The sequence below is a fragment of the Melitaea cinxia genome, chromosome 17, assembly GCF_905220565.1.
Source record: "Melitaea cinxia chromosome 17, ilMelCinx1.1, whole genome shotgun sequence".
NCBI lineage: Eukaryota > Metazoa > Arthropoda > Insecta > Lepidoptera > Nymphalidae > Melitaea > Melitaea cinxia.
The window spans coordinates 16,518,963-16,663,141 of NC_059410.1; the positions used below are offsets into that span (position 1 = coordinate 16,518,963).

The 144,179-nt window shown below is 37.9% G+C and overlaps 8 protein-coding genes, 2 long non-coding RNA genes, 2 other non-coding genes and 1 pseudogene across 12 annotated transcripts; 7 read left to right on the top strand and 6 right to left on the bottom strand.

Moving 5' to 3' along the window:
* Positions 1-4,683: 4,683 nt before the first annotated feature.
* LOC123661600 (general odorant-binding protein 1-like) lies at positions 4,684-6,683 on the top strand. Its single transcript, XM_045596558.1, has 3 exons — positions 4,684-4,806; positions 5,584-5,764; positions 6,493-6,683. Exons 1-3 carry the CDS (start codon positions 4,684-4,686, stop codon positions 6,681-6,683), a joined length of 495 nt encoding a protein of 164 aa, XP_045452514.1.
* A 2,861-nt stretch (positions 6,684-9,544) lies between these two features.
* Trnaa-ugc lies at positions 9,545-9,616 on the top strand. The gene has a single exon. It is a non-coding gene; the product is annotated as a tRNA-Ala (tRNA).
* A 301-nt stretch (positions 9,617-9,917) lies between these two features.
* On the bottom strand, positions 9,918-9,989 carry Trnaw-cca. The gene has a single exon. It is a non-coding gene; the product is annotated as a tRNA-Trp (tRNA).
* An 8,573-nt stretch (positions 9,990-18,562) lies between these two features.
* LOC123661466 (tafazzin) lies at positions 18,563-40,733 on the top strand. Its single transcript, XM_045596421.1, has 5 exons — positions 18,563-18,821; positions 26,337-26,462; positions 36,988-37,136; positions 39,972-40,255; positions 40,538-40,733. The coding sequence occupies exons 1-5, from the start codon at positions 18,707-18,709 to the stop codon at positions 40,731-40,733; spliced, it is 870 nt and encodes a 289-aa protein (XP_045452377.1). The 5' UTR covers positions 18,563-18,706.
* LOC123661367 lies at positions 21,659-22,102 on the bottom strand. The gene is made up of 2 exons (XR_006744331.1): positions 22,067-22,102; positions 21,659-21,990 (listed from the first exon to the last, which is right to left on the bottom strand). It is a non-coding gene; the product is annotated as an uncharacterized LOC123661367 (long non-coding RNA).
* Positions 40,734-47,795: 7,062 nt separating the features above from the next.
* Positions 47,796-54,454, bottom strand: LOC123661366 (enhancer of mRNA-decapping protein 3). The gene is made up of 4 exons (XM_045596333.1): positions 54,126-54,454; positions 53,877-54,025; positions 49,651-49,773; positions 47,796-48,872 (listed from the first exon to the last, which is right to left on the bottom strand). Exons 1-4 carry the CDS (start codon positions 54,278-54,280, stop codon positions 47,872-47,874), a joined length of 1,428 nt encoding a protein of 475 aa, XP_045452289.1. The 5' UTR covers positions 54,281-54,454; the 3' UTR covers positions 47,796-47,871.
* Positions 54,455-54,595: 141 nt separating this feature from the next.
* On the top strand, positions 54,596-79,520 carry LOC123661467 (endoplasmic reticulum metallopeptidase 1-like). Its single transcript, XM_045596422.1, has 10 exons — positions 54,596-55,286; positions 67,517-67,806; positions 68,280-68,427; positions 72,856-72,990; positions 73,465-73,965; positions 74,033-74,215; positions 77,879-78,402; positions 78,479-78,571; positions 78,694-78,898; positions 78,964-79,520. The coding sequence occupies exons 1-10, from the start codon at positions 54,596-54,598 to the stop codon at positions 79,518-79,520; spliced, it is 3,327 nt and encodes a 1,108-aa protein (XP_045452378.1).
* A 6,353-nt stretch (positions 79,521-85,873) lies between these two features.
* On the top strand, positions 85,874-89,218 carry LOC123661468 (transmembrane protein 209). Its single transcript, XM_045596423.1, has 8 exons — positions 85,874-85,950; positions 86,522-86,650; positions 87,358-87,533; positions 87,679-88,107; positions 88,185-88,291; positions 88,355-88,407; positions 88,504-88,574; positions 88,684-89,218. The coding sequence occupies exons 1-8, from the start codon at positions 85,874-85,876 to the stop codon at positions 89,082-89,084; spliced, it is 1,443 nt and encodes a 480-aa protein (XP_045452379.1). The 3' UTR covers positions 89,085-89,218.
* Positions 89,219-90,751: 1,533 nt separating this feature from the next.
* LOC123661928 (pachytene checkpoint protein 2 homolog) lies at positions 90,752-92,218 on the bottom strand. Its single transcript, XM_045596860.1, has one exon. It carries the CDS (start codon positions 92,201-92,203, stop codon positions 90,929-90,931), a length of 1,275 nt encoding a protein of 424 aa, XP_045452816.1. The 5' UTR covers positions 92,204-92,218; the 3' UTR covers positions 90,752-90,928.
* A 4,448-nt stretch (positions 92,219-96,666) lies between these two features.
* On the top strand, positions 96,667-99,571 carry LOC123661660 (guanine nucleotide-binding protein subunit beta-5). The gene is made up of 4 exons (XM_045596611.1): positions 96,667-96,787; positions 97,029-97,165; positions 98,677-98,795; positions 98,878-99,571. Exons 1-4 carry the CDS (start codon positions 96,667-96,669, stop codon positions 99,569-99,571), a joined length of 1,071 nt encoding a protein of 356 aa, XP_045452567.1.
* Positions 99,572-103,926: 4,355 nt separating this feature from the next.
* On the top strand, positions 103,927-110,850 carry LOC123661469 (neuroplastin). The gene is made up of 5 exons (XM_045596424.1): positions 103,927-103,999; positions 106,090-106,371; positions 108,709-108,868; positions 109,432-110,040; positions 110,114-110,850. Exons 1-5 carry the CDS (start codon positions 103,927-103,929, stop codon positions 110,124-110,126), a joined length of 1,137 nt encoding a protein of 378 aa, XP_045452380.1. The 3' UTR covers positions 110,127-110,850.
* A 17,618-nt stretch (positions 110,851-128,468) lies between these two features.
* Positions 128,469-128,587, bottom strand: LOC123661962 (annotated as a pseudogene).
* Positions 128,588-135,587: 7,000 nt separating this feature from the next.
* On the bottom strand, positions 135,588-136,929 carry LOC123661636. The gene is made up of 2 exons (XR_006744371.1): positions 136,678-136,929; positions 135,588-135,742 (listed from the first exon to the last, which is right to left on the bottom strand). It is a non-coding gene; the product is annotated as an uncharacterized LOC123661636 (long non-coding RNA).
* Between the last annotated feature and the right edge of the window lie 7,250 nt (positions 136,930-144,179).

A 144,179-nucleotide genomic window follows, 5' to 3' on the forward strand; every position in this document is an offset into this window, starting at 1 on the left:
GTGTGCTTTAGACCACGCGGCTGAAGTAAAGGCCTGCACTGTGTCTTAGATATACGAAACGTAACTTGGCTATGAAAGAAAGAGAGAAAAATGTGTACTCACACCTCTCTCTCTTGCTCCGTTCGCCTCGCTCGATCACACTTTTCGTACCGCTCTCATCTACTCCCCAAGTTAAACATGCGTAAAGAAGTTTTACTTAAAAAACTCGATCCCTTATCTGAACGCCGTGGCGACTGTGAGGATATAATAATTGTGCGCTATGCAGGTCGGGCGCATCTCCGCCCGCGCCCGACCGCCACACGCAACGTACACACGCGATGCTTTGTTCTGCCAATTAATAAAAAATCGTCATAATATTGCAGGCTGCTCCTCGCGGGTCACTTTTAATCTCGGGTAAATTTAGAATTGAAATTTTGGTTATGTATTAACACCGGTCTTCGATAACACACTGCTACGTGAAAGAGTTTAAAACTATTGGCGTATTATAATGATTTAAGAATTAACAAAGATTAGAGGAAAAGATAATACTTATTAGAACAAATAGGTAACGTCCGTTTTTTGTAACTAAGAGTCATAACAATCTTACTAACTATTAAAATTACAAGCAATGATCTACAAAATGGAAAAGGATTCCTGCCAATGGCTCAAACAGCACTTCCTAGCCACAATTGTTCTGCCATTCCCCGTTCATCAATTGCAACCGCAACTCAAACACAGGCCTCGTGCATCCATTACTCTCGCGCGAACAAACTGCACCAACCTCACGGAGCCTGATATTAAATTGAGCTGATACGAATTACGAATAATCTTTACTTTTATTCAGTATACTTACAAACACTTGAATTTTAATAAAGTACCTTCGTTTGTCTGTGGTGCGCACCGTACCTTAAAACTTACATACTTGCTACCATTAGTAATTTATTTTAAACTATCTGCGCCACGCAGTTTCGCGAATTCAATTTCCGATCCCGTAGGAATGACGGGATAAAAAGTAGCCTATGTGCTATTCTAGATCCCCAACTATCTACGTACCAAGTTTTATTAAAATCGATTCAGTAGTTTTTGCGTGAAAAGGTAACAAACATACATACATACATACCTATATCCTCACAAAATTTCGCATTTATGATATTTGTAGGATATGAAACCGGTTTTTTTAGTCTACTCTCTAGTATGACATTTTAGGACATTCTACAATCGATATTGAAGTAAAAAACCATAAACTGATTTATTGTCGTACGCTTATCTATATGTTGACACGCATCACGCGGACACTACTGAATGGATTTAAATAAAACCTATCGTTAACATTATTTGGCTACAACATAAAACTATGACCTTTTATACTGTACTAGCTTCTGCGTGCGACTTCATCCGCGTGGAACAGAGGTACGCGCAATACTTGATCATTATTTTGCTGCGATGATATTTTGAAAAAAGAACCCCCGATTTTGAAATATTCTTCATTGGTGCTCCGCTCCTTTTGGTTTTAGCGTGATGATATATAGCTTATACCTTCCTCGATAAAGGGGCTATCTAACAAGGGACAGACAGACAGACAGACAGACGGACAGACGGACAGACGGACAGACGGACAGACGGACAGACGGACAGACGGACAGACGGACAGACGGACAGACGGACAGACGGACAGACGGACAGACGGACAGACGGACAGACGGACAGACGGACAGACGGACAGACGGACAGACGGACAGACGGACAGACGGACAGACGGACAGACGGACAGACAGACAGACGGACAGACGGACAGACGGACAGACAGACAGACGGACAGACGGACAGACGGACAGACGGACAGACGGACAGACGGACAGACGGACAGACGGACAGACGGACAGACGGACAGACGGACAGACGGACAGACGGACAGACGGACAGACGGACAGACGGACAGACGGACAGACGGACAGACGGACAGACGGACAGACGGACAGACGGACAGACGGACAGACGGACAGACGGACAGACGGACAGACGGACAGACGGACAGACGGGCAGACGGACAGACGGACAACTCAGTAGTTTACACATTAAAGATGTTATTTATAAGACTTGTCGAGCTGCCAATCAAATGAACAATAGATTTTTGCTAGAAAACTTGTTTATTTTGGAAGGAAGTAGAAAAAGCCGTAATCATTCTGAACGGTTCTATGACAGATAAAATTTTCCAAAATAAATTTTTTTAATTAAAGTTTAAATTTTGTTATACAGTGTTATTCTACTGAACACAATCAAAATCAAAATCAAAAAATACTTGATTCAAAAGGCTTCAAAATTATTTTTACTTAATATTATTCTATTTTAATTTTAAAACGTTGGAAAATCCAAATGTAGGTACACGCCTCCACGCCATCTAGCACGCCATGCCATATCGTAGCGTATTTAGGAACTAATGTACAACCGTACAACTCACAGATGGCTCTGATCCATTATTTTATATATTTCTTGTAAAAAAAATGGATAATTTTTGAGCGCTCATATTCAATAGTCTTCGTAGTAAATAGTTTTCTACATAATAATTGTATTTACTTGCAAACGAAAAAAACCGACTTCAATTACATCGACAAGTAAATAAAACGTCTACCTAAGACGAAAAAATAGTCAAGTAAATACGGGTTATCAACGATTACTCAAAAAGCTGTAATCAGATCTCAATGAAATTTTAATGTGACCACATGGTAAACATCGGCTTTCGATTAAATTAAAAATCATCAAAATCGGTACATCCAGTAAAAAGTTATGCCGCATAATACAACGTAGGTCGACGAAAAAATTGTTAAGTAAAAACGCATTATTGGATATAACTCGAAAAGTAATTGTAAGATCTCAAATAAATTTAAATGGGACCAAATGACAAACACCACCTATCGATTAAAAAAAATGTCGAAATCGGTCCACTCGAAAGTCAAAAATTCTGAAGTAACATACATAAATTAAAAAAAATACAGTGGAATTGAGAACCTCCTCCTTTTTTTGAAGTCGGTTAATAAATACCAGCTTAACTTATTTTGCTATCATCCGTACATTCAAGACGTTGATATCAAACATAATTTCTTATATTCGATTTGTTTCTACTGTTCTGTTGTAGGTATACATATAATAGAATATTTAAAAACGGCTCCAAGTAATATTTAATTTATAGATTGATGTGTATTCTGTTTAAAAGTATGTATTTAATAGAATAATAAGATTATTAAGGCTTTGTTATAAAAATAAAGAGGTTTAAGGGTAACGCTTCCCGTATTATTCATAGGTATTGTGAAAGTAAAGCACAACCTTCTTTGGAGGCGTGCAATGTGATGATTTGAAGAGGACATTCGTTAATCGATACCGAAGTAAAAACTTAGCAAGATGGTCATTTAAGATGTGAAGTTCACTATAAGGTTGTTGAAATACTGCGGTACAGTAGGCTTACGCCGAGTTGCACGAAACAAAATTTAAATTTGAGATTAAACTAATTTAATCACAAGAATTTCATACAATTCTTGTTAATGTGTTCTTTTTGCTCATTTATGAATTATTTACTGTTGGAAACTTTACTGGTTTGTGTACTGGCTGTATGATTTTATTAATTTACTGTATTATTGTACTATATGTTTCCTAAATAAAATAAAATAAAAAATTAAATTAGTTTAATCACTACTTAAATTTTAATTTCTTTTCGTGTAACTCGGCGTTAAACGCAAATTAACGAACGGCGGTCACGTTAGCAGTAGAACATGAGAAGGAAGCGGGTGTTGTAATGTTGTTATTATGTTTGAGTCAAGAATTACGGTGATAAAGGCGCGAAAATAGGACGATGAGCATCGCTAATGACACGTCTGCGGACGAGGAGAGCACGTGATGGTTAGCGAGCGGGTGCGGACAACTAGGTTCTATTTATTTTATATAACTTATATTGAACCCCACAGTGAGACGGATATTTGAATTATACTATAATCTAGATCTACACAAATAGATAAAGTTATAGATATCTCTTTAGAAAAGTATGAAACGGATTCACTTCAATTTTATCTCTTACACACTTGGCTATTATCTAAATATGTCGCGCTGGCGCTGTATCAATTACTTTATCAGCTAGAACTAAAAAAAAACTATAAATATTTTTAATCGATTCGTTCGATAATCGACGATAAATATAGGTACATTTATACTTTCTTGGATACTCTAAAAATTTTCAAATATAAATAAAGTCTCAAATCTAACACATTATTATTAAGCCTTAAATTAACAGCTGCCATATTTATATACATGGTGATGTATATGGCGGTACTTGCAACAGTGCCAAAATGACAAATCTGGTAAATAAGTCGTGTTATTATTTTATAGACAATTGTGGTCGCTATGCACATAAAGTAGAAACCAAAGTCAAATAAACGAGTTTTTTTTTCAATGCTTCTGAACATAATAACATAATCAGCGGATCATGGTCTAATAACACGTTGGCTCCGGCTAATAACGCATCGCCTCTAAACATGACAAACAGCGTTCCCGCCCATTGTATGTTCTTGAGCGACTAATGTATGACATTAGAAGCTTCGTGCACCTCACTGTTTAAAAGTACTATAAAGGCAGGATATCCGAAATAACGCAGTCATTGTGGAGCCTACAACAACGGTTACAATGGTGGAAAATAGAGGGCGCGTCGAATTCTTTAAAATGGCAAGGCGTATGGTAGTGCTGATGCTGGTTAGCCAACTCCTGGTCGTTCGAGGAAACGTCGAAGTTATGAAGGACGTGACACTTGGCTTCGGCGAGGCACTGCAGCATTGCAGGGAAGAAGTAAGTAAAACACGTATTTAAATAAAACAATGTCTCCTTAAACCTACTTTTAAGAAGGTAAAAATGACTTGACTATTCTGTAACTTCACTAATAGCGTAGTTAGCAAACGTTGAAACAAAACTTGTAATCTGTTTTCATATTTCTCATTTGTCTTTTAAATGTTATTTCTCTTTGGTTTAAATGAAAATTCACTTACAGTGAAAGATTCTTTCCTGTCCATGCTCTAATGGGCAGTAGTTGAGCTGGTTCATTTAAGCACGACGCCTGCGGCTGCCGCTACCTGGAGCATTGTGATTAATTGCTCATATCGACATATTTATAGCAAAAATGCTATTTAGTATCTGACAACATCTCAATTAAGATTTTACACTCTCTTATATCTGCTGGGAAATGAAAAAGTACAAAATCTTGATCGTGCTTTCAAATCGATTATATCAAATATAAATTAATAATACCAAGAAAACAAACGGCATATAGATTAACAAACAACTATTCTATTTCGAACTTTACTGTTCAAAACCCCGTGTCCAAGGCTAGGCTTCGATGATTTAAAGTACGGATTATACATGCAGTAGGTAATTACGCAACAATACCGATAGCAATGATCAAAATTCTAATTAATAAATAGGGTAAACCTGTTTCAGAATACCTCCAATATGCAATTATTTTTGCACGTAACGTAACGTAGATATGTGCATCTGCTATTTTAAGCTTTTTTACATATTTCACTGTTTAATACTGATGAAATATCTATGTCTCATATAATATTCGTCCAGAGCCAGCTGACGGAGGATAAGATGGAGGAGTTCTTCCACTTCTGGCGCGACGACTTCCGCTTCGAGGACCGCGAGCTGGGCTGCGCCATCAAGTGCATGAGCACGCACTTCAACCTGCTTACCGACTCGCACCGCATGCACCACGAGAACACCGACAAGTTCATCAAGTCCTTCCCGAACGGTACTGACGCGACATAACAGCTAATTAAAATGGCGAATCCACATGTACATGTGTACTTAGAATGTTACGATGGATGTGATGAAATTGTAACCAGCCAGTATGTCTACATGGAAGATTGTTAGAAAAAACGAATTATAGAAGTTTCTAAACGGACAATAGAATTGACACAATTATTTTTAAAAAATTTGTCTCATTGTCAGAGTGTTGTCAGGCTCCGTCATAATACGCCGTCTTCACACGTTTTTATCACCCTGATATTATTGGCAATTCGAAAACAAAATTTTGTATAAAATATAATTATGAGGATAATAAGCTAGTTAGATACAATGTTAGTCACGATTTTTCCATATTTTCGTCACCGTATAAGATCGCTGTGAAGCGATGATAGCACTCACTTGAGAATCCGAAATATCTAGATTGTTTGAAAAACAAGTGTACTCTAGAGCACACGACGGAAGTAAAACTTCTCTAGTTGTCCCTACAGTAACATATGAAACGTAACTCTCTCTCTTTCTATCTTCACTAAGTTATATCTCCCTCTCAACTTCCGTTCGCCTCGCCCGATCACACTTTTCGTAACGCTCTCGTCACGCATTCACTAGCTTACTTCCCAAGTCAAGCGTACGTAAAGAAGTTTTACTTCAAAAACAAAGAAACTTCGATGTCACACTCACACATTGTCAAAACATTAGCCTGCTGACAAACACAAGTATCGTGTCGTTTCTCAGGCGAGGCGCTGTCGCAGCTGATGGTCGAGGTGATCCACAGTTGCGAACAGCGCCACGACGCGGAGGCCGACCACTGCTGGCGCATCCTGCGCGTCGCCGAGTGCTTCAAGACCTCGTGCCAGGCGCGCGGCATCGCTCCCACCATGGAACTGCTCATGGCCGAGTTCATCATGGAGACCGAGGCGAGGTGAACGCGTCGTACCGCCGCACACGAGATTTGTAACCTGCCACCAGAAATTCAAATCTAAAAATGTGTAGTAAATTAACTAACAAATCCCGATATCCTTACTATAGATAGTACTAACTTCGTTAATATTTAAAACTGTATAATGTAAAACTATTTACATAATCTTATGGGAAGCTAAAATAATCTCTATAGGCATTGTAAAATAAATACTAATCATATAATAATCACATTATCAATAGCTAATATTAGGTTAGATATGATTGTTAGTTGCAAGGGTTTGTTGTTATTGTTCCGAATTATAGAAAGAAAATTAAACATGATATCATCTTCTAATTGAATTTATTAGCTTTCACAGTTGTTAAATGTCGCAGAGGATTTTGCCAGTGTCGCGAAATAAATCATCAAGTGTCTTCTCCATTCTTTCTCCATTTTTTTACTTAGTATATCAAAATCAATACAAAATCAAAATCAAAAACAGCTTTATTCAAATAGGCTCCAAGGGCACTTTCGAATCGTCATTTTACAAATTAAAATTTTAAAAATATTTATTTTTTTAAAAGAGAAGCTACCACCGATTCGGAATGTAGATGTTGCACAGACGAATCGGCGAGAAACTCCGCAGTTACTCTTTTGAAAATAATATATGTGTTTTGGTACAAAATTATTAATATCTTGCATGAAATACAGCGTCACTAAGTACACACATCTTTGTCATCTATGTAATCCTACACAGAATCATATGCTTTATCTATTATTTTTTTTCAAATGTTGTCATATATCAAAAATAATTTAAAAATGTACAATTGACTGATGTGAAAACTAAAATGATAACCACAGTAGAATAACTACAAAAAATGTTTATGTCTGACTTTGTGCGCATGTAAATACTACTTATAAGAAGATAATTAAACGATTACTAGCAGTATTTAGTACGGAAGCTTGCATTACTCCCGGGTTTTTCCATAACGTTAAAAATCACTTAATCAATGTTACTACAAAGTGTTTTTCCCTCGAGCGTTCACACGGACTTAGTTCATATGGACATTATATGGAGATTCTCAGAAACTTTGTCATAAACTAAATTCCTCTGAAGTTTTTAATGATTAGTTAGCAAGTACTCTTTTCTCGTATGTACGAATGACCCCCATGAAGTGCTATATTGGTCATTCCCTCAATAAAAATAAGCAACAATGTTTTAAAAACAATAATTCTTACAACATATTCTTCAAGTTGTTGCAACCACATTCTTTACTGGTTAATGTAGTTATTTATCGTACTTTTAAGCACAATAGAACATTTTATTTTTAAGATTATTTCAATAATAGTTTAGTAAGATATGATTCATCCGACGACTAAGGCTTTGTTTATAATTAAAGATTGTACTTAAGTTCAAAAATAAATAAACAATGATCAAAAACTCTCATATAAGTATCTAATTTTATTAATGTATCCTTTGCCTAAACCTAGCTTTCTCTACCGCTTACTCAGGAACGAACAGATAAGCTACATTTGTACAAAAAAATAGAATCTACAATTTTATAACTGTAAGGAAGTCAAGCTTCGGTATAATAAAAGTAGCCTAAGTTATTCCTTATTACATCAGCTATCTGCCAGTGAAAATCCCGTTAAAATTGGTCCAGCCGCTTCAGAAATTAGCCGGAACAAACAAACAGACAGACAGACAGACAAAAATTTTAAAAAATGTTATTTTGGTATATGTACCGTGTCCATATGCATTTACTAAAAAGCGGTTATTTTAATATTACAAACAGACACTCCAATTTTATTTATTTGTATAGATTGCAAAATGTGGCAGGAGGCCACATCTGTCAAGCAACGGAGATAGACCGAGAATAACAAATATACCATTGTAGGAACAATCAATTCATGCGCAAGGCATGAAAATTATATTACTGAACTTAACTGCATGATTGTTTTCTACAGCAACCATGGAGTCCTCCCGTGACCATGGTTGCTGTAAAGTATCCGAAACGTCGGGAATCAAAAGTTAATAATAAACCGCGATAAAATCCGAAAAAAGTTGTTTCATTAACTGCATGAGTTTTCACGGGCATATTCTCTGGACAAAATTGAACGTGCATAACAAGAGAAAGAAAATTCGTGCAACATTTTTTAATTCCAAGTCCAGTCAGTCCCAATGCTACCACTTATCTGTAGCTGCAAAAAGTAATAAATATATGTAAAATTCAAAATAAGCGCAGATATTTGCGCTGCCTAACTGGTTCAATTGTATCAAATTCATATATACCTATTGTCTGACACACCATACAGAGCCGGTTTCGCCAGTTTTGAATAACGCTATTTGACGGATGACAGTATCGACAGTAAAAAGTATTTGATTCATTCTTCTTTCTTTTTTTTTTTTTCAAACAAGCGTACGGCTCATCTGATGGTAAGCGATTACCGTAGCTTATAGACGCCTACAACACCAGAAGCATCGCAAGCGCGTTGCCGACCCAATCCCCAATCCCCCCAGGAGCTCTGGTCACCTTACTCACCAACAGGAACACAATACTGCTTGAAAACAGTATTATTTAGCTGTGATTTTCTTCTATCTTTCTTACCATTGATTTGTATTATATTTATGTGATATTTTTATTCCCGTATATTAATCTTAAAATTGCAGTTTATCAACTGAGAAGAAAAAATCTTTCTGGCTTATTCTACCTGCGCTGTCAAAGTTCATTTGTATTGTCATCCGTCAAATAGCGTTATCCACAACTGTCGACAGGCTCCCAGACTATCGACACTATAATGCAAAGACTGATGACGTAAATTAAATACTAAATACATTTCAAAAAAGTAATTAATAACATATTTATAATTTTGTAATGCTATTCAACAGGGGATGTAGCTCAGTGGTAGAGCGTTCGCTTTGCATGTGAAAGGCCCCGGGTTCGATCCCCGGCATCTCCAATTTTTGCCGTTTTAAAAAAATAGCTAATAGTTAAATTATATTTTATATACAAAATATACATACAAAAGTTCTTTTTTTCCTTAATGTTAACTTAAGACCTTTTTAATGTTATAATTTTTAAAGTAAAAGTTTTCTTAATAACTGATTTATCTAAGCTATCGTGTAGAAAAAGCGATTCTAAATACATAAAACTTAGCCGAAACCAATACACACAAAAAAAAATTTAAATACATTTTTGAGATGACAAAATAGACATCTTAATTACATAAAAATATTGTACATTTTTAAAAAAAGCAGTTTTGACCCCGACGTGATTTGAACACGCAACCTTCTGATCTGGAGTCAGACGCGCTACCGTTGCGCCACGGAGTCTACGTACCAAATGTGAATTAGACTTTCTTATCATGAGTACGGCAATATGAATATATAATGTAATAATATTAGTAATTATATGAATTTAGTGGTTTTATTATTAAACATACTTGTATTTTATGTACATAACTTGCACATGTTTTAAGTGTAATACCAATTTTACAACGATTTTTTATTATAAGATTTTTATGGAAGAGCTCTATCTATCGGCGAATGGTAAAACTATTATGCTTAAGAGCGAACTGATCATTAATTAAAGGTGTCGCTACTGCTGCTAAATAAAACCAAAATATTGCAATCTACTGTTGAAAAATAACCATGTTATATACCTATTCGATTTAAAACGCACCATTTAAAATAAATTTCAATTTTAATTTAAACGAATAAAAGCGGTCTGTGCATAACCTTCGCACTGAACTGTAAGTATGTATTAAAATATTAACAAGAGATAATTGACAATCACAACTAAAAATTCTTAATTTGACTCAAACCACACGAGCCTAATAAAGGTAGCTTCGGAAAAAAAACGAAACGAAACCTACCATTATTTAAATAACGCGTATGTCACTAAACCTTAAAATTATTTTGAGTTTTTGAATGGCGTAGACTTACAACTAAACGAAACAGGTGGCGCAGTAATCGGCTTTTAAAATTTTCGCTTAGGTGCACTGCATATAATAATATTATTCCATTGTAGTTAAGATTATACACTAATAAATTAGTGCAATTAATATTATAGGATTCATTTAAATACACATTTATAACATAATTATACTGAGTGGAGAAATAAAAATAATAGATAGGTACCTACTTACTTTCTAATAAAATATTTTCAAGAAGCTGTTTTAAGGGTAAAAGGATTATTATACATTTGTTTATTGAACTTATTACAAACGATTAGGCTATTATTAAAAACTTTGACGATAATAAAATTTTAAGCATGTACGTATAATATTCACATTTTTATTTTTATTTTGATTTTAATTATTTTGATTTTGATTTTTATTTTGGTTCGATGTTTATTTTATATGACTCATTGCTGGGTAGCACAACTATGAAAAGGCAAAAGCTTAGAAAAACTAAAAATTTAAGAATGAAAAAATAGATTATATTGAAAATTTTTTTTTATATGAGATAATAATAAAATTAATGTCTTAGTAACACCAATCGTGTCGCTTACAGCATTGTTGCATCTGTATTTAGAAATTTAGATTCATCTATCTATAATTCGCCATACCGAGAGTAATTACCATACCCACCATACAAACCGGAACGACTTAAAATACGACAGTCCTTAAATACTAAATAATGATTCAAACAACGACGTATCTTTTACATAATTCATTGTGACAGAGCATGCAGATACCGTTGTACGAGGATAACAACACATGCTTACGACTTACGAGCACCCTCGTTTTTTATTTTTTATTTTTTGTTTTAAATCATACCATCGTTGTTCTTTTTTTTCGAATTGTGTAGTGCTGTTGGCTCTATCGGCCTTTACAGCGTCACCAGGTGGGGTGGCCGGGTACTGAGACCCAGCCGTGAAAGAAAAAGGGGAGCCCTTTAGAAGGACTCGGGATGTCTGTTCGTCGTAAGGATGTCTCCTAGCGAGATCGCACCTCGGCTTAAGATAAAGTCGGTGTGGATACCATCGTTGACATGATTTTTGTTATTTATAGACGTTTACGTCGTGTGAACTTTGAAGCTTATAAAAACCATTAACTACGTCTTGTGTCTACGTTATGTCCTCTTAAAAATGCGCCGGATTTTCCGCCACTTTTATGTTTAAGATAATAACTTTATTGCTCCCAAAAGTCAATAGCTGCCGATCTTGTCGTAACATAAATGTTTTTGTTTGTGGAAATAAAACTTTGACTGAATATTTTTAAAGACTAATGTAAAGTTATCACAATCTGTTGGGATTCCCAGCGTTATCACAGGTCACGGTCGTCGACATTAATTTGTAATTTTGACGTGTTAACATCAAAATTAATCTCGAACAATTTGTTAATATAATCAATTTTTTCCCCTCTCTTCCTGTGGGTGTCGTAAGAGGCGAATAAGGGATAGCACAGTTCCACTACCACTATGGAACTTAAAAAGCCGACCGATGGCGGGATACCCATCCAACTGCTGACTTTGAAATACACAGGCCGAAGACGGGCAGCAGTGTCTTCGGTGCGACAAGGCTAAACCTCGGTCACCAACCCGCCTACCCAGCAACACACATGAGTTCACGCCATTTTTGACGCGAACGTGTGGAGGCCTATGTGCAGCAGTGGACTGCAATAGGCTGTAGTGACTTTAAAATTAACGTCTTATTTATCGATAGCACCGTTATAAGTGCCAAAGTTTCAGGCAGACTTATATCAGTAGTTTAGTACGTATCACCTAGAGTACCGAGGTTGTTCTGGCTTTGTATCCACTTTATAGTAGGCCATTGTGCCAAATCCGAGTTTATCTTCTCATAGATCTGAACAATCTTCAAAAGAAGTTTGGGATGCAAGCTTAATTTCATTTAATACCCATTCAAGTAGGTGACTTGGTTCTCTAAATCTTCAATCCTACATTTCATTGTTAGGAAAGCAGGCGTTGATACAATGTACTTAGACTCGGTAGATATACAACCATTGGTGTCCTGGACCTGGACTGAATGTGAAATACCACAAATATACATGTAACAAAACAAGATCATTACAGCAATGTTATGTTTATTTGAAACTCTAAAAGTAATTTACTTTAAATTAATTATATCAAAAATCAACTATTTATTTCTATCCTTATAAATATATTTACGACAATTATTCAAAACACAAAAAATCAGTAACTTTGATCATTTTATAAAACTCACGATTTCCAAGAAGTAACGAATCAGCGACTAATCGCCAATAGTGCTTGTGGGGAAAATTGGAGTGATATTAAAAGCGCTGGTCGAATTATGACATAAGCATTGGAAGTGCCGTGAGAAAACTAAGAGAGTTTAACATAAATGCATCGTTACGTAACATCTAGGTTTGACACATATTTAACTCTACAGTAATTGACCATTCTAGTCCAAAGCTGAGGTCATACACGCGGTACACTAACACTCAGGCACGCTTCGAAGCCTACGGTCCAGCCACTGTTTTACTGGTGGGATTTCCCATTGCACTCGGTTCTTAGTACGAGAGTACACTCGTATGAATTTTTATCATGTTAGATTAAATTAAAATATTTATTCTAGTAACATATGTACATATATTTAGCCAGAAGTGCAAGCAGTTGTACAGGTACGAAACGGAATTGATCAACTAACATTTTTTTTTAATTTTTTTTTTAATTATAAAGGCAAACCACAAAAATTACGTGTTGATTCATCGTTACGTACACTCTGCTGCATTTTCTTAGACGTCTGGAAAATGAAGCAGATAAAGAATAGGATAAGAAAACTACTAATTATTATACTCTAATACAACTTTTAACGAAGTAAAAATTACAAAGAACCCGACAAAGCTAAATGATCATTTATCCATATTTCAATTATTATAACAAACAATCACAAATGTTTTACTTCAAATACCTTACCTGACCTCAAATACGTACTTACTCGTACTCAGTTTCGTTCGATCGTTCGCTAAATAATTGTGTTTGCTCGCAAACGAAAAAAAACCGACTTCAATAACGACGAGTAATACAACGTAGATCGATGAAAAAATAGTCAAGTAACTACGCGTTATCAAAGATTACTCAAAAAGTGGTTATCAGATCTCGATAAAATTTATATGTGACCACATGATAAACATCAGCTTTCGATTAAATTAAAAATTATCAAAATCGGTACACCCAGTAAAAAGTTATTGCGGATTTTTGAGAGTTTTCCTCGATTTCTCTAGGATCTCATTATCAGATCCTGGTTTCCTTATCATGGTAGTAAACTAGGGATATCCCCTTTCCAAAAAAAAAAGAATTATCAAAATCGGTACATCCAGTAGAAAGTTATGCGGTATAATACAACGTAGGTCGACGAAAAAAGCGTCAAGTAAAAACGCATTATTAGATATAACTCGAAAAGTAGTTGTTAGATCTCAAATAAATTTAAATGGGACCAACTGGCACACACCACCTTTCGATTAAAAAAAAATTGTCGAAATCGGTCCACCCGGTCAAAAGTTCTGATGTAACAAACATAAAAAAAAATACAGTCGAATTGTGAACCTCCTCCTTTTTTGGAAGTCGGTTAAAAAGAGATTATATATTTTATTATTATGATATTTTAATCCTGTGATGTTTTAAGAAACTTTCCGTGACGACTGTACAATAACCCACATATAAAAGTAATGTGTGATTATAGGGAAAACCAGTAAGAGACGAAGCTTCTAAACATGCGAACCATTATCGCAGTGCTGGTGTTGTGCGCGGGCGCAGGCTGCCTACCCGTCAGTAAAGAGCTTGAAATCTTCAACGAACCTCATAGTCTCGAGATTATCTATGATCTTAGCGAGCTGTTCTCTGAAAACCTGAGCGAAAAAACGTCGAGTACCAGACCTCCTCCGGCGCTGCCGAGACGACATCTGCTCGTCAAACTACCTCCGAGGAAAGAAAGCATGTACTCCGATGTGGAGTACGAGTTCGATCTCTTCCGAAGCGACTCGTAACGACTGTAATGAAACATGAGGGTGTGCAGCTGCACGGTGACACGTCGTGAATATTTATGTTCGTTGAGTAACGCGATAAGTGTTTCGTTAGTGATAACTGTGGTGCTGCAAGTGAATATTTAAAAATGCTGTTTAAAGTAAATAGAAATAATTACAAGTTTAAAGTAAATAGAAATAATTACAAGCAAAAACAATGTTATTTAACATGAAATACTTAGAAATAATTGCAAGCACAAACAAAAAATGTTCCTAAGATGATTTGTGTTCTATAAGTCCAGCTTCAGGAGATGCTTATTTGTTTTTTTTGGATTTATTGTTAAAACTTTTTTTAATACAATTTAATATTTCTAGCTTTGTTTTATTTTGAACGATAGATTTTTAATAATTTGTTAGAGATATTCGTCATAACACGCTCGAATCTGTCAAATCGTTAGGTATCTATATCTTATTTATTCCTAATTTTTAACCGACTTCCAAAAAAGGAGGAGGTTCTCAATTCGACTGTATTTTTTTTAACCGACTTCCAAAAAAGGAGGAGGTTCTCAATTCGACTGTATTTTTTTTTTTTTTTTTTTTTTTTTTTTTTTTTTTTTTTTTTTTTTTTTATGTATGTTACATCAGAACTTTTGACCAGGTAGACCGATTTCGACAAATTTTGTTTTAATCGAAAGGTGGTGTGTGCCGATTGGTCCCATTTAAATTTATTTGAGATCTAACAACTACTTTTCGAATTATATCTAATAATGCGTTTTTACTTGACGCTTTTTTCGTCGACCTACGTTGTATTATACCACATAACTTTCTACTGGGTGTACCGATTTTGATAATTCTTTTTTTGTTGGAAAGGGGATATCCCTAGTTTGGTACCATGATAAGGAAACCAGGATCTGATGATGGGATCCCAGAGAAATCGAGAGAAACTCTTGAAAATCCGCAATAACTTTTTACTGGGTGTATCGATTTTGATAATTTTTACTTTAATCGAAAGCTGATGTTTATCATGTGGTCACATATAAATTTTATCGAGATCTGATAACTACTTTTTGATTAATCTTTGATAACGCGTATTTACTTGATATTATTTTCGTCACCTTACGTTGTATTATACCTCATAACTTTTTACTGGGTGCACCGATTTTGACGTTTCTTATATAAATTAAAAGCTACTATTCGTCACGTGGTCCCATTCAAATTTAATTGAGATTTGATTCGTAATTTGTGAGTTATATCTAATATTGCGTATTTACTTGACGGTTTTTTCGTCACCCTACGTTGTATTATACGTTATATCTTTTTACTGGGTGCACTGATTTTGATCTTTTTTGTATAAATCAAAAGCTAATACTTGTCATGTCGTCCGTTTTAAATATGATTGAGATATAATGAGCAATTTTTGAGTAATCTTTGATGACACGTATTTACATGACGATGTTAAGACGACTGTGGTCATGTTCAATACTTTGCCACAACGCCATCTATCAAAATGTAATGAAATTACTTCGTTCACTATCGATCAAATTACAATATTCCACTAGAGTAGAAAGTAGCAGTTTATTCGTTATAAATATATTTGAGCTTTTAATTTTTGAGTTATCGCTAATACTGGGTATTTACTTGGCTATTTTACGTCGACCAACGTTATATTAACCTCATTACTATTTTACTGGGTGGACCGATATCGATGATTCTTTTTTTAATCGATAGGTGGTGCTTGTCATGTGGTCCCATTTAAATATAATTGAGATTTGACTCGAACTTTTTGAGCTATATCTGATATGGCGTATTTACTTGACTGTTTTTGGAGTTTTCTCCTTAAGAATCGATTTTCATTTAAGGCCCCGGAATGAAAAAATTGAACAGTAAAATATACTGAACGAATGACCTTGTTAGAGATGGCGTTCAGACGTTTTCTAATAACGCAATTAGGTTCCGATAGGTGGCGTTATTGCATTCATTTATTTACAATTTGATATAGTAATAATATATTTCTTAGACTAGTAAGCCTTTTTGTGCCTATTTAGACAGTTGATCTGAAGGGGTAAACTCCAGTCGTGCATCGGAGCTGTGTGAAAACATGAACATTACATATTTTTAATAAAAAAGACATAAACCGTAATTCAATATAAATCCGCTTCAACTAAAAAACCCGCCGTAATAAGCGATGTCAGCGCTTCGCGCGAATCGACGACGGGCCTTTTATGAAATTTCTGCCTACAATCGCTAACAAAATGTTAGAAATAACAGTAGAACATTATATAATTCTACAATTTTATAATGTCGCGTTATATGGAATACGAACAAAGTATTACTATTTTTTCGTCGATCTACGTTGTATTACTCTTCGATGTAATTGAAGTCGGTTTTTTTTTCGTTTGCGAGCAAACACAATTATTTATGTATGTTAGATCAGAACTTTTGACCATGTGGACCGATTTCGACAATTTTTTTTTTAATCGAAAGGTGGTGTGTGTCAATTGGTCCTATTTAAATTTATTTGAGATCTAACAACTACTTTTCGAGTTATATCTAATAATGCGTTTTTACTTGACGCTTTTTTCGTCGACCTACGTTGTTTTAGACCCCATAACTATCTACTGGATGTACCGATTTGAATAATTCTTTTTTTGTTGGGAAGGGGATATCCCTAGTTTCGTACCATGATAAGGAAACCAGGATCTGATGATGGGATCCTAGAGAAATCGAGGGAAACTCGAAAATTCGCAATAACTCTTTACTGGGTGTACCGATTTTGATAATTTTTAATTAAATCGAAAGCTGGTATTTGTCATGTGGTCACATATAAATTTTATCGAGATCTGATAACTGCTTTTTGAGTAATCTTTGATAACGCGTAACTCAGACGCGTAATTATTCGACTATTTTTTCGTCGATCTACGCTGTATTACTCGTTGATGTAATTGAAGTCGTAAGTATTACTATACTCTGTGTTGAAGTCGCTTTTTTTTTTCGTTTGCGAGCAAACACAATTATTTAATGAATGTTTATCTACTTTATATACAATATTTATGTATGAGATATGATGACTATCTCAGCGTGTTTGTGAAGACTAGTTAGGTATCTAATATTAAAATTTAAGAGTTTATTTATTAATTGTTACTTAGGAACTTATTTGTGTGATGTATATAAAATATACCTAATAAACCATTCATGTAAATCAATGTGATTCTTAATAAATGCCGAAAACTAGCACAAGTAAAACCGTGAGTGTCGTCTGATTATATGCATTGACAGTAAATTTAAAAAAAAATGTTTTGACTGGAACTTTTAAACTTAGACTGTCATCCTTATTTAATATTAAGTTAGGTAACATAAAAATTCGAACACACGTTCTATAAAAACATTTACAATTGAACAGTTGCATTCCTTAGTCAGACCAGCACAGAGCGTAGTAATACTTGTCCCAGTATATAAGTGTTTAATCTATGACAAAGAGTATAATAATATATGATCTATGACTTGTCCTTATCTACTTAACAATCTGACAAAGTAGCCAAGTAAATTTTTTTTTAATTTATTGAGAGTTGGATACAAGTCTTTCGCTCTAAGCTGTACACATTTTTACATCTTAAACTAAAACCGTAATATTATATAATTATAAACAAAATCTTCAACACTACATATTTTTAGCCAATTAAAAATAAATATTTCCATATACTTAATTTATGTCATACTTGTTGTTGTAATAACCTAAACTGCATACATAACTCGACTTAACCAATAATATCACGTATAAGCGATATATTATTGTTATAATAGCAAAAAATTACAATATATAATACAATTGGTTCAATTCAATTGTTTGTGGTATGACTTTTAGCTAATCTAATGGGTATTTGATGATTTTGATGTAATGATTCAGCGAGCAGCAACACCAATTAGAGCTGTCACGTGGGTTTGGCTTGTCAACATAACGTCACTAGTGGCTGTCAGTTGCCACAAAGCGATTATCGTACGAACAGTAAGGTTGTATTAGAACGGAAGGACATTTATCGAGTTTAATGGTAAAATAATCAGAGACAATGTTATTGTAATGGTTGTGAGTGGTGGTCCCGAGCGAACATGGCTTACGACATCGGGTGGATCATCCCGCGCCTGCGGAACCCGAGCCGACTGTGGAACTGCGCCAGCTCCATCACGGTGGCAGTGGTCGGTTTGTTCACCAAGTTATTTGTAGGTAGGTTCCATACACCATCCTCGTTCGACCTACTTCGATCATTTTAGGTTAATTAGTAATGAATTATTGCATAGTATTTAGTATTCACTGGTATTGCATTTAATTTTACTTCAGCAAAAACTGATCTAGCTGCTTACAATGCATGTCGTTTTCATACACTGTATCGAAAATAGTTTATACATGTGTATAAGTACACATGATTGGATTGCATTCTCTTATAGCTCAAACAACAAAAAATTTCAAATCACGAAATAAATTATACACATTATTTTTTATTTTCCGAACATTTCTAAATGATACACAAATTACTTCCTTTGTCAATTCAAACATTTTGATGAAATCAAGTTGGTCCATTGAAACGATTGACTCGTCTGTATAATCTATTGTATTTTATTTATCAGTTCTGAGATATAGGCAAGTGTACTAATGTATATTTTATAGCATTTATGTAATAAAAAATCTTATAGACTATTTTAGGAACACCTAGCGCTAGGTGACCTGGCCCCACTCGCGTTTAATGTTCTCTCCTCTGTTTCAATGTAACTTATTGTGATATTTTATTACCTACAAACTTCTGAGATTGTCATTATTCAACACTGTAATTTAAAAATTTTCATATTAAAACAGTAAATTCATCACTGGTAAATAGACAAAGAAATCATTGCTTTCAAATTTATATAAACATACTATTGTAAAATTGTAGAATACATTTCCTTCATACTGGAACTCCAACCGCTCCATATATTTCAAAGTCCTATATTTTCTGTTTGCACTTTGAGAAACACATTGTAAGAGAGCCTTGTGATCACAGGTGTCAATGTAACTACTGTTCCAAAGGTCACTCTTCAAAAGCTTCATTCATTGCTCCATTATCCATCGTTTTGTAATGACCAAGAATGGTTATGCATAGACTTTGAAATGTTAAATCCTTTTTCTAATATCTATACTTTTATTAGTGAAGCTAATGGCTCTAAGCGATGGCTGGACCATTGTGTTGTGACCAAAGCAGCCGCTCAAACAGTTAAAAAAGTGTATGTAAACTATGATATGATGTGGTCGGATCACTTTCCCTTAATTGTTGAATGTAACTTGGATGTCATTCCAATAATAAAAATGCAATCTAATATTCAACGCAGCAAAGTCGTGTGGGGTGACAGGGACCCACAACAGACTGAAACTTACCTAAAGGAATGTCATAAAAGGTTGAGTGTTATCGTTTTCCCACATGAGCTTCGTAAGTGTAGTGACATCAGTTGTAGTGATCCGAGTCACAGAAGTATCATAAGTAACCTTTACGAAAATATTGTAGCGAGTCTAAGTGAATCTGCCATTGTAAGTTATGTACGTAGCAGGGGTGGCAGGCGGGTAGTACCGGGTTGGAATAAACATGTCGCTGCTGCTCGCGCGGATGCCAGGCTTAAGTTTGAGCTATGGTCGTTGCAAGGAAGACCGAAAAACGGTTATTGTTATCAAATAATGTGTGAGGCTAAAAGAAAATTTAAATCGCGTTTAAAATGGTGCCAAGATCACGAGGAACAAATTAAAATGGATATATTAGCATCTCATCATACTAAAAAAGAATTTCGATCCTTTTGGAAGCATACTAACAGATTGCAACCAAAGCCGGGTATCCCTGTGAGCATCAGCGGTGTGACTGATCCTGAACAGATTGCTAATCTATTCATGGATCACTTTTCTGTAAAGTCACCACTTGGTCGGTCGAGTCATGTGTGGGATGGTGGGACCGGAGTGAACAGGTTGACAAAAATAACAACTAAAAGTATTGCTGAAACTATAATGTCAATGACCAGAGGTAAGTCACCTGGTCACGATGGTCTTAGCATTGAGCATTTGCAGTCGGCTGGTCCTCACTTACCCCGTGTTTTATGTATGTTATTTAACTTGTGTTTAAATCATAGTTATATGCCGGATGATTTGATGCGTACGGTGGTGGTTCCTATAATCAAAAATAAAACGGGCGACAACGCTGATAAGAATAACTATAGGCCCATTTCGTTAGCAACTGTAATTTCGAAAGTATTTGACAGCATTCTTAATACACAGCTTAACGTGTACGTCCAACAGCACGACAATCAGTTTGGTTTTAAGCCTGGTTTATCAACAGAAACCGCAGTGCTGTGTCTTAAGAGTGCTGTCACCTACTACGTAGAGAGGGAAACGCCAGTTGTTGCTTGCTTCCTTGATCTCTCCAAGGCTTTCGACCTGGTCTCATACAATATTTTATGGAAGAAACTACAGAAGAGCGGGTTACCTGTAGATCTTATTAATATTTTTAAGTATTGGTATGGGAACCAGGTCAATAATGTACGATGGGAGGGAGCGTTGTCTCGGCCGTATGGCCTGGAGTGTGGCGTGAGACAAGGGGGTTTGACTTCGCCAACGCTTTTTAACATCTATATAAATGAGTTGATAGCGGAGCTCAGCAGTACCAGAGTTGGCTGCTACATAGATGGTGTATGTGTGAACAACATTAGCTACGCTGACGATATGGTGCTGCTGAGTGCGTCCGTCTGTGGCATAAGAAAATTATTGTCAGTATGTGAGTCGTATGCTAAGTCACACGGCTTAATTTATAATGTAAAAAAGAGCCAAATAATGGTGTTTAACGTCCGAGGCAAGTGTACGAAGGAACTACCACCGGTATTTCTAAATAATTGTATCCTAGACAGAGTGGATAATTTTAAATATCTCGGACACTATCTGTCTTCCGATCTCAAAGATGATGCTGACATTGAACGACAGCGGAGAGCATTGTCGGTGAGAGCGAATATGCTTGCTCGTAGGTTTGCACGTAGTTCACCCAATGTTAAGATAACATTATTTAAAGCATATTGTACATCTTTTTACACGTGCAGCCTATGGGCGAGATATACTCAAAAATCTTATAGTGCTCTCCGCGTTCAATACAATAACGCGTTCAGGGTGTTGTTGGGGCTACCTCGATACTGCAGCGCCTCAGGGATGTTCGCAGAAGCGCGTGTTGATTGTTTTTACGCTCTCATAAGAAAAAGATGTAGGTCTCTGGTGCGTAGAGTGCGGGGTAGTGCCAACAGAATTCTGGGCATGATATCCACTAGACTGGATTGCATATACATGAATCATTGCTGTGCCGTTGCAAATGGAACGGTGCAGCGGTGATTCATGTGTTCTGTAACATTTATTTATTTAAAAAAAAAATGTAATAACTAAACTAACATAGTATGTAAGAAATATTGTTAACTAACCAAAATGAGTCACTGGTCACTTTAATAAAGAATATATTATTATTATTATTATTATTATTAATGCTTCATATAGCTTTGTTAATAAAATATCAAACAAAAGCAAATAAAAGCAGAATTGTTTTTTAATAATAATACCACAGCTTTGATTCCTTGTAATTCAGGAATAAGCAAAAATGAACAAAGTATTTAATAAGTAAAACTGCAATTTGAAGTTAATTTAGTCATACATTTGTAATGTTATTATTATTTTAAGGCTTGCGTAATAAAGAAATAATGCATTGTAATCATTTAAAGTCAATGACACTATAAATATTTAAATTTTAAAATTGTAAAGAAGTGAATTTTCTTTATAACAAGTTAATGCAAGTAGTTTCATTTGTGCATAAGTACATAATACCAGGTGAAGGAATGACTACATGAATGATCGCACAAGCCAGTAGATAGATAAACATGAGTAATGGAAAACAGTACCTATAGAGTTATCTGGAAATTTAAGTTACATTGTGATGTAATTTTTTATGGTCTTTAAAATACTTAAATTGTCTCAATTATGATACTATCAAGTATTTATGATAACAACCGGGACTGACGGCTTAACGTGTTTACCGAGGCACGGTAGGGAGACCCACAAGAACATACATCAAAACTGGAAAGAAATAGTTGTACGAACACAAATATCCAACCCGAGCGGGAATCGAACTAGCGATCTATCGATATTTTAGGCGACTACATGCACCGAGCGGTTGTTACGTAGCTTTACTTGCAAGTAACAAAAGATGTGGTAGAAATTGTCACATTGTCTTAATATACTGTCTTCTCAGCACTAACGAATTGTTAAACTAATTTTTAAACTAAAGTTCACCCAACCAATTTTATCAAATTTCTGTTACAGAACAACAACTTCGTTGTTGCTCTGTCTAAACTTTGTAACTTGCTCCCATTGCTATTTAGTAGTTAGTATGTTAATACTATTGACAAAATATAATATTTCAGAAGTTACAAATAAGATGAGAATAATGTCTTTGTTTTAAATTCACTTTACCTATGTTTTTAACAAAGTTAAAAATAGTTTCAGCTTTTAGGCGTTAGAACTAGCTATTTGTTCTCCCCGGATTGTTCAGAGGTGAGCCAGACAGTCCCCATGGAGGAGAAAACTGGCCTTTTCGCCGAGACCAGCCTGTCGCTGGAGGGATCCTGTTGCCTGCAGATCCGGGACCCTCCAATTAAAGCGGCTGAAGGTTCCCGCATGGGTTTTGGTCGGTATTGCACCCCCAAGTGCTGAAGCCGACATACGGTCTAGAAATGCCTACCCGGGCATCCTGGATATCACCCATAAATGGGTTCCCCTGCGATAACAAAGAAAAAAAAGAGCTATTTGTTCTTGGGCGAGGTAGACCGGAGTTCGTAACTTGAGACGCGTGTCTCATCACTTGGTGACGTCAAGCGAGGGGCGGCGCGGACCAGCCCAGCTGTAGACTCACGGACAGATAACCGTATTGATTTTATTTGCATCAAGTTTGTACCTTTTCGGAAAGCAGAGGTTCTCTATTCGATTGTACTTTTTATGTGTGCTAGCATATATCATCGGTAACTCAGTTATGCTCTCAGCGCTTTTCACCAGGTGTACCGATTGATGTTTTATAAGCAGGTACTTCAATTATGGTCCCGTTCATATTTGCGAGATCTGACGAGTAGTTTTTAACTTAATAATAATAATGCGTATATAAATAAGTTTTTTGCACTTGAGAATAAACAATCATACAATATTATGACGTCATAGAATTTAAAACTATCTATTACTATGATTAAAACGCATTAATTTACATAAAGACGTATAGAAAGTGATTTCCTTTATCTAGCGTTTTGTACGATAATATTCGTGTTACACTAGTCTGCCAAGGCTATTTAATTAAAAAGTATTTTTCGACGTAAGTAAATTATTATATGTAAGTACTCGTTCCAAATGATATTTTATATTACTCGATATAAAGGTCTTAAAATTAATCTGTACATATGTACACATAAAGAAACATATGTTCCGGATATTGCTTTCGAAATTTCTTTTTGTGCACCAATTAGATTTGACTGGCCTATACCAGCACATTCGGTGTTAGATATATATACGTAGCAATGGCGGCTTATGTATATTTTCGTAAAAGGTTACGTAAGGCTTGTAAAGAATGCGTGAATTCCAGTTTGTAACCTTCGACGTCACAAACCCTTCCAGTACAATTCGGCACTAGTGGAATGTCATTAGTAGTGCCCTGAATGCTATATATGTATCACATATTGTGTATATTGTTCCATTATACTGAAAAATTACCATAATAACTTCAAAGCGTATTTTAATAATTTCACCAAAGTAAAATAAATTTGGACTTGCTAAGGACGGCGCTGGACCCCAGTCCAGGCCTGTGAAATAGACTACAACATATTAGAGTATAGACAGCAGTAAAAAATAATTAATTAAATAAATAATCATATATTTCATACATTTATATGTATAAGTTTGTGTGTATGCTGTGTGCATGTTTGAGTTTGTATCTGTATGTATAAAAAATTACAATAAAAACAAGCTGTAAAAAACCGCAAAAAAAAATGGTACTGTAAAAAAACACGACTGCCAGTCTCGTTTTAGTAATGATTCGCTTGTAGGTTAAGCAAAATTATAATGCATGATTCTTCATCACTTCGTCATCATCATCATCACTTCAGCCTATTGCAGTCCACATGGACTGCACTGCTATGCACTGCTGGATATAGGCCTCCACAAGTTCGCGCCAAAAATGGCTTGAACTAGGGATGATCGATATTCATCGATGGTGAATAAAAATCGATGTTTGGACTTCGATAATATCGACACATCGATGTTTTGAAAATAAAGTATTGGAACGTCAATAATTCAATATACTCTTTAGGGCCATCTGGCGTGCATTAGATGTAGTAGTTTGGTGACCTGGTACATTACGTTTAACTCTTTACGTTAAAGTTATTTTCTCTTTACGTTAAAGTTATTTATTCTTTACGTTAAAGTTATTTGTTTGTATTAAGTTTAACTCTTATACACTAGATGTCACTGATGACGTAACCGATGATAACCAGAGTAAGCTGTTCAAATAGTTTCTTTACTCTCGATGTTTTTCTAATATCGATTATCCCTATTTCGAACGATTTCACTGCATTTTATTTCTTTGTAAATTATTAATGTAAAAATCATCGATGTTATCCAACATCGATGTATAGTTTCGGATAAATTTGACATCGATGTTTTTCTTATATCGATCATCCCTAGCGTGAACTCATGTGTGTTGCCCATAGTCACCACGCTGGGCCGTCGGTTTGGTGACCGCAGAGCTGGCTTTGTCGCACCGAAGACGCTGCTGCCTGTCTTCGGCCTGTGTATTTCAAAGCCAGCAGTTGGATGGTTATCCCGCCATCGGTCGGCTTTTTAAGTTCCAAGGTGGTAGTGGAACTGTGTTATCCCTTAGTCGCCTCTTACGACACCCACGGGAAGAGAAGGGGTGGCTATATTCTTTGCTGACGTAACCACACAGCAGCTTGCTGCTTAATAAAAAAAATGGGCATTTTAGAGCCCTTGGTAAATTAACATAACTTTAAAATGAAAGTACCTAATTACGAAATTACTTTTAAAATGCGTTTGAATTGCGGGATTGTCAAATGGTAGCTGTAGTGATATAATTTTATTGCAACAAAAGATTTTAAAAACTATAATACAGATAAAAGAAAAAATATATACCTAATTGAATCAAACAGTAGACCTTGTCACTAAGGTGACCTTTTAAAGACATCGTTTACGTAACTTTACGTAAAAACTTTATTAATAATTAATTATTAAACAATGCTATGAATTTAATAACACATTGTTATTTATTTAATGTTGCAATTTTGTTTTGCCAAAATTCGAAATCATCAGTTATCAAGTTCAGGGGCCTGTTTCGCCGAGTGTAATCCCAGGAGGTAAAATAAGTCATCAAAGCTTCTTTCTCAATAAACGAAAACTTAGATTCACAATAGCGAATAGAAATATCCCATTATTAAATTGGAATTCGACGGTGAAAGGACACATCATAAACTGTGACTTGTTGGTTACCGTCATAATTAGCTTACATAGCTGTGGTACAGGCCAGGCGTATTGCTATTCCCTATTTTGTCTGATTTGAATTTCCAGGGATATTTGAAATGTTGACTCTTTATAATGTTTCCTGCGATGTCGCTACGTTGGATGTGTAGTGTATGTATGTGGTTGCAGAGTTCTTCAACAAGACGACGGTGTACAACCGCGAGGCGCTGCAGCGCGCCGTGTACCGCCCGCCCGACGTGCCCCTGCTCACCGTCTCCAACCACTACTCCTGCTTCGATGACCCGGGCCTCTGGGGTAAGACCGCCACTCGCTCGCCCGCACTGGAGCACTGTCTACTGACACTACTGTCGTCTATCTCTCCAGCTGTTTATTGATCGACAGTTAGTACTTTAATTGCTTGCTGGAGCAAAATTTGTTAACCTCTCGAGTTCTTTACTTGAGAGAGACAAATACGAATAATAAGAAAAAAATATATGAAAAGGGTCGTCATCAAGAAATGTCGTCGACTTTTTATAGCTCGATATCAACCTAGAGTTTAGCAGTAAGTAACGACGATAACGAAAGAGAATACGATAAAATTACTAAAAATTATCAGTTTTTTTTTTTTAATATCACTAGATCGGCAAACAAGCGTACGGCTCACCTGATGGTAAGAGATTACCGTAGCTTATAGACGCCTGCAACACCAGAAGCATCGCAAGCGCGTTGTCGACCAAATCCCCAATCGCCCCAGGAGCTCTGGTCACCTTACTCACTCAACAGGAACACAATACTGCTTGAGAGCAGTATTACTTAGCTGTGATCTCCTGTAAGGTCGAGGTACTACATCAGTCGGGCTGCTCCAGATTTTGAGCAGGAAATTCCTGCTGTGCCCTACCCAGTGAAACCACGCAAGTTTAATAGAAGATAATATTTCAAAAGTGGACTATTTAGAAAACATGTTTGAATAGGCGGAAATCATACCACAGAACAATACTAACATACATACATATTACATTAATTAAAGTAAAAAAAATCAGGGTTGTTAATATGCACAACTGACTACGCATAATTAACATCGCACGCCCGCCACTGAGCTAGTGTGACACACTGACACACTTGAGGGGCGTTAGGCGTTTAAACGAATTAGCTTATTCCAAAATTTCACTATCTTCCAATGACGTGATCGAGATAAAGAGGTGAGTCAACTGGATAATTTCGGAATTTCGGTTCTTAATCTCCGTAATAAACAATTTAATCGATCAATTTTAACGTGTACACGTCTATACACGATTTTATAGAGATTTTGTTTATTCAGATCCCTTATCTGGTCAGTATCTCATACTGATTGACTGACAGGGATGGTGTGTTTGGTCGCAAACGAAACAATACCGACTTCAATTCGACAAATAATACAACGTAGATACCTAATACACGAAAAAATTATCAAGGAAATACGCGTTATCTAAAATAACTCAAAAAGTGGATCTAGATTAAATTTGAATGAGACCACGTGACACGCACCACCTATCGACTAAAAAAAAATCATAATCGGTCTACCCAGTCATAAGTATTGAAATAACATACATTAAAAAAAACACATCGCATTGAGAACCTACTACTTTTTTGGAAGTCGGTTAAGAATATCGTGTAGATGAAAAGTTCATAAATATATCTATGTATTATTTATGAGTAGCAGAATCGATTTGCGCAATTTTTTTCGTCGCATAATAAATTTGTTTTCCTACGGAAATACCTTGACAACAGTAACAACCGAGCCAGTCACTATCTCCATACGCATATTTTACACGTTCATTGTAAAATATTTGTCAAATAAGTTCTGATATCGTACTTATTACGGTAGCCGTGTTCATGACATAACATCTTCCGATGTCTTGACGCCGTGCCAGCGCCTCACCTCGCCGCGCACGCACGTACAAACATTGGTTTACATCAAGCAGGCATTGGCCTTAGTTTCTTACATAACAAAATATACAATATTATTCCTATCTATGTCAAGGACGCTTTCATTTCGGTTCGTTCATAAGGTTCGCTCAGCTAAAGAATATTAAAATAACCTTTATAATAGCTATGTATGGACAGTGTTCGTCAAATCTATTTAACGTTCAGTAACATCATCGTTTGTTTAGAACTCAAGATTGAGCGGGGAACGACCCAGAAGGTTATCCAATTTATTGGAAATCAGATTCACACACTTTTCATTAACTCCTATTGGAAGATGCTCGTAAACCCTTTTAAAATTTTTCGCTGTGTTATGTTATGGTCAACAAACCTTAATGTCAATGTTCTCGTTAGTTCGTACGCAGCCTTACAAGCGAGCACTTGCGACCTCGCAACGCGACTCAAACTCGCTCTGCGAGTCGCGGGGACTTCCGCCCTTATATCTGTATGACTACTGACACGCGTCCCAATGATAACGATCGACTTCCATTCAATTATTAGTCTATAAATACCAAAAATGTGTAATACGAGAGCTATAAATAGGACAGCCGAGATGAAAGATAAGAATCTTCGGTATACAGACGGACTGCTACTATTTATAGTGAATTAAACTTAGTTCTATCCCGTTCTAACATAACTCGTTACATTCGTTACACAAAAAAAAGTCGTTCAGAATAGACAGATTTTTTTTTTAAATATTGGACTCCCAAAATGTAAGTGTTACAATTTGAAATCAATGAAGGTAATTGCATTCCGTATTACGCTAAACGTTTTCAGGTACTGAATACCCCAAACTTGTCTATTCGTCGACGACGACGACGACGACAGAATGTTAATGTCTCGTAGACTCGACACGTGTGGCATAACACCATTACCTAACTCTCCACTGTGCCATTCGATAGCTCATAAACAATATCAGTCCATAATTTTTCACCCTTTTGAGTATTGTCTTTTATTCAAATTGCGACCAAATGGATATTAAACCCTTGCAAACAAAGAAGTTTATTATGACAGAGGTCTTACGTTACAAAGAATAAAAATCCACGCAAATTGAGAAAGTCTTTCTTTATAAAGTCATAAAATTGCCTTGATGGAGTATTTTTCATTTGTAAGGATTCATATACATATGTACCTCTGTGTGTGGCTAATAGTCTCTCTCTCTCTCTTGTCGGTCCCTCATGTCTGAGGATCGTGGTCAGCATCAGGGTTGCATCTGGAGCGGATGATGTGCCTCCACCGGTCTCTGTCCATGACGTCTCTTACGACCGTGTATAACTTAGTGGCAGATGGGTTTTTGACCTGGTCTGCCCATCTCGTTGGTGAACCACCGCGCGATCTTTTGCCGTCCGTGTTCCCAACCACAATCAGTCTCTCCAGATTTTCATCGCCACTGCGCATCGTGTGGCCGAAGTACGACAAAATACGCCGTCGGCATATGGTGGACAACCTGGTTTTGATATGGATATGGCTAATAGTAATAACAGAATAATAACAGTATTCAAACTAATAGTCAATGAAACAAATTATGAAAGAAAACTGAATACAACTTACGAGTAGATACTAGAGTAGTTATTGTTTTACTTGGCACCGACTTCAAAATTATAAAATATTTATTTAATCATTTCTGATTAACTAAATCAAAATACGAATTACTTTGTACTAAGTAAATTTATTTTTCACTTTTTAGTTTCCTGTTTGAAGTCGATTTTATACATGATATCTTCATATGATATCTTCTAAGATATCGTATGATATCTTCTAAGATATTCATTGAAATCTAATGATGTCAAGGACAATATTGTTCAAAAAATATATTTTTGACGTATATACTTGTGATAGATAATATTATGATTCACAAATAGTGCATTGTTTTAGAACAAACTTGATTACAATAAAAAAGGTTATAATGAGTCAACCTCGAGATATAGACATATGCGGTCGCGGACTTTTGTAGAACTTTTAAATGCGATCAGTTCCGTCGTACAATGTTTTTGCGTAGATTTAACCGTTTATGCAGCGTACGCAGGGAAGCTCTCAAAAAATGTTTTTTTTCCGTTTTTGTAAAATTGCTCATGAATGCTCAGTTCTTATTGGCAGTAGCGTGATGTAATATAGCCTATAGCCTTCTTCGGTAAATGTACTATTCAACACAAAAAGAATTTTTCAATACGAACCAGCAGTTCTTGAGATTAGCGCGCTTAAACAAACAAACAAACTCTTCAGCATAATATTAGTATAGATTTAAAAACGCTCTAGTTTATAACACAATAGTAACAATAAATATACGTAAACAGTCGAGTGGAATTTACGCGATGAATCACAAATAATTTCTGGTAGATGTGGGTTGATACTTGATAGTGTCCTCCTAAGTATAAGAAACTGCTTATTGATGTGTTCCTATAAATAATTATACGTACATAAAAAAAAATCGACAAAGTTTCCTGTCATACGATATCATTTCAACATCGCAGTCCATAGTTCATTAGATTAGACTTGCGCTTGATATAATACGAATATAAGTCAGACCTCCCGTCCACCGCGTACGTGACGCAGCGAACTGACGAGCGAGCAATAGGAATAGCAATTCTCGAGCAATCAACAATCACTACACAATATGTTCGGTCAGCTGTTGAAACAATGGGAAAAGTTTATTTAATTACTTGTAACCGCAACTAAATTATATGATTTTTAGTTTATTTTCCCCCTAAATCAAATAAAATAAAAAAAAATCAGGAAAATTATTTTTAGTACCATATATACTATTTAATTATACTTAAATAAACAATGATACTCTAATTATGTATTTTTTGGTACTTCAGCCTGTAATAACCCACTGCTAGGCATCTAGGCCTCTTTTCCCCTGTAGGACAAAGATCAGAGCCTAATCTACCACGCTGCTCCAATGTGGGATGGCGGTAATTATTATCTAATATGTAAAATTCTCGTGTCGCGGTGTTGTAGTTAAACTCCTCCGAAACGGCTTGATCGATTCTCATAAAACTTTGTGTGCATGTTGGGTAGGTCTGAGAATGGAACAACATCTATTTATCATACCCCTCAATTATAAGGGATGAGGGGATTGAGGGGGCTAATAAAATATTATGAAATTGTGTGCATATCGGGTAGGTCTGTGAATCGGCCAACATCTATTTTTTCATATCCCTAAGTTATAAGGGGGGGGGGGGGGGAACAAAAGGGTTAATAACATATATGGCAAAACAACATTTGCGGGGTCAGCTAGTTTTCATATAAATATCTCCTGAAGCCCCATGGACGCCAGCCTTTAGTTTATCAAAGCATGTGATATCGAGCTAACAATAAGCTAATCTTATGTCGCCGTACGATGCATAGCTGTGCTGATGTAATTCAGTAGTAGGGCAACACGTTACACGTTTTATCATAATATTAATTAGTAAAATGATAAAAGATCTGTCGTTGCACGCCTCACAGAAAAATACTAGGTCGATTTTATTTCAGTTTTATAACTTTGTACAAGATATTTTGTTGTCATATACAGAAAAATATATAATAATATATAACCTATATATAGGGATATTTTCATTTACGCTTCAGCCTGTAATATCCCACTACTGGGCATAGGCCTCTTTCCCCATGTAGGAGAAGGATCAAAGCTTAATCCACCACGCTGCTCCAATGCGGGTTGGCGGATATATTCCCTACTATGAGTAACGATCGCTATCAGGTGTATATGATAACAACCGGGACCGACAGCTTAACGTGCTCTCCGAGGCACGGTGGGAAGACCCACAAGGACTGCACAAACGCCCAGACCACGGCAAACACCTGTATGGCCAATACAAATGTTTGTCATGTGTGGGGATCGAACCCGCAACCGCCAGCGCAACAGGTACAATCCATGGCTGTGACCGTTGCGCCAACGCGGCGTCGTTCGTTTACTATAATGGTTTCAAAAATATTGATTTTTATTTATATATTAAATTGTTTGAAAGTTGCACCAACAAAGTGAATACCAATTACATTTAAGGCTTGTCGTACATTATAATCTTGCTTTCGATAGAGTCGATTCCGGATGGCAATATGCGTTGATATTGTAACAAAACATTTTATACATAAAGCATTAAAGAAATTTTAAACAATGATTGTTAATAGTGAATTAATTATTCGTGTAAATCTTAAAAATTATAAACTTTCATAAAGTTTACAAGAATTTTTATGTTTATATTGCAAAGTATATTCTTGATTCCGATCGTTTAGATGTTTTCCCTCTGCAAACTAAAATTATTGATTGCATATAAAATACACGATTCCAGACAATCTATAATTATATTCGAAGCTGTGCGTAATTTAATGTGAATCGATTCTTTATTCCGTTCATTCGGCAACATTTCTGATTCGTGACGCTAAAAATTTGCCAACTCAAAATCTATATGTTTTAGATTAGAATATAAAAAGTATAATATTTATCACTCGTATTGTTAGTTTTATTCGAAATATATGTTGAGATCATAGTCGAGTTCGCGTGCTAACATTAAAGAAAACACCTCACCGAAGGGATTTCACGGTCACTCTAGCGTCAGAGCGGTCCTCGACCTCGCGCGATCGAACTGGTGATCCGGCAGTGGCGTGCATAAAGTTTTTAGACAGGGCAGGCAGTCAAAATAAATCGTCATTGTTATTTATGTGTTAAATCGATACGCCTAACAATTTTTAATTTATCTGTAAAATCGAACGTGTTGAATTTCGATACACTATTTACTTTCATTAAACACACGTCTTCGTTACATATTTCACAAATAAACTTAATTATCACTAATATATTAATATTTTCACTAATAACAAGAACGCACAAACGAAAAATTAAAAGTGAATTGCATAATATTACTCTGTGGAATGTTGCGATTACGGGACCGTATCAAAAATCATAATTATTAGTACAAACGATATCGAATTCAAGACAATTTAATTTGACAGGTTATTCTTAGGCAGTGCCTAATTTCGTTGTTAAACCGACCAATTTTAAAAACACAATTCTATGTTCGTATTCCATATGACGCGCGCGACATTATAAAATTGTAGGATTATATAATGTCTTACTATCATTGCTAACATTTATTATGCGATTATAGACAGAAGTTTCGCTAATGGCGATCGTATGCCAAAAATAAAAGAAGAAGAAGAAGAAGGCAGAAGTTTTATAAAAGGCCCGTCGTCGATGCGCACGAAGCGCTGATATCGCATATATGATGGCGGGTTTTTTGAAGCGGATTTAAATTGCATTATGATTTATGTCTTTTTCAAAAATATGTATTCAAAAATAATTATAACGTTCATGTTTTATATATCATTTTTAGTAACATGCCAGGGTAGGCAGTGCCTTTCTGCCTATATGAAATGCACGCTACGGTGATCCGGTGATAGACTGACGGAGATTACAACATATAAACAACACGTCAGTTCTTACGTCAGTGAAGCTTATTGCGTATTAATGATATTATATGATGAATATGTAATATATTATATATGTATGAATTAATTATATTAATTTACTTGTGAATTAGTTCCTTTATTTATGACACACACACTCATGAGTTCACACCATTTTTGGCGCGAACTTGTGGCATATGTCCAGCAGTGGACTGCGATAGGCTGAAGTGATGATGATGATGTCGTAAGAATAGAAATATATTGTCACAAGAGGGTACACTGAAAATCGGTGTTTCATTTTTCAATCAAATCTTAGGGCACGATGCACTTTTCCAGAAAATTGTGTTATTTTACTTTATCTTTTCTTTTCTTTAAAATATTGAATAATATTACTTTTTATCTGCTGTTTTTTCTTTATTTTTATATACTCTTCAAGTTTTGTGCTTGTTTTGTTGTTGTGACCCACTTATAACTCATTCTTAGTCTAATGTTAAAAATAAAATGCAAATCTCGTATTATAACATTGAAAAGAATCGTATTATGTAAAACCTGCTCATTATGTAAACAAATAATCCAAAGCTGAGCAAGATTTATTTAACTCTGCCTTCACGTTACAAAGTGAATGAGGGATTTGTGCTTGTTGTTATCATCTAACATTAAATATATATGTAGCTTGTTAAACTATAATGAGAAGCTGAATTTATCTAATAAAATTATATAAAATATTAACATTTCTCTACATGTATATCATATCTCTACCCAAGCACGCTAACAATAAGAGTATTTGTAGAATTTTAAACCTTTAAACTTAGCATTATGATGATTTCCTTTACGGCCTGTATTGTGTATTTTTATATCACACGAGGCATAGCTATTAATCATAGTTACGTGTTGCGAGTCTAATCGCGCTGATTTCAAATGTGTTTTATTTTGTTTTTGCTCGATGTGACAGCGGTTCTGCATGTGCCGTATTCGCTGACGAAAAAAGAATGTCATGTCAAAATGTTAGTCTTATTCTTATATTTTATTCTGGCAAAAGCCCGTGACTGTCGCGGCGTGCGCGTCATTGACAAATTTTATTGTAAACAAGATCGACCAGCTGACTCTTGACTCAAAAAAACTCACTCATTGCACTACTTCACTACTTGTGGCGAATCGTCTAACTAAACAGCTATATCAAGCAACTGACTGCTACATGACGCGCCGATGTCTCCCGTAGCTCGTAATTAACGAGCGCGTAACGCGAGCCTCGCCCGCACGTGCATGCTGGTGACACCGCCTCGCGTGACACCACTATCACTTACACATTACACATGAACATATTAAAACCTAATTTTATGTAACTTATGTGTAATGTGAGGACCGCGTTGGCGCAGCGGTTACAGCCATGGATTGTACCTGTTGCGCTGGCGGTTGCGGGTTCGATCCCCGCACATGACAAACATTTGTATTGGCCATACAGGTGTTTGCCGTGGTCTGGGTGTTTGTGCAGTCCTTGTGGGTCTCCCCACCGTGCCTCGGAGAGCACGTTAAGCCATCGGTCCCGGTTGTTATCATGTACACCTGATAGCGATCGTTACTCATAGTAGGGAATATATCCACCAACCCGCATTGGAGCAACGTGGTGGATTAAGCTCTGATCCTTCTCCTACATGGGGAAAGAGGCCTGTTAAGGAACGTCTCACATTTTCATTGCGGTGCAACTCTTTAACGATTCACATCGTGTGATCCATACTTAATTTACCGGTCATCGGTGTGAAGTGTTTATAAACTGTGAGTGCAATAGACAATCAGTGGTGTGACAGAACGTTAGCTATATAAGACAGTGATTTGACATTTAAAACTCTTTTTCCCATACTTCTTCTCGTCGTACGAAGTGTTTGTATAATAATGTAATTTTGTAATACAGCAATCTATTCTCTTCAATCTTTCATTTTCTCCATTTCAACAAACAACAATGCAATAAATACAAGCAACAAAGCAATACAAAGAAACAAGGCCTATGCCCAGTTGTGGGATATTACAGGCTGAAGCGTATGTGTAATGTGATAACTCCTTCAAATATTATTTTATAAATCATCGAGGTCTGCTGAGCTGTAAACTTATGTGGTTCAATTGACTCGATGAGTATTATTTGTTACATGCGGCTCTTATTTATAAATTTTGTAATATCTTCATTTTGTATAAAGTTATTAATTTTTTACGAAATAATTGTTTGTATATAAGCGTTAATTATTTTTTATTATTATTTTTATTATTATTACAGCCTATACAGTCCACTGCTGGACATAGGCCTCCACAAGTTTACGTCAAAAATAACGTGAACTCATGTGTTTTGCCCATAGTCACCACGCTGGGCAGGCGGGTTGGTGACCGCAGTACTGGCTTTGTCGCACCGAAGACGCTGCTGCCCGTCTTCGGCCTGTGTATTTCAAAGCCAGCAGTTGGATGGTTATCCCGCCACCGGTCGGCATTTTAAGTTCCAAGGTGGTAGCGGAACTGTGTTATCCCTTAGTCGCCTCTTACGACACCCACGGGAAAAGAGGGGGTGGCTATATTCTTTAGTACCGTAGCCACACAGTGCAGTAGTATTTTTTTTTACAACAAAGTAATTGTAAACAAAATGTATTTTTTGTTTCGCTTTTTTATATATATCCTCTGGACATAAAATACATTGTTTTTTCAATAAATATCAGCTAGTTTGTTTAATAAATGATACGATCTTGTTGCTTGCGACCTCCGCTGACAGCTACACCCATGTAAATAAGGACTCGACAACTTGTCTCGTAGAGATTGCTCGGAGCAGCAATCGCCCTTGTACATTTCACCTTTGTGCATAATAATTTTTATCTTGTTTTAAGTATATTTTATTAAAATAATTTTAACATGTGTAAAAAATCGAGTGAAAAAATTATTTCAAAGCTTTGAAATAAGCTCTCGGTACCGTCGGTATATTCCACACGATAGCAGACTACAGGTTGAATTGTGGACGAAAGCGTCTCCTGATATTCTTTGTTATGTAAAACAGCTAAATAGCTTCAAATTAGGTCATAAAGAATTAGGACCAGACGGTTCGACCCCAATCTCGACTTTTTTGATTGAGTATAATTGTATGGCCCTCAGAGTCATGTCGGCTTGAACATACTTTCTGATACGTTTCAAATGACAACAGAGTGCCTAGTGCGAGTTTTGTTTAATCCGTCTCGCAATAACGGGCGTAAATTTTACCTTAATTTTGTATGGGAAATTCGACATTTCAACCTAGTTCTCGCGTTTGCCGCTAGATGACTCTGTATCGATTGTATCGTATACTATTCTTTATCGTCTAGGCTGCAGTGTTTAAATTCCCATGCAAAATAATCTTCACGTATAAACGCGTTTCTCTCATGTCTCTGTGAATGAAACTCGCGCTAGGCACTCTGAATGCCTTTCCAACAACAAGTGTTGCGAGTGAGCGATGTGCGCTGTGCAGGGGTGCTGGACACGCGCACGCTGACGAGCGGCGCGCGCATGCGCTGGGCGCTGGCGGCGCACGACATCTGCTTCGCCAACTCGCTGCGCGCCTCCTTCTTCGCGCTCGGCAAGTGCGTGCCCGTCGTGCGCGGCGCCGGCGTCTACCAGGTACTGCCTACTTTGTTATTTTAAAAAAAACTTATTATACAGCATGTTGCACAAGTGGCGGACTTATAGCCATACAGCCTTATCTACCACTCAATCTTCAAAACAAAAACAAAACAGTAGGTTTTTTTACAATAAAAAAAGCAATTTAAAAATGTTTTTGAAATACCTGATTTAACCAGTCTTTAGTACTTAGTGCCAGTCTTTGATAGACGAGCTTTGAAACTAGTCATCGAAACATAACGACTCGAAATTAATTATTTTGTGGTAGCGTAATGTCTCCTACGACATTTAACTTCACTCTTCAGTCAACTAGTAATTGACTAGTCTAAGACAATACGTAAACAATATGTTGGCAAACATGGCAATACATATTATTATTTAGTTGCTTTAATTTTGAATCTAAAACATACCATAGATAGTTCAAGCAACATAGAGAACAAGAACTTTCCTGTTAAGGGGCTGATAGACGTGCGAACTTAAAGTGCGCGGTTTTTAATATCGCGTACTTACTCGGCTAGACGTCGGTGACACACGTGAAGCTTACTCGTTCTGTATTGCGATGTCGTCGACAAAAGGAGCTTTGTGTTATTTAGGAATTGTATCGTATTACATTTTAAAAACCGAGAAAAAAAGAAGACAAAGTTCTGAAATAGTTCATGTTGAGTAATTTCTCAAACAAAAGTAACAAAAATTACAAATACCTACACTAAAAGCGTTGCGCGTCCACGGACTGGCGTAACAATTAATTGTGTTTGCGCGCGAACAAAAACAAACCGACTTCAATTACATCGACAAGTAACTCATCATAGGTAGACGAAAAAACAGTCAAGTAAATATGCAATTATTAGATATAACTCAAAAATTACTTGTTAGATCGCAATCAAATTGACCACACGACACACACCATCTTTCGATTAAAATAAAAATCATAGAAATTGGTCCACCCAGTCAAATCTTCTGAGATAACATACATAAAAAATTACAAAAGAATTGAGAACCTCCTCCCTTTTTTGGAAGTCGTTTAAAAATGGTGGCTTGCGGCTCGCAGTGCTGCCACACGTACGAGCGGAGACGGGTTACGAGCAAAATTTTAAACTTGAATCACCAACGAACTTACTCGGCGGATTTGAAGTACGTGTACTTAAGGTGACACACCAGCGAAAAAGGTCGTCGAGCCACAAGTTCGCGAACTTACTCGCACGTCTATCACCCCCTTTAGTCTAAATTATTGTGAGAGAATGCCGTGAGTAAAACCTGAGTCTTATAAGTGTCAACTGTCAACGCAAGATAAAGCGTCAGCTGCGACCGCGCCATACATCACAAAATCTTGAAACAGATAATGTATTTGTTATTCTATTTTTATAACAGTTACAAGGATGACCTCTGAGCCCTAACGAGTTTCCGACGCGGCTCAGTATTTATGTCTTTGTAAACGAAGCGAGCGGCGCGACTGTCGCTTGGCTGTTGCTCAAAATAATTAAGTACTTACATCGATTACGTCGATTGAACGTTATCGATGCAATAAATATATATGTTGCAGTCAAAACTCTTAACCAGTCAAAAGCACTATTGACTAGCAAAATCAGTCAGAAGTACTTTTGACCGTTTGCTTTAGTCAATAATACTTTTGACTAAAATAACAGTTAAAAGTACTTTTGCCCAATGGAGCTGGTTAAAAGTACTTTTGACTAAATGATTCCGTCAAAAGTGGTTTTGACTGGTTGTGTCAGTCAAAAATCTTAAAAAGTTAAGGTGGTCGATAAAAATAATGATAAACGCACATATAAACTTTTATATTACTCATTATTAGTGGAGAACGTGCTGATATTAGAACAAAAATGAGTGACTACGAAAAGAAAGAAGGCTTTTTGCAAAGAATTTTAGCGATGGAAGATATGAAAGATAGTTATTTCAATGTGATGACAAAAAAATTTTTTTAAAAGTTTGCAATGGATGTGGAAGACGCGAAATTTAATGAAAAGGAAACACCATTACAGTACAGTAGACTACAACGCTTTAACACATTGAAGTTTGTGGTATAAAAAAATTAGTTACAAACACAGAACCTGTCAAATATTTTTGCCGGCTGATGAAATCTACATTATTGATACTGCTCATATTTCTATAGGGCATGGTGGTCGCGATAGACTTAAGAATGAAACGGTAAAAAAGTACGCTAATTTTACTAAAGAAATGATTAATATATATTTATCAATGGGCGAAGTATGCCAGAGGAAGAAAAGCAAGAAAAGGATGGGTCAGGTTTAAAAACCGATCCTGCACACTGAAATGAACAGCCGCTGCCAAGTCGATCTGATTGACATGCAGTCGCAAGAAGACCGCGGGCATAAATTTATTATGGTTTATCAGGATCATTTGACTAAATTTATTCACATCTAACGAGTTAATAGTGCTTTTGACTGGCGCTTTTTTGCAGTTAAAACTACTTTTGACGGAGAGCGTCAGTCAAAAGTATTTTTAACCGCGAATTTGCAGTCAAAAGTACTAATAACCAATAATTTTCAGTCAAAACCACTTTTGACCAACTTGTCCAGTCAAAAGTACTTTTGACTGATTTCGCTAGTCAATAGTACTTTTGACTGGTTAAGAGTTCTGACTGCAACATATATACCACGCTATTTTTGGCGTGAACTTGTAGATGCCTATGTCCACACTCTATCCATGTGGATATCACAGTAGTATAACAGATGTGTGACTCATCATCATCTACATTAAAACCACACTCCCAGTGTCACACCACATAACTATGCTGGAACGGTATTTCACTTATAACTTGTAGTAGAAGTAAAGTTGGGGCGTCCGTGTCGGTTGCAGCCCGGGATGGACTTCTGCGTGGAGCGGCTGGCGCGCGGCGAGTGGGTGCACATCTTCCCCGAGGGCCGCGTCAACGTGGAAAAGGAGCACATCCGCTTCAAGTGGGGCGTGGGCCGCCTCGTGGCCGACAGCGCGGCGCGCGGCCGGCCGCCCGTCGTGCTGCCCGTGTGGCACGAGGGCATGGACTGCTTGCTGCCCAACGTCGAGCCCTACCGCCTGCGCATACGCAACCGCCTCCACCTCGTCGTGGGCGAGCCGCTGCGCCTGCACCCGCTGCTGGACAGGTATGCCGTCTCGAGCCACCACCTGCACCCGCTGCTGGACAGGTATGCCGTCTCGAGCTACCGTCTGCCCAATTGTTACCGCCAGCCGCTGCTGGACAGTTACCGCGCCGAGCCTTACCGTCGAACCTCTGCCATCGCTCCATACATTTTAACTCCTAATTCTAATATTTATCAAACACCGATATAAATATGCAGCTTTGTACTCGAATTGGTGCCGCATTTTTTGTTTTATTAAAAGTGTAGTTATAATTAGTTATCGATATAAAAACTGTCCGTCCGCAGATTAAAGAACGAGAACGCCTCGGAGGAGGAGACGCGGCGCGCCATCACGGAGCGCGTGCAGGAGGAGCTCATGAAGCTGCGCGCGCGCGCGCACGCGCTCATCCGGCGCGCGGCCGGCGTCGACCGCGAGCGGCCGCGCGCCAGCGGCAAGGAGCGCAACCACAACGAGCCGCCGGCGCGCGACCGCGACCTGTGAGCGCCGCCGCGTGGCCGAGTGTGCTTCGACCTGCGCCTCGGTCGCGATATTCCACTGAATACTTTATAATCTGTGCCCGCGTGTGACGTTCCCGCGAAGTCGATTGCGTTCCGAACTGTGCCAGCATTATGCACAAGTGCCCCATCCAGTGTTACCAGTGGTAAAACGGTTTATGTTGCAAAAATAATTTTGTGTCACTGCGACCGCGTCCCGGTGGTTTATTTTTCAAACTCGACTTTACCGGTTCAGTGCGTCGACCGGAGACCTCCCTCGATCGACTTCCTCTTGAATGAAAACAAAGCGACGGTTCGAGACCAGAACTTCGCATGAAAAGCAGCTAGCTGAGAATAACTGAATCCATGAAAAAGACTAGTTTTTTTATGTGATAGTTATTTAATATACGAGGGTCTACAAGTTTAGTCCGACCCTGTGCGATGTCATATCAATGTTCGACGTGGCGCTCCCTACGAAGGTTTTGTAATACATTTTTACATAGGGGACTACAAGTTTTATACGAACCTTTACACTGTTGTCGTTTAAACATTATTGTGCTTGCATGTCCCGATTTAATGTATCAAGTTAACTGCGCACAAGAAATTCTAAGCGACGAATATATGATAATATTATTCGTACATTGAAATAAGCATGACGTCACAGCTTGTACTCACTAGCACATAAATGCAGTTTGACACACACGAAAGCATGACCCAATTAAGAAATTTGTAAAAAACGAAACGAAGTCTGTGTGTGTCAGGTTATGTGATATGTTTGAGTGTGAAAACCGAGGAAACTCCTCTGTGACGTCAGTGGCAGCAAACCTGCTGGCTGCTACAGTGCGTATGAAATCTAGCTTAATCTAAGATTACTGTTATAGTTCAATTGTATGTTAGCAAAAAATTATTAAAATTTGTCATTTACTATTTTCAAATATACAATGTTTAGAACTATGAAAAAAAATGTAATCGTCTAATTGTGAACGTTTTTAATAAAATTCGGCCCGGCAGCCGAAGCAGTATACATAATAAATTTTCTTGTGATTTTTGTGGAGGAGGACAAAACTATATTGACGTTAGGGTTGTGTGCTCGATGTTACAATACAGATAGGCGATAATTCTGCTAGTATAATATTGTATTGGTAACAAAACGACGCCACTAGTCGGTGGACACTCTTAAACAATTGCACTAATTCATATCATTAACAAATTGACGTTGTTAGTGCAATAAGTAGAAGCTGAAAATAATAAGATGAGTGTAATCTGCTGAATAGTATCTGTGCTAATACTTTTAAGAAACTATGTTACAATCATAACTTTGTCCCTCTGAGATAGCTCCTTGTGCCAATATATGACACATCACCATTTAAATTTACAACTACTTCAGCCTATCACTCCACTGCTGGACATAGACCTCCCCAAGTCAGCTCAAACATCCCAATTTCCCGCCTCCTCATCCAGCCTCCACCGACGATCTTATTTAGATTGTCGGTCCAGCAGACCATAGTACGTCCCGCACTGTGTTTGCCAACATGTAGACTCCACTCCTGGTCACGTCTGCTAATAAAATTACTACCTACTTATTATAAAATTTACTATATTGATATAATATTTTATGAAATTTTATATAAATATATATTTTTATTATATTTAATTATGTTATTCATTTTCGATGAGTTCAATTTTCATCACTTCATCATCGTCACTTCAACCTATCGCAGTCCACGGCTGGACAAAGGTCTCCCCAAGCTCATGCCAAAAATGGTCTGAACTCATGTGATTTGCCCATAGTCACCACGCTGGGCATGCGGGTTGGTGACCGCAGGGCTTCAATGGAGTTCAATTTTAAATTGTTATTATTTGTGTTTTCTACATTGTAAAGCTTAAAAAATTATATGTATTGTGCAACAGTGCAGAGCGGCAAAGTTATGTTTGTACATGAGTTGACATACTTGTATGTGTAGTGATGTGTGTATGTGTAGTGCTCGGTGTTCATTGTTGTCTGTATTACTCTGAATCAGTAGGAATATGATAATTGGCTGTCTTGTAGAATGTTATTTATTTTAATTTTTTTAATAATTTTACAACGTATTGATAGACTATAAAGCACTTCCGTTTTGTAATCTCAATCAAATTCATAGAATATATTTTGCAATATTCATTACAACTTAAAGCAAAGTAAATGGAAAATATTTTTATATTTTGCCTTCTTTATACACTATTTATTAATTTTAAAATAATATTACAAAAGCAAAAGTATTTTCTTTATTAATTGGAAATTGCAATTGGATAAGGACCTTTTATATTTATTGACAACTATTTGAATGCACAGCTTGAAATGTATTTTACTCGATGTGTAGCAAAAAGGCGACTCACTTTTAGTTAGAACATGAAATTGTGATCATATTGTTCTTCATTTTGCTACGAGACAATTATGTGTAAAGTTTAATTTCTTTTTTGGCAAACAAACGATACAGGTCACAATTTTGTATAGAAAACAAACATTATATTCAACAACTGTTGCGATGCCATCTCACAACCAAAGACTGCTCGACCTCACCCCGAGGGAAATACAAACGATTAAATAATAGTAATATTTTTGAGGAACTATATTAAATTCTTAATTCACTAGTATTTACTAGTGAATTAAGCAGACATTTTACTCGCTCTTGTACATAGTGCTGTTACATAAGGATACGAATGTGTTTGTTGCGAGCCTTCTCATGCTCGTCTCTCATTCCTTGCGGTAGGGCTCCGTGTTACCAATAAACTACGGCAGTGTGTATTAAAATCAGATATTTCTTTTAAATATATACAACTAAGTCTTCCGCGCACATTTGTATCAATATTATCAGTAATTAATTTTCCTGAGGGTACATTTTGGTTTTTTAGATTAAGACAAAATATTATTTTGAAATTGCTTTTTGTTAAGGTGCTACAAACGGGTCGTACATAAGCTATCTAGAGAAGTAATGCGACGCTTGTGATAATCCTAAATGTCTGTGTACACACAGAAATAATCCAAGCGTCGCACTGTGCCTGCGCACGATGTAGATGCTTAAAAATATGAACGGTGCAATGATTGATATATACTCTTTACTGTCCAAATCAGAGCTCGATTCCCATCCGACACTAGGTCTAAACTGATGTCGTGCCCAACTATGTTTTGAACATGTGTTTTTGAGACTGTATGTATTTTTTTTAATAAATCCATGAACTGAAATCTTTTTTTTATTCGTTTGTGTACACCGTACCTCACAACACATTGCACGTTGCAAAAAGGTTGACACCTTCCTTGCATTGTTCGTATTGGCACAAGCATTTCTTTGAAAGCGATAAACTAAAAATGAAGAAAAAAATTAAAACATTCATTTTTTTAACCGACTTCCAAAAAAGGAGGAGGTTCTCAATTCGACTGTATTTTTTTTTTATGTATGTTACATCAGAACTTTTGACTGGGTGGAGCGATTTCGACAAATTTTCTTTTGATCTAAAGATGGTGTGTCATTTGGTCCCATTTAAATTTATTTGAGATCTAACAATTACTTTTCGAGTTATATCCAATAATGCGTTTTTACTTGACGCTTTTTTCGTCGACCTACGTTGTATTATACCGCATAACTTTCTACTGGATGTACCGATTTTTATAATTCTTTTTTTGTTGGGAAGGGGATATCCCTAGTTTCGTACTATGATAAGGAAACCAGGATCTGATGATGGGATCCCAGAGAAATCGAGGGAAACTTTTGAAAATCCGCAATAACTTTTTACTGGGTGTACCGATTTTGATAATTTTTAATTTAATCGAAAGCTGATGTTTATCACCACTTTACTCCCTAAGTCAAGCGTACTGTTATACTTAGGTTTAATTCGCAGTTAAGCTGGCCATATATATATGTATATATTGCCGCGTCGTCAATTTAAGAGCCATTTCACAATTTTACGCTCTGCAAGTTTAGGTAAATTTGGTCGCATCGCGCGAGTCGTACGAGCCGCGCGATCTTTGTGCTAGTACGTATAGTGTGACAACGAAAAGATCATCGTGATCATTTTCTGATGTATAATAAAAATTATAACTATGGTATAAAAAATTTTTTTACATAATTAATTTGTTAAAAATTTCAAGTATGTTATATAACAACAGTCAATAAATTTAAAATAAAATTAAAAAAATCAATTTTATGAAACAATTTTTTTTAAATTGATTTAGTTTTTTCAGTTTACGAATGAATCTAATATTTACGATATGAATAAAAAAGCATTTAATGACATCGACACCGACAAACATATTAATTAACAAATAACAAGACAAACAGATTGAAATGCCTACTTGTATTGATAGTGTGAGAAAAGAAAATTAAATTATACATTTGTTTACAGAAATTATCATTATATTATTTTACAGTCATTTTCGTAATATGTTTATTTTATTTATATTTTATTATGAAAGTATCAAATGCGTTTTATCCGCTATAACAACAGGCGCTTGGCGCGTGTGAGCGAAAGAGACGGCTGCGCAGAATTTGGCGTGGACCTTACCTCTAAGAGCGCTAGCGCTCGACTGATTTACCGGGCTTGATGCGTGGCAATATATACTATCTTTTTATTATCTTATACTATTAAACGAGCAATTCTTGTATATATATATATAATCTGAATCTCGGAAACGGCTCCAACGATTTCCATAAAATTTAGTATATAGGAGGTTTCGGGGGAGATAAATCCATCTAACTAGGATTCATTTTTAGAAAATGACGTTTTATCCCTGTTTTTAGGGAGTGAAAAAATAGCTACAATATCGTTAGAATACGAAGGTAAATTTCGCAACTGTCATTAAAGTTGTAATAGCTCGGTGGGAAATCGGCCGGTCGCGGTCGGGATCAACCGAGGAGATCATGGTTCAAATCCCAATGTCTCTATCAATTATTTTTTTCCTTTTTTTAATTGCACTCGTTATTTTAAAAAAAATATTATTCATATTTTATAAATATGTAATTCGAATTTAAATATGAATTCCAAAAAACACGATTTACTAAAAATACCGAGCTAGGCTCGGTCATCCAGGTACTTTAATATAAAATGTATTAAAAATAATTACATCTTTTAATTATTTTTTTTTTGTATTCCTTAATGATGTAAGTTTACTTTGATGAAGATAGTTCGTTAAAATTTCTTAGTTTTCTAAGAGAAATATCGCTTTTAAAATTGTACTTATTTGGAAAATATTCGTAACTTTAAATTTTTTTATCGTTTAATAGAGATACAAATGGAATAAAAATCTATGATAGTGGACAACAAAATTATATTCCACATATTATGATATTTTTTTAAAATGGTTTCAACGTAGAGGTTATTGAAAAGTAGGACTTCAAAGTATACATTGCGACCGTTTACCCAGGGAGGAGGCTGATGAAAAGGTTAATAATTTTATACACATAATATAAATCAAAATTCTGATTTGACTATGGACTACAACAAAGGTTGCTCTATTATATTTCAAGAATATAAATTACATTATTGCATCCAACACTGAGATTAACGACGTCAAAATATTACAATTTCGCGGATTGTTACCGATTTTTGTGAAATGGCTCTTAAACTCTGGAGCGATGGTTCTACACTCACGATCAAATTTTGGAGAGCGCGTAAAACTGATCAGTTAAACTGACGCGAAAAAACTGATCGTCAATGGCCAGCTTTAATGCTGACGCCTCTATTCCTTTTATATATTCAATTTTCCAAGCGGTCAAGACGTCGAGTCAGTTCCCGTTTACCATCCAGCGCGTCACTAGCTATTTTTTTTTATCCAGAAAAGGAAAGAGGTGTTTTAGGAAGTTACTTTTAGTATTTTGGACGATACAATAAACTAAATCAGTGTTCAAACTTCTTTAAAAAAAAGGCTACCGGGAGGTGCCGCGTAACAGTACGTATAGAAGTTTTAATTTAAAAAATTAACTAAGGACTTCAATGGGACAGGAACAGCTATTAGACTTGTCACTTGTCTATAGAAGCAGAAATTGTTGAAAAACTGTAATCGTTTTCAGCTATAGATGGTTTAATAAGTCAATTTGGAGAAAAAGGCAAGAAAAGTGAATATTTAACTTGAATTTGGCTAATTTTAGCTTTATTTGCCCCCCCCCCCCCAACTAATTTTGATACAGGGCACCTCCAAGGCTCGCTACACCGCTGCTCGTACAGTGTAATACGTGAATTAAATTTAGTTTACGCTTCAGCCTGTAACATCCCACTAGTGAGCATAGGCCTCTTTCCCCATGTAGGGGAAGGATCAGAGCTTAATCCACCACGCTGCTCCAATGCGGGTTGGTGGATAAATAATTAAATTAGTTTAGCTAATAATATTAAATTTAGTTTAGCGAGAGAAAAAAAACTTACCTGTAGAAAACACTTACGGGAACTACAAACTGGGGTAGATATCAACCCCACGCGAGCTACAAGTCTACTCCGTCACAGTAGACAAAATTGGTTGGTCTAGCGACTTACCTATATTGTTAGAATCTTGAATGAATTACTATAGTAATAGGTATTTTATAAATAATCTACTGACTAACATAGATTTGTAGTTTAAAATTCACCATTCTTCTTATCTATTCCCGGGGCGAGGCGGGGCTAACGCGACCCCATCTCGCACCATCCAGGTGGACGTCTGCTCACACGTGGTGGTTTTTTAGGCGCTGGAGGGTTATGTCAGACTCCTATTGACAGGAAGTATCCATGATGGATTTTTCCTACGTAAAAAAAAAAGATATCTATCCCGGTTTGTAGTTTAAGGTTAATTTAAATGACATGAAAGATTTGGTTATTTAGCTAAAAGAATCCCGTAATATAACCGAAGATATAGACGTCGACCTGTTGACTGTCCAAGATAAGTATGATTATGTCTTATAATAAATGATGAAAATAATAAATGCTACGACTGCTACGTTTTTTACAAAATCTATAAACTATATCTATAAATACATAGACGGTTTTTGGACGGACATTTGGTCGAAAGTATGAACTTTATCGGTTTAGAGTAGTCGAAACAGCCGGGGAAATAAGAAGACACAACTCAGATTTAGAATCTATTCGTCAATATAAAAATACACGGTCTCGTTCGGTCGGCGCTCGCTCGCTCGTTCGCTCGCTCAGTCGAGCGCGAGCACGGAGCTGGCGCCGAAGGGCGGGCGGTAGGACACGCCCAGCTCGCGGAACAGCGCGGCCGGCGGCGCCACGTTGGCCAGGTACACGCGGCCCAGCGCCGGCGGCAGCGCGGCCGGCAGCCCCGCCAGCAGCGAGGCGCGCGCGCACACGCCGTCCCAGCCCGCCGCCGGCGGCTCCACCGCCACCACGGCCGCGCGCGCGCCGCGCACCCACGCCAGCGCCTCCGCCGGCGCCTCGCGCGGCTCCAGCGGGTCGTGCAGCGCCAGCAGCACCACGTCGGGCGGCGGCAGCGTGGCCGCGGCCTCGTGCGCCGGCACGCCGGCCAGCGCCAGCGCGGCCAGCTCGGCGCGCAGCGCGGGCGCGGCGGCGGCGCCGGGCGCCAGCAGCACGTGCGCGCGCACGCCGTGCGCCGCCAGCACGCGCGCCGCCTCCGCGCCGCCCGCGCCCGCGCGGTGCGCGCCCGCCAGCACCACGGCCACGGGCGCCTGGTGCGCGTTGCGCGCCTCGAGGCGCCGGCCGCCGCCCGCCAGGCGCAGCGCCACGTCGGCGGCGGCGCGCGCCAGCAGCGTGTGCGCGGCGGGCAGCAGGCCGGCGCGGCGCAGGCCGGCCCACAGCGCGCGGCGCAGCGCGGGCGCGGCGGCGGGCACGCGGCGGCCGTCGTCGGCGCTGAACACGACGGGCCCGCGCAGCTCGTCGGGCAGGCGGATGTCGCGCGGCGCGGGCGCGGCGCCCAGCACGTTCTCGTCGTGCCGGAAGCGCGCCGCCTCGTCCGCCGCGCGCACGACGTCGGGCCGCGCCGCGGAGCCCATCTCGCGCCACAGCGCCTGCTTGTCGAAGAGCGCGAGGTTCCCCTCGAAGTCGAAGTCGTCGTCGAGCGCGGGATCCGCGGCGTCGCCGAAGCACGCCTCGTTCCGCCGCCGCGCTTTTTCGTGGAAGGGACCGCCGCCGCGGCCCTTGGGCGTCGATCCGGCGTTGCCGAAGCTACCTGAAATGTAACACATATTTTTTCATTAAAATTTCTTCCCGTCGCCAAATTCGTTAGTATCTTTATTAAAGCTCTTACAATAATGTATTTCCATTGCGTGCATTCAGCCTGTATTATCCCAATGCTGAGTATAGGCCTCTTTCTCCACGTAGGCAGGTTTCTCCAGGATACAAGGATTGAAACTTATTCTACCAAGCTGCTCCACTATGGGTTGCCAGATACGTTCCCTACTATGAGTATCGATCACTATCGGGTATTTATGATAACAACCGCGACCGACGGCTTAACATGCTCTCCGACGCACAGTGGAATGACCCACAAGGACAGACATCCAAACCGGAAAGGAATATTTATGCAAATATTAATATCCGAGCTGGTCTCGAGCCCGCAAACGGTCGGTGTCGGTGTTTGCGACGACTACTCGCACCACTACACCGGAGCACTTGTAAAATTATAAAAGTTAAATTATATTCAATCTGTAACTATCATAAAATAATAGTCATAAATAAACCTTACTCATACATAACTTTTTTAGCTTTTTCATTTCATATTTTATTACAAAGTACCTAAAGGCAAAAACGAAGTCAATTCTCAAAAATTTTATAATACAAAAACAATATTACTGTACCCTATAAAATCTTTGAGGTAGGGCACAACAGAAAATGACTTGCTAAAAATCTAGAACAACCGACAAAAGAGGTTAAGTTATCATTGTCGTTAATTACTCTTTTTCAAAGACAAATGATAACTTAAACTTTCTTGATATTTTAAAACTCACCAGAATGATTATTTTTATTATTTCTCGATCCCTGTATGTCAATGGGCTTGCTTCGTGTTGGTGCTTGAACGGGGCATCGGGAAGGCGCAGTCTTGTTACTAACATTGACACTTTGTTGATTACCTACAAAGTTTTGTCAGTATAGAAGTACTAATTTTTTTATTTATACTTTTAGACAACACAAATTCATTATTAATTACTTGAATGTTCAGCTCATGACTGGGGGCCTAATCGAACCCCACGCGAACATTGATCTGCTCTCTTCAAGTAGCGAGCGTTTTATATATATTTATATATATATATACAAGGTGACTGGTGGATTCCTATCAATATTTAAGGTCGTGATATTTGACGATTATATGTGACAAAATAATAATACATAAAACATATGTGGCGACATCTATCGCGCGAAATACGAACGACTACAAACTACGTAATTAGAGAAAAACTGACGTATGCTACATCGCGCTATCAGAGTTTTCAAAGTGATTAAGTATATATACAAGATCCCGACAACAACCGTCGGGGCGCAGTAGCCCGCCAGACACAACTTTCGTCTGGCCGGAGGATCCTCCCTTTTCGATGGCGGACGTGATTCTTCACACAGCGTTCCAGACGCTACCAAACTGGTGACCCCGAGCATGAACATCAGCACAGCCTTCGCAAGCTACGTCATCATGACGTCATCATCACTTGACCCCAAGGATGAACATCGGCGCAACCTTCATCGTCATCATCACTTCCTCAAGCTTTCGAGCAGCGAGTAGCATCCACCATCTACGACTTCAGCCAGCCAGCATCTACGGCTACTACGGGTATCCTGACCACCAGCATGCAGCGGACGCGCATTCCTGGTCATCACCCTCAGCCTTCTCAGCGACTTTGGCACAGCACACTGCACTTCGGCCGGTCAGCAAGCAGAGACGCACTTCTCTCCTGGTCGACACAGCAGCCAGCCACTACGCAGCACTGCACCACTCCGACTCACTGGAGCATATGCAGTATCACCGCAGACAGTTCCGACTCACCGTGAACTATGCGGCATCTGGTTCCGACTCACTGGAACATTCCACTGTCCCGGCAAGCATCACAAGATCATTGAACGACTTAACCTGCTATCGACCTCCGGTCTCGGAGGGGAGTGATGTGGCGACATCTATCGCGCGAAATACGAACGACTACAAACTACGTAATTAGAGAAAACTGACGTATGCTACATCGCGCTATCAGAGTTTTCAAAGTGATTAAGTATATATACAAGATCCCGACAACAACCGTCGGGGCGCAGTAGCCCGCCAGACACAACTTCCGTCTGGCCGGAGGATCCTCCCTTTTCGATGGCGGACGTGATTCTTCACACAGCGTTCCAGACGCTGCCAAACATAAATATTTAAACTTCTAATAAAGTTAACACAAACGCCGCCACGTGTTATCAGGGTAGCAGGCTACTTTTGATTAACAAGGATGATCTAGTCCCCCTTCATACTTTAATCCTGACTTAAGACAGGCAAAAATACCAAGATAAGATTAGGCCGACCCCCTCCCTCTTGATTAATATTTATTACGTAAAAATCTAAAGGAAAAAATGAATAACTTCAAGTTTAGTTTGTCATAATGTTTATTTTTATTTGTTCTTACAAAGGTACTAATAATTTTTATTTTTTGGTAGTAATAAACTTTGATTTTAAATTTTGTTGATCTTTACCGAGATAAGATTTTCAGTCCAGAGGGGCTCAACAAAAAAAATAAAATAAGAGAAACTATTCACACACTTCAATAATTCAATTACTATTTAACGACAATATTAAAATCATCAACGCAATAACGAGTGTTTACGCAAACAAGTGACGACTAGTCCTCAGGCGGGAGTTCCCGAGGGCCACAGTGCGGGTGGCACGGTTTCGTTGCCATGGAAATGGAAATCGTTGACGGATCCGAGCGAACCACGGCACTCGCCCGATTCTCCGCGGTTTTTCAAAGTATAATTTTAACTTTGCGCATTTTTGTGATCATATGTAAAAACTATCGGACTCCCTTCCACCCGCGTGTAAGAAAAAAAGACATGATCGACCCCCTCTCCCCCTAAATCGTCTTACGTAATAAATGAACAATACTTATTATCTTTCACACGATATAACACGAATGGGTCACTTTTAAGTACTCTGCATTTGTGTATTGATAAGCCATACCTAATTACGTAATGAATTGACAGGTCACATTCACACAAGACATATTAGGTATACGCGTAAGATCGATCGCTAGGCGCGCGCACGGGACGATGAACGTGCTTCAACATACAAACCTTACAGCAGCGTTCGCCCTAATGACCTAGTGACCTACTAATCGAATTTAGCGGGAATTAGAATTGGCGGGGGTTGCGGCGGGCAGTGGCAAGCGGCACAGTACAAGGTTAAGGCCGCACGCGCCGCAGGTATGGCTGGACATTAATGTGTCTACATTTCATTTATTTAAATTGAAATGTATGGGAATTTGGTCAAAAATTAGGTACCTATTTTTTACATAATTTGAATGATAACCATGTACCGAGTATCGTCCTTAAATATTGATAGTAATTCACCAGTCACCTGTATAACTAGGTCGGCAAACAAGCGTACGGCTCCCCTGATTGTAAGCGATTACCGTAGCTTTTAGACATCTGCAACACCAGAAGCATCACAAGTGCGTGCATGCAATTCCCAATTTCCCCCAGGAGCTCTGGTCACCTTACTCACCAGCAGGAACACAACAATGCTTGAAAGCAGTATTACTTAGCTATGATCTTCTGTATGGTCTAGGTACTACCCCAGTCGGGCTGCTTTGTATTTTGAGCAGGAAATTTACTGCTGTGCCCTACCTCAGTTAAATATTATCAAGTCTCGATCTGAACTATAATTCAAATCGAAGGTTCAAGAGAAGTGTCAGTTTGAGAACAGCTTTAATTGACAGAGTTGATCGCAACGCAATGCTCTTCGAAACCATGAGTGGGATAAGTATGGACCCCAATCATGAGTTTACTTTAAATAGATATTATAGTATTTGTGATAGTAAGTTATATGGTGGTATGTTATAGTGAAACTAGCAGACTCGGCAAACGTTGTCTTGCCGCTAAATTTAAAAATAGGGGTTGGTGGTAGAAGGGTGAAAATTTAGGGTTGTATATATTTTTCAACGCCAAATGATAATAAAATAAAAAATAAATAATTTATTTAAAAATTTAAAAAAATCAGGAGTGGACTACCCTTAACATTTTAAACCAGTCTTGCCGATTTTATTAAACTAAATGTCCATAGACCAAATGTATTAGACACCATTATCTTTCTTATGCAAATATAAATAAATATCTACAACACACACATATGAATATGAAGATAATCATGTATCTGTCTTTTTATTAGTTTACAGCCAGTTTTATAATCAAGAAAAGCATGGGGTGCGTTGGACCCCAGTCATGCAGGTAGAGAAACTGACACATGATGTGTATGGTGTAAGATGGTATCAGATTACATAGTGCAATGGGTAGACTTATGTCTACTTAGACAACCCAAGTAAAAGAGGGAAAACCTAATATCAAGACTAGGTTGATAGGAATAATTAATAAATCATATATAAATATTTATTTATTAACCCTTTTATAAAACAACCCGCATTGGAGCAACATGTTGGATTAAGCTCTGATCCTTCCCCTACATGGGGAAAGAGGGCTATGCCCAGCAGTGGGATATTACAGGCTGAAGCAGAAAAAAGTGAATTATCAAATAAAAAAGTGCGTGCGTAAAAAAGTGCGTGCGTGAAACTTTTTTGGCAAACTAATTTTTAAGTCTCGTTTATATTTATACAAATCTAAAGCTTTAGATTTCCGTTCCAGCACCATCGACACAAACGGTGCCATATCATCTGTAAAAATTTTACCGTCATGCGCCTAAAGAAGTTTCACTTCAAAATATTATTTATACATTCGGTACCACAAAATCTGAGTTCAATTGTCTATAATTTAAGACAGTGATACTGTATACTTTTTATATGTCTGTAGTGATTTAGCCTCTTTTATACATAATACAGACTATTTCACAACTTTTACCTTAAAAAGTAAACCTTACAAGGCTGTCTACAAAATTTACTTTTGATGACTTTGTAATGTCTGATAACGTTGTTGTCTTTGACACTAATATGTCTTAATATAATTAAGCAATAGTGTTTGAATTAAAAATAACTCGTGGGTTCATTACCAGAGTGAGAGGGGTTTGCTTGTAAATTTTCACAAACTGTTGCTCTCGAGCCTTTCCTATTATTCTTTACAGCCACTGTGCTGTGTGTCTGTTCTGCTGACTTTGATTTCGCCTCCTCAATTATTTTCAGATCCTTTATGTCAGCCGCACTGCAATTGTTATACACTTGAAAATTAGTTTACATTAACAATGAATGAATATAAATCTACATCCTTCCTTAGTTAATCTTCATTTACCATCACAACTTACTTTAGTGTTACTTGGGATTTCGGATAGGGGAATCCGTTCCTAAATGCCTTAGTCAAAGTGATCGTAGTCCCGTCTGCCTCTAGTATGGTCCCCTGGTAGCAGCCCAATGGCTCACCACAGTTGACGGACACAGCATATCCAATCCACTTTGACATGTTTCCTATTTTAACTAATTAACCAATTTAAAAATTTTATACATTTGCAAATACTGTGTAGGCTATTTAGTATTTAACTGCAGTCTATCAGTTGTAACAATTTTATACAATTTCAAATAGGAAGCACTTTTTTCACATGTAATAAGTATCATGTTTTTCAACAGTTGTGACAGTGACAAATGACAACCACGGATTTACCATGGATTAGCGTTGGGCGTAATTTAACGTAATCGGTTTCAGTAACTAGTTACGAAAGAGCATGTAATTAGAGGATTGATAACACTCGATCTGGAGCTTGACCTAAATGGAAGGCATATGGTGATAGACTACGCTGACGATTTGGCCCTGTTGGGGGAACACATTAACGATGTTGCTTTAGCCGCTATGACACTCGAAGAGCAGGCAACAAAGGTTGGTCTCTTGATCAACCATGACAAGACCGAGTACTTCCACATGAAGCGATATAGGAATATTCGCGAAGCAAGACAAGACCTCCATGTTGGAAGTACCACATACAAGGGAGTGCCGAAATTTAAGTATCTTGGCTGCACTGTAACCGATACGAATACACGTGACGACGAAATACAGATCCGTATACAAAACGCCTTGAGGTGCAGTGCAGCCCTGCACAAGGTCTTGGTGTCCAAGCTTCTTAGTAGGAAAACAAAGGTAACAATTTACAACACCATCATTCGTCCAATCCTAATGTACGGTTGTGAGGCTTGGATACTTACGCTCAGAGAGGAGAACAGGCTTCTGGTTACGGAAAGGAAAATTTACCGTAAGATCCTAGGACCAACTAAAGGGCAAGATGGCAGCTGGCGAATAAAAACCAATGCTGAAATTTCAAACCTGGTGTCTGAGCCAAACATCATTGGAGTTACCAAATCCCATCGGTTGCGGTGGCTCGGTTGTCGGTGTATGTTGAACGCATGGGGGAGGATCGAGCAATTAAGAGAGCGTATCTGGGTCGACCAACTGGACGTAGACCGGTGGGTCGCCCCAGGTACCGCTGGAGGGACATGGTTGAAGCAGACTTGAGTGAGATCCAAGCCAATAATTGGCGGGAAATCGCGCAAGATCGTGCAAAGTGGAGAAATCTTGTTTCGGAGGCCAAGACTCACTTCGGGTCACTGAGCCAGTTGAGTTAGTTAGTTAACTAGTTACGAAGCTAATAACCATGTACGTAGTTTCACTGATACGAATGTAACGATTATTTACGTACGCAGATTTGTCAAAAACTTGACACAAAGACCGGCGCATAAGCGTTTTGCTTAATAACGTAACACAATACGCAGATACACTTACGCGTAGGATAAAAAGAGATGGCTATAAGTACTATAGGTGTATCTTTGTTTTCGGATATGCTCATGCGATTTTATACGCAATTACTATGAGCTTAAGTTTATTTTAATATGTACAGTGTTTTAAAGAAATTTTAATTTCGGTCGTGTTTCTTTTTAAATATTTTCGAATTTACTATTTAGTATTAAGATTAATGTTAATGTCTCACGTTGAAGTATATACTAAAAAGTGTGGGTTTTTGTTGTATTTTTAATTATAATGTATGTATTTCGAAAAATAATTAAAAGCTGTACATAAAATCAAATGAATTTTTAAATACGCCTGCATCGATTATTATGTCTATACAAAAATCAAAAAATTAATTTAAATAACATGTTTTGCAGCCAGTCGTAAGCCTGGATAAAGTATGAAGGGAAGTTAATTTGATTATACTATCCATCAATATTAAGTAAATTGAAAAGAAAAGGGCAACCATTAAGCCGACGTACCCTCACCTCAGTTGTTGCAAGACCTGTGTAGAAGACCGTGGGATTTACTTAGTTTGTCACAAGGCCACAAGTTATTGCCCTTATCATGTTATTACTTACAAATATTATAAATACTAAAATCTTTTTTAAAGTGCAATAAAGAATATACCTATATATAAGTTGCTTCTTTGTCAAAATTAAAAATGAAACATCTATTCGTCTACAATAAATAAATCGTTAGAATGGCTATCGCTCAATAAAATACCACACGAGCTTAATTTTTAAATTTTTATTTTGTGTAACAAGAGACTCCGGGAGAATACAATTGCTCTAATGAATATGTATACTTCGTTGATGAAACGTAGACAAACTTATAGTATTGAATTATGATATGTACTTACGTAACTAATAAGACTTCTAACTTTTTATAGTTCTTAGTTTAAATATTTTTCGTTTCAATTCTATTAACGTTAATGCTTCTTTCAGACATGTTTTCCAACCTAATTGATAGAAAAAAATTAATAAAGTTTTGTTTTAATGTAATCGACGCAGTCGGCAAATAATGCTATTACAAGAATTTTTGTTATCATTGTATCCTTTATATTTTCTGTATATAGAGCGGTAGTCACCAGAGATGTCAAATGCATGAGTATTATACCTACCTATTTAGTACCTACATACATAGCGACTAGCGAGTGGCGAGTGTCAAACTCACGTCAGACTTCAGAGTCAGACTTGAGTCAGACTGTCATTGTTGTTGTGTACCGATCGGTCGTCAATGGTGTAAATCATGTGTTAATTTTATTTTAGCTAAATAAAGTTGTGATTTTACGTATATAAATATGCATTTGACGAACCGGAAAAATAATATTGAAATGGTAAACATTTTCTATAATTTTCTAAATATTATGTTCCATATATTTCTAGCTTTTTTTTATTTGATTTAATCGTTTAATTATATAGGAATGGCTATTGCTGTTTAATGACAGTGCGATCATTTAAAATACATCATTTCATCGCTGGTTTTTAAGTTGCAATTTGTCTATAATTATTTTTAGGTTTTCATAGGCATATATTGCATATATTGCATATTGCAGTATTTTTATAATATTAAATATATTATTTCGTGTGCATACAACATAAATTGGGTCAACGATAGAGTTTAATGCATTAACTGACCAGTTCTTCCGAGGTTATGCTGAACCGAGAGCTGCAGTCCTGTGTACTTTAATCGATATAATTTACGAAATTCAGAGTTCGTTCGAGTTCAAGAATAGAGTGCAATTGTTTAAATAAAACGAAAACTTATTTCTAGCCATAGAAACTATATTTGAGTAGCATTTGTGTGTAAACGCTGCTTTGATAAAATGCCGCCGCAAATACAAGGTTTCAAAAAATTCTTGTTCGTGTCCTAATTGGGCTAGGTTCAATTGTAGTATCTTCTTCTTCTTTGGAGAGTAAAACATTCTCAATGTAGTTTATGAATTAAACTTTTGATTTGAATCATTTTTCACAATTAATTAAGCGCTAAAATTATGTGATAAATGACACATTTAAATTACTTTACACCTTACTTTACAACTCTAGACGATCGCCCCTCTAGACTTTTTTTAGTTGTTGTTACTTTTCTGTTCGAATAATTTACCTGAATTTTAGCATTTAACGAAAAGTTTTGGTTCAAAATGCTATAGTTCTAGACACATCAGTATTCACGAATAATTGTGTTTGCTCGCAAATGAAAAAAAACCGACTTCAATTACATCGACGAGTAATACAACGTAGATCGACGAAAAAATAGTCAAGTAACTACGCGTTATCAAAGATTACTCAAAAAGTAGTTATCAGATCTCAATAAAATTTATATGTGACCACATGACAAACATCAGCTATCCATTAAATTAAAAATTATTAAAATCGGTACACCCGACTGGGTGTACTACTTTTTACTAAAAGTTATTGCGAATTTTCAAGAAGTTCCCTCGATTTCTCTGGGATCGCAGCATCAGATCCTGGTTTTCTTATCATGGTACTAAATTTGGGATATCTCCTTTCCAACAAAAAAAGAATTATCAAAATCGGTACACCCAGTAAAAAGTTATTGCGGATTTTCAAGAATTTCCCTCGATTTCTCTTCGATCTCATCATCAGATCCTGGTTTTCTTATCATGGTACTAAATTTGGGATATCTTCTTTCCAACAAAAAAAGAATTATCAAAATCGGTACACCCAGTAAAAAGTTATTGCGGATTTTCAAGAATTTCCCTCGTTTTCTCTTCGATCTCATCATCAGATCCTGGTTTTCTTATCATGGTACTAAATTTGGGAAACTAGGGATATCTCCTTTCCAACAAAAAAAGAATTATCAAAATCGGTACATCCAGTAGAAAGTTATGCGGTATAATACAACGTAGGTCGACGAAAAAAGCGTCAAGTAAAAACGCATTATTAGATATAACTCGAAAAGTAGTTGTTAGATCTCAAATAAATTTAAATGGGACCAGTTGGAACACACCACCTTTCGATTAAAAAAAATTGTCGAAATCGGTCCACTCGGTCAAAAGTTCTGATGTAACATACAAAAGAAAAAAAAAAAAAAATACAGGCGAATTGAGTACCTCCTCCTTTTTTGGAAGCCGGTTAAAAATATACTAGAAATTAAATAATGTTAAAAATTTCGAGTGATTGATTACTGATAAAGGGGTACTTCTTCACATACATATATCGATATTGACGAAACAATAGTAGATAGAAGAAAGTGATTTGGACCAAAAAAATACGTTATATGTTTTTATGATTAATGCCTATGTTAAAACCACTATAAGTGTGTTTGCTCGCAAACTAAAAAAACCAACTTCAATTTCATCGATGTTTAATATAAAGTAGTTGAAAAAATAGTAACATCAAAGTAAATACGTGTTATCAAAAATTACTCAAAAAGTAGTAATCAGATCTCGATTAATCGATCGATCAATCGCACTACAAGACAAGAATCAGCTTTCGATTAAAATAAGAATCATCAAAATCGGTACACCCAGTGAAAAGTAATGTGGTATAATGCAAAGTAGATCGACGAAAAAGAAGTCAAGTAAATATGATTTATTAGATACTATATTTTACCCGCGACTTCGCTCGAATTGAATTTTTTTTAATAAAGATTTACTTCTAAAATCTCCAAGAATACGTGTACAAAGTTTCATGATGATCGGTTAAGTAGTTTTCGCGTGAAAGCGTAACAAACAAACTTACATTCACATTTATAATACTAGTAGGGATAACTCAAAAAGTGCTGCTAGATCTCAATTAAATTTAAATGAGACCACGTGACACGCACCACATTTCGATCATTTTTTTTTTATCGAAATCACTCCACCCAAAGTTCTAAGATAACATAGATTTAAAAATATAATGAAATTGAGAACCTCCTCCTTTTTCAGAAGTCGGTTAAAAACAGTATAACTACTTATATCACTTATCGCAGGTGGCACAGATATAATTCCACGAAGAATTGTTAGCATTCATTCATTCAACTTAAACAACTTGCTCTTTAATGTACAACGTGTGTTTGTTTTAAATTCTTATCTCTTTGTAACATAGAGTCATGACATTTTTTCCAGTACGTAGTATTTTATGGTCAATTGACTGTATACAAACTTTTTACTTACTACTCGGTTCCGCAATAAAAAACTTCTGTCAACTTCGCGAAAATATTAATAACAATCGATTCACTCGTGTTAAGCGTGAACAACAGCGATGTGCTGGACAGCACGTCGAGCATCTGATTGAATGAATTATCAAGTAGCCCATTACACACGACTCGACAGTAGATATTATCGGCGCTACCACTAAACTCGAAATCAGGGCAAGTCAGAGCGAGTCTCACTAATATTATCAGTCGGTTACATCATCGTATTGTCCCCACTTAAAATACCTGTTCGTAATCGGAACTCAAATTATATTAAATCTACCTGCAGTTCAGCTCTGGTAACAAATTACATTACATTTTCATTAAAAAACGTAAAATAAGTTATTTTATTTTATTTATATATAATACAAAAAAAAAAGATATCTAGTTGAGTATATAATAAAATAGGATCAATAAAAAACTATATAAAACAATAGGTACCTATATATAATATTTTCCTGTTTCAAGCATGTTCTAGTTACGTTTTAGTGCGGTCTCATTGTCCGTAAGAAACAACTGTCGATGTCGCCTCCCGACAGACGACGGAGGCAAAAATATATTGAATTGAATATTTCTTTCTCCTCACTATAAACTTGAAAATGTCTGAATAACTTAGAACATGCGGATTTACTCAAATATATAAAATTGGACGAATAAATAAAATTGGAGTGTCTGTTTGTAATATCACTACATAGTATAAAACAAAGTCGCTTTCTCTGTCCCTGCACATGTATGTACGCTTAGATCTTTAAAACTACGCAACGGATTTTGATGCGGTTTTTTTTAATAGATAGATTGATTCAAGAGGAAGGTTTATATGTATAATAACATCCATTAAATAGTGGAGAAATACTGTTATTTTTGAGTTTTCTAATGTTATGTCGTAAATTATTTTTTTTTTTTTTCGCTTAAATTGCAAACGCAGGCTGAACCCTACGAGATTTATCAAAATAATGTACTAAGTATTGTACACATTAAAAAGGTCTACAGAAAACTCCGCGATGGTATATACCTATCTCTTATGGATATCCCACAATAACATTTTTTTGTCATTTACTTTTTACGACAAATAATGGCTAATTTTCGAAGCGATTTTAAACAATACAGCATTAATCCTTATCCAAGTAAATACCTTAAATACATTGTTGATTTAATATAGATCTATATGGCCCTTTACAGCATATGATTTAAATGAATATTTTCGAAGATATTACAGATTTAAAAATCGCGGTACGTAGCGTTTGCGGCGGTTCCGGCCGGCTTTTACTCTAAGTTAACGCGTGCGGGCCACGGGCAGTAATGAATAAATCAAAACTACTGGATCGATTTTAATAATTTTTTCAGTGAATGACATAGGCTATAATTATATTTTATACCCGTGCGAAGCCGGAGCGGGTCGCTAGTCTAATATATAATTGTATTTGCAGGCAAACGAAGAAAAACCGACTTCAATTATATCGACAAGTAATACAACGTAGGTAGACGAAAAAATAGTCAAGTAAATACGCATTATCAAAGATTAATCCAAAAGTTGTAATCAGATTTAAATGTGACCACATGATAAACATCGGCTTTCGATTAAACTAAAAATCATCAAAATCGGTACACCCAGTAAAAATTTATACGGGTTTTTGAGAGTTTCCCTCGATTTCTCTGGGATCCCATCATCAGATCCTGGTTTCCTTATCATGGTACCAAACTAGAGATATATAATTTCCGAAAAAGAAGAATTCTCAAAATCGGTTCATAAATGACGGAGTTATACCCGAACATAGATAAAAAAAATTATATTATATGGTCGAATTGAGTAACATCCTCCTTTTTTGAACTTGATTAAAAAATGACCGCTTTTTACTTGATGCATATGGATGTATACAAGGTACATATTTAAAAAAAAAAAAAAAAAATATGTACCTTGTATACATCCATATGTATACAAGGTACATATACCGAAATAATATTTTTTTACAATTTTTGTGTCTGTCTGTTTATTCCGGCTAATCTCTGAAACGGCTTGACCGATTTTGTCAGGACATTCACTGGCAGATAGCTGATGTAGTGAGTGGGAACTTAGGCTACTTTTATTTTAGAAATTCATTATTTTACAACTCTGCGAAGTGAACAATAACTTTTTTGTTAAATTCCACGTGGACGAAGTCGCGGGCACAGCTAGTATCACAACATTGTGCGTAACGAACAGCGTACGAGTGCGCCTGCCGCCGAATTAAGAATGATAACACTTGATAAAAATAAAAATAAAATTTTATATCACTAGGTCGGCAAACAAGCGTACGGCTCACCTGATGGTAAGCGATTACCGTAGCTTATAGACACCTGCAACACCAGAAGCATCGCAACCTTACTCACCAACAGGAACACGACACTGCTTGAAAGCAGTATTATTTAGCTGTGATCTTCTGTAAGGTCGAGGTACTACCCCAGTCGGGCTGCTCCATATTTTGAGCAGGAAATTCCTGCTGTGCCCTATATCAGATTACCTTTTTTAAATATTCACATTAAATATCAAGTAAATTGATTTGCTTAACATTTAGTGTTTGTTTCATGTCAATCGGTTCATAAATAAAAAAGTTATGCCAGTTTAAAGAATCACGTTGAACATGTAGTCACTATTCCACGCGGACGAAGTCGCGAGCACGAGCTAGTTTATTTATACAAGTAAAAAAAGAATCATAATAATAAAATGTGCCATATTCATGTGATAAGTTTTTAACATACTTTTTGATTACTTATCGTTAGACAAACTTGATTATTTTGATTTTTTAACCGACTTCCAAAAAAGGAGGAGGTTCTCAATTCGACTGTATTTTTTTATGTATGTTACTTCAGAACTTTTGACTGGGTGGAGCGATTTCGACAAATTTTCTTTTGATCTAAAGATGGTGTGTCATTTGGTCCCATTTAAATTTATTTGAGATCTAACAATTACTTTTCGAGTTATATCTGTTATGCTCAAAGACCGAAAACGCTCATTGAGCGGAAAAATAGCTCACAACGCGATGTGGTCACAGTAAAACATCCACATAGCGAAATTCGTGTTATGGCTCTAATGAAAACGCGCACGACGCGTTGTGGCAATCAAAGAAAGACCAAATAGCGAAATTCGTGTCGTGGCTTACATGCTATTCGATCTCAACGCGTTGTGGCAATGAAGAAAAGCCATGACGCGTTCTGAGCATTCATTGTGTTAACCATATCACGACGGACAGGTTGTAACTTGTCGGTGTCGGCTCGGGTGCAAAGACGCATTGAAACATCAGTTTTATTCATTTCTTTTCTGTTTATGAGGTGAATTTTAATGTCAGCGCTAATTATGACGAATAAAAAAGGAAATTTCCCTGTGTTGATATTGGTACTAACGTTTTAGTTAGAGTTCCTGAAGTTGATAGAGGACGTGCAGCACTCAGAAATGTTATGTGTGTTGTTATGAGCATTAATCCATCAGGTCAGCTCTACCAGTTAGGAAACAAGGAAAGTACACTCGATAGACTTTATGCACGTAATGAATTTACACTTTCTGAAACCAACTTTATTAACATTTGTGATGTGCCCTCAACTTCATAGTTAACACTTCGCTCAGCATCTATGTTATCGTCTGGAAGTAAGCAAGGGTTTATAATGTGCCACTGCAAAAGATACTGTATTGATAAAAAGTGCAAGTGTCGCTCCAAGAATATAAAATGCAACTCAAAATGGCACAGTAATAGTTCATGTAAAAATAAATAGCAATCAAATACTTATTTTTCACAATTATAGTTATTTCTAATATAGGTACATTGTTGTTGTTTATTGGTGATCAATAAACATTTGTGTTAAATATTTTTATTTCTTGAAAGAATTTCCATTGTCATGAAAAAATTAAAACCCTTATCATTTTATGTGAATTATGAGTAATTTACAAATGATATGAATATTTTGTGTTCAGTGATTTATTACTTAATACATTGATTTTTTTAAATATAAAGTAATCTCAATAAATAATAAATATCGTTTCATTTTAATTTATATAATTATATACTTGTAGTCTTTCGACTAAATTGGAAGCTCCTTTTCTATATTCGCAGGGCGCGGGCGTAGGTTATACTCGCACTCTTTACAATACTATGTAGGTAGTACTTAAAATGATTATAACAAAATTGTAACGTCCACCGAACACGTGTCTATCGTGTGGCGGAGGGAATAACTCAGAGCAGTGCCTAGGACTTGCGACCCAGGTGTAGGTTTAAGGAGATCTCCTTTGGGATACGTATCAACGCTCACCTTCACTGCTCGAGTTATCCGCCATAATATGTAACAATTAATTCGTATGCACAAATTAATTATCGAATGAGTCTAGGTTAAGCTACTAGCAGGATACAACAAATGTATCGTGCCAAGCCAGAGCCAAGACTGCCTTAGCGGCGGTTGCACTATTCGTTTTATACACGTCAGAATAACTCGAGTAATATAATAAATGAGGGTAGATGACTATCGAACGATGTGCTAGGTGGCGCGATCGTTGCATCTGTTGTTTATAAATTTCTTTCTAATTGCGTACGACAGTGCTATTGCTGACACGGCCAATCCTGACAATCGCACGACCTCGTGCGTCCATGTCGTGCATCCGCCAACTCGGCGTTACTACTCCCGACCTATACAACAGTAACGGGTAACATTAATAACTGTTCGGCTATTCCTGACCAAAACGCTGAGACCGTAATTCACTAGCGGGTCGGGCGTACTGGCTCCCTTCATCCCTTTCTAACATAGCGTGGCCCGGGCGTACGTGGCCCCTTCAACCAGCTTTCTAACTGTGGGTCGGGCGTACTAGGCCCCTTCATCCCTTCCTAACATAGCGTGGCCTGGGCGTACGAGGCCCCTTCAACCAGCTTACTAACCGATAAGAATACAACAGAACGAACGGAAAGAACTAAAATACTGATGTACCCACTAAGAAAATAAAATGATGATCGATGTACCCACTAATCACCACTAAATATTGCAACTAACTTGCACACTAGCTAAAAACAGATGTATCGTCAGGAGGTGAGCCTATAACTTCAGCTATTTTCTGAAATAGCTTCCATACCGGAAGCGAAGAGAGACATTTCTTCGTTCAATGTAACTAACTAAATTAGTTAAATTTTGAAAGTGGGGGTGGATCTTATCCCGCTTCTGATGTAGTCTTTCGACTGAATTGGAAGCTCCTTTTCTATATTCGCAGGGCGCGGGCGTAGGTTATACTCGCACTCTTTACAATACTATGTAGGTAGTACTTAAAATGATTATAACAAAATTGTAACGTCCACCGAACACGTGTCTATCGTGTGACGGAGGGAATAACTCAGAGCAGTGCCTAGGACTTGCGACCCAGGTGTAGGTTTAAGGAGATCTCCTTTGGGATACGTATCAACGCTCACCTTCACTGCTCGAGTTATCCGCCATAATATGTAACAATTAATTCGTATGCACAAATTAATTATCGAATGAGTCTAGGTTAAGCTACTAGCAGGATACAACAAATGTATCGTGCCAAGCCAGAGCCAAGACTGCCTTAGCGGCGGTTGCACTATTCGTTTTATACACGTCAGAATAACTCGAGTAATATAATAAATGAGGGTAGATGACTATCGAACGATGTGCTAGGTGGCGCGATCGTTGCATCTGTTGTTTATAAATTTCTTTCTAATTGCGTACGACAGTGCTATTGCTGACATACTTAATATATTTGACAATGAGAAACACGTTATGCCGTGATTTTATAAAATGAAAAATATTTCTTCAGGACATCTACCAAAACGTTTCCAGCCTAGGCCTAGTAGGATCTATATCGGAAAGTAGTGTGCGTTGTAATCAAATAGTATTCCATACGCGTCATGGCTTTTCTTCATTGCCACAACGCGTTGAGATCGAATAGCATGTAAGCCACGACACGAATTTCGCTATTTGGTCTTTCTTTGATTGCCACAACGCGTCGTGCGCGTTTTCATTAGAGCCATAACACGAATTTCGCTAGGTGGATGTTTTACTGTGACCACATCGCGTTGTGAGCTATTTTTCCGCTCAATGAGCGTTTTCGATCTTTGAGCGTAACATATCTAATAATGCGTTTTTACTTGACGCTTTTTTCGTCGACCTACGTTGTATTATACCGCATAACTTTCTACTGGATGTACCGATTTTTATAATTCTTTTTTTTTTGTTGGAAAGGGGATATCCCTAGTTTCGCACCATGATAAGGAAACCAGGATCTGATGATGGGATCTTAGAGAAATCGAGGAAAACTCGAAAATTCGCAATAACTTTTTACTGGGTGTATCGATTTTGATAATTTTTAATTTAATCGAAAGCTGATGTTTATCATGTGGTCACCATAGATAAAGTAAAAAAAACAACAGAAAACTGAAGCCACTTTTTTAAAGATGTGTGAGTGAGTGAAGTGTTGACACTTTTTTAAAAAAGTCCCTAAAATTTTTATTAAACAATTAATTTAATATAGGTAAAATGGGTATGTGAAAATAAAAACCTGTTTATAGTTTTAAATATATTTACACCTTTTTTCGATTCAAATTGTTACATAAATCTATTGTAGCCGTGTTTTGATTTATTTAATTATATAAATCTGTGTCAATGAAAACTTGCGTTTTTAAGTAATTGATGATTCCTCTGAGGGGCAAGTTCCTGCTTTAAAGACGTCTAACTCTTTGCTGTAATAAATTGATTTTATTTTTACGTTTTTTTTAAATTTAATTCCTGTTTTTTTAACTTTTCTCTTAGTTTATGTTTTCTAGGTGTGTCAAAGATTGAATCTTGGTTAACGACTGATTTAGACTCATCCGGTAGGTCCTAGAACAAAAAAAAACATGTCAGCTTTAACAAAATGGTTTGAACAAACCAACTAGATGAGGATGGCTGTCGTTGTAGTTCATTTCGGCTCAGTCGTAAAGCAGCTACCCATTCATCTCCTATTAAAATATTCGTTGGAAACCTAAAACCATGATATTTAGTAGTAAAATATGAGTAGTTAATTCACAAATTTAAACAGAATAAAACGAGTTAAAAATTCATATTTAACTTGACTTCAATTTAGGAAAAACAAAAATCACACGATAAAAAAAACAATAATGTTGTCCACTTTTTACTTAATTATTTTTCTATGATTGCCTACAATTTACTTACCCGCATTTTGGGCTAATGAAAATAAAAATTACTGGTAGCACTCCCTCGGTACGTCATTTCGGGACATCGAAATAATAAGTTCCGAATAACCTCAATATTATTTTGGCATAACAAGAAATATAAAGTTTTGTATGTACTTACGTGTGAAACGATATTTCTTCAGACTTTTTATTCACTTTGTTATTGTTTTTGCACCATTTAATTACATAAGAACGGCATTTTGAAGGCAAAGTTACTGTACGAGATCCTGTGAGATACTAACGAAAATGAGCGTAGTTTGATGCATATGTGTGCGTGAGCGCGTGTGTTTACTTGAAGGAGCCGAGTTTTGTGGCTTCAGTAACAACAAAGGCCGCGCATTATCTACCTTTTTTTACTTGATCTATGGTGGTCACATATAAATTTTATCGAGATCTGATATCTACTTTTTGAGTAATCTTTGATAACGTGTAGTTACTTGACTATTTTTTCGTCGATCTACGTTGTATTACTCGTCGATGTAATTGAAGTCGGTTTTTTTTTCGTTTGCGAGCAAACACAACTTTTTTCTCAACTTTGGAGGGAAGAGTAAAGAGAAAACTATTTGTTCTCTTTAAATTTTAAAAGTAAACGTTTCGGAATGCGCCGCCGGTAACTCGCATGTCCCTGCCGTGTCGCAGAGCCCGGCGCTGCAGGCGCAGCGCGGGGAGCTGGTGAAGGAGAACGTGGTGGAGCGCGGCGTGGTGGCGCGGCGCTGGCTGGCGGCGGCGGCGGCGGCCACGGCGCTGGCGCTGCTCGCCGCCGCGCGCCTGCACTGGCGCCTGCCCGAGCCGCTGGGCCGCGGGGCGCCGCCCGAGCGCTTCGTCGCGGAGATCGCGCACGAGCACCTCGTCAACCTCACCTCCATCGGGCCGCGGGTAACGTACCTCACTCGCTAGCCTCGCCGGTTATTATAGGGATATGTTTTCAATTAACCATACAATTTAACGTGCTGAGAACTGACCCACGTTATTTTGTCAAAATAAAGCTAGTGGTTTTTTTATAACACTAGCTACAAACGAGCTTACGTAGCCCCTGAAACATAGAACGCATTTCAAACGCGTAGTCAACCATATCCTCCACAGGTCTGGCTGCCTTACTCGCCACAGGAACACAACTGCTCGAGGGCAGTCTCGTTTAGCCGTGATCTACTGTAAGGTTGTGGCACTTGCCCAATTGGCTGCTGCAGATTTTGAGCGAAATATATCGTGCTCTCTACCTCGATAAACTTATCTTTAAAACTTTTTTTTTGACGATTGACATTCTTATCGTTACGTTGACCTACCCCGTGAAACCTGCTGCCGCCCTGCTCTCGACCTCCTCACGATCGCTCCATGCTCCTCGGGTGTAGGTGGCTGGCAGCTATGAGAACGAGGTGCTGGCGGTGCAGACACTGGTAGCGGCGGTGAAGAACATCGCGGCGCAGGCCTCGCCACACAACATCATTGACTATGATGTGTTCTCTGCCAGCGGCGCCTTCTCGCTCACCTTTCTCGACGGTACTGTGCCCATATTACATCTTGCTCATCCGCAACAAACGAAAATAACTTTTAAACAAGCATACGGCCACTTCGTGATAAGCGGTTACAGACTTAGATACAGTAACCTATGGAAGTCTGCAATACAAAAATTACAAGCGCGTTGCTAACTCTTACCCCTAACAAGAGCTCTACCTTGCTCACCATATAGGAACAAATCGTAATATTTAATTAGAACTCCGTAGTGCAGCGCCGGTGTTATTATTGCTGTTAACGAAATAATTCCACCACTTATCATTTCTACAACGTATTATTATATTAGTAGGCACTGTCTAATTGTGAATGGTAGGTCATTAGAGTGGCCTGCGGCCCGCGGCGTGGTCTTACGACGGTTTGTACAAATTACCTACTTACTATACTTTGTTTTTTTAACAAACGAGTACTGAGTATGTGTCTCGCTCCGATATTGACAGAGTGAGATGGGTCATTGTTGGGGGTGGGGCCAACGGCTTTGTTTTGAAATTGTTAGGCCCGTTCATATTGAATACTCCTAAAATTTACTGTAGGGAAAATTAAATTATTTATAATAAATAGCTCCTAGCATACCTTGAGTTGAATGACCTCCTGTCGGACCAGCAATACGGTTTCCGCCGTAACAGGTCCACGGGGGATCTTTTAGTGTACGCCTCGCACATCTGGGGCGAAGCCTTGGACAAGCACGGAGAAGCGCTAGCTGTCTCACTTGATGTATCGAAGGCATTTGACCGGGTCTGGCATGAGAGCCTATTGAGCAAGCTTTCAGCTTACGGAATACCCCCGGGCTGGTGTGACTGGATATCAGATTTCCTGAGCGGACGATCATTCCGGGTGGTCTTAGATGGCTCCTCGTCTGACTTGATGGCGGTTAATGCCGGTGTCCCTCAGGGATCAGTTCTCTCTGCAACCCTCTTCTTGATTCACATAAATGACCTCCTCAGGCCCGGTATCTTTGGATACGCGGATGACAGCACTGTTACGGAGAGATACGTGTCCGGTCCCCGAGCTGGTGGGGCTGAAACTCATGAGCATAGAGAGGCTCTGGTTGAACGCATGAATTTGGCTTTGAAAGAGGTATCCGATTGGGGTGACGCCAACCTAGTCAAATTTAATGCTTCCAAAACGCAAGCGTGTCTTTTCACCGCTAAACGGAGTCCATTCCCATTGGCTCCGACTTTCCGGGGTGTATCTGTACCGATCACCGATAGTATTGATCTTCTAGGCATAAATATTTCGTCTAATATGAACTTCGGACAATGCATAGAATCCAAGGCAAAAATTGCTGGTAAGAAACTTGGTATCCTCAATAAAGTCAGGCAGTACTTCACACCGGAACAGCTTCTTACTCTCTACCAAGCACAAGTTCGATCGTGTATGGAGTACTGCAGCCACTTATGGGATGGCTCTGCCAAGTACCAGCTCGCTGCTTTGGATTCTGTGGATCGACGCGCCAGAAGACTCATCGGTGACAAATCGCTGGTTCGCTCTAGACTTCAAAGTCTCGAACATCGGCGCAAGGTTGCCTGTTTGTCGGTATTTTACAGGTTATATTTCGGAGAGTGTGCTCTAGAACTATACAATTTGGTTCCACCATCACCTTTCTACCACCGAACCGCAAGGCATCGCATGAATCTGCACCGCTATGTGGTTGAAATCCCACGATCTCGCACTAAACGATTTGCTTCCTCGTTCCTAATACGCACCGCAAAAATTTGGAATGCCCTTCCGGCTTCCGTTTTTCCAACGAACTATAACTTGGGTATCTTTAAATCTAGAGTGAATAGGCATCTTCTAGGCAAGCGCGCACCACCTTAGGCTGCATCTTCACTTGACTTCAGGTGAGATCGCAGTCAAGCGCTAGTCTATATATTTAAAAAAAAAAAAAAAAAAAAAAAAAAATAAAGAAATAATAAATGTCTTATAACATTCACACACGCATGTTCCTGAGGTAAGGTTCCACTTAATGCTTGTGTTATAGGTAACAACTGACTGCTATAGCTGTTTTTTTGGCTAAGTATATATGGAAGTAATACATATATAAATATATTAATACTAATATTACACCCAGACTCAGTCGGGAATCGAATTCACAACCCGCGGAACAGAAGGCAGGGCCACTACAAATTCCGCCAAAGGGCTAGTCAATTAAATAGTCAACAAATTTAAATATAAGATTTGGTAAGGTTAGTTTATTTTTACTTACTTAGACTAGGAATAATTAAAGTTTGGTAATTTATAATTATATAGATTATGTAAGATTTCCTATCCGCCCCTCTTTCTTTCCGCTCCAGTGTGATTACATAAATAAATATCAATAAAACAATATTGGATATAAATGTAATTATGATGCACAAGAACTTGTAAATAAATATAATGATTATTATAAAATTCTTGTAATTTTAAAAACTATCGTCATTATATTGAAGTAAACTTCTTTACGCACGCTTGACTTGAGTAGTAAGCTGGTGAATGCGTGACGAGAGCGTTACGAAAAGTGTGATCAGGCGAGGCGAACGGAAGTAGAAAGGGAGATATAAGTTTGTGAAGATATAAAGAGAGAGAGAGAGTTGCGTTTCTTAAGTTTTAAGTATATATATATATATATATTTTTAATGTATGTACGGGGATAGCTCCGTCGTTTATGAACCGATTTTGATAATTCTTTTTTTGATGGAAAGGAGATATCCCTAGTTTGGTACCATGATAAGGAAACCAAGATCTGATGATGGGATCCCAGAGAAATCGAGGGAAACTCTCAAAAATCCGCATAACTTTTTACTGGGTGTGCCGATTTTTAAGATTTTTCATTTAATCGAAAGCTGATGCTTATCATGTAGTCACATTTAAATTTCATCGAGATCTGATTACAACTTTTGGGTAATCTTTGATAATGCGTATTTACTTGACCATTTTTTCGTCTACCTACGTTGTATTACTTGTCGATATAATTGAAGTCGGTTCTTCTTCGTTTGCCTGTAAACACAATTATTCTATTCATTGTTTAACAAATCCCAATAGAACCGACATGAACATACATAATAGTGTTTAATTGTTCTCAAATAACGAAAAACGAAATTCAATTTATCTCGACAAGTGTAGTACAATACACATAATTAAGGATAATTAAAAACACTAATCGTTAAAATCTCGGTTGGATCTCGTTCAAATTTAAATGGGATTACGACAAGCATCATCTTCTAAATAAAAAATAAAATAAAATGAATGATCAAAATCAGTAAAACTTTATGAGGTAACACACAAAAATACAGTCGAATTAGGAACATCAATCTTTTTTTTAATGGATTAAAAAATAAAACATAACAGTGTATGAAAGTAACGAACCATTGCGAAGACCGATGACACCGCGCCTACTCGTGAGATTCGCGCTTACCGACTTAAGAACAGGGTTGTAATAAATGTTGCATCGAGTTAATATTTCCCATTTCTTACCATAGTTTACATAACATACTGGAACAAGATAGAAATGTGATACAATCCTAAGCTATCGGCTATTTTCGTATCAAAAAGATTCACAACTGACCGTAACATCGAAGTTGGAAGTTGAATGTGCTACTAAACACGTTCCATTTTTAAATGTAATTCCTTCAACATATCTTTTTGAATAGCCTTAGAAGTTTTTTAGTTATTTGTACTTCTCAGCTTATATGTTAATTAATTATAGAGATACGTTCACATTGATTGTAGCCAGATACATAAGCTATACTATATATACGAAGATTCGTCAGAACCGTTTTAGTATTTATAGACGTCAATGCGCTTTGTTGGATAATATAACAGTCAATTTTAAAAAAATAGTTTTTTTTTTTGTATAACTAGCGTGGGTAACGCGACAACATGCCTGCTTAAAATATATTCAATTTAACAGTTTTTGGAAAATACTACAGTATGTTTAATTTTTTGTAACTCATTGCCTTACAACGTAAATGTAAGAAAAAATATATTTTGCGCCGCACTTTGATCTTATCGCATAAAATGCTAATTAGTACAAATATCTTTGTACGCTTTTGGAAATTTTTATTTAACTTCTTCTACTTTTTTGCTAAAGGAAATAAAAAAAGATCTTGAAGAAATATAATAACTTTCACGTTGAAGTTTTTTCAGCCAGTACCTGCGCCATCATCCGCGCATACCTAGTTGTTTTTGAGGTAATCCACTATGGACATACAAAAGCCAAATGTTTCCCCTTTACAATTGTGTTTGCTCGCAAACGAAAGAAAAAATGACTTCACTTACATCGACAAGTAATACGACGTAAGTAGACGAATAATAAGTCAAGTAAATACGCGTTATCAAAGATTACTCAAAAAATGATCTTGGAAACCTGCCGAGTCTGTGTGACTTTAGCATAGCCGGTAGAGCAATATAAATGACAGCGGAGCGGTCGTGTCGCAGGCATGAGCAACGTGTACCGCGACGTGCAGAGCGTGGTGGTGCGCGCGCGCGCGGTGGGCGGCCGGCCCGCGCCGCCCGCCCAGCGCGCCGCCCTGCTGCTCAACTGCCACTTCGACACCGTGCCCGACAGCCCCGGTGAGGCCCGCGGCACTCGCGCCCCTAGCGAGTCTCGTGTCTGTGTTTAGGTTTATAGTGTAATCAATGATAATAATTAGTCAATTTATACTTACACGAGCACTACCGACTCCATTATTAATTATTAATAGTTTTACGTTTTTTTTTTTTATGTTTTAAATCTATATGTCACCATTTATGTGGGTGATAAACTTCGAAACTACTGGATCAATTTTTATCAAATTTTGTTAGCGTCTGCAATTTGGTTCAACTTGAGAGATAAGGTGGTTTTTATCTCATTTGATTCGGTAGGTGGCGCTGCTATCGGTATGTAAGTAATCAAATTTGGGAGCTGTTCTCCGGGCAGGACAACGTCTGCCGGGTCCGCTAGTAATTATATATATTATATCGTAATTAAGCGCAAAAAGTATCCCAGCACAGTGTTAGAAAAGCGAGTAGTGTTAAGAGGTGGAAGCGTGACTCGAGCGTGCGCAGGCGCCAGCGACGACGCGGCGGGCTGCGCCGTGGCGCTGGAGACGCTGCGCGCGCTGGCCGCCGCGCCGCGCCCGCTGCGCCGCGACGTGCTGCTGCTGCTCAACGGCGCCGAGGAGAACATCCTGCAGGCCGCGCACGCCTTCGTGACGCGCCACCCCTGGGCGCGCGCCGCGCGCGCCTTCGTCAACGTGGAGGCGTGCGGCGCGGGCGGGCGCGAGGTGCTGTTCCAGGCGGGCCCGCACGACCCCTGGCTCGTGGAGGCCTACGCGGCCGCCGCGCCGCACCCCTACGCCTCGTCGCTGGCGCAGGAGCTCTTCGAGAGCGGCCTCATCCCGGCCGACACCGACTTTCGCATCTTCCGCGACTACGGCAACCTGTCGGGCTTCGACCTCGCGTGGAGCGCCAACGGCTACGTGTACCACACGCGCCTCGACACCGCCGAGCGCGTGGCGCCCGCCGTGCTGCAGCGCACCGGCGACAACGTGCTGGCGCTGGCGCGGGGTGAGTGCGGCGCCCGCCCGCCCCCCTTCCCCGCCCGGGCGCCCGACTGACCGCCGACCGTTCGCAGCGCTGCTGGCCAGCGAGCGCCTGGACCGCGGGCCGGAGCGCGCGCGGCCGCCGGTGTTCTTCGACGTGCTGGGCGCGCTGGTGCTGGCGGCGCGCGCGCCGGCCGCGGCGCTGGCGGCGGCGGCGGCGCTGGCGGCGCTGGCGCTGTGCCTGCTGCGCTCCGCCGGGGACGCCTCGAAAGCGCGTGAGCCGACCACTGCTTATTATTACAAGCTTTTGTATAATTTGCAATGTATTAAAGTTCGAGTGATATCTTGGAACGCAATTTTGAAGCAGATATCTTCAACCAATTGAACTGAAATTTGTATACAAGTTCAATTTGGATGACAATGCTTGGTTAACTTTGTGACGTCATTCTAAATCCAACATGGTGGCATATCCAAGATGGTGGACTATATATATTTAATGTACTTCTACAATGTGGGTATCAAATGAGAGGGCTTGCTTAAGAATAATTCGAATAAAGTGACGTCAATCTAAATCCAAAATGGTGGACTATTTTCGTTTAGCTATAATAACAGTTTTTGTATAAATAATAGACTGAGAAATTTTCCAGCGATAACTAAAAAGTTAAAAATAAATTAAAAGTAAAAATCCTTTAAAAAAAACTTTGCTTTTATTTGAATGCGCTAAAACGAAAAAAATATTTTTTTTTCCTTAAAACTTTTACTGGGTATCTACTTCAAAAGTCATTACATAATTTGAATGATATAGATGCTTGTCGCGATTTACTTGTCCAGGTGAACAAGTAAATTAAATAACTTGATGTGATTGATTTTAACTATTAAAATTTTCAAAGTAAGGAAATACGAGTACCCAAATCTCTGTGTTCATTAGTATCAATTTTCTATATAGGTATATAGAACGCTTTCTCCATTTTTTAGAAGGTATTCCTTAAAGTTTTTCCTTTTACAGCCTATACAGTCCACTGCTGGACATAGGCCTCCACAAGTTTACGCCAAAAATAACGTGAACTCATGTGTTTTGCCCATAGTCACCACGCTGGGCAGGCGGGTTGGTGACCGCAGGGCTGGCTTTGTCGCACCGAAGACGCTGCTGCCCGTCTTCGGCCTGTGTATTTCAAAGCCAGCAGTTGGATGGTTATCCCGCCATCGGTCGGCTTTATAAGTTCCAAGGTGATAGTGGAACTGTGCTATCCCTTAGTCGCCTCTTACGACATCCACGGGAAGAAATGGGGTGGCTATATTCTTTAGTGCCGTAGCCACACAGCACTTGTAACTGTTGTATTATGCAAATATTATAATCTTTTAAATAAGAATTCTTGTGGCGCCATCTAGTAACTATTTTAGTAAAACAAGGTTTGTCAATTGTCTTTGTTCGATTGTCCTCCTCCTCTCTATTCTCTCTGTGTCATAAAAATGTAATGGTTAAAAATGGAGTGCATCAATATAGAAGTAAAAAAAGTTTACAAGTCTTTAATTATTTAACTTTTCCAACAGTAACTTTGATGATATTAAGGCTAAGATTTTACTTTGCATTATTCCTTGTATTTTATCAGTAACAGTGGCTTGAAAAAACGACACAACTCCTTTTTACTGGGACCACCTACTTAAATTTAATCGAGATCTGATAAACACTTTTTGAGTAATCTCTTATTAATGCGTATTTTACTTGACAATGTTTCCGGCGGCCGTCGTTGTATTACACCTCATAACTTTCCGTTGTGTAGACCGATTTCGATGATTCTGATAGCTGGTACTCGTCGCATAACTTCATTTAAATTTTATCGAGATCTTATGAGTACTTTTTCAGTAATCTTTGATAACGCGTATTTATTTGACTATTTTTCGTTTACTTGCGTTGTATTACATGATGATGTAATTAAAGTCGCTTATTTTTATTTTTTTGTTTTAGCAAACACAATGAATTACATATTGTATGCTAATTTTCCTCTTACAAAATGTTTCCCACAATTATTTATATTTTTTATTATTATAGTTAAAACTAGCTACGTCCGCGACTTCGTCCGCGTGGAATAGTGTCTATAGGTAGAAGTGCCTGTTTCACAGCAAAGAGCACACTTAAACTCCACCCAGAAATAAAAGTCCTATTATGTAAACAAACCCCTGACCAGAAGAAAAATGGCTACTAGATAATTAAATTTTTAACTTAATTTTTTATTTTATATTCTTTTTTTTAATATAAGTTCAGTGTGCTCTTGTGGCGTTTGACGTTTGATGTCACCAATGCAGGCTCTGACAGAAGAACAGTGCCTTAGCAGTAAACATTTGCTGCTAAGCAATGCTGAGGCAGAGACCTGGTTGGCTTTCTTGAACTTGTTTTATGTTTTTAAATTTCTAATCTTGCCGCTGTATTCGTTTTTTTGTTTCTTTTCTTTTAATTTATTGCTTTGTTTCACCGTGCATCCCACGCCGTGTACTTTATTATATTTTAAACAATCATTGGAAACTGTTTTAGTAATGATTTTTTTATTATGTGCTAGGTAATGTGTGGACTTAGTGCCGCTGTATTTTATGCAACATGTTACTAATTTTGTACTAAAACACAGTTTATACCGGGTGTATTTGGAACGCTTGAAAAGATTTAAACCTAATAATATACCATTTATATACTATATAATGCATACAACCATTTATCTCAGAAACGTTTTTTTAAGTACATTTTAGGACTTATGTATTTTGCGAGCCCGCAATGTATGCATACCCGCTGTGCACTCTCGTTGACCGCGAGACGCGCGACTAGCGGGCGGCGGCGGAGCGAAAGTACAGAACCACTTACATTTTTACATCCTTCGGGTTCGAATGAGGTGGGGTTCAAATTGTGTTCCATTTCTATGGATGCAAATCTGGGCTCGCCTATGGGTCTCTTCGTGAAGCCGGGGCATTAAAGACGGATGCACATCTACACAATCTTCTCGCAACTTGATAAAAACACTGCAAATCCGATCACGCATTTCGATGGCGGTATTACACTCCCGATCGAATACCCTATCCTTTACGTAACCCCACAATAAAATCTGATGGTGTTAAATCAGGTGAACGAGGCGCTCAGGCTTGAGGACCTAGTCTGCCAATCCAGCAATTACCAAACAACTCTGTTAGACGCTCTCTTACTAATCTAACGACGTGTGGCGGTGCACCATCATGCTGGAACCACGTTATCCGATACTCTGACAGTGAAATATTGTCTAAAAATGTTTCAATATGGTCATTTATTAAATCAAAATTAAAAACAGCTTTATTCAAATAGGCCCCAAAAACACTTTCGAATCGTCGTTTTACAAATTAAAACTTTAAAAATAAATTATTATTTTTGTAAAAGTGAAGCTACCACCGATTCGGTATGTAGATTCTGCAGAGAAGAATCGGCAAGAAACTCCGCAGTTACTCTTTTGAAAAATAATATACCGGGTGTGTTTGGAAAGCTTGAAAAAACGAAGAGGTATGATAGTGTTGGCATGACCTGACATGATACAAGTGAAAAAAACGCGAAAAGATTTTTTTTTGCCTCTTTTCATAACTTTTTTTGGTATAATCCGGTTTGGAAAAAATAATCAAACACAAATTTAAAGATAATGCTTTAAAATAACTTTTTAACGTTTTGAAAAAATCGGCAATGTATTGAAAATTACAAGTACATGCGTGCCATCAGCTGACAGAGTTCGCCGGCGCGAGGTCAACGCACTCCCGCACCGCTGCGCTCGCGCGCTTGCGTCTCCGGTGCGATTAATCGCCTTAGTCGTCCATCGTTTTAGTTTTTACGAATAATTTATTAATTTATATAAATTTTAAAAATAACCTTCCTATTTTTTGTAATTATTCTAATTTGTTATGGTGAGTCGGTCTCATCTCGATCTCGTCGGCAGTGTACATCTCGCGGCTCGCGTGGGCGCGCGTGGTGGCGCGGGCGGCGCGCGCGGCGGCGCTGGCGCAGCTGGCGGGCGTGGCGGCGGCGCTGCTGCCGGCGCTGCTGCTGCACGCGGCGCGCGCGCGCCTCGCCTTCTACGCCGCGCCCGCGCTGCTGCTGCCGCTGTACGCGCTGCCGGCGCTGTGCGGCGCCTGGGCGGACGCGCGCTACGCCTGGGGGCGGCGCCTGGCGCCGGCGCGCGGCTGGTGGGAGTGGCGCGCGTGGCGCGACGCGCTGGCGCTGTGGGCGGGCGCGCTGCTGGCGGCGGGCGCGCTGGCCGGCCTGCGCTCCGCCTTCCTGCCGCTGCTGTGGACGCTGCCGGCGCTGTCGGCGCTGCCGCGCTGCTCGCCGCGCGCGGCCGTCCTGCTGCACGCCGCGCTGGCGGCGCTGCCCGTGCTGCAGACCGCCTACCTGGCGGTGGGCTCCGTCGAGATGTTCGTGCCGATCATGGGCCGCGCGGGGACCTCGCTCCTTCCTGCCGACGTTCGTGTGCTCTCTTGCGGCTCGTAGCTCGAAGTGTCCGATACCCGCGACTCCATTCGATTGTCTCCGTTCGCAGGTGATGATGTCGCTCGTCGTGTCGACGCTCACGATCACCACGTTTAGCTGGATGCTGCCGCTGGTGGTCGCTTCGCGTCGACCCGCACCACTGGTACGATCGACTGTCTGTTATCGTTTCGTTTATTTAACGAGACGTTTTTAGTAACAAACGGAGCTCGTAGAACGTAGGTACGAGACGATTCCCATACTGAACCGAACGCGATCGCCCGCCAGATCCTCTCCGGCGTGCTGGTGACGGCGCTGACGTGCGCGCTGGTGTGTCTGACGCCGCTGGGCGCGCCGTACACCGCCGAGCGGCCGCAGCGCGTCATGGTGTTCCACACGCGCCGCACGCTGCACGGGCCCGCGCCGCTCGTCGAGAACTTCTACTGGATGCCCGAGCTCGATGCCAACACGCCGCACTCCCTGGACCCCTACGGTGAGCGTCCGCCCCCTCCCGCCCCCCCTCCCCGTTCCCACCGACTGATCGGCCGCGTGTCGCAGTGGAGGGCGTGCGGGAGGCGCGCGCCAGCACCGCGGAGGAGTGCGCGCGCTGGGTGTACTGCGGCGCGCCGTACTACCTGCCCGTGCTGTCGCTGGTATCGCGCGGGCACCGCTTCCCGGCGCCGGCGCCGCCGCTAGTGGAGCTGCGCGTGCGCGCCGAGCTGCGGCCCGCGGGCGACGGCGAGCGCGAGCTGCGGCTGGAGCTGGACGGGCCGAGCCACGTGGTGCTGATCCTGGCGCCGGCGGCCGGCGTGCGCGTGGCCAACTGCTCGGAGCTGGGCGGCGCGCCGCAGCCGGGCCCGCGCTGGGGCGCGCGCGACACGCACTTCGTGGCGCTGCACCACGCGCGGCGGCCGCGGCCCTGGCGCTTGGACTGCCGCCTGCGGGCCGCGGCGCGCCCGGCGCCCGGCGCGCCGTGGCTGCAGCTGTCGGCGGCCGGCCACGCCCTGCACGGCGCGGCGCAGCGCGGCGCGGACCACGCGCGCCTGCTGGCGGCGCTGCCGGCGCACGCGGCCGCCACGGGCTGGGGCGTGGACCTGCACCTGCTGGAGCTCTAGCGCGGGCCAGCGCCGCCCGGTGACCTGCACCTGCTGGAGCTCTAGCGCGGGCCAGCGCCGCCCGGGGACCTGCACCTGCTGGAGCTCTAGCGCGCGGGCCACGGGCCGGTCGGGGACCTGCAGCTGCAAGAACTGTAGCGCGCGGCCCGAGAGCGGGCGCCGGCCGCCGCTCGACGTGTCGTCCCGAGGCCGACGCGCGATCATAAGTTAACCGTCGGCACCCGAAGCCGCCGCTCACACCGTCGGCCGCTCGCGCACACATTATTTTAATATTAGTTCGTATGTCGTCGTATTGATCATTTTATTCTGTCCGGTTACATCTAAAAATAAATTTGTCAATTATATTTTATAATGACCGCGCGTCGTTCGTAACGTGAGGGCTATACATAGGGCGATACATACACGTACATCGATTGTTCGCAATAACAATGTGACATATCGAATTCGACTGCCGATAGTTTTACAGCGATAGCTTAAGTAGATAGAATAAATTGGTGTTCGTTCACGTTTAGAAAACTGTGACTTGTCTGTAAATTGGTGTGTAAAGCTATTCTTTTATCTTTTTTTTTATCCCTAATTAAAGTTAAAATTCGAAACACATCTCATCAATTTTGACTTAAATCTGTTTGAATCAAGCTTCAGCTTAATACTTATTAAATGGGTATTGGGTATCTAGTTATCTACGTACTACATGAACGGCTTAAACTTCGTCCATCAGTGATAATAATCATATATTTACTATCGTAAATAAACCAAAAAGATGATCGTTGTCTAAAGAATTAGTAAGGTGGATTTTCACCTTCAAGAAATAGTCGAGTCTCTGTGGAATTTTTTTGTAACATTGTGGAGGACTTGGAATTTTACAGTGACAGACAAAAATCACTGTTTTCTTTGAAAAGTGATTTTAGAACGATATTTAAAGCAATATTTAATATTGGTAAACGTGGAACATCTCTATAGATAGTTTATTTTGCTTTTTATTGTATAGAACATTATAGTGGGGCCTCTGTATTTTTTATCGGCTTGTCACAATTCAGAAGACAAACCATCAGAAGACTCGTTTGTTGAGTATAAATTGGTTTGTGGTGTTTGTTATAAGACTGTCGTATTTGTTGGTACAATTAGTAGTTGATTGTAGGTAAGAGGGAAGCCAGCGGTGTCTTAGATTAGAGTAGCAGCAATAATGAAAAAGAAGAACAAGGTATAGTGTAGCTACTTGTGTGACAGTTGACGGGACATTGAAATATAAAGTCTTATGACAATTGTTCATTACAATTAGGACTAGGTAACACACACGTCAATTGGCCTTGTACTATTTATTACATTACTGTCGTAAAGGTTGTTTTCTTTTATCTTCGATGTTAAAGCGTCAGGTCTCTCTGTCACATTGTCATTTTATTCAGTTTTTGTTTTATGCTAATGAGTATAATACGTAATTACGTATTATACGACTATTTACATAGGGATGGCTACTATCATGTTTTAAAATAACGCCATGTTTGTTAATTGTTAATTTTTAATTGCTGGAATACCAAAACTGTCAATGACGACCATTATGAAGCCGATGACCTGCCTCTGATGTATAAATGTAGAATCGCTCCTCGGCTAGCTTTTTTTTAAATCTTCATTTAAAATATGTGACCATATTATTGTGAACGTTTTCAAATTTCGTCTCACTGTTGCAAACCGTTCAGTAATTAACTGCTACAAACCATTGTTTTAAACTAGTGTCTACAATATCGACATCTCACTTACATGTTGTTTATCAAACACGGGGACGGTTGACAATTTGACGGTTTTTAGTGATTATAAACTAACGATGTTCGAAATTTTACCATGACTTATATACATAGGTAGTTAGGTACGTCTTTTTCAATGGTTGCAGTTTTCAAGGATCGGGACTGGGGTGGGGGTGTTAAGGGTTTGTGGTTTGTTTACAATGGGCTGTCACAGTGTAAGAAATTAATGTACTTTTTGGGGGTGACACTCGGGCTGACTTAACTTTAGTACAATTCTTAGTTTTGCACCATTTAGTAATACGTAATAGGTAAAAGAGTAATTCTACACAAATCGTAAAATAAATCTTTTTGTATACATATGGAATGTTTGGTGTATTTATTTTATTTGTATTCATTGTTGAGTGACACTTTGTCGATAATTTGAGTAACTAGTTCTTCTGATGACTTGTGTTTATTAAAAATGTGTTTGTTTTTTTTTGTATTACGTCCTTATTACACGACTCGTGTCGTCGTGTCACTGCCGGCAGGAGTAGCTTCATTCTGTTAAGTCCTTAACAGAGTGTAATTTATTTATGAACTGCAAGTTGCAGTGACACGCCTGCAGTGCGAGTGTGTAGCATGTGATCGACAACTGAACAAGTTACTGTGATGTTGATATAACTAGAATGTTTTTGTTGTTAATTAAATAAAAAGTTTATTATTTATGCCTTGTTATACTTATTTCACCTTACAATATTTTTATTAGTGAGGTAGGACACGGCAGGATATATCTTGCTCAACATTTTAAACCGCCTGACCGTTGAAGTACGTCAACCTTACAAAATATTACAGATAAATAATACTGCTGTCAAGGAGTGTTGTGAATGTGTTCATATGGCGAGTGGTGAGTAGCCAGCGGCCAGCGCTCCTGGGCAGGGTCGGGGCAGTGCTTGCATATGTTTGTAAATACGTATCCCTGATTTACGTGAATGTAGTCGCACAGGCGTGTTTCGAGTATTACACTGTACACTTGTACACTGCATAGAAATAAGACTTGCCTTTCGGTCAAAGTGCATTTGAGTATAACTGCACAATTAACAAATATTAACTTAACGGTACCTCTCTACATACAAAATATGTAGTTGTTATGTCTATAAAAGTTAGACTTTCACGAAATTTCTCAGTCGAGTGCCTGAAATTACATGTTATGATATTTCACTACATATCGTATATATAAGTCCCCTGCCGCATCTGTCTGCCTATTTGTCTGTTCCCGTAAAACTCTAAACCAATTCTGAACGGTTTTTTTTTCACCAATAGGTAGATTGGTTGTCGAGGAAGGTTTAGATGTATAATTTGTTGACGTTTGTCCCACTGTTTGGCACTGTCCTCTTACTCTACGCGGAGACGGGTCAAAGCTTAATCCACGACGCTGCTTCACTGCGGTTTGGCGGATATGTTCCCTTCTTTGAGTAACGATCGTTATTAGTTGTCTGTGTTAACAACCAGGACCGACAGCTTCACGTGCTCTCTGAAGCACGGTTGGGAAACAGAGAAAATACCTACTGTCTAAAATTCCAATAAGTAAGACATAACAAAATAATGTACTATGGTGGAATTGTTCTCAGTTCCTAAAATGATCGCGTACAATTGATTGAAACATATTTAAACGATTCCAGTTTTAATTCAAATGCCTTATCAACTAAAATACGTTAGGTAGTAGGTACCTCAAGCATTTTATGCACTCTATTACAATTTATCAGTACCTTATTAAAACGAGTTTAATATGAGCTATCAGAAAATAAAAAAAGGTCTCAATATGTAATTTGGTGCTTAAATTATTAGTATTTGCAAATTGACCCATGAGAACTGATACTAAGCTAACCATGCTTGTGTTCATTTCAACCCTTATCAATGATTGTTAGATACTTTGTCACAAAACCAATCTGTGAAGATCCCGGTCTTTTATACAAGTCAAGAATCTAAGCCCAATTTCAATGGTGCGAGATTAGTACTGCTATAGTTAGCACACGCACCCCTTTGCGCTGTGATGCAAGCCTTAGATGCTGCATGAGCATTTTGTTTCGAACGAAGCAGTAGGGACGGGACCTCGCAGTCAGTCTGCTCAGATCCCTCATATCGGTCACACATCTTTTTCCATACCAGTTCTCGTACTATTTTATTTAATTAATTTAAGAGAAGTATTGTTCAAACCATAAATAAATTCTGTAATTTCTAAAAATCTTTTTTTTTTAAAACTGTTCATTCGGAACCCGTGTAACATTGGTGGCAGCGTAAAGGGATATCAAATATCCTCGGGTCCGTCTCCATGAAATAAAAAACTAAAAAACTTAAGTGAAGTAAATAATTTTGTGCCGATAAACTTATCTTTCCTCTGTATCCTGAGGGGAAAATCTGCAAGAAACTGTGTGCATTACATCGGGTGGAAGTTGCAATCATCCACTGTCTCCTGATCACAACGACTGTCTCTATAATCCACCATATAATCTTATAACTTTTCGTTCGCGTCAACGCTGCTGTACGTCACTGCTATCGCTGTGTGCGATCGCGTGGTGCGGTGGCGACGCTTTAGTGTAATTGGTTATATTTTAAAATATAAATGCGTGACGTGTGATAGAATAATAATTGTGTTTGATGGCAAACGAAAAAAACCGACTTCAATAACATAGACAAGTATACAACGTAGGTAGACGAAAAAATAGTCAAATAAATACGCACTATCAAACATTACTCTAAAAATTGTAATCAGATCTCGATGAAATTTAAATGTGACAACATGATAATCATCGGCTTTCGATTAAATTAAAAATCATCAAAATCGGTACACCCAGTAAAAAGTTATGCGGATTTTAAAGGGTTTCCTCTCGATTTCTCTGGGTTCCTATTGTCAGATCCTTGTTTCCTTATCATGGTACTACACCTGGGATATCTACTTTCTACCAAAAAAGAGAATTATCAAAATCGGTTCATAAACGACGAAGTTATCCCTGAACATACATTATATATATATATATATATATATATATATATATATATATATATATATATATATATATATATATATATATATATATATATATATAATGTATGTTCAGGGATAACTTCGTCGTTTATGAACCGATTTTGATAATTCTATATATATATATATATATATATATATATATATATATATACGGTCGAATTGAGTAACCTCCCCTTTTTTGAAATCAGTAAAAAAAGAGACAGAATCCTATTCTGTCTACTTTGCACAGCACACCAAGCGATCGTCATGCTTCTAGCGGCTGTAAACCAATAAGCCGACGCACCCTTACCACTGTAGTTGCCCGACCTGTGTATAAGACCGTGATGAAGGTAAATTGAGAATGAAATAGAATCTACATTCTTTGAACGGAGCTTAAGGGATATTGGATGATTAACATTGAAGTGAGTAACGGCACTGTTGATTTTATCTGGGCTATCTGGATTCCAGATAGAACTATCTGGGCTATCTGGATCCAGATAAAAATTGTATCAAAATTGTACGAAAATTTTGGTATCCCTGCTTCAAACACAATAGTTAACAATATCTTTCCATACAAATCATCGTTTTTTATTTGGAATTTTCAGCAGGGTTGTTTATTAGGTAGGTAATCCAAAAAAGTCTATATCATATATATTAATACGCTAAGGTTAAGCCAACTTTGACCCACCTATATTTTGTGTGTGATGTGGTCGCGAACAGTGACGTCATCTATGACGTCGAGTGATCACTTGCGACGACCACGAGCCTTAGGTAGAACGACTAACTGAGGTAGGGCACAGCAGGAAAATTCCTGCTCAAAATATGGAGCAGCCCGACTGGGGTAGTACCTCGACCTTACAGAAGATCACAGTTAAATAATACTGTTTTCAAGCAGTTTTGTGTTCCTGTTGGTGAGTAAGGTGACCAGAGCTCCTGGGGAAAGCAATTGGGGATTTGGTCGGCAACGGGCTTGCGATGCTTCTAGTGTTGCAGGCGTCTATAAGCTACGGTAATCTCTTACCATCAGGTGAGCCGTACGCTTGTTTGCCGGCGTAGTGATATAAAAAAAAAAAAAAAAAAAACGACAGAATGGGCTTTCTGGGCGTTGCGGACACTGGTGGAACGCGGCCTAATAAATATCCTCTGGTAGAGCGGACTACCCCAACCGCGAACTCCCGTAAGTCTTCCGCGGGGTTGAATTCAACCCAAGCACTCAATGGTATATTGACACAATGTTGACTTCGCATCTCCCGCATAATATGATTCGATAAACGCGCGCTACTTGAGACGTAGTTTTTTTACTCATAATCCACAAGTTTCTACACTTATAACAAAAAAGGTTATATTATTTTGAAGAGTATGAACTAAGTTTTAATTTACTATATAAAAAGTATTATACGTGTACATAATTATATCAATTATAAAATCGCGCTCGTTTCAGGGCGAGGGAGAAAAAGTGGTCTTGGTGCAAAAACATGTCAAAAAAATATACCTAGTATTATGATACATTTGTCGTTGGTTCTACTTATTCTGTTTCCCAATAGTATCTATCTAGCTCTAACAGCAAAAGAAATATATCGTGATACAGCAAAATTTCTTTTTTATACTTAAAAATGGGTGGTCTAGATTGCGAGCGCTCGAATCACGACATTTCAATTATACTTTGTACAGCAATTACCGTAGGCACGGAGTTTGTACTTCATAGTTAATTTAGAAAAACCAGTCAAAATTAGTATTGAAGATGAACAACACAACGATAAAACTAAAAACAATATTTTTGGGCAATAATATCCAAAGAGGGAAAAGAAAGTAGGATATTTTATTTATCCTCGACAAATAGTACTATAAATATTCATAAAGTACCCAAAACACACTGCATCGGTGTATAATATGTATACAATTTGCGTATAATAATAAAAATATAATATGTAATAAAAATATTTTATTGATTGATTCATTGATTTGTTGGTTTTCAAATATTTTAATATGCAACAACATTAATGTTATTGACATTGACATTTGACAATTTTGACATAATATTTGTTAGTAAATGGATACGGGTACCACCAACTCGCTTTATCGCCGCCAAAACACCAATGGATTGTTTATAACAGTTTTTTTATCGTCAGCCTGCATGTTAAATCACTGATATTATAATATTTCATTTTAAGTGTTATAATGTAAGATTTTTGTACTTTTATATCTTTTATATATTAAAAAAAAAAAACGGTTTTTGAGGTTAAGTTTTCATTTTGTTACAGGTCTTCGATTCCGCGCTCAAACCTCGTTCAACGAACTATAGAATTAAATTATATGAATAAGAAACGTTCAAATTCTTTAAAATGGATTATAGTAAATGCCATATTTTTGATAATATTTGCTTATGACCTGTAAGTAGTACAACGTATAATTTTCACTACTCCTAATGTAGATATAGTAAATATTATTGTAAACCGATGCGGTAAAGCATAAGTCAAGCTTGTCAAACTTTTTAGAGCTATATGTTTGTTAGAGCTACAGTTAGTACACACACAGTACAGTTACAGCTAGTAGTTCCAGAGAAACTGCTGTATGCTTCAGTTTGTAATAGCCTACTACTGGGCATAGGCCTCTTTTCAATGTAGGAAAAGGATTAGAGCCTTATCTGCTCCAATGCGGATGTATTCTCTACTATGAGTAACAATTGCTATCAGGTGTACATGATAACAACCGGGACCGACGGCTTAGTGTGCTCTCTGAGGCACGGTGGGGAGACCCACAAGGACTGCACAAACACCCAGACCACGGCAAACACCTGTATGGCCAATACAAATGTTTGTTATGTGCAGGGATCGAACCCGCAACCGCCAGCATAAAAAATACAATCCATGGCTGTGACCATTGCGCCAACGCGGAATCATTTATAGTTTATACATATAGCTAATTTTGTTAATACTCAAAATGATTTTGTAGATCACTTGGTATGGTTCATTGATATATTCAAGAAATTCTCCAAAGAACTAGTTACAAAATTTTCATATCTTTATGATATAATTTTTACGATTATTCTAAAAAATTCTTTCCCTGAATTCGTTATCAGCATTTTCTATCTTTTAAGGTCCTGTAAGTGTCCAGGATATACTTCATTTTTACACTATGTAGAACTCATTTGCACTGGAATATTGGCTGCTAACTTGGTGCAGTATGCCATATCTATGGTGCCCAGAAGGGTACCTAAGCTACCTCTCTCAACTGATCAACAGAAATTGCTCGGATTATCCAGTGCAGATTTAGGTAACTAAAATGTTAGTTATATAATTTGAACTGTGTGCATTAGAATATGCACACATGTTAGTGTTGAAGATGTTGATGAACTACATGTTACACACTAACATGTTATTGCCCACATTAACCATTATTTTTTATCATTACTTGGCAGATTCATCCTTTGTTTTGACACAAAGTGATCACTCTTGCATTCGGCCGAGCGAGAGCGATAGCGAGAGCTGGCCAGTGTCTGACGCCGACCTGTCGCTGTCGCCGCGCACATGGCGCGCGGCGCCGTCCTCTCCTCACTCCCAGCACTCACCTCACTCCCAACACTCACCTCACTCCCAACACTCACCTCACTCCCAACACTCTCCTCACTCCCCGCACTCTCCTCACTCCCCTCACTCGCCGCACTCCCCGCCCTCGCCCGCACCCTCCCCGCCGCACGCGCGCGACCAGTTCATCGCCGACCACGGCTCGCTGTCCGCCTACCTGCGCCACTGCGAGGACAGCGCGCGCGCCGAGGCGGCCGGCGAAGGCGCCGCCCCCCCGCGCGTCGCGCCTCCGCCCGTCTACCAGCTCTCCGCCCCCGACGACGGTACCGCGCTCGTCCGTCTAGACGTCCGCGTATATACTCTCGGAGCTCACACCGCTAACGTTACGTTTCCTCCGCAGGTCACAGTAAACTCGAGGAGAGCTCGCCGCAGGGGTCTCCTCAGGTGTGGTGGCGGCTCGACCTCGACCCCCAGCGCCTCACCCAGTGGAACCTCAATCTGCGCCTGGTGAGTGGCCGCGATCCCTCGACGTCGATCGCCCGACCTCGCTGACCGCGGCGCTCGTTGCAGTGGATCCACGTGACGATCCTGGAGCGGCTGGTGCGCTGGCTGCGCGCGGCGGACGAGGCGCTGGCGCGGCTGGCGCTGTGCGAGGCGGGCGCGCTGCGCGACGGCCGCGTGGCGCCGGCGCGGCTGCGGGCGCTGGCGGCGCACGCGCCCGCGCTGGCGCCGCTGCTGCCCTTCCTCGAGCCCTTCCCCGACCAGCGCTACGTGGTGCGCCGCATCGCGGGTGCGTAACGCCACTTCCGGCCTCGAAACCGACCGGAGGCGCGCATTTTGTTCGTCGGATTCGTCCACCGTCATCGTACGAATCTTTCACTCGTTTTCGTCCTCCGCAGAGCTAGCGCAGGGCGGCTGCCTGAGCAACTACCGCTGGGACCGCGGCGGCCCCGAGTGGGACGCGTCCAAGCCCACGGACGCGGAGCTCGTGCTGCACCTGTTCGCCGCGTACCTGGACGGGCAGCTGGCGGGCGGCGGCGCGCGGCCCTTCAGCGCGGAGCACGTGCGCGAGGCGGGCGCGGGCGGGCGCGGCGCCGCCGTGCTGCGCGTGGGCGCGCGGCCGCCGCACTACGCGCTGGCGCTGGGCGGCGAGACGCTGGACGTGGGCCGCGGCCGCAACAACCTGCTGCACACGCTGCTGCTGTTCCTGGCGGCGGCGGCGCGCGCCGACCCGCCCGCGCTGGCGCGCACGCACCTCGGCCGCGCCGGCCTCAACATGCTGTGGATCATCGGCCGCTGACGGCCGTGCTGCCGAGCCGCCCCCGGTGCCGCCCCCGTTACGATTAAACCAATTCGCTGGAGATCAGAGGCCGCTAACTACCGTGCGGCCCTTCCTACTGCTTCCGTTATGATTAAATCAGTATTCTAAATGTAGTGTACTCCTTTAATTTCTTCATCATCATCATCATCATCATCATCATAATAATGATTCATTTTCCATCACAGTCATGTTGATACAATGAACCTTATCTTTTTAATGATATAACTACAATACAAACTTTGACAACACGATTAGCGAAGGACTGGTGCTCAAAAAAATGTATAAAATACCTGTACTATAAGTCACCAGGTCCCCCCCCCCCCCCAAAGTTAAGAATACAGGATCATGTACTCAACTTGTCCAAATGGAGACAAGCCTAATATAATGGCGTGAACTCATGTGTTTTGCCCATAATCACCACGCCGGGCAGGCGGGTTGGTGACCGCAGGACAGGCATTGTCGCACCGAAGACGCTGCTGCCCGTCTTTGGCCTGTGTATTTCAAAGCCGTTGGATGGTTATCCCGCTATCAGTCGACTTTTTAAGTTCCAAGGTAGTAGTGGAACTATATTATCTCTTTGTCGCCTCTTACGACACCCACTGGAAGAGAGATGAACGGGAAGAGGTAACCACCCGGTTATATTCTTTACTGCCGTATCCACAGAGCAGATCCTTTGATTTACGTTTCTCTAATTATGATGAACCATACTAAAACCTTGATTGATAATAATTGATTCATATAATTCTCAATCAATGTATGTTTATTTTTTATGCTCAAATTTGTATACCAAATTGGTATATATATTTAAAAATTGAATATTTGATATATCTCTACTATTTCTATCAACTTAAATATATGGTGTTATAAAAATACTTTCGTGATTATGAATTGAATGCAAATAAAATGAAGAATTTTATTAATATGATTATACACATTTAATAAATGTCAAAAGGAAGATATATTAATTCATTATATTGTGGTAGCAAAAGCAACATAATATTTACTTTGAAAGTGACTGGGGATCAACGGCTTTTCGTGCCCTACTAGACAACCAGTAAACCGGAAACAAATTTTTGTACAAATACAAATAACCACCCTAACCAGGCACAAACCCTAAAACCACCGTTGTTCACAAACCTACACGGCACACGCACCACTACACCAAAGTGTTTGTTTCCGACCATGTTAACCACCAGTGGAGCAGTGCTTTGCTTTATTCACAACCTACATGGAATAAACACCTATGCCCCTTGCTTATCAGTGGGTTCAAGGCTAGTCAATCAAGGTCTAGTGACAAAGACATTGCATTAATAATAATAGTCAAACAATGATAAATGTTTTACACTCAACAGCCCCCAGTAGGATTTTCTCCTGTGTTGTGGGTCCGGAAACACACAATACGCAAGCACAAACATCCAGACTGTGACAAAGATCTATATGGCCAATACGAATGTCTGTCGTGAGCGGGGATCGAACCCACAATAGCCAGTGCTATGACCGCTGTGCTAACGCGTCGTCATGAATGTCGTACTAAGCTATTTCTAAAGAGAAATTTTTAAGATTAAGTATTAAAGATTATCTTAAATGGGTAACTTAAATTGCTTATATTGTTATTTTGAGCGGAAATATTGAATCAAAACGATATGTAAATTGTTGTATTATTTAATTATTATAAAATTTTCTTAATCACTTCACTTCTATACTGAGAACTATGTTGAACATTGTTAATTTAATTAAATGATTGTCTCAATATGTACATACACAAAATATTACGGATCACTGGAATATAATCCCTGTTATCTTTTAGCTATCACTATTTACGTTTATTTACAATGTGTCGGTAGGGAATCATCTTCTAGATCCTTGGCATCACTTAACTGCTGTCTCAAGGCAGCTTGTAAAGCGTCTATGAACTGAGCGAGCGGAGGCTCTCCACAAGTGTGCAGGGCCCGCGCCAGGAAGGGCAGGCGCCGCAAGGCGCGGCCCGACACCTGCGCCGCCGCCGCCTCGCGGGCCACCGCCCACAGGCGCAGCGACGCGTGCGAGCCCTCCGTGTCCGCAAAGCGCGACGCCTCCAGGATCCGCAGCGCGAACAGTTGCTCGCGCGGCGCCACCACGCCGCGAGCCATCATCTCGCTGCAGCAGCCTCGTAGGATCTCGTAGGCGGCGCGCTCCGAGGGCGGGCCGACACGTCGCTTTATATCGGCTCGATCCACGAACGCGACGTCGATCGCTCCGGTCACGTTGGAAGTGGTCAAGACGAGAGCGTTCGGGTGTCGTTTGAGGCGATCGAGTTGCGTTAATATCGCGTTCACTGCACGAATGGAATCCGAAGGTTCGAGGCCTGACAGCGCTGCGCGGCGCGCGTGTGCCAGTGACTCTATCTCGTCGACGAGTACACACGCTAGAAGACTTTGATCTTCGACAATTTCTCGTATACGATCAAAAAGCTTTGCAACTAGTTTTCCGCTCTCTGAGAACCACTTTGAGAATAAACCGTGAGCATTTATCTCGAGAAGGCGTGCACGCGGAAATTTATCATTTAAACGTATAGCTAGTTTCTGAGCGAGAGCGCGACAAAAACTTGTTTTGCCAGTACCAGGTGGTCCATGCAACAAAACTACTCGATTCCAGCTAATAACATTAGAATCCACGCGGCGGTCGGCGAACTCGAAGGCGGTTTCCACGAATCGAAGCGTGTCTTCTTTGAGTTTAGAGTCGTATATGAGACTCTCCCACAAGCCGTGAAACTCTTCGGTCGGTAGTGCCCAAATATCAGCTGCCGCTATTTCTTCACCAGATGCGGCATCCGTCATCGTGTCGGTCTCTACGCCGAATATATCAAACTTAAAAACATGGTACACGAACTCACACTCTGTCACACCTACTTCAGTATTGTGTTCTTCATCACAACATGTTATAGATTCTATATGATCTTTAAGGGCTAAATTGTCTTCAAATTCATTATTTTTTATCGTAACACCTGGTGTTATTGACACAAAATTTGCTAAATAAGAATGAACAACATCTTTGATAAAATCTTTATTTGCTTGACTTCCCCGTTTTTGAACAACTTCTACATGAAGTGTAGAGCTCATTATAATATAATATTTAAAAATGGTTTTGTTAATATTTTTATAAAATCAGGTAAACTTTGACAGATTACTTTTAAAATAACTGCCTATTGCCTCGTACCTATTTTATATTACCTATGTTAAACCGAGGTTAAACCACAGATAAGTTCGAATCATTCCGATTGGTTAGTGGTTTTCTATGTGTACAAAATTACAAAGTACTCTGTGGTTAGTGGTTTCAAAGTTTACTTTTATTGTTCGATAATTCAATTGTAAAAATTGTTTGTTCGTCTTCTATTTATTTATAATTAATTAAACAAATGTTCACCCTTAAGTTTGGCCCCCTAACTAGATATCGTGATTTTTGTCGCCCAGATTAATGAATTTTAATTAATTTTCGTTTGTTCAAGCACTATTGATGATTGTTCGGTCATTATAACAATTAGAATTATTACTTTTGAAAAATCAAGTTATGTAGTGAAATATCGTTCTGTGACGTTTCCGGCGTCTCGAAAGGTTCAGCCCCTTCGACCTTGCGTAACAAAACGCAGACACCCGGGTAAGCCGGAGAGGCTGAGGCTGGTCGCACGAAGGTGCGGAGGCGAGAGATAATTAATAAAAATTATTTTCTAATGTTTACGCGAATTTTACTCATTTAATGAAGGACTGTCAGTCCTCCCGTGACCATGGTTGCCTGTAAAGTATCCGAAACGTCGGGAATCAAAAGTTAATAATAAACCGCGATAAAATCCGAAAAAAGTTGTTTCATTAAATAATAAAAATTAATTAATTTGAGCGACAAAAATAAAGATATATAGTTAGAGGCCCAACTTAAGGATGGACATTTTAAAAGACGAACAAATAATTTTACATTCGAACAATAACGAACAAACGATGAACAAATATTTAAAAATAAAAAATCAAAATCAAAAATCGTAAAAAGTGGGGCCAAATTCAAGAAGAGTTCAGAAGTACAGATACTGCCATATGCAAATAACACAAGGGCAAGGAGTGAACATGACACAGGGCTAAGAAAAAGTTAACAAAACAGGATTAACACATAGAGCAACACGGAGGGGAGTAGCCATTGCGTTTGTTACCGATCATAGAGCAACACGGAGGGGAGTAGCCATTGCGTCTGCTACCGATACAAAATTGTCTGTCATTTTTTGCGGGGGAAAATTACACACATGCACACTTTATCTAATTCCCACACAAAGATAATCGTCTGTTACTACGAAACTCACACATACTAAATTAAAATCACACATTTTTCACACACACATAGATATATTCTGTGTCATTACAGTATAATGACACGCCGCAACTACACTGACAAGTTTCTCACAGCCATGGTTGTAACTACTGTCGATATCCATTATCGATAAATTCAAGTACTCGGTTAGGGAAATAAGGTTTTTTAATTTGATACAAAGGTAAGATGTTATTATAAAAATAGGCTTAATTTATTATATACTACAAATCAAACATCTTCATGTAAAATAAACGATTATAAAGAGTAAAGATTTGATTGTTTGTTTTTTAGCATTGAATAGGCTCCGAAACTACTGGACCGATTCAAAAAATTATTTCACCGTTGAGAAGCTACATAATCCTTGAGCGACATAGTTTATACTATATTTTCAAAAATATTAGGGATCCTTACTAAAACTCCAATAATGTAACCCAAGGGATAAAAAAATAACCTAAAAAATTCCTTACATTGCGTACGCTGCAAAAACTAATGATAATAGAAATATATAATGTAGTAAGACTTTGTACAACACATCATTATCTACAATAATTGTATTTGCTCGCAAACGAAAACAAAACTGACTTCAATTACATCGACAAGTAATACAATATACGTAATATATACGCGTTATCAAAGGTTACTCAAAAAGTTGTTATCAGATCTCGATGAAATTTAAACGCGACTACATGATAAACATCAGCTTTCTGTTAAATTAAAAATCATCAAAATCAGTTCACCCAGTCAAAAGTTCTGGAATAACATACATAAAAATATACAGTCGAATTGAGAACCTCCCCTTTTTGGAAGTCAGTTAAAAAGTGTCGTGACAGCCTATGTCTAACTATTATAATTATGTCACAATACGTTTGGTGCAACGTTGTTGTGCCAAACAATGCCATTCTACAATAAACGATTTAAAGTTAACATATATTTTGAGGAGTTGATGATGTACATGATGACGCCGCGATGGCGCAACGGTCTCAGTCATGGATGGTGCCTGTTGCGCTGGCGGTTATGGGTTCGATCCCCTCACATGATAAACATTTGTATTGGCCATACAGGTGTTTGCCATGGTCTGGGTGTTTGTGCAGTCTTTGTGGGTCTCCCCACCGTGCCTCGGAGAGCACGTTAAGCCGTTGGTTGTTATCATCTACGCCTGATAGCGATCGTTACTCATAGTAGGGAATATATCCGCCAACCCGCATTGGAGCAGCGTGGTGGATTAAGCTCTGATCCTTCCCCAATATGGGGAAAGAGGCCTATGCTCAGTACTGGGATATTACAGGCTGAAGCGAGCGATGATGTACACGGTGATGTCAACGAATCGGGAGTAGGGAGCGTAACACTAATGGCATCATAAGATGATAGCTTGTCATCTGCTAGATTTAATGATTTGTTGATGACTCTGAAAGGATGGACATTGTTCATTTTCAAAGTTGATAAATCTAAGCTTCATTTCACTACTATGACTAAGGTGAACCATATCTTGATTACCTTGTACATGAGACAAAAAAAAACTTACGGGACAAAAACAGTGTGTCGTTAGTGTTGGTTTGGCGCCCTCGACTAATCCTTCTATTGTTCGCCAACACATAAAAGTTAGTGGTATTGATATGATCTGAACAAATTACACTATTTTTTGTGGGCGTATAAAGTGTAATCTGTTATTACAATTTTTTTTCCATGTATCCCTTAAATTTGGATTTTTAGAAAACCTGCCAAATTTTTATATAAAACATTATGGTGGAAGTTCACATCAAGTAATTCTAGTAAAATGTATTAATACTCATAATACGTGTATTATATTTAATTTAATGCAATTTTATTATATAACTATGTTTATTAAAAAAATCTACAATATAATATTTTAAATAAATCAAAATCTCAAAAATGTCTGTCTCCTCTTCTGCCTTTGCCATTTTTATCGATAACCATCTACAAACAAACCGGCAACAACACTATCGCTCGGCGACAGTGACTTCTGACTCCGATCAGTCGCTCGACTGATCCGCATATTGTATGCGGGCGAGTGGCCTGTGTTGGTAAACAAATCGAATCAACACGAACGATAATATTTGTAATTTTTAAGTTTAAAAAAGGTTTAAAAGAAGTATACAAGTAATGGTGTGATTAAAAAATACTTACGTATGAAAGGTAACGCCATGTTTTAGTAAATTTGACGTGGCAGATCTTTTTTTGCAGAAAAAAACATAACAATTTGGCATTTTTTGAAGGACCTTAATTCAATCGCGCAACTAGTGATCAGTGCGGCTGCAACTAGTTTTATCGTATGCATATGGCCATTTGGCCTTATACCTTGACAGAGGGGAACGCCTGTACATGGCTACTCCCCTCCGTGTTGCTCTTTGGGTTAACATAATTCTTTGATCCACAATTTTCTTGTATTACAAAAGATATGGTAGCTTTTTTGACGAAGGATCAGGCTGCCTGGCTTATTTCGTCATTTTCTACCATTGTCGTTGTATTTCACCGATATTAAAATTACATAAAATATAATTAAATTATTGTATGAAAATGAATAATTAAATTATACAAAAACTTTCACACGATTCACTGTGTTGGTGAAAAGTGCTTTAAAATCCGTTTCGTAGTTTTTATTTTATCACGAACAGTATGTAATAAGTTATGATGAGATCATGGGACTAGCATATAAGTACTTTTGTTTAAATTTAAACGTCCTTAAATAAAGTAAAAAAATGAAAGTTAAGACGATGACTACAATTTTATTGTGATTTGCTTGCATTATTGGTCTTAAGATTTTTAGTGTTGTATATTTAAAAAAATGGGACATAAATTATACTTTTTTGACCTAGCTCCTTGTAGTGTGAATTAAATCCTTGTATATATATATATTCTTAGTTTCTTACCATCCGATATATATTACGTGACAAACCAGCGACAGTGACACACGGAGACGGAACACTCCCATTTTTGACACATTTATAAATATTCTGTGAGTGCTTTGATCGACATACCTACTGAATTTCTGATTCGACGCTGTCTAGTGTTATCGATTCAGATTTCAGAATTAGTTTCTGTCAAGGAAGAAATCGACCTGCGCTCGTACATTTTTTATAAATTGAATATGTTATTTATATACATTTTTTAAAGTAAATTTATCAACAGTTGTTTGGAGTACTTTTTTGTGAAGATGATTGTGTAATGTTCAAATAAGAATGTGTTGATAGAAATAGCGAAAAGTTGTGGTACGATGGCGGCAGATACCGCGGTGGCCGCGAGCCCCGAGGAGACCTTGGAGTCGCTGCTGCGGGAAGTCGAAGCTCTCAAACAGAAGCTGGAAGAGGAGAGACAAAAACTCAACGACGTTACACGTACGTTATCACTGCACTTTTTAATTATTTTTTTTAAGTTAGTTTTTGATAACATTATATTATCCAATTGGACAGCCCTAATCGTTTACTTCCATAGAAAAACTAATTGTCCGGCAGCTTAAATTGGTATGTCAATTGACTGCAGATTGCATAGGAACAGTTATCTAATAGAGGTTTTGTAATAAATAATAAAAAGTACATATAATATTAAAATAAATAATAATTACTTTGCTTTACGCAGTTTCCTGTGTTGCTGAGAGGTTAGAGGCCATCAGTTTCCCTAATCTGAAGCTACGTCGTGTGCTCAAGGGTCATCAGGCTAAGGTTCTGTGCTCTGATTGGTCTCCGGATAAACGTCACATAGTATCCTCCTCACAGGTTTGTTTATACATAAATTATTTAATTCAAAGAAAACAATACTTGTTATCATTGTTAATGTAATTATAATACTAATAATAACAATAAAGCTTTATTTTTCAAACAAAGTATCTACATAGCAGTTACTCTATACATGTTCTATAATTATATATAGCTAAATTAATGCTCTGCTGTGTGGCTACGGCAGTAAATAATATAGTCACCCCCTCTCTTCCCGTGGGTGTCTTAAGAGGCGACTAAGGGATAACACAGTTCCACTAGTGTCTTGGAACTTAAAAAGCCGACCGATGGCGGGATAACCATTCAATTGCTGCCTTTGAAATACACAGGCCGAAGATGGGCAGCAGCGTCTTCGGTACGACAAAGCCAGCCCTGCGGTCACCTACCCGCCTGCCCAGCATGGTGACTATTGGCAAAACACATAAGTTCACGCCATTTTTGGCGCGAACTTGTGGAGGCCTATGTCCAGCAGTGGACTGCATTAGGCTGAAGTGATGATGATGATGGTGAAATTAATGCTTGGACCCAGTAGGGGGTAAAAGCCTCCTCCAACTTTTTCCATTTTGCTCTGTTTTTTACAGTAATTAACCAGTTTTCACCAGCTACTGACCTTATATCGTCCACCCATTGTTTCCTTGGTCTACCTATATTTCTTTTTCCCAGTGGACCCGACCATATTGTGGTTCTTAGGGACCACCTTTTATCTGTATTTCTAGCAATATTTCCTGTCCACTGCCATTTCAGTTTTAATGTGTGTTTAACAGCATCGGTCTGTTTAGTTGTCTTTGTTCTTAGTTTTTTGTACCTTTTTCAGTCTCAGGATACTTCTCTCCATTGCATGTTGTGTTGACAGTAGTTTGTTTCTTACTTTATTTGTGTACACCCAGGTTGACATGCGTAAGTGAGGCATGGTAGGATACACATTTCCATCACTGTTCTGTTTAATTCTATGCTGTAATTTCCCTTCAGTATATCTTTTCGTGCCCAAAAGTTCTTCCAAGAGATTGAAATCCTTCTTTTTACTTCTTCCACTTTACTGTTTGTGTTGAATGAAATCTGTTTTTCCAAATATATATACTCTTTAACATAGTTAATTTGGGTTTCTTCTACTTGGATTGGTTTCTGGAGACTGTTTGACATTATTTTTGTTTTTCGGCATTTATGTGCAGACCTGTTAGTTTGCTTTCTTTATTAAGATTCTGCATCATTTGTTCTAGTTCTAAAATAATTGGTTGATTTGATTCTTCTCTATCTAGGATTTTCTCCTGTGTTATGGGTCTGGAAACACACACAATACACAAACACAACGACAAGACCACGACTAACATCTATATGGTCGATATAAATGTCTGTCGTGAGCGGGAATCGAACCCGCGACCGCCAGCGCAACGTCTCTCTTCTATTTTTATTGAAATTCTTGAATTCCAGAAGCATGGCTGAAAATATTTTAAAAATATATGGTCATGTTTTTTGTAAGATAACATCACTAAAAGTTGTATTCTCATTTACAGGATGGAAAGGTGATAATTTGGGATGCATTTACTGCCACAAAGGAGCACACAATTTCTATGCCAAGCACTTGGGTCATGGCTTGTGCGTATGCTCCCTCGGGAAACATGGTCGCTGCCGGGTGAGTTTCCAGCCCAGAGTGTTATCACTTAATTAATAAAATTACTAAGGCTACTAGACACTAACAAAAGGTTCATTCACAGGGGTCTGGACAACAAGGTGACAGTTTTCCCGCTGGGCGGCAGCGGCGACGAGGAGCCGGCCGCGCGCAAGCGCACCGTGGCGACGCACACCTCGTACATGTCGGCCTGCCTGTTCCCCAACACCGACCGGCAGATCCTCACGGGCGGCGGCGACGGCACGTGCGCGCTGTGGGACGTGGAGTCGGGCCAGCTGCTGCAGAGCTTCCAGGCGCACGCGGCCGACGTGATGGCGCTGGACCTGGCGCCCAGCGACATGGGCGACACGTTCGTGTCGGGCGGCTGCGACCGAGCCGTGCTCGTGTGGGACATGCGCTCCGGGCACGCCGTGCAGTCCTTCGACACGCACCTGTCCGACGTGAACAGCGTGCGCTACCACCCGTCCGGCGACTCGCTGGCGTCCGGCTCCGACGACTCGTGCTGCCGCCTGTTCGACCTGCGCGCCGACCGCGAAGTGGCGCGCTACAACAAGGAGAGCGTAATCTTCGGCGTGAACTCGGTGGACTGGTCGGTGAGCGGGCGCCTGCTGTTCGCGGGCTACAGCGACTACACGGCGTGCGCGTGGGACGCGCTGCGCGCGGTGCGCATGTGCGTGCTGTGCGGGCATGAGCACCGCGTGGCGCGCGTGCAGCTGGCGCCCGACGGCACGGCGCTGGCCACGGCCAGCTGGGACACCACGCTGCGCGTGTGGGCCTGAGCGTGCGGTGCGCGTGTGCGTGCTGTGCGGGCACGAGCACCGCGTGGCGCGCGTGCAGCTGGCGCCCGACGGCACGGCGCTGGCCACGGCCAGCTGGGACACCACGCTGCGCGTGTGGGCCTGAGCGTGCGGTGCGCGTGTGCGTGCTGTGCGGGCACGAGCACCGCGTGGCGCGCGTGCAGCTGGCGCCCGACGGCACGGCGCTGGCCACGGCCAGCTGGGACACCACGCTGCGCGTGTGGGCCTGAGCGTGCGGTGCGCGTGTGCGTGCTGTGCGGGCACGAGCACCGCGTGGCGCGCGTGCAGCTGGCGCCCGACGGCACGGCGCTGGCCACGGCCAGCTGGGACACCACGCTGCGCGTGTGGGCCTGAGCGCGTGCCCCGGCCCGTCGACTCGTCGTGTAACTTACGTAGCTGTTTCGGATTCGTCGAGCGTGTGGTCCGCGAGGCTCTGCGTCGAGGCCCGCGCGATTACCTGTCCGTGCGCATTTATAATAGAGGAGTGTTTGGAAATGTGTGAGTGTTATGAGATATAATCTTTGAGGATCCCAAAGAGCCTGTATTATGTTATTATTTATTAGTGAGTGTTGTTTAGGTATGTTACGACCTGTTAACTAGTAGTCCGCCGTAAGCTGCGAGACGTATAGCTATAAATTAAAGTATTGAATGAAATTATTATAATGCATATGTTGTTTATGCTACCTTAAGAAAAACAGAGGAGATTATCTCGATGATTAGAACTGAATTTCTGTTAGTACTGCCACTGACATGTGAAGTATTGTGTTATTTCAGAATTATTCCAAAGTTGAAAATAAAGATGTTAGTGAGAATCTATGTTATAATCTTATATCTTAACTCGTAAACTCTGTGCGCGGCTAGTTTTCCGCCCTCTATCAATAAACTCAATGTTGACCTTTTATTTTATTTGCGATGTCACAACTCGCAACTCCATTGATTGGATATGATTGATGATCGAGTTTCCCGCTGTCAAGAGTTCAAAGGATTAATGTTTGTCTTTAATGTGATTTTTTTCATTAAACTTAATATCAACTCTGTCAATTAAATGTGTAATTCTGTGAGTAGTACATATATTTCTTTGTTAGTTATCAAGGTTTATATGTAGTTCTACATTAAACTAAAATAATCATAGATAGAATAACAGTTATCAGCAAACTTTTACTTCGGCTTCGTTGTATTGATAAGAATATTACTGATGATGGTTCCTGCAGGTAATGGTGTCGTTTGGTAAAATAACTAATACCCTCTACGTAATAATTCCTTTTTATGCCAAAAATGCCACAAAAATTTCGGAAAAGGCTCTGTCCACTTTTGTCAAACAGGACATCAACATCAAGGAAGGAAAAACCTCTTCGAAATCTGTCCATCCGTTCGCGAGCTGCGATTTTACAGACAGCGTGCTGCTGTAAGCGTGTTCTAAACTCATAACACCCCTTTTTGCGTCACTGGTTAAACAAGTAAAATATATTCCATAGTCAAAAGCACTATAGTATAATTACATTTTCAACGACCTGTCTTATTATTAACAACTACTTTTCGTGTATTCAACTGAAGTGATTTTGATTTGCTATTTGTTCATTTGAATAACTTTTTATCTGTTTGGACTGTTGCGAGTTATGGACATTGATTTAGGATTATTTAATATGGTAACATTGAACTGTAGCTAGTACTAGCTTAGTATTTCCACTTCAAAGATTTTACCTCATTTTGAGATGAGAAGGCTATCAACTTTCTTGTCCTCACTAATAAACTGATTAATTTGAAACTTAGTAACACATATTTGGTTTGAAAGAAAATATAATATGCAGTTAACTATAACGTATCCGTATTCAGCGTCTGATCAACAGTTCTAACCGCCCTAGGTGCCTACGGATGGCCTAAAAAGTAGTAAATGAGTAGAATAGTAGTGTGAAAATTTTAACATGATTCATACTGCCTATAAAAGTTTCAGTTCAGATCGATTTGCAAGCAAAACTAACGTCTTTAATCTGCATGACATTCAACCCTAGGGTGGCAAGCTCTTATTTAAGCTAACCGTACATAAAAGCAAAATACCTCACGCATTACAAGACCAAAATCAACAAGTGAATGCAGGCTACTAAGTAGAAAACCAAATCCATATGTTTGGCCGCATGACTGGTATTAGCTTAGTTTCTATATACAACTTAGTTGCCATTGACTATGAGCGTGCTCATCTAGTGTGAAGTTGTTTTGACTTGAGTATTTATTAAATTTTTACAGTTCTGTTATTGTTAAAAAAGAGGAGAGGCATCATACAAGTGAAACATTTTTATAACTGATTAATGATTTATTTGAAAATTATAGTAATATTAAGTAATTATTATGATGTGTGGTTATGTCATCAAAGAAGCCAGGGGGTGGCTCTTCCCGTGGGTGTCGGTGTGCGGTCACCAACCCGCCTGCCCAGCGTGGTGACTATGGGCAAAACACATGAGTTCTCGTCATTTTTGGTGGAGGCCTATGTCCAGTAGTGGACTGCGAAAGGCTGCTGTGATGATGGTGAAGTAATTATTATTACTTTCCTTTCCACAATTTTTTCAAATTTAATACTTTGTAAAAAGTCACTTTGTATGTACATTAGTGAGAGCGCTGCAACTTTTTGCTGGCGGAGTGTGGAGCGCAAGTAATTATTTACTCTTATAAGAGTTCAGTGCTGTTAAAGATCTTTCGCCGCTGCAGTTGGTAACACATTATCAAAAAATTCTAAATATTATCTCCACATTCGGAAACATGCATGAAATATTAAAACTTTTTACTAATTGAACAAACCCTTTGGGGTTCTCGCAGAAATAGAATGCTCGGCCTCGGTGTCAGATTTTAAAAACTGCGCCAAAATGGACGCATTCTTCTGCAAAGGTTTCTTCTAAATCAAAATATACGCGAGTGCGTGATATGACGGACGAACGACAATTTCGAATGAGATAAGACAAATGAATAAAGCACGGCAAAGTATACTAACTATTAACTACACCGGGGTGTCCCCACACATTGTTGATGTGTTTAATTGCACGCCGCAAGCTGTGCTGAGTGCCTAGTGCGATATTTATTCACAGAAACGCGCGTATACGTGAAGATTATTTTGTATGAGAATTCAAACAGTGCAACCTAGACGAGAATGAATAAAATACGATACTATCGATACAGAGTCATCTAGCGGCAACCGCGAGAACTAGGTTGCAATGTTTAAATTCCGAATTTCCCGTACCTAGAAAATGAAGTTAAATCGCACAAGGTAACCGAATTTTCTGAAAATATTTACAATAGTAATGTATTTTTTTACACCAGTAAAGATTAATGTAAGAGATTTCAGATATAAGAGATTTCAACAAATAAAAAACCCATCGACTTTTTTAAAAAGGCTGATATTTTGACGTGAAAATTTCCGATTAAAAATGAGGGTGCTTTTCGGTATTGAGGTGAAAAAAATAAATATTTTAAATAAAAAAAAAAATATAGTATGTTTTTGTTGGAACATAAAAAGTTAAGTTTTTACCAAATTTAAAAAAATGTAAAAAGATAAAAATAAACCAAACATTTGTTTTTTTTTTTTAAATTTTCACATGAATTTTGAGATTATGTGGAAAAAGTGTAAATACAAAAGTTGTAGTACTTTTTACTACATACAACTTTGCCATTAAACTTATTTCCATAGGACTTGTAGTTTAGCCGGAAATCGAGATCGACCATAATTATTTTTCCTGTCATTTTCGTTGTATTCTCTTTTACAATGGGTTTAATTCTACTATAATTTTTTTTTGGTTTCAAAAGCTAGAAAGTATTGGTCTACTAGCACAGTTAATTTTAGTTTTGTTCGGGCTAGTTAAAGTATGTATGGTAGATGCAATCATCCTAGATTAGTGCATGCGAAGACACGATTTCAGCGCGCTCTCCCTAATCCTCGCACCCTAGGCTGCCGCCTTATTAGCCTAAGGGTTAATCAGGCCCTGTCCGTATTTCTAATTCGTTTTGTTCATACGTTATGCAAATAAAAGAGTTTACTGAAAAAAATACGAAATTTAAATTGTCTCTACAATTAAAATATAAGCAAAGGTATTTTACTTACATTATTGGTTAAAATTAAATTCGTAGTTGGAAACACTGCTCTGTTGGTTCGTCAACATTTCGTCAATTTAAATGACATTTGACCACATTTGACAGTGATTGTGCCAAGGATAAATTTGTGCGCCATTTTGCGCACCATTGTTCTTCGAAGAGCTTATCAGAGCTCATCTTAGTGTCCTGACTGTATGCGATTACAGTCAGGCTTCCATTTCCGGATCGTATACAACCAAGAGAAGATCGGGCCACCGTCGACCATGGCTCGGACTGTTTTGTGCTTGCCGTTGGCGATTCTATTTTTAGCGAGTGTAATTCCAGCAAAAGCACAAAGTAAGTGAAACCAGAAATAAGATTTTTACGTTGTTAATTTTACATTAAACCTAATTAAATTAATATTCATAGACAAGATGGCCATGGAAGTACTATCTGCATGTCTGAGTATTTAGTAGGTCAATGATAATGTCCTAGTTGAGGGTGTTGGACTGCTGGTGATGTCATGAGTAGTGTCGCTTTTCTCATTCTATTGAATCACTTGGATAGCCATGCGATAGAGCCCCTCCCCTCCCGATAGCGAGACCTTGGTTACAATCATTATTAGAATTTTTATTAATTCATAAATAAATCAATAAATCTCATAAAGTAATAAAACTTCATTTCAATGGTTGACACAAGTTATTAATAGCAAGTTATTTAAAAAAAAATGTGTGTTTAATTTCTTAAAAATCACAATCTTAGTAAAAAATGTATGTAAGATTTAATGAAAGTAAATTAAGCAGTATATTGTGGAAGGTCATGTATCTTAATTTTTAAAAAGTTCCAGGATAGTTGTTTAAAAAACATCAAAACCAGCTTGTTTTACTATTTATATTTTTATAAAGTAACATATATTTCAAACTGCTTATAAATACATTTTTTAAAAGTATTTTCTAGATGTATAATTTGTCTCCAAATCTAATGAATTGTATCAGTCTTTAGATCTGGTAAAATTCTCATTCATTCTCATTCATTGAAAACCTTGATGTCTCGAGAATGTTTTATTTACTTAGTAGTCATAAGAATAAGATAGAACTGTTTGTCAGCTTGGTACAAATCTGAGCATGTGTTTATCATTACCGACGGAGATACCATTATCTTTAGTGTTTCAAAGTCTCAACAAATACCTCGATCGGCTTTCTTTGTTAGCTTTGTTCTTATGTCTGCATGAGTTTCCTAGCACCGGGGCTTACCAGATTTATTTATAGTTATCTTGTTTCTTCCTCTAGATAACAGGTGATGTGCGATGTTATGACATATATCTGGACTTATTATGAGAATAAAATACTAAAAATGATGAATTTATTAACTGTAATTATCTTCTCAGATTGGTCTAACTGATTTCTCGCGGGTTGCTTAGAAATCAGGTTTTAAATGATGTTGTTAAACTTGATTTATGTTCATGTCTATAGATACATATTTGTTATTCATGAGTAGTGCCTTAGTAACAAACATAATTTCAAAATGAATTACTAGTATGGAGCCAGGGATAGTACCCATAATGAGTATAATAAAATTATCAGCACTCATTGAGCACTGACTTTTATTCAATCAGAGAAAACTTTTACTTTTCTTGGTGATAGAAGTAAGGCACAGTAGTGAGGTAATCATATTCTCAAACAATTATTATTCAGTCGCACTTCTTCATTAAAACTTTGGTACTAATTAGTACTTTTATTAAAAACCCATTATTTATTTACCTAATGACTTCACCTGTTACGGCTACCATCATTACTAATAGCATTTGTAATTTTTTGATTATAATTATAGATATTTAATGAGTACTAAATATTTACATTTTATTTATTTTTATTTCTGTGATATAATGTGTATAGAGTAAAACTATTTCTTGTTTACGACGTCTGCACGTCTGCACAATGCGATTCCTATTATGTCGCAGAGCACTCAATATCAGTACCGATACTTAAGGAATCTATATTTTCATTTATTTCATTGTCCAATAAGTGAAATATCTATTCTGTAAAATGTATCTGTGGTGCATATTAACTTTTTACACTTCTCTACAAAGAGCATCATCATTCATCATCATCATCATCATTCATCATCATCATCATCATTCATCATCATCATCACATTGAATCATTTTAAACATTCGTTTATTGTAGGAATTATGTTATAAGTAAAATAATTACACTGTGAAAACAATAATTGACGTCGCACTCGATTACATTCTACATAATTATCGTTAATGAAAATAGGACAAGGCATCATCGAGTGCGTTCATAACGGTCACGAATATTAATTCGCTACTAAGCCCATCGTCAGCGACGAATCGACAGACGAAAAGGTTAGGTAGTCGATCGATTCGAGGAACCGATCGGCTCCCGAGTGCGTCTCGGGCGTACAGTAGCGCGGAGCGTGCGCAGAGGCGGAGGCGGAGGCGGAGGCGGAGGAGAGCCGCGTGACGGTGGCGGCCGGCGCGCCGCTGCTCGTGGAGTGCCGCCTGCGGCCCGAGCAGCCGGCCGAGTGGCGCCGCGACGGCGCCGCGCCGCCGCCCGACCTGCGCGCCGCGCCCGAGGCGGCGGCCGGCGACGCGCGCCTGGCCGCGCGCCTGCTCGCGCCCGCCGCGCGCCCGCAGCACGCCGGCCTCTACACGTGCAGCCGCGCGCGCGAGCACCGCGTGCGCGTCGTCGTGCTGCCCGCAGCCGGTACCGCCGCCGCTAGCGCATGCGCACGCCGCCTCCGCCGCGCTCGCCCGCGCCCGCCCCGGCGCCCCTCGCCCCGCCGCGGGCCGGCGCCGGGGCGGGCGCGGCTCTCGTAGTTAGTTTTCGATCTTTGGCCACCTTCGAATATTTTATGTTGTAGTTTGGCGTATGGAACCGTAGTCGGTGCCGCTGTAACCGTATCGTTGACGCATTTAGAGCGAGTGCTGCCCGTTGGAGACGATATATTTCTTTTGTTCGTATGTAGACGTAGTGCTTTTTCACTAGGCGGTCGGATGTTTCCGATTATGGTTTAAAAATATTAGTAACTTATTGTTATTTATCGATGACTATATCGAACGAGACGGCGCGATGCGTGCGTGGACGTGGCGTCGTCTCTTCAAAGTGTGTGTCTGTCGCTATTGTTTAACCGATTACATATTTTCCCGATAAATATTTACACATCTCTTAACATTACTTTACTTTGGAAAATACTCGCTGTAATAATGATTTTGACTCGATGTAACTAACTCGGGAACTTTAAAATTCCGCATTAACATAAATTTTTGAAGATGCCACTAATGCGAATCGAATGCCGAACAACTGCAACAAGAAAGTAGGTTGGATCGCGGAGTCCCGAACCGTTGGCGGCGGACGGAACGAGGCCGATCGATGGCAGACGGAGCTACTACGGATAGCGCCAAAGATCCGCCAAACGTCGCACGATAGCTTAATAATTAAAAGATGTAGTCTTATCGCAGTGTTATTTATTTGCAATTGAAGAACTTTTTGTCTTTCTTTTACATTATCTCTTATTATCTCATCAGACAGATTATGTTCGCTTCGTATCGTCCGATTAAAACTAAATTAATTTTTTTATCATGTCGTATATATTGCTGCGTGATAATTTTATTAACACAGCCAGTATTATAATCATGCAGCCCAATTGTAAACGATTTTGTTTAATATATTTTGTATAGAAGATAGATGAAAACTCGTAAGTGGTAACGTGCAAGGCTTCTTGTCCACTGATACTGGTGCTAGCGATAACTACAGTCAATGCTACGTTAACATTTCTTTGAGTTTGTTGCTTTCTTAATTATACTAATACAATATTATTCCGCCGTTCCGTGATTCGTTCAACACGCTTGATTAATATGAGTATTGGTGATTTCATTGACCAAAAGACCTGTCTTTTGTCTAAAAAGTACTTGACTGTTTCCGACACTTTAAGCCGACTGAGCCATATCTTCCACATTAGTTATTACTCGTCACATGATTAATTCCTTAAGATTCTAATCGCCTGTATAAGTCGCCTAAATAGCCTCCATACTTCATGTAGTACATGCAAGGTTACAGGTGTTTGTCGGCTTAGATCGCGTGTATTAACGAAAATTACATACACGTCGTATCTCATCCCCCCCTCCTTGTGATATTTCGTGATGGCATTTCGAATCCCCCTCCCCCCTAGTATGTAAGTCCTCGTAGAATCTTGTATATTCGGCTGAACCCCTATGCGCGTCACCCACTGAATTCCAAAATCCATCTGCTGTATCACCAATGCTTTCGATAGACGAGTCACGAGTCAGTTCTGATCAGCCGTTACGACGTAATGAACAATTCAACTTGGATGATACTTTCGACTACTGAGTGCCGTACGTACCTATATAATTAGCCGACGCCAGAGACATCTTAAGTCTTACACACTAAAGCCTGGCCAAAATTCTATATTGATAAATGTGCGGAGACCCTAAACGCGTATTTAGAATAGGCCAGTAAGTCGAGTTTTTCTTTTCTCATTAGTGACGGCCATGTCGTGATATTAAAAATAAACATTTCAAACTAATTATGACATGTTAATATTTACATTAAAATTCGGTATTTTACGCGCCCCAATCTACTTTGTAACTTTGCGATTCGAGGCAAGGACCGATGCGACTGAATCGCCGGCTGCGTTCGTCCTGTGCGCATCGGAGCCGCTCTTGTGATCACACACTTGAAATGTCTGACATATATGTGCATGGTATAGAAGCTTAAGTTATTGTTCTACTTCTATTTGACTTTCTTCTACATCATATCTACACTCAAGAAATATTTTTATTCGATGTACCCTCAATGTATCTGTAAAGATGCCCGAGTCCGATCTCACTCGCTATGTAACATAAACCGTTCTCATCTAGTGTGCCTGTTAATATCATCGAAGACGTATCATCACATTTGATAGTTCTTCCCATGACTAGAGTAGGGTATCCTGTCCCAAGCGACCGCTCGCGTAGTCCTCACGTATCGCGTGCGCAGCATAGTGTGGTAGCTAGAGAGAGGTCTGACGCGCGGCTGTTGCAGGCGAGGCGCCCGCGCCCTCCCCGGCCCCCGCCCAAGCCGCGGCCGCCCCCGCCCCCGCCCCCGCCGCTGACGACGACCTGCCCGAGCTGCTGTACGACGTGCGCGGCAACTTCTCGCTACACTGCGGCCTCACCAATGAGAACAACCTCGCCTACGTGTGGTGAGTGGCCCGAGGTTCATGATCGGGTAGACCTCTCGATTTCTACATCAATATCTATTAAAACATTATCCTCGTGTGTCGCGATATCGTTGAAATATACGTTATCTAATCATTATCAATTCGGATCGACGCGGTGCGGCTGCGCTAATAACGTAACTAAAGTAGTTGAGATGTTAAGCATGCACATGATGATCATACTTCAAATATTAAAATATATAAATTTAATCACATGTTAATTTTAGAAAAAATTGTAATTGAAAAAAAAGTGTAAGTAAATATAAAACTAGTTTCATCATCAGTCATTTAGAGCCGCCTAGTGAAAATTACAAAAATGTATTTTGTTTTTTATTGTGTTTTAGTCATTGAGATAAGGCAGAACTATGATAACTATACATATATTTAGATATTACAGTATGACGTACTAATTAACCGTTTCCGTGTTTAATTGACGCAAACACTGCACACCGCAGTGGCGCTCGGAAACAGTAATCCCTCGCGATTGCGATAAACGTCGCCGCGGTGTCGCGTCACCCCTCCCCCCATCACCCTCCCGCTCGTTGCAGGAAGAAGAACGAGACGAACGTCGAGCAGGTGCTGGACCTGAAGGACCGCTACGAGCTGGAGCGCGGCGGCGCCGAGTTCCGCGTGGCGCGCTCGCACGAGGAGGACTTCGGCAACTACTCGTGCGCGCTGGCCGGCCAGCCGCGCGAGCAGCGCTGGGCCGTGCGCGGCCGCCCGCACCTCAAGCTGCCGCCCAACAGCAACGTGGTGGAGGGCCAGAAGCTGAAGCTCACGTGCCGCGTGGTGGGCAAGCCGTACCCGCGCGTGGCCTGGGCCTACAGCAACTCCAGCGAGCCCGACGCCAACTTCACGGACGCGCTGGAGGCGCTGGGCGCGCGCGCCGCGCTGGCGGCCAGCGAGCAGGGCGTGCCGGACGGCGCGCTGCTGCTGGACGCGGCGCGGCGCGAGGACGCCGGCCGCTACCGCTGCCTGGCGCCCGGCGCGCGCGAGCCCGCCGCCACCGTGCTGCGCGTCAAGGACATGTACGCGGCGCTGTGGCCCTTCCTCGGCATCTGCGCCGAGGTCTTCGTGCTGTGCGCCATCATCCTCGTCTACGAGAAGCGCCGCACCAAGCCCGAGCTCGACGACTCGGACACCGACAACCACGACCAGTGAGTGTCTGCCCCCCCACCCGCTCCCCCCGCCCCCGGCCCGGCCCTGACGCCGTCTCGTCTTGTGTTGCAGGAAGAAGTCGTAAGCGCGGCAGCAGCGCGCGAGGCGCCGCGTCGCAGTCCAGTTCGTCCGCGAGTTTACCAAAAAGTTGTTCCGTTATTAAGTTGCAACGTTCCGGAGCGCCGCCGCGCCGCCCGCTCCACGCGCCACGAACTTGAAATATATCGTTTTATTAATTATTATTTCAATTATGTTTTTAAGTGATAATAATTTCATATAGTTTCTATCGAGTTATTTTAATAAACCTTTATTCATTATTATTAATGCTTTTAATGCCCTGTCGTTATTTTGTCTTTGTATATATATATTTAGTGTACTTAAATTAATAAGAACGATTAAAATTATGCGCTTACTTCTGATGATTTTTATTAAAGTTATAAAACTGTGTGTGGCCTTGTTACATATTCGAATCGATTAATTTATGTGAAATCGTTAAACGTGATCTATGGAATTCAATGTGTGCGATTAGACGACGAGGTCATACCTCAATTTAATATTTTATTTAAATAGTAGTTCGTAAGGATCGAATTTGTAGCGGCTACTGGAGACGATCTTACTAATTGGTCCACGACACGGTCACAATAATTGTTTATTGACACCATATTACCACTAATAACGTTTGGTTGCTTATGACTTAAGATTGTACGACAGCCACAGCGGCCAACTGTCGGCTCGCTTTAGTTTACACGATTGTTGATGTAATAAGTATAGTGCGAATATTGTACCTCCAATAAAATTTATTCCGTTAATGTTGTTTTATTTGTTGTGACATTTATCTAGTCGTTAGTTAATAAAATTTAAAATCTTTATGATTATACTAGCTGACCTGGCGAACTTCGTATCACCTTATTTTTTTCTGAAATATAATAATAACATAATATATCAAAATAAAATATAGCCTATCTTTTAAGTTGGATCAAACTGCACACGGTGTGCAAATTTGACTAAAATCGGTTAAGTAGTTTAGGAGTCCATTGAGGACAAACATTGTGACACGAAATTTATATATATTAAGATAATGTGTCCGGCTCCCTAACTACATTCCTTCAAAGGGGTTCTGTAGATGTAAAATAAATTAAATGAAGTCACTGCAACTAGAGAACGATACTAATTTGGCTATATTTTGGTTTTGACATATTTATAAAAGCCCAAGGTCATAAAATGTGAAGAAATTGCAAGAAAAATAGTAAAAACGATTCTAATTTCCCATACAAACTGTTCGTATCTTTCGAACCTTGCGTGTGCAAATTATAAATTGACATGACGTGACTGTCATCTTTGTGTAGTTTTTGGTGGAGACTTCTAGCATTTCTGACGTGACATCGTCTAATAAATCGATGACGCTGGCGGCATGCACGAAAAAGGATGACTCATTGCGTTACGATTATGATTGTCCCGTTACGCTTAATTCGCTTTCCGCTGTCTGTCTGTCCCTATGTATGCTTAGATAGATTGATTCAAAAGGAAGGTTTGTATGTATAATACACGCATAATATAATAGAGAAACTGATAATTTTAGATTTCTTGTGTTGCGTAAATAAACACATTTTTAACCGACTTCCAAAAAAGGAGCAGGTTCTCAATTCGACTGTATTTTTTTTTAATGTATGTTACTTCAGAACTTTTGAATGGGTGGAGCGATTTCTTTTCTCTCTAACATACGAAAAAAAACCGACTTCAATTACATCGACAAGTAATACAACGTAGATCGACGAAAAAATTGTCAAGTAACTACGCGTTATCCAAGATTACTCAAAAAGTTGTTATCAAGTTCATATATGTGAAAGTTGATATATGTGACCGCATGATTAACATCAGCTTTCGATTAAATTAAAAATGATCAAAATCGGTACACCCAGTAAAAATTTATGCGGATTTTCGAGTTTCCCTTGATTTCTCTGGGATCCCATCATCAGATCCTGGTTTCCTTATCATGGTACCAAACTAGGGATATCTCCTTTCCAATAAAAAAAGAATTATCAAAATCGGTACATCCAGTAGAAAGTTATTGCGGAATTTCAAGTTTCCCTCGATTTAAATAATTTTAATTTCGACGCATGTCTCTAATAAGCGAGTCACAACTATCATACGAAGTAGACATTCGTAGTTTTGCATTTTCGTGAAATCTCGTCTTTAAAATAAATTTAACGAGCATTTGCTTATTTTCTATAGTGAGTGACGAGCTATACAACTCTATGGCATCTATCAAGGATTTGGTGACGTTTTCATCCTCGTTCACAATCGGTAATAAAGCGACAGCAGTTCGATAATCAAAAGACTCCATAGTTGCTTCGTTTTGAATTTCGACCGTACACTCAGCACTATAAGACTGAGAACTATATGACTTTGTACAAAATGTTTCTATCTCTATATAAATATTCTAAATCAAATCACAGTATGATTGAATTTCTTGTAAAATATTACGACTAAATTGTTTATTTTCGATTTGTTCTCACAAAATGTTGATACATTAATCAAATTGACATTTTTAACCGACTTCCAAAAAAGGAGGAGGTTCTCAATTCGACTGTATTTTTTTTTTTTTTTTTATGTATGTTACCCCAGAACTTTTGACCGCGTAGACCGATTTCGACAAATTTTGTTTTAATCGAAAGGTGGTGTGTGCCAATTGGTCCCATTTAAATTTATTTGAGATCTAACAACTACTTTTCGAGTTATATCTAATAATGCGTTTTTACTTGACGCTTTTTTCGTCGACCTACGTTGTATTATACCGCATAACTTTCTACTGGATGTACCGATATTGATAATTCTTTTTTTGTTGGAAAGGGGATATCCCTAGTTTGGTACCATGATAAGGAAACCAGGATCTGATGATGGGATCCCAGAGAAATCGAGGGAAACTCTCGAAAATCCGCAATAACTTTTTACTGGGTGTACCGATTTTGATAATTTTTAATTTAATCGAAAGCTAATGTTTATCATGTGGTTACATATAAATTTTATCGAGATCTGATAACTACTTTTTGAGTAATCTTTGATAACGCGTAGTTGCTTGACTATTTTTTCGTCGATCTACGTTGTATTACTTGTCGATGTAATTGAAGTCGGTTTTTTTTGTTTGCGAGCAAACACAATTATAATAACGTAGCTTCATCTCTAACTTTCGTTTTAAAATATTTAACGTTCTTCTAGCATAACTAAGCTTTGATAAAATTATCTTTATAATAAAAAACTTTATCTCGACTTCCTCGAGCGTAGATATATATTTTTTTTTATTTTGAAGGAAATAATTCAAAGATAACGAAAAATACATAATCTGACGATTTCCGCAAGCCGAAATAACAAAAATTCGTCGCTAAAGTTTAAAGACGCTATCACATTTTCCTACAAATATCAGTGTTTTCAGGTACCATTTTAATTAATTAGGAGTCACTCTGCGAGGATGTCTTGGTTTCAAATAAAAGATAATATATTCATCTCCAGAGTAACACCATAAAAATTATATAGTTCCATTCAAACTTTTCACACAAATACGTTTTAACCATCACAGAAATTGCAAAAATTAATTTTAAAAAAAGACGGGTCTGAATAAGAACCAGCATAGCTAAATACACTGCACTAATAATAATACATACGATACGTCGACGTATCCGCTCTCTACAAAAATTAGGCCCGAAAATTTCGAAGGCGCTTCCAGGTTTACATGTGTTCACTGGTTGCGATTTCAACCCAGCATTATATCGACGAGGGAAATAGAAAGCTTTGAAATATCTGATGAATTCAGAAGTTTTCCAAGAAACATTTCTGGATTTGGGATCAAAGGAGCGTAATGTACAGTTCATACAGTCTTTCACTTACCACTTGTATGGGTTGAAAAAGTTAAACGATGTCAATCAAGCCAGGATTGTCATCTTCAATAGGACGTACAAGGTAAAAGACAAATCACAACCCCTTTCCTTGAGTGTCCGGAATTACGATGCGTGCAACTTGCCACCTGTGAATCGAAGTTACTTCAGCAAGTGTTACGCACAAGATTAATTGCACGGAGTACCTAATGCACATAATGGAAAAATTATTGGTCAGACTGTGGATGGAAAGCTGTCGACGGAAAATTCAAAATGATCTGGTCTGCAGGTGATCAATTGCCGAAAGCGTACGAAGATGTAGTCATAACACCTGATATTCTTGAAGATACTCCAGAATCAGGTTTTTCTTTCGTCCAATAATTAAAAAAATACGTTATTCATTAAAAAAAGTAGTTAAATATTTAATGACTTTTTGTAACTGATACGCAATCTGAGGATGAAATCGAGCCAGAAGAGAAAGACAATTCTACTGATGAAGATGAAGATGATGATTAATTAGCATTTTTTAAAAAATTTTTTCTTACAAATACAAGTATTCTACTTAAAAAACATACACTTATTTATTTACATGCTATATCCTGAGCTTTCCAATAAATTAAGTTCAATGATTAAAAAAAATATTTTGTTGTCAGACTAGGCGAATCCCTCTAGATAATCGTCAGATTATGAGACAGCACGTCTAGAAAATAAAGATGAACCATGTGTAACTTAATCTGACGCGCTTGAGTATTTCAAAATGGCGAATTTTTTTGCACATTATAATAATGACCGCAAGTTTGCGTCAGATCGAATTCGTCAGATTATTGAATGAGAGCTTTTTTGGTGCACTTAACACCCCCTCAGAAAGTCTGACGCGCTCGATTAATTTTTTTTTTCATTTTTAACCCTTACGTACAACCACCCGCATCGTGCAAACGATCAGATTAACATACGTACATTATTAAAAATACGTAGGATATTGATGCTATCAATATCTGATACGCTCGAGTATGTCCATGCAACAGTATTTTTTAGATATTTAAAATTTTATAGCCGCTTTCCCCACCGATGAAAAGGTATATATTATATAACGTTTTTTTCTTCTTATCATCTAAGCTTTGCAACCTAATAGGTCTCTATGACACTGGAGTAAATCCCCATTTAGCATCGTGGGCTCCCCTACGATTATCTTTGTTTGGATCGAAGCCGAGGCGGGCCGCTAGTCATTCATAAAATGAACTTAAATCTAACAAAACTAAGCCCAGACGAGATACATCAATTTGAATTAATTACCGTAAAACATGGCAACTTTGCCCTAAAAATCAAAATATTTTTGCATTAGTTGAGTTATTTTGGAAAACGCAAATGTATTTAATATTGTGTTTGTACCACACAATACTATATGTTCATGTTTCGATATTTATTACTTAAAATATCCTGAAAAATGTATGCGTGTTGGTAAAAAATACAATTATAAGTGTTGGGCAAAAAAATCATAGGTTCTTGGCAACTTTGCCAACTTGAAATATTTCTAAAATTACAAGCCGTATCATTATTTTAAAAATAGATAAATATAAATACAGGGCAATGTAGTAAAGTATCAAATTATGAGATCAATAAACATATTTGTTGTTATTCAAAATTGAGTGGGCAAAGTCAAAAAGCCCTCTAGAACATTTTTCCTATATAATGATCAATGTCCAAGGGCTGTCACCATTGAATAAATGCAACATACACTTTTTAAATTTTACACATTTTTTAAATTGCAAAACTTTTTAATGTGGAATATTTTATTGATGAAAATGTCACATAAGTAAATAATATAGGTAAGTTATGATTTAAAAAAAAAACACTTTACATGATACGAATCAGATATTCCGTATTTGGCATTTGCAGATGCCGATAGATAAGTACAATTGAATAGTGTCATGGTAATAAAGATTTATATTTATAATTAACTAACTTTACATACGATCACAAAATAATTTTCTATGTGTCAAGACAGTCACAGCGAGAAATTTGAAAGAAATAGTAGTTTTATGGATTTTTCACACAAAATACAATCGAGATGTGCTTTCATATTTTGCGACATTACTTTAAGATACTGTAATTTAGTATCTATAGTCCTTTACATTGATTTTGGCTTAACGTTAACATAATTAAAAGAATAGTCTCAAACACAAGTCTTGACGACTTTTTCATGTAGTACAAAAATTTTGTTAAATTTTATGATTTAATAGAAAATAAAAGCCATGAATGTATAGGAAATATGCCTATTTATTAACTTCTATTTCTATATAATATATTATTAATGTCGCTTTACCGCATTGACAACGTCTCCACTCACTTTTCTTAAACCGCATCCGCTGCCAGCTTCGCGAGTACATCCTCAATAACGCAAGTATCCCTATTATGGATCGCCATTTTGAGGCTGTGCTCGAGGATCTGTTTTCGGTTTGCCTCCACCACCTTTTTGACGAAGTGACAGATCGCGTCACCCTTGTCGTCAGTGTAATAGACTGTTTGTGTGTCTAGTCACCGCAACCACCGCCTGTAAGACACTGTCATGGATTCGGAGCCTCTCCGCCCTCATCTGGACAACAATGACTTTTTCACTCGTCTGTCCCTGCGCCTCGTGGATTGTCATGATTCTCGACCCCTTCCCGGCACCGTACCCCCGACTCATCAACGCCTTCTTCTCCTTTTGAGTGAAAGACAGGTACAGGGTCCGGTCCTGTTCTGCTGAGATTCGGGAGCCGGTGAATCCTTCCATGCGCAGGGAGTGGATGATCGGGCTCGAGCTGTAGATTCTATCGTACTGATGGCGAAAGCAACGTCTTTTGGGTTTCGATGCCTGCACGCACATACTAAATGCTAACAAGGACACACCGATGCTAGCGCATAATAGTTCGAAGTACCTAACGGATAAAATCGCACAAACGTCAAATCTGCGTGGGGATTTTACTAAGGATTATCGGTATTTTCAAAATCGAATATCTTTTTTCCCCCGCAAGTTACAAAATTGCTCCCATACAACAAAAAAATATATTTTTAAAGACCTTTCTAATGGTATCAATTTAAATTTGCTACGAGGTGGGTACATTTTGTTCCATGTTCTTTAAAAATAAGTTACAGGAGACAACAGTACGGAAAAAAAATTGGTGGGCAATTAAAATCGTGCATGTGACTTTGCCCACCAACGTATTTTATGATTTTATAAGATTTATTGTGTGTTATTTTAATGCAGGGCCGCCGTAAGCGGGCGTGCAAAGCGTGCATCGCACACGGGCGGCACGCCCAGGGGGCGGCAAAACGAGCGACTCATACCTAATTCTAGTCATTGTACCCCTAGCCGGTCGACTCCTACCTAGAGATACTACATAGGATACCAACTTGGGGCGTCTAGTCCGCAGCTGGCTAGCCAGTCAACGCGCGCGAGTCGCGCGACCAATAGGCATTTTATAATTTTTTGTAATTTTTCATAATCATAATTGAGAAAAAGATTACAAGGTGGCGGAACAATCACAGAGGAAACACAAAAAAAAATTGGCACGCAAGCCTGCGACTTGGGACACCGAAGATCCACGGCACCATTGTTGCGCCATTATTCGGAGAGTATCCCGGACTTCGAAGAGGGCGACATTAGTGCAGCGCTCGGTCAGCTTAAAAACGGGAGGGCCCGGGGGATGACGGAGTTACCACTGAGCTCCTAAAAGCCTTGGCAAGACTCTTTAACGCCGTCATCCACCGAGGTACCGACACCGGAGGCGTGGTCCAGGAGTGTGGTGGTGCTGTTCTTTAAGAGAGGCGATAAGTCTCTGTTGAAGAATTACAAACCGATCTCACTTCTGAGCCACGTCTATAAGCTGTTTTCGAGGGTTGTTACGAATCGTCTCGCCAGAAAACTCGACAAATTCCAACCACCAGAGCAGGCTGTGTTTCGAAATGGCTACAGCACTGTGGACCACATCCATACTGTTCGGCAGATTATTCAAAAGACAGAAGAATATAATCAACCGCTGTGTATGGCATTTGTGGACTACGAGAAAGCCTTCGACTCTGTCGAGACCTGGGCTGTCCTGGACTCTCGGCAGAGATGTCATATCGACTGGCGATATATCGAGATATTGAAATGTATGTACGACGCGGCGACGATGACCGTTCATGTCCAGGACCAGAGAACAGGACCTATTAACCTCCGGCGTGGGGTAAGACAGGGAGAAGTAATATTACCGAAACTGTTTACCATTGTGCTGGAGGATGTCTTTGAGACCTTAGATTGGGGAGAACGAGGCATTAACGTCAACGGTGAATTCATCTCTCACCTTCGTTTCGCCGGCGATATTGTCATCTTTGCGGAGCCGTTCGATGAGTTAGGGCACATGCTGGCCGGCCTAAACGAGTCCTCCCAGTATGTTGGTCTCTGTATGAACTTGGACAAAACAAAAGTTATGTTTAACAATTAAGTCATACCGAGATCAGTATCGGTCGATGGTACCCTTCTCGAAGTTGTTCAGGATTATATTTACCTAGGCCATACTATCCAACTAGGCCGCAACAACTTCGAGAAGGAAGCCGACAGGAGGATTCGGTTGGGCTGGGCGGCGTTTGGCATGCTTCGTCGAGTCTTCACTTCGAAGATTTCGCAATGCTTGAAGACAAAAGTCTTCGATCAATGCGTCCTATGTTAACATAAGGAGCCGAGACGTGGACACTGACGAAGGGATTGGTCCACAAATTTAAAGTCGTGCATCCTGCAATGGAATGGGCTATGCTTGGGGTTTCTCTCTAAGATAGGATTAGAAATGAATTTATCCACGAGAGAACGAAAGTAACCGACATAGCACAGAATTAGCAAGTTGAAGTGGGCTGGTCATCTTGTGTCGCAGGACCGATGGCCGTTGGAGTAGACGGGTCCTGGAGTGGAGACCGCATCTTGGCAAATGCAGCGTAGGACGTCCTCCGGCCCATTGGACCGACGATCTACGTAAGATTGCCGGTGTAGGCTGGATGAGGATTTCGTATGTCCAGCAGTGGACTGCATAGGCTGAAGTGATGATGATGACGTATTGGGCTTTTTTAGCAATAAATTATTAAGTTATTCCAATGATGAGTTAATGAAACATTGTAAAGATTTTAATCTGAAACTTAAAGATAATTCAAGTAGTGAATCAGACATTGACGGTATTGGTTTATTTCATGAAATCATTGCATTAAAGTTGCATTTTACAGAAAACCAGTCTAATGATCCACAAACCTTATTACAATATCTTTTTACCAATGATTTAATTTCAACATTTCCGAACACAGCAATAGCGCTAAAAATATTACTTACACTGCCAGTTTCAGTTGCATCTGGTGAAAGATCCTTTTCAAAATTAAAAATTATCAAAAATTATTTAAGATCAACAATGCTTCAGCAAAGACTAAGTTATTTAGCTATAGTTTCAATTGAACATGAAATTTTAGACAGTTTGGATACAAGAAAGTTGATAGAAGATTTCGATAGATAGTCGTTGGGCGGCATAATCGGTATTGCACGCGGGCGACAACACGGCTAGCGGCGGGCCTGTTTTAATGTATATTAATCATTTCATATATATACTAACGGTGGCAAAAAAATTATTTACCTGCTGTAACTGCAACTATTACTTTTTGGCAAAGTTTTTGTACTAGTTTTTGCCCGCGAAAAAACACCATCAACTTGTACAAGTTCTTACAGGCAACTGAAGTGACATCGGTGATATTACATCACTTAATGTTGTCAGAAAAATAATTAAGTTTCTATCACAGACATAAAAATACTTCAAACTACAGACAAATTAGCTATGTGTCGAGTTTTCCAAAAAATACCCAACTGGGCAAAGTCAACGCTCAAGGGCAAAGTTGCCATGTTTTTAAACGGTTTTATTTAGCTCACCCCGTTTGTTTTATTTTTTATTCTTGGGTCAAATTTAGTAATTCAAATTTCACCCTCTTCCTGTCAACCGATTAATCTGAAATTTTGTATACACTTTGGATTTTGGTGACAATACAATTATGTTTATTCATTATCATTATAAATTCAAGATGGCCGCCGCTACAAAATGGCGGATAATTTATGTTTTATTAATCCCATCAATATGGGTATCAAATGAAAGGGCTCAACAAGCAAAATACAATATACTATAAAAAATTGAAATCCAAGATGGCGGCCGCTACAAAATGGCGGATAACGTAGGTTTTATCAATCCCATCAATATGGGTATCAAATGAAAGGGCTCAACAAGCAGAATACAATATACTATAAAAAATTGAAATACAAGATGGCGGCCGCTACAAAATGGCGGGTAACGTAGGTTTTATCGATCCCATCAATATGGGTATCAAATGAAAGTGCTCAACCAGTATAATCAATGTACTATATAAAATTAAAATCCAAGATGGCGGCCTCTACAAAATGGCGGATAACTTAGGTTTTATCAATCCCATCAACATGGGTATCAAATGAAAGGTCTCAACAAGTAGAATACAATTTACTACGCAAAATTGAAATCTAAGCTGGCCGCCGCTACCAAATGTCTGATAACAATTTTTTATCAATCCCACCAATATGGGTATCAAATAAAAGGGCTTGACAAGAAGAATACAGTGCACTATACAAACTCAATATTTAAGATGGGCCTTGCAATAATGAAGCACTAAATGAATTAAACAGAATGCAAAATAAAAACTAAAAACTAGAAAATAAAAATAGGTAAAAAAACTTTTTAAGTTAAACGGTTTTATGTTAAACATACATTGCAATGTTTAAGATAAATGTACTAAAAACCAAAAAATAATAAAATAGATACAGTCGTGGGAATTATAAACATATGCATAGACTAGACTAAAATAAAACCGTGGGGCACGTCAATTGTCTACAAATTATCGACTTAATGTGCGATAGAAGAATCGTTTAATTCGTCGTTAAAATAGGCAGTTGGCCCGCAGACGGTGAGGAAATTACTTACTATTTTCTTGCTCATGGAAATTCCAATAGTTATACACTCCATGTAAATAAAAGAGATGTTTCAACTAGTTTATCGTTGGACATTCACACTGCTGGCTGGCGAGGAATCGTTTCACTGCTCGTAGTTTGTCTTTAATCGACAAAACATATGATAAAAGTACTACTCGCTCACCACTATGAAACCCTAAAACTCGCTTATAATCGAGCTTGCTAGCTTGTTTCCACATTCTAGCCCTACTTATCACACGTCCATCGTTGTCGGTTGAACAACTGCCTAATTATAGTGTAACATTACAAAACAAACATTTTAATCAACGATTGTAGACAATTGACGTGCCCCACGGTTTTATTTTAGTCTAGTCTATGCATATGTTTATAATTCCCACGACTGTATCTATTTTATTATTTTTTGGTTTTTAGTACATTTATCTTAAACATTGCAATGTATGTTTAACATAAAACCGTTTAACTTAAAAAGTTTTTTTACCTATTTTTATACGGTAGTAAAACCAACAAGTTGTCATGAATCAAACATAATTGTGTTTGCTATCAAAAAAAAAACCGACTTCAATTACATCGACAAGTAATACAAACGTAGATCGACGAAAAAATAGTCAAGTAACTACGCGTTATCCAAGATTACTCAAAAATTTGTTATCTAATCTCGATAAAATTTAAATGTGACCACATGATAAACATCAGCTTTCGATAAAATTAAAAATTATCAAAATCGGTACACCTAGTAAAAAGTTATTGCGGATTTTCGAGAGTTTCCCTCGATTTCTCTGGATCCCATCATCAGATCCTGGTTTCCTATCATGGTATTAAACTAGGGATATCTCCTTTCTAACAAAAAAAAAGAATTATCAAAATCGGTATATCCAGTAGAAAGTTATGCGGTATAATATAACGTAGATCGACGAAAAAAGCGTCAAGTAAAAACGCATTATTAGATATAACTCGAAAAGTAGTTGTTAGATCTCAAATAAATTTAAATGGGACCAATTGACACACACCACCTTTCGATTAAAAGAAAATTTGTCGAAATCGGTCCACACGGGCAAAAGTTCTGATGTAACCTACATTAAAATAAATACAGTCGAATTGAGAACTTCCTCCTCTTTTGAAAGTCGATTAAAAAAGCAGTCGAATTGAGAAACTCCACCCTATTTGGAAGTCGTTTAACCAACAATATCACACTTATGACATATAGTTGATCTTTACACCGGTAAAACTGGAAAATATAATTCATATTTGAACGAAACGCTAGCGCGATTTAAACGACACTTCATGCCATCTATTGGTAGATATCAATAACTATGTAGTTCTAATGTGCTTTCTTTTACAGATTAAGATGAGTTGCTGCTGTTTTATAATGAAGACGATAATATAAATAATGTTTAAGGTTTTTTGCTACTTTCATTGAAGGGAAATCTCAATAATGCCATAGTGTGACCAGAATATTACGTGTTTGATAAACGCAAGACATGCTAGGTATATTCAAATTATTGGCGGCCGCATACGAATACATTTTTATATAAAAAGGTCTGATATATTTCTAATTGAAATGTAATTAATTTAATAATACGTAACTATTCCACCTATTATCTTGTCATTTAAAGAATAGAATTTATTTTCAAAGTGAGCGTGTGGCGCTATCACCAGCAACAGTACGAGCGGAGGCTGTAGATGGCGTGAACGACGTATTATCAAACGGTCTTATCTAAAGTTAAACTCGGTTATCTACGAGAGTTTTATGTGACAATTAGTCTGTCTTCTATTTACCGGTAAAACTTAGCGTTTTAAAGCGTTTCCGTCTCATTATTACTGTTAAAAAAAAATTAAACTTAATGTAAGATGTCAATAAATATTAACTTATTCTCTAACGGTAATTGGTAACGTTACTAAACCTTGGTTCATATTAATTTCATGTAACATTTGATTGGCTTAAGAACAAAAAAAAAAAAAAAATAAATATAAAGTTGAGTATGAAATTATATGATTAATCTAAGTGACATTCAAATACGCGTAACTTGTCAAATCATTTACATTATCTGTATGTACGCAGTACGCGCTAAATTGGAAACAAAACCCCCTAAACCAAAAATTTAAATTATTTAAAAATCAGTCAGATTAATGTTTTTCTTATTAGGTTTTATTTTTCAAAGGAGTTTATAATTGAAAATATATTTTTTATACTTTCCCTTTTCTTCTTATACTTTGCTTTAGTAAGGAATTATATGTTATAAATTGCTAAAATATATTCGTAAATTGATGAATGAAGAATTTTTTTTAATATTAAAAATATATTATGTTCCGACGAATTAAGAGTTCCCAAGAAAATACCCTAAATAATTGTGTTTGCTCGCAAACGAAAAAAAAACCGACTTCAATTACATCGAAGAGTAATACAACGTAGATCGACGAAAAAATAGTAATACTTTGTTCGTATTATCGTTATAACGCGAAATTATAAAATTGTAGAATTATATAATGTTCTACTGTTATTTCTAACATTTTGTTAGCGATTGTAGGCAGAAATTTCATAAAAGGCCCGTCGTCGATTCGCGCGAAGCGCTGACATCGCTTATTACGGCGGGTTTTTTAGTTGAAGCGGATTTATATTGAATTACGGTCTATGTCTTTTTTACTAAAAATATGTAATGTTCATGTTTTCACACAGCTCCGATGCACGACTGGAGTTTACCCCTTCAGATCAACTGTCTAAATAGGCACAAAAAGGCTTACTAGTCTAAGAAATATATTATTACTATATCAAATTGTAAATAAATGAATGCAATAACGCCATCTATCGGAACCTAATTGCGTTATTAGAAAACGTCTGAACGCCATCTCTAACAAGGTCATTCGTTCAGTAGATTTTACTGTTCAATTTTTTCATTCCGGGGCCTTAAATGAAAATCGATTCTTAAGGAGAAAACTCCAAAAACAGTCAAGTAAATACGCCATATCAGATATAGCTCAAAAAGTTCGAGTCAAATCTCAATTATATTTAAATGGGACCACATGACAAGCACCACCTATCGATTAAAAAAAGAATCATCGATATCGGTCCACCCAGTAAAATAGTAATGAGGTTAATATAACGTTGGTCGACGTAAAATAGCCAAGTAAATACCCAGTATTAGCGATAACTCAAAAATTAAAAGCTCAAATATATTTATAACGAATAAACTGCTACTCTCTACTCTAGTGGAATATTGTAATTTGATCGATAGTGAACGAAGTAATTTCATTACATTTTGATAGATGGCGTTGTGGCAAAGTATTGAACATGACCACAGTCGTCTTAACATCGTCATGTAAATACGTGTCATCAAAGATTACTCAAAAATTGCTCATTATATCTCAATCATATTAAAAACGGACGACATTACAAGTATTAGCTTTTGATTTATACAAAAAAGATCAAAATCAGTGCACCCAGTAAAAAGATATAACGTATAATACAACGTAGGGTGACGAAAAAACCGTCAAGTAAATACGCAATATTAGATATAACTCACAAATTACTAATCAAATCTCAATTAAACTTGAATGGGACCACGTGACGAATAGTAGCTTTTAATTTATTTAAGAAACGTCAAAATCGGTGCACCCAGTAAAAAATTATGAGGTATAATACAACGTAAGGTGACGAAAATAATGTCAAGTAAATACGCGTTATCAAAGATTAATCAAAAAGTAGTTATCAGATCTCGATAAAATTTATATGTGACCACATGATAAACATCAGCTTTCGATTAAAGTAAAAATTATCAAAATCGATACACCCAGTAAAAAGTTATTGCGGATTTTCAAGAGTTTCTCTCGATTTCTCTGGGATCCCATCATCAGATCCTGGTTTCCTTATCATGGTACCAAACTAGGAATATCCCCTTTCCAACAAAAAAAGAATTATCAAAATCGGTACACCCAGTAGAAATTTATGTGGTATAATACAACGTAGGTCGACGAAAAAAGCGTCAAGTAAAAACGCATTATTAGATATAACTCGAAAAGTGGTTGTTAGATCTCAAATAAATTTAAATGGGACCAATCGGCACACACCACCTTTCGATTAAAACAAAATTTGTCGAAATCGGTCCACCCGGTCAAAAGTTCTGATGTAACATACATAAAAAAAAAAAAAAAAAAAAAAAATACAGTCGAATTGAGAACCTCCTCCTTTTTTGGAAGTCGGTTAAAAAATGTATCCCCAAAAACATTCCCAGAGGGAAAGAACCGATTTGAAAAAATTGTACGAGTAACGGTTTCAGCGCATTGTGCAATTGGCTAATAATAATTTGAACAACCTTAATATGACAGTCTTGCTCCTGTGCCTCACAATGACCGTTAGTCATTAGACGTTATTCTAACGGACGCCTTTTGTTTATGTATTCGTTAGTAAATAATCGTAGTTATTAACGATATGGGACTTAATAGAATTTTATTTAGATATTTTTTTTATGTCTTAATAATTCGTGTGTAAAGTGAAGTGAAATGTTTCGTGAAAATAACTGTATGTAAGTCGAATTGTTTGAACTCTGGTTGAAATTACGTAATTGGAGATTAAATACGCCTGCTGCTTGCAGAGTTGGTCTCAACGACGCCGACGTAGCAAAATAATGCGATGCCATCAGGTCAGTGGTCGTTATACATTAATGCTTTGGCTAAACTCTACACAATCGGGATCTAATTTATAGGGGTATAGGGTTTGGGGGGAAAGGTGGTTAATGGGGGAGGGGTGTGCTAGAATATAGGTATAGAAATTCGCGAAATACCCAAAACCGAATCGGAGCACCCCAATGTCCACGTGGTCTTGGTCTGCCCTACCCCTAGTGTTTTTTTTTTTGAAGCCGGAGGCGCGGATGGAGGGCAGCCCTCGCCCGCCGCGCGAAAGCGCGCGAACGAATGCGTAGAGGAGCGGCTCAGGCAGCCTCCGCTGCGGAACGGAGCATGAGTCAGCGTTAGCGCGTTTTTTTTTTGTAACGAAAATATAATTAGACCCCGATTGTCTATAGCCTTACCATTTAGTTTTTTTAGAATATTACTAATAAATTCCAAAGCAAATCTTGGAAGAAATCGCCGAGTATAATATATCCCGCAATAATAAATTGAACCATAGACCTTACATTCCCGCAACGTGTTCCTTGTTGTCGTTGTACTCGTCTGTTGGATCGTCATAAGATGAATAAATAATATAAAGCGTGTAAATAATAAGCTAATATAAAACGTGTAAATATACACGCTTTATATTAGCTTCACCTGTATGTTTGTAACCGACTCCTTTGGACTTCATTTTGACCCACTTCAAAAATTCAGATTTGATTTAAACACTATCATATATCAGTATCCCAATGACTTGACATTTTACTAAAGATTGAAGATAACTAGATTATTATTTAGAAATAAGGATCGTCAGGATTAAATGATTTTCTTTTTTTAACCGACTTCCAAAAAAGGAGGAGGTTCTCAATTCGACTGTATTTTTTTTTTTTTTTTTTTTTTTTTTTTTTTATGTATGTTACATCAGAACTTTTGCCCGTGTGGACCGATTTCGACAAATTTTGTTTTGATCGAAAGGTGGTGTGTGCCAATTGGTCCCATTTAAATTTATTTGAGATCTAACAACTACTTTTCGAGTTATATCTAATAATGTGTTTTTACTTGACGCTTTTTTCGTCGACCTACGTTGTATTATACCACATAACTTTCTACTGGATATACCGATTTTGATAATTCTTTTTTTGTTGGAAAGGGGATATTCCTAGTTTGGTACCGTGATAAGGAAACTAGGATCTGATGATGGGATCCTAGAGGAATCGAGGGAAACTCTCGAAAATCCGTAATAACTTTTTACTGGATGTACCGATTTTGATAATTTTTAATTTAATCGAAAGCTGATGTTTATCATGTGGTCACATATAAATTTTATCGAAATCTGATAACTACTTTTTGAGTAATCTTTAATAACGCGTAGTTGCTTGACTATTCTTTCGTCGATCTACGTTATATTACTTGTCGATGTAATTGAAGTCGGTTTTTTTTTCGTTTGCGAGCAAACACAATTATTTCTTTTTTTTTTAAAGAAGTTGTGTACTGTGTCTATAATAGTACTATATTGAAATCAAGTATTTAAACATAAAGATATATTTTACTACGTAACTATTTAAAAAAAAAAAAAATATAAGTTTTAACATCCATAGGCTTTTAAGTACCCATGCCTTTTTTATTTACATTTAATTTTCAAAGCGTTGAGGCGTATTAATTTCAACTTTTGAATTACGAACTAAAGCTTATTTTCTCTAATTCGATGGTGAGTCCAGCGCTTTTAAATAGCAAGGCGTCTTTGGGTTAAACAGTAAGCAGTAGAAAAGTAATAGGATGTGAGCCATCATACATAGACTATAAATAAAAGAATTGCGTGCGTACAAAGTACACATGTCAGAAGTGAAACTTCTTTGGCAAACTCATTGAAAAAAAAAAACTAATTAAAACGAACTAATTTAAAAAAAAAACTAAAGATTTAGATTTCCGTTCAAGCGCTATCTAGTTATTAGTTTGTAATGTAATACTATTGATATTAATTTAACAATCTTTGTAGTTTCTATAGCACACACTAGGTGGCTCTGTTTTGTCGAGCTGTGAACGTAGTATATATATTTTTTAAACATTATTTTTCACGACGTTTTCTGTAAGTTGTAAAAAAGTCCTTTAATGTTTCATTCTTGTGTATGCCATGAAAGAATAAATTATCCGCAAGAACATGATGTGTTTTGTTAAATTATAGACTGTTTACATTTCGTATCTCGAATTTCGAAGAAGAATAGATATTCTAATAAAAAATTATTTTACTTATGCAATCTTTAATTTTTTTTTATGTTAAGCTAAATTACAAAAACTAATTGAAAAAAAAAACAAAAACAAAACTGAAAAACAAAAACAAAAAAAGACGTGTGGCACTCGGGGACTGCCGCGGTACAGCTATTGCATAGCATTTTGTATCAACATAAGCAATTATAATTATTTATTTATTTTATTTATGCAGTATTTCTTTTTCTTTCATATTAATTCAAGTTACACTTTTTGAGCGTGGTGACCGATAAGAAAACGAATTTTTTTCTTTTACTAAATAAATAAAAAGTTAATATTGTTTAAAATATTTTTATTATTTTACAATACATGTGGGTTTTATTATCTTACAGTAGCTGTTGGTTATTCAGGAATATTTATCATTGAAACTATAGGCTTATGATAACTGAAATAAGAAACATAAGTTTGCGACTTAATATCCTCATAAACAGCTGCTTATGTATTCGTCCGATTTCGGAGCAGCTCGTCTCGATTCGTGCGAGTTTCGTAGAGTCGTACAATACGTCTAATCGCACGCACACAACGCCGTGTCGAAGACTGCCGAACTGAAACGACGTTAGACGATGCACGGCCTTCAAGCCACACCTCCGTGCCCGTCGGAGTGGGGAGCGTGAGGTTTTTTCGTTACGGAATTTCTGGATTCGGTCCCCGCGCTCAAGGCCCGCGATAGAAGCTATGCAATAACTTAATAAGCCAACGTCACGTGGTGTTCCCAGGCGGTCACCTATCCAAGTACTGACCGCGCCCGACGTTGCTGATCTTTGGTGATCGGACGAGAACCGGTGTATTCAACGTGGTATGGACGTTTAACTTCTAAATAAAACATGTTTTGTATTGTCTAATAACAAAAAAACTGTGAACGTTGTATATAAAGACATTCTGTAAGTATATTTAGTATCAGCATTGCCAGTGCGTAGCCCGGGCGAGTCGCTAGTTAATAATTAAAAAGTTGCTAGAAAAATTCTGTTTTGCCGTTGTCGTTCTCTATCCACGTTCTACTTCCTGTCCAAGGTGATTATGGACCTTCATACGCCCAGCATTTAAAATAAATATTCTTTTATTTAGCTATTATTCAAAGTATATAATACGGAAAAAAAAATTAAATAAAATTACATGCTTAAGTGAATATTTTATAGTTTAGTTTAAATAATTTAAAAAAAATCAAAAGCACAAACAATTTTTGGGTGGTTTTTGAAGTAATTCATTAATATGATTGATTGTTCGATCTTTTACCACTGTAATAAAAACTTTTTGTAATTAAAAATTATTTTCTACTTTTTTTTGGTCGATTAGCTATAAAAGCGTGGTTTTTTTTTAGTAATTTTTTTTTATCTATAATTTTTAATGTCATTTAATGTATTCACGATCGTCCTCTTACCCAGTACAGTAAGAAATTCTTTTTTTTTAGAGCGCTAGGCTTAAAGATTTATATGTTATCAGTGCCATCTACCATCCTCAATATGCGTAAATATTTTACTTTAAAAAAATAATGAAAAATATATGTAAATAAATAAATAAATATATATGGTAATTACCATTGTTTTTTTTTTTTTTAATTGGTAAACTTTGTTTGAATATAATTAAACATGCTCAATGTGCTATACTTGGACTAAATAATAGTCTAACAAAATTAAAAACAATATTATATGTGATAACGGTAAATCCGCATGGTGCATGTCGTGTCAGGCAAACAAAGTCTACATCTGTACGACATTATATATATACCTATAATATGTATGTAAATGTCTACGTATAAATAAACGAATGCTATTTTATTGTACCTCAGTTTGTTCTAACTTGGGTTATCAAACACTTTTAAACAGGGTGATGAGATCCCACTGCATTATTTAATAAAAATAGGTAAAAAAACTTTTTAAGTTAAACGGTTTTATGTTAAACATACATTGCAATGTTTAAGATAAATGTACTAAAAACCAAAAAATAATGAAATAGATACAGTCGTGGGAATTATAAACATATGCATAGACTAGACTAAAATAAAACCGTGGGGCACGTCAATTGTCTACAATCGTTGATTAAAATGTTTGTTTTGTAATGTTACACTATAATTAGGCAGTTGTTCAACCGACAACGATGGACGTGTGATAAGTAGGGCTAGAATGTGGAAACAAGCTATCAAGCTCGATTATAAGCGAGTTTTAGGGTTTCATAGTAGTGAGCGAGTAGTACTTTTATCATATGTTTTGTCGATTAAAGACAAACTACGAGCAGTGAAACGATTCCTCGCCAGCCAGCAGTGTGAATGTCCAACGATAAACTAGTTAAAACATCTCTTTTATTTACATGGAGTGTATAACTATTGGAATTTCCATGAGCAAGAAAATAGTAAGCAATTTCCTCACCGTCTGCGGGCCAACTGCCTATTTTAACGACGAATTAAACGATTCTTCTATCGCACATTAAGTCGATAATTTGTAGACAATTGACGTGCCCCACGGTTTTATTTTAGTCTAGTCTATGCATATGTTTATAATTCCCACGACTGTATCTATTTTATTATTTTTTGGTTTTTAGTACATTTATCTTAAACATTGCAATGTATGTTTAACATAAAACCGTTTAACTTAAAAAGTTTTTTTACCTATTTTTATTTTCTAGTTTTTAGTTTTTATTTCGCATTCTGTTTAATTCATTTAGTGCTTCATTATTGCAAGGCCCATCTTAAATATTGAGGTTGTATAGTGCACTGTATTCTTCTTGTCAAGCCCTTTTATTTGATACCCATATTGGTGGGATTGATAAAAAATTGTTATCAGACATTTGGTAGCGGCGGCCAGCTTAGATTTCAATTTTGCATAGTAAATTGTATTCTACTTGTTGAGACCTTTCATTTGATACCCATGTTGATGGGATTGATAAAACCTAAGTTATCCGCCATTTTTTAGAGGCCGCCATCTTGGATTTTAATTTTATATAGTACATTGATTATACTGGTTGAGCACTTTCATTTGATACCCATGTTGATGGGATTGATAAAACCTAAGTTATCCGCCATTTTGTAGAGGCCGCCATCTTGGATTTTAATTTTATATAGTACATTGATTATACTGGTTGAGCACTTTCATTTGATACCCATATTGATGGGATCGATAAAACCTACGTTATCCGCCATTTTGTAGCGGCCGCCATCTTGTATTTCAATTTTTTATAGTATATTGTATTCTGCTTGTTGAGCCCTTTCATTTGATACCCATATTGATGGGATTGATAAAACCTACGTTATCCGCTATTTTGTAGCGGCCGCCATCTTGGATTTCAATTTTTTATAGTATATTGTATTCTGCTTGTTGAGCCCTTTCATTTGATACCCATATTGATGGGATTAATAAAACATAAATTATCCGCCATTTTGTAGCGGCGGCCATCTTGAATTTATAATGATAATGAATAAATATAATTGTATTGTCACCAAAATCCAAAGTGTATACAAAATTTCAGATTAATCGGTTGACAGGAAGAGGGTGAAATTTGAATTACTAAATTTGACCCAAGAATAAATAATAAAAAATAAATAAAACAAACGGGGTGAGCTAAATAAAACCGTTTAATAAAAACACCTGGACATAGATTCTTCTTTTTAACGACAAAAATTTTAAATTTAAAAAAAAATAGATAAAAAAACTTTTTAAGTTAAACGGTTTTATGTTAAACATACATTGCAATGTTTAAGATAAATGTACTAAAAACCAAAAAATAATAAAATAGATACAGTCGTGGGAATTATAAACATATGCATAGACTAGACTAAAATAAAACCGTGGGGCACGTCAATTGTCTACAATCGTTGATTAAAATGTTTGTTTTGTAATGTTACACTATAATTAGGCAGTTGTTCAACCGACAACGATGGACGTGTGATAAGTAGGGCTAGAATGTGGAAACAAGCTAGCAAGCTCGATTATAAGCGAGTTTTAGGGTTTCACAGTAGTGAGCGAGTAGTACTTTTATCATATGTTTTGTCGATTAAAGACAAACTACGAGCAGTGAAACGATTCCTCGCCAGCCAGCAGTGTGAATGTCCAACGATAAACTAGTTAAAACATCTCTTTTATTTACATGGAGTGTATAACTATTGGAATTTCCATGAGCAAGAAAATAGTAAGCAATTTCCTCACCGTCTGCGGGCCAACTGCCTATTTTAACGACGAATTAAACGATTCTTCTATCGCACATTAAGTCGATAATTTGTAGACAATTGACGTGCCCCACGGTTTTATTTTAGTCTAGTCTATGCATATGTTTATAATTCCCACGACTGTATCTATTTTATTATTTTTTGGTTTTTAGTACATTTATCTTAAACATTGCAATGTATGTTTAACATAAAACCGTTTAACTTAAAAAGTTTTTTTACCTATTTTTATTTTCTAGTTTTTAGTTTTTATTTCGCATTCTGTTTAATTCATTTAGTGCTTCATTATTGCAAGGCCCATCTTAAATATTGAGGTTGTATAGTGCACTGTATTCTTCTTGTCAAGCCCTTTTATTTGATACCCATATTGGTGGGATTGATAAAAAATTGTTATCAGACATTTGGTAGCGGCGGCCAGCTTAGATTTCAATTTTGCATAGTAAATTGTATTCTACTTGTTGAGACCTTTCATTTGATACCCATGTTGATGGGATTGATAAAACCTAAGTTATCCGCCATTTTTTAGAGGCCGCCATCTTGGATTTTAATTTTATATAGTACATTGATTATACTGGTTGAGCACTTTCATTTGATACCCATGTTGATGGGATTGATAAAACCTAAGTTATCCGCCATTTTGTAGAGGCCGCCATCTTGGATTTTAATTTTATATAGTACATTGATTATACTGGTTGAGCACTTTCATTTGATACCCATATTGATGGGATCGATAAAACCTACGTTATCCGCCATTTTGTAGCGGCCGCCATCTTGTATTTCAATTTTTTATAGTATATTGTATTCTGCTTGTTGAGCCCTTTCATTTGATACCCATATTGATGGGATTGATAAAACCTACGTTATCCGCTATTTTGTAGCGGCCGCCATCTTGGATTTCAATTTTTTATAGTATATTGTATTCTGCTTGTTGAGCCCTTTCATTTGATACCCATATTGATGGGATTAATAAAACATAAATTATCCGCCATTTTGTAGCGGCGGCCATCTTGAATTTATAATGATAATGAATAAATATAATTGTATTGTCACCAAAATCCAAAGTGTATACAAAATTTCAGATTAATCGGTTGACAGGAAGAGGGTGAAATTTGAATTACTAAATTTGACCCAAGAATAAATAATAAAAAAAAATAAAACAAACGGGGTGAGCTAAATAAAACCGTTTAATAAAAACACCTGGACATAGATTCTTCTTTTTAACGACAAAAATTTTAAATTTAAAAAAAAATAGATAAAAAAACTTTTTAAGTTAAACGGTTTTATGTTAAACATACATTGCAATGTTTAAGATAAATGTACTAAAAACCAAAAAATAATAAAATAGATACAGTCGTGGGAATTATAAACATATGCATAGACTAGACTAAAATAAAACCGTGGGGCACGTCAATTGTCTACAATCGTTGATTAAAATGTTTGTTTTGTAATGTTACACTATAATTAGGCAGTTGTTCAACCGACAACGATGGACGTGTGATAAGTAGGGCTAGAATGTGGAAACAAGCTAGCAAGCTCGATTATAAGCGAGTTTTAGGGTTTCATAGTGGTGAGCGAGTAGTACTTTTATCATATGTTTTGTCGATTAAAGACAAACTACGAGCAGTGAAACGATTCCTCGCCAGCCAGCAGTGTGAATGTCCAACGATAAACTAGTTGAAACATCTCTTTTATTTACATGGAGTGTATAACTATTGGAATTTCCATGAGCAAGAAAATAGTAAGTAATTTCCTCACCGTCTGCGGGCCAACTGCCTATTTTAACGACGAATTAAACGATTCTTCTATCGCACATTAAGTCGATAATTTGTAGACAATTGACGTGCCCCACGGTTTTATTTTAGTCTAGTCTATGCATATGTTTATAATTCCCACGACTGTATCTATTTTATTATTTTTTGGTTTTTAGTACATTTATCTTAAACATTGCAATGTATGTTTAACATAAAACCGTTTAACTTAAAAAGTTTTTTTATCTATTTTTATTTTCTAGTTTTTAGTTTTTATTTCGCATTCTGTTTAATTCATTTAGTGCTTCATTATTGCAAGGCCCATCTTAAATATTGAGGTTGTATAGTGCACTGTATTCTTCTTGTCAAGCCCTTTTATTTGATACCCATATTGGTGGGATTGATAAAAAATTGTTATCAGACATTTGGTAGCGGCGGCCAGCTTAGATTTCAATTTTGCATAGTAAATTGTATTCTACTTGTTGAGACCTTTCATTTGATACAAATGTTGATGGGATTGATAAAACCTAAGTTATCCGCCATTTTGTAGAGGCCGCCATCTTGGATTTTAATTTTATATAGTACATTGATTATACTGGTTGAGCACTTTCATTTGATACCCATATTGATGGAATCGATAAAACCTACCTTATCCGCCATTTTGTAGTGGCCGCCATCTTGTATTTCAATTTTTTATAGTATATTGTATTCTGCTTGTTGAGCCCTTTCATTTGATACCCATATTGATGGAATCGATAAAACCTACGTTATCCGCCATTTTGTAGCGGCCGCCATCTTGGATTTCAATTTTTTATAGTATATTGTATTCTGCTTGTTGAGCCCTTTCATTTGATACCCATATTGATGGGATTAATAAAACATAAATTATCCGCCATTTTGTAGCGGCGGCCATCTTGAATTTATAATGATAATGAATAAACATACTTGTATTGTCACCAAAATCCAAAGTGTATACAAAATTTCAGATTAATCGGTTGACAGGAAGAGGGTGAAATTTGAATTACTAAATTTGACCCAAGAATAAATAATAAATAAAAAATAAAACAAACGGGGTGAGCTAAATAAAACCGTTTAAAAAACAAACGGGGTGAGCTAAATAAAACCGTTTAATAATGATTTTATTGTATTTATCAGCACTGATTTTTTTTTTTTTTTTTTTTTTTTTTTTTTTTTTTTTTTTTTTGTTTAGATTTTTTTTTTTTTTTTTTTTTTTTACAAATGATTTCTATTTTATTTCTCTTTAATTCTTTGATTCCTTTTGTTTTAATCTTTAATTGTCGTTAATTTTATTGTAAAACACTATCTTAAGTTCTTGCCATTTGTATGTTATTTATATTATGTTATAAGCAGGGATATTCCGGTATGGGTTATTTACCTTTATAAAACGGTACTTATCGAATCAAAATAACGGTAAGAGAATCATTCGGTAACCGAATCATATCGGTAATACAGTAACGAAATAAACCGGTAGTAGGCATAACGTTCGCGTCGTAAATTTAAGCGGGCAATTCCCGTTATAGATTATACACTTATCACGACCTCCCCCACCGAAAGATGCCGTGCACGTACAATTTTATTTCTATAATAATACTACAGATGCCGCTGTTTATTTCTTTTTTTTACCAGAATGATTATTATTCAAATTATTTACTGTATGTACTTTTCACACTTTTTCCACTTATTTATTAATCTACAGTTTGTATTAATAAATTGGTGGAAATAGTGTGAAAAGTATTTTATATTTATCATTAATTTTTACAAGTATGTACATTAAGAGTATTTTCTATTTTTTTTGTGTTAAGTATTAAAAATTTGATTTCAAATTAATTCTATTTTACCTAATATTAACAGAAAATCGAGGGTTTAAAAATAAAACACCAGTACCATATAGAATTTATAAAACTATTGTTTATTTTCATCTTTTATTATAATAATCGGATGCTTGTTTTTTAACATGATCATTTCTATCAAAATTTCAAAATTTTCATTGGTTTAACTTCTATGTATGAGGATATTCCCATTTGGGAAAGCGATGTAAGGGTCCTGAAAATTTTTAATATTCTTAAAATATTGCTATATACATAAAAGTAATACTAAAGAGACATAATAATGAATTCTAAATGCAATGAAAGGAATAAAAAGAGTTAATTATTACTTCTATTTTATTAAGGGTGTGATTTAAACAGTTTGCAAAGTATTTGTATCATTGTTAGCAAAAAAATATTACTGATTAGCTAGTATAATTGGGCAGCAACATATAGTCAGCAAATATTTCTAAATCCGTCTGCAATTTTTATTGTCTCTGAACAGTTATAGTATTTTTTTTTGCGGCTGAATATATGTAAAAGCAGCAATGAGTGACCCGTGTGCTAGTAATATAAGCCTTTACGATAATTGTGCCTGCTGAAATAGTATGCCAAAAAATACCTAACTGCAAAATTAAATTAGAAAAAAAAAAAAATTCAAAAGAAAGGGATCCCTATTTAGTAATATTGGGATAGTGTCATATATATAGCTTTATTTTTATAACCGTCCCACCCAGTTTTAACGAACACTGCTGATTATGAAAAAAAAAAACGTAATCTATTTTTATTGCTAACCAAAATTTAAATATGAATGCCAATCAATCTTGCTCCACCAAATAATTATTTTGCACTATGACTGTTTTTTTTTTTGCAGATACACAATAAGACAAGCTGCCTGCTTATGTTTAAATTACTAACTATTATTATGATTTTATAAAGAACAAATTTTGCAGCCCGATTTTATTATTACTGAAAAAATCCTTGTATGCTTGCCAAATGATTTATAGGCTGTTTTTCTTGCTAACCAAATTTTAAAATGGCATACAAATTAATTACTTCTCTTTTATAAAATTTTTTACTAAGTCGAATAGAGAAGAAAAGAGTAATCTTGGTATAAAACTTAATGTCTAAATACTGCTTTGAAACGTTTCTTTAAATAATTTGAATACTCACCATCAATATCACATTTGAAATAACATTTTAATTCAGCTGATTTCGGCATTTTAAAATAAGTACTTAATCAAAATTGCAAAAATTGTAATCCGTATAATAAAGAGCCAAGTTAACAGTCATGCAATCAGTCCGGGGTCCAAGTAACAAGCCAGATGATGTCGTAACACATAGAAGATCAAAAAGTCCGTAAACAAGTCAAAACGTAGGGAATAACACAATAAAATTCAAATCACAACGAACACATCAAACACAAAAAAACAGTGATTCAAAATTCAAATATGGCCGACTAACGCACGATGGGCCTCAATAATATTGCCACGGCAAAAAAATATTGGAGATAAATTAAAATATACTTATATTTTATAATATATTTTTTTATACCTATGAATCTTACAAAACATGTTTGATTGATTATTTAAATTAATTATATTTGCAAAAATTCGACTCTACTGCTGCTACTGCCATCTATTTTTGGCACATTAATATATCACCCCGAACTCACCCTCCTCGTCCAAAAGATGACGTTAGTTTGTATGAATATTTTCGAATTACGATATTGTAGGAGAGTTTCACACCGAACGTACTTATGGGCGCAAATCGCCAACTATCGGCAATAATTGGAAACTATTATTATATACTATTATATACTATTTATGTTTTAGTTTATTGTTAAAGTGAATATATTATAGGAATATCTGAAATGTATAAGATTTAAATAGTTACTTTGTAAACATAAAACCGTTACTTATTGAGATCTGATATTTAATAGACACTGTTTTGACTGTTTGAATGTTTTGAAGACGTTTGATGTTTCATTTATTGTTAAAATACTCAATTTACTGTGTAAATATTCGAATTTATATCTGTTATTATTAATATAATTATTTTGTACTGAATTTTATTATTTTATGCAATAAGTCTTTTTGTAATTTCATTTCGAATCTTGCTTGCAGCGCCATCTTTACATTGACTAATGTTTGTTCACATTAATGTTTGTTCAGATTAAATTAAGTAACCTTTATATTATATAAATCATTTTAACTTATTTAAATTCGTTAAAACATTTATTATAAATATTAAGATGTAATTCAAGAATTATTTTACAGTATCTAATTTTATTTGTTAATTTTAAAAGGAGTTGTATTTGATTGTAAGATAACTATAAAAGCAGTTGATTTATGAAAAGATCAAGCTGTTCTATACGAGCAGCTGTGCGGTAATAAACCGAGAAAATCTTAGTGTACTTTTTCACTTTAATGGACTCCGAACGAGGAAACTCTGGTGTATCGCCGACATACACGATATCTCTATCTAATTCGCTCCCGTGTGTTGCGTGATTTTACTTAAAACTTATTTATTTGTGATAGACAACAGGCCCCGGGCGTGACGCGAGCAAGTTTTTACATGTTTACTATTAAGTCAAGAGTTGTTTAGCTTGTTAATGAAAACATAATGCCACGCCGAAAATCAAACGCTGTGCATAGGCATTTTGATTGGAACGATTCTGAAAAAATCTCCACTTGCAAGTTATGTGGGAAAAAACTAAAGGTAAGTAATTTACTCTCATTTTTCAAGTTTTTCCTAATCTATACAAATAAAATTGGAGTGTCTGTTTCTAATATTAAAATAACCGCTTTTTACTAAATTCAGGTCATTTGTTAGTTAAGTGGCCTCGAATTTATGGGGTGAAATGGGGGTGGGGGGGTAAAGGGTGGTGGGGAGGGTGGGTTTTTTATCCCCCCGTAGTGTGCGTTTCGCGTAAACCCCGTGGTTTCGAAGATATCGTGTTTGAAGTTTTGGGGTTAACTTTACGTGATTCAGAGATATTACAAATTTACAATACCCTAGAGCTCCGCTTCTGACTCCACCTTAACTCCGGTGCTGTGGAAAGTGCACTCATATGCTCTGTTCACCAACTTTCACACTTAATTTTCGAACAAATTTACGTAAAAACGATCTCGATTGCAAGATCAACAAACGATACGAAGTGACGCTTAACGACTGACAAATCGACACTTTTAAACAAAATAACGCGTCAAACATAATATTCTAATAAAATTAGTAACATTGCGTGCTAGAATGTAGGTTTAGAAATTCGAAAAATACCCAAAACCGAATCGGAGCACCCCACTGTCCACGTGGTCTTGGTCTGCCCCACCCCTAGAGTGTTTTTTTTTTTGAGCCGCGGAGGCGCGGAGGGCTGCACTTCCCGCAGCGCCGGAGCCAAGCGTTATTCTAACCACAAAGGTGGTAGGTTAATTTAAAAATAATAATAATAAGTAACGAAATTAGGTCGATAAACGGTGTAATTTTGCAGTTAGATAGGTTAGGGTTATTTTTTTTTTGTAACGAAATTATGTCGATAAATGGTGTAATTTTGAAGTTAAATAAGTTAGGGTTTTTTTAACGAAATTATGTCGCGCCGGCATAATTTTATGACAACGGCAACACTGTGATACGGGTGCCTTCGGTTAAGTGTATTATGACGGGTGCAGCGCCGAAGCTAAGCGTTATTCTAGTTTCAAAACTTTAACCATTGATATTTTTAACAATTGTTATTGTGTTATTAATTTACATACAGTTATTTAGATAAAAATAATGAATTTGTGTTTAAATAGTTTTAAAGGAAATGCTAAGTGACGCGTTATTTTGTTTAAAAGTGTCGATTTGTCAGTCGTTAAGCGTTACTTCGTATCGTTTGTTGATCTTGCAATCGAGATCGTTTTTACGTAAATTTGTTCGAAAATTAAGTGTGAAAGTTGGTGAACGGAGCATATGAGTGCACTTCCCGCAGCACCGGAGTTAAGGTGGAGTCAGACGCGGAGCTCTAAGGTATTGTAATATCTCTGAATCACGTAAAGTTAACCTCAAAACTTCAAACACGATGTCTTCGAAACCACGGGGTTTACGCGAAAAGCACACTACGAGGGGGGTAAAAAACCCACCCTCCCCCTCCCTTTACCCCCTCTCCCCCCAGGACCCCATAAATTCGAGGCCATTTAACTAAAGTACACCGTGCTCGGGCTCTTTTTATAGTCGTAGTGAGTAGCTCGCATATATGAAATGCTGAGGGTCGTTCTATCGAATTCCAGAGGAATTATTATTATATATATATATATATATATATATATATATATATATATCATTATGATTCGAAAATTGTTATCAATTTCATCATGCAAGGTTTATATAACATTAACAAATTGTTTTTTTTTTTTTTTTAGAGTAATCATGCCTCAAATCTAACAAGCCATTTGCGACTAAAACACATTGTAGAGTATCGTCAAATTACTATAATAAATGAATCACAAAATCAAGCGATTGTACCGTCCACAAAAAAAACTGAACATGATAAAGATACGATTTTGAAAGAGAAATTGATAAACTGTTGCATTAAGTTGGTGACAGTTCATGGACGTCCTTTTGAGTTACTCGAAGATGAGGCCTTCAAAGAAATTTTAAGTACAATATCACCACATTATACAGAAATAGCAAACGCAAAAAAAATAAAACCACTGGTAGCAGACAAGGCATATGAAATTAAAGACAAAATTTCAGCCGAATTGAAAGAAATGCTAATTTCGCTGAAAATGGATTCAGCAACATGCAATGACCGACAGTTTATTGGAATAAATGCTCAGTATATGAAAAAGTCGACTATAGTTATTCGTAATCTTGCTATCTTAGAAATGTACGAAAGACAAACGGCTGAAAATTTGAAAAACAAACTTCTTGAAGTATTAGCAGACTATCGAATACCTATATCAAATATATATTCCATAACCACAGATAATGGTGCTAACTATCTAAAAATTGCAAAATTATTGAATAAAAATGACTACATAGATTCAGATGACGATAATATTTGTGATGAAGTTGACGGAGATATAGTATATGATGCCAATAATTTCGATGGTCTAGACTTATCAATTCCAAACATAAATATTGAGGAAGAAAATTCTTTTGAAATTAGATCATTACCTTGTGCAGCGCACACTCTACAATTATGCATTAAAGATGCTTTTAAAAAAAAACGTGATTCTGAAATGACAATAGACAACTGTCGTAAGGCAGTAAAAATCTTACGACGCCCTAATCTAAGACAAAAAATAAATAATCTAAATTTGAAAAAGCCGGTCCTAGATTGTCCCACTCGTTGGCTTTCAACTTTTTTTATGCTAAAAAGCCTAATAAATTTAAGAAGCATTTGTGATGATTGCGAAGAAGTAGCCGGATTGCTAAATGATGATACGTGGAACGACATAGCTAATATAATTTTGTGCCTCGAACCTTCCCAAGAAGCAACCGTACGTCTTCAGAGTGAAAAAATAACGTTGAGTGATTTTTATTCTATATGGCTAATATGTAAAAACAAAACGGAGAGGATCCATTTCGATCTGGCTATAAATATTGTGTCTTCAATGACAGAACGAGAGAAAACCTTACTTGCGAACAAAGCATTTCTCCCAGCAATTTTTTTGGATCCGCGGCTTAAAATAATATTGTCAGATGAGGAAATCATCACTGCAAAAATGTTAATAAAAGATGTATATCAGCAGCTTCTTAAAGTACGTTCAGATCGTAGCAGTGAATCGCAAGACGATACTCCAGTTGACCTTGCGATACCAGATTGCTCTCGAGGTTCTATCGCTGTATTGCCAGATTCACCATGTAGTGACAATAATTTTAAGGCTGATCTAATGACCTTAGAATCTATTTTGAAAGAAACTCAAGATTCACCTAGGTCTTTTCTACTAGATATCGATACTTTATTGAATGAGTACCTTTCGATTCCCAGACTTGCAATAACGGAAAATGCTTTGGAATTTTGGTCATCAAAATTACCGAATAATGTACTGGCAGATTTAGCTCAGATAATTTTGGCGGCACCCGCCACACAAGTAACAGTAGAGCGGCTATTCTCCACCCTTAAATTTATTTTGACACCCTTACGAAACCGTTTGCTAGACCAAACTGTCAAAAATATTATATTAGTAAAATGCAATCAAGATTTACTTTAAAATAAAAGAATAACTTAAATACGTGTAACTAATTGATTAGGAATAAGCTTAAAGTTTTAATTATAAAGTAAAAAAATACTCATTTCATAGTAACGTTTTTATTGTTGACAACAAATCAAAGTATTATATTTTGTTACAAAATTAGAGTAATTGAAAGATTTTTTTTATAATTTACAAAACATCATAATTCAAATAAAAAAATGCAAAAAATTGACGCGAAAATAATAAGATCTCTTTAATATCTGCTGATGTTATTATAAAATCAAATAGGCTAAAATGTTATATTTATATGATAAAAGTTAAAAACAGGGTTTCTGAAATAATAAATACTAACTTCATCATCATTATTAATTGATTACTACTAAACTTTAACGCACTTAGAAACAAAATTAATTGATAAGTACTGAAAAGATTATTATTAATGATGATAAAGTTAGTATTAATTATTTATTTCAGAAACCCTGTTTTTGACTTTTCTTGTAAGTAGATGAATCTGACCTAACTAGTTCTTGTCATTTCTTGGCTGATGATTATTTTTTAACATATCAATGTACCTTAAGATATAAATGTAGGCTTCAGAACGTAAACAAGGAGGTAACAATTCTAATTCGTAGGCGAGTAGATTACCAAAATAAAAATTTCTTTTGTCTTGGGGATTTTCGAGACGATTACATAGTTGACATATACTATTATTATGTTTTTCTGGAGGAGAACGGTCATTATTATTATCTACTTGATTTTTTGACTGCTGCGTATTAATTGATTTAGAATATTTAGATGGTGAATGTTGATCTCCTAATGGTTTTATTTGATTATTCTTCCGTTTATGCGAATTATCTGAAAAAGAAATAAAAAAAATCAATATAACATTGTTTATAGTTTTATTTACCTCGAAATCCCGCGACCTACTTACCGCAGGGGTATTTCGCTCTATAATTGTGCACTGGGTTTTTTTTTGAAAAAATTGATGCAATTTTGTACTTTTTCGTTAAAATCATTATATTTTTTTTTTTGTATGAGAACATAGCTTTTTTGTATTGAAAATGAATTCCTTGTATCCGTTTTATACGAAAATGATACCAAGCAATCCCTAGTACCATAATAATTGTGTTTGCTCGCAAACGAAAAAAAAACCGACTTCAATTACATCGACAAGTAATACAACGTAGATCGACGAAAAAATAGTCAAGCAACTACGCGTTATCAAAGATTACTCAAAAAGCAGTTATCAGATCTCGATAAAATTTATATGTGACCACATGATAAACATCAGCTTTCGATTAAATTAAAAATTATCAAAATCGGTACACCCAGTAAAAAGTTATTACGGATTTTCGAGAGTTTCCCTCGATTTCTCTGGGATCCCATCATCAGATCCTGGTTTCCTTATCATGGTAACAAACTGAGAAAGAATTATCAAAATCGGTACATCCAGTAGAAAGTTATGCGGTATAATACAATGTAGGTCGACGAAAAAAGCGTCAAGTAAAAACGCATTATTAGATATAACTCGAAAAGTATTTGTTAGATCTCAAATAAATTTAAATGGGACCAATTGGCACACACCACCTTTCGATTAAAACAAAATTTGTCGAAATCGGTCTACCCGGTCAAAAGTTCTGATGTAACATCGAATTGAGAACCTCCTCCTTTTTTGGAAGTCGGTTAAAAAGAAAAATAATACGTCACTTCTTTCTAAGAGATGAACTGTTTAGTAGCATTTTTTGTCGTGGGACTCAAGGGGTAGCAATGGCGCATAATATAGATTTGCCATTGTCTGTCATAGTATTTACCTTTAGCACTGGAGCTAGAATGGGGTTTCATCCAATCTGTCTCACATTCTGTTTCTGTGAAAAATGGTTGACTATTTTGTTGAAAAGTAATATCGTCGTTCTCTGGAAAATAAAGAAATGTTTGAGCTGAGGTTAGACCTTAGACAAGTGTGTGTACGTTGTCTAACCTCAGCTCATCAGAAGTGCGCGTGATTTTTGCGCTGTTAGTTCAATCAGTCTGTTTTTGATTTAAATAAAGTTATAGAACTTTCAATTAGCTATAAATGTGGCGTTATATATATATATATATTTGAAGTGAAACCTCTTCGAAACGAAGGCGCATGAGGGGTAAAATTTGAGCGACCACTAACGCGGCAACGCGTCACGCTGTCAGTACTGAGATGGGTGATCGCCTGGGAACACCGCGTGACGTTAGCTTTTTGGCTTTTTTCAATTACCATTTTTTTTTTATTAGTTTTTTTTCGTATTTTCAATTAGTTTTTTTTTGTATTTTCAATTAGTCTTTTTTTAATTAGTTTATTCCAAGTAATGTTTTAATTATGATACCGCCTACTTTTTCAATAAGTTTGCCAAAGAAGTTTCACTTCTGACCTGTGTACTTTGTACGCACGCATTTTTTTTTAATTGGTCAAGGTCAAAGCATCTGGAGTAAATCTTCTATGTTACAGTTTATAAATAGCTGTTCATA

What these genes read in the sequence shown, in the direction of transcription:
- LOC123661600 (XM_045596558.1), top strand. Translation starts at nt 4,684, where the DNA reads ATGGCAAGGCGTATGGTAGTGCTGATGCTGGTTAGCCAACTCCTGGTC. An exon ending in TGCAGCATTGCAGGGAAGAA is followed by an intron (nt 4,807 to 5,583) that starts GTAAGTAAAACA and finishes ATATTCGTCCAG; the next exon opens with AGCCAGCTGACGGAGGATAA. An exon ending in CATCAAGTCCTTCCCGAACG is followed by an intron (nt 5,765 to 6,492) that starts GTACTGACGCGA and finishes GTCGTTTCTCAG; the next exon opens with GCGAGGCGCTGTCGCAGCTG.
- LOC123661466 (XM_045596421.1), top strand. Translation starts at nt 18,707, where the DNA reads ATGGCTTACGACATCGGGTGGATCATCCCGCGCCTGCGGAACCCGAGC. An exon ending in CGATGACCCGGGCCTCTGGG is followed by an intron (nt 26,463 to 36,987) that starts GTAAGACCGCCA and finishes TGCGCTGTGCAG; the next exon opens with GGGTGCTGGACACGCGCACG. An exon ending in CTGCACCCGCTGCTGGACAG is followed by an intron (nt 40,256 to 40,537) that starts GTATGCCGTCTC and finishes GTCCGTCCGCAG; the next exon opens with ATTAAAGAACGAGAACGCCT.
- LOC123661366 (XM_045596333.1), bottom strand. Translation starts at nt 54,280, where the DNA reads ATGTCAAAGTGGATTGGATATGCTGTGTCCGTCAACTGTGGTGAGCCA. An exon ending in AAATCCCAAGTAACACTAAA is followed by an intron (nt 54,026 to 54,125) that starts GTAAGTTGTGAT and finishes TAACAATTGCAG; the next exon opens with TGCGGCTGACATAAAGGATC. An exon ending in AGCAAACCCCTCTCACTCTG is followed by an intron (nt 49,774 to 53,876) that starts GTAATGAACCCA and finishes AAAACTTTGTAG; the next exon opens with GTAATCAACAAAGTGTCAAT.
- LOC123661467 (XM_045596422.1), top strand. Translation starts at nt 54,596, where the DNA reads ATGGTGATAGACTACGCTGACGATTTGGCCCTGTTGGGGGAACACATT. An exon ending in CTCGCTCACCTTTCTCGACG is followed by an intron (nt 68,428 to 72,855) that starts GTACTGTGCCCA and finishes GTCGTGTCGCAG; the next exon opens with GCATGAGCAACGTGTACCGC. An exon ending in CCTCGCTCCTTCCTGCCGAC is followed by an intron (nt 78,403 to 78,478) that starts GTTCGTGTGCTC and finishes CTCCGTTCGCAG; the next exon opens with GTGATGATGTCGCTCGTCGT.
- LOC123661468 (XM_045596423.1), top strand. Translation starts at nt 85,874, where the DNA reads ATGGGTGGTCTAGATTGCGAGCGCTCGAATCACGACATTTCAATTATA. An exon ending in ATTATCCAGTGCAGATTTAG is followed by an intron (nt 87,534 to 87,678) that starts GTAACTAAAATG and finishes ATTACTTGGCAG; the next exon opens with ATTCATCCTTTGTTTTGACA. An exon ending in GCTCTCCGCCCCCGACGACG is followed by an intron (nt 88,108 to 88,184) that starts GTACCGCGCTCG and finishes TTTCCTCCGCAG; the next exon opens with GTCACAGTAAACTCGAGGAG.
- LOC123661928 (XM_045596860.1), bottom strand. Translation starts at nt 92,203, where the DNA reads ATGAGCTCTACACTTCATGTAGAAGTTGTTCAAAAACGGGGAAGTCAA.
- LOC123661660 (XM_045596611.1), top strand. Translation starts at nt 96,667, where the DNA reads ATGGCGGCAGATACCGCGGTGGCCGCGAGCCCCGAGGAGACCTTGGAG. An exon ending in AAAACTCAACGACGTTACAC is followed by an intron (nt 96,788 to 97,028) that starts GTACGTTATCAC and finishes TGCTTTACGCAG; the next exon opens with TTTCCTGTGTTGCTGAGAGG. An exon ending in GGAAACATGGTCGCTGCCGG is followed by an intron (nt 98,796 to 98,877) that starts GTGAGTTTCCAG and finishes GTTCATTCACAG; the next exon opens with GGGTCTGGACAACAAGGTGA.
- LOC123661469 (XM_045596424.1), top strand. Translation starts at nt 103,927, where the DNA reads ATGGCTCGGACTGTTTTGTGCTTGCCGTTGGCGATTCTATTTTTAGCG. An exon ending in AATTCCAGCAAAAGCACAAA is followed by an intron (nt 104,000 to 106,089) that starts GTAAGTGAAACC and finishes GAGCGTGCGCAG; the next exon opens with AGGCGGAGGCGGAGGCGGAG. An exon ending in CGTCGTGCTGCCCGCAGCCG is followed by an intron (nt 106,372 to 108,708) that starts GTACCGCCGCCG and finishes CGGCTGTTGCAG; the next exon opens with GCGAGGCGCCCGCGCCCTCC.